The 144179-nt window shown below is 38.2% G+C and overlaps 4 protein-coding genes across 9 annotated transcripts; 2 read left to right on the top strand and 2 right to left on the bottom strand.

Annotated features, from left to right (window-relative positions):
- Positions 1 to 25368: 25368 nt before the first annotated feature.
- Positions 25369 to 31655, bottom strand: LOC306853646 (nuclear factor 7, ovary-like). The gene is made up of 6 exons (XM_079391204.1): positions 31069 to 31655; positions 30871 to 30966; positions 30551 to 30781; positions 30380 to 30402; positions 30179 to 30297; positions 25369 to 26484 (listed from the first exon to the last, which is right to left on the bottom strand). The coding sequence occupies exons 1-6, from the start codon at positions 31453 to 31455 to the stop codon at positions 25940 to 25942; spliced, it is 1401 nt and encodes a 466-aa protein (XP_079247330.1). The 5' UTR covers positions 31456 to 31655; the 3' UTR covers positions 25369 to 25939.
- Positions 31656 to 46273: 14618 nt separating this feature from the next.
- LOC306853460 (nuclear pore glycoprotein p62-like) lies at positions 46274 to 63972 on the top strand. Of its 2 annotated transcripts, none has more exons than XM_079390895.1 (13): positions 46274 to 46349; positions 51165 to 51455; positions 54504 to 54739; positions 55230 to 55304; positions 55397 to 55504; positions 61049 to 61153; positions 61281 to 61389; positions 61968 to 62112; positions 62512 to 62561; positions 63188 to 63322; positions 63402 to 63513; positions 63606 to 63672; positions 63773 to 63972. In XM_079390895.1, exons 2-13 carry the CDS (start codon positions 51169 to 51171, stop codon positions 63862 to 63864), a joined length of 1521 nt encoding a protein of 506 aa, XP_079247021.1. In that variant the 5' UTR covers positions 46274 to 46349; positions 51165 to 51168; the 3' UTR covers positions 63865 to 63972. The 2 variants fall into 2 exon arrangements, with proteins under 2 accessions (XP_079247021.1, XP_079247022.1); XM_079390896.1 differs by having other exon boundaries at positions 46290 to 46360.
- A 160-nt stretch (positions 63973 to 64132) lies between these two features.
- LOC306853459 (transcriptional regulator ATRX-like) lies at positions 64133 to 136001 on the top strand. 5 transcript variants are annotated; one of them, XM_079390890.1, is made up of 35 exons: positions 64133 to 64337; positions 66155 to 66279; positions 66404 to 66453; positions 67324 to 67373; positions 68192 to 68316; positions 68402 to 68518; positions 70146 to 70255; positions 70334 to 70401; positions 72683 to 74562; positions 78113 to 78179; positions 87619 to 87764; positions 88172 to 88342; positions 88412 to 88538; positions 92730 to 92829; positions 92915 to 93100; positions 93210 to 93351; positions 93913 to 94022; positions 94102 to 94248; positions 95056 to 95233; positions 95825 to 95962; positions 97440 to 97615; positions 97695 to 97812; positions 101456 to 101586; positions 102590 to 102684; positions 102773 to 102912; positions 103874 to 104024; positions 104135 to 104235; positions 107548 to 107656; positions 108443 to 108620; positions 108733 to 108924; positions 125821 to 125970; positions 127912 to 128031; positions 130252 to 130347; positions 131218 to 131346; positions 132865 to 136001. In XM_079390890.1, the coding sequence occupies exons 1-35, from the start codon at positions 64318 to 64320 to the stop codon at positions 133087 to 133089; spliced, it is 6168 nt and encodes a 2055-aa protein (XP_079247016.1). In that variant the 5' UTR covers positions 64133 to 64317; the 3' UTR covers positions 133090 to 136001. The 5 variants fall into 5 exon arrangements, with proteins under 5 accessions (XP_079247016.1, XP_079247018.1, XP_079247019.1 ...); XM_079390892.1 differs by lacking the exon at positions 64133 to 64337 and adding an exon at positions 64758 to 64972; XM_079390893.1 differs by lacking the exon at positions 64133 to 64337 and adding an exon at positions 64787 to 64972 and having other exon boundaries at positions 66155 to 66304.
- A 1115-nt stretch (positions 136002 to 137116) lies between these two features.
- LOC306853014 (fibroblast growth factor 16) lies at positions 137117 to 143141 on the bottom strand. Its single transcript, XM_079390172.1, has 3 exons — positions 142821 to 143141; positions 140050 to 140153; positions 137117 to 137750 (listed from the first exon to the last, which is right to left on the bottom strand). The coding sequence occupies exons 1-3, from the start codon at positions 143080 to 143082 to the stop codon at positions 137505 to 137507; spliced, it is 612 nt and encodes a 203-aa protein (XP_079246298.1). The 5' UTR covers positions 143083 to 143141; the 3' UTR covers positions 137117 to 137504.
- Positions 143142 to 144179: the final 1038 nt, after the last annotated feature.

Below are 144179 nucleotides of genomic sequence, written 5' to 3'. Positions count from 1 at the left end.
AAGGTAGTCCGGACTGCTGAGCGAATCATTGGTACAACCCTCCCCACTCTCCAAGAACTGTACTTATCCAGAGTGAGCAAAAAGGCTGGTAAAATCACTCTGGACCCCTCACATCCAGCACACAACCTCTTTGAACTGTTACCATCTGGTTGACGCTACAGAGCTCTGAGCACCAGAACGACCAGACACAGGAACAGTTTCTTCCCTTAGTCAATACATCTCATGAACACTCAATAAATAAATGTAGAACACACAACTAATTCATTATCCATTCACCACACTCACTTATTTTATTTTTATTTTCTCATTTCTAATTTGCACATACTTGACCTGTACATACATAGTCGCCTATATTATATATTATATATTGTGTATTTTTTATTTTTATTTATTTATTTTATTTTTTTGCTGCTTTGTACATTGGTTATTGGCTATTTCCTGTTATTTTGTTTCATTACCTGTGTCCTGTCCTGTTACTGTCTTTCTGTTGCACTGTGGAGCTTCTGTCACTACAACAAATTCCTTGTATGTGTAAACATACTTGGCCAATAAAGCTCATTCTGATTCTTCTTCTGATTCTGATTCTGATAATAATTGATGACAAAAAGGGATTTTTTCATATATTATACTATATTATATGCTTATAAAGAATTGAACTGTCCTGCATGAATTAATGTTTTTTATTATTTTTAGTAGAATTTCTTGATAAAACAGCTCTGTGAAAAAATGTTTTCTCAGGAAACCTAAACTGTGCATAATCAAGGGACAAATCAAATATAAATAACACATTAAAGCTACAAGTTACACACTTTTGTGTGTGTGCTGCACAGGTCTGCTATAAAGAATGTTTTTGCTCAGGTGGCCGAAATGTCCATCCAGTAGAGAAAAGTTTTTCTTAGAAAGAAAACAAAGGTTACTATGGGACACTGGTTACTAAGCCTCTGCACTGAGTTGGAAGCATCAGCCTTTGTGTGAAGGTCTGCTTAGGTGAGTCCACCAATGTATTGCTCTTTTTATTTAATTAAGTTATGGTCACTCAGCCTGTAAAAATTCACTTTGTTGTAATTGGTTGGAAAAATGGAAAAGGTAGGCTACTGGTAATTTTCTGCCAGGAAAATATTTGTGACCCTGGAGCACAAAAGCAGTCTTAAGTCGCTGGGGTATATTTGTAGCAATAGCCAAAAATACATTGTATGTGTTACGAATCCTGGCCATGCTCTCCCGGTTAACCACCACTAGAGGTCACCCGTTCACCACAGTGACTATTTTCACTCACAAGCACATTGGACTCCATTTCCCACCATCCATTGCACTCCCTAATCACGCACAGCTGTTCTCAATTATCACACCCACACCTGATCACCATTTCACAATCACCACCACTCACTACTTAAGCCTGGGACTTGCTCTTGCACACCGCCGAGTATTGTTAGCCCGTCTACCTTACAAAGCTTTTCCCTGTTTTCTTAGTTAGTCTGCCTGTGTCTTGATTCCTGCCCGTGTTCCTGGATTATTCTCTCTGCCTTGCCCTGTCTGGATATTGTACGCCGATCGTCGACCCTCGCTTGTTCCACGGATTGCTCTGTCTTGCCTCTGCCATACCTGTTTGCTGTCTCCCGACCCTGCCTGTATGACCACGTTTTACAATAAAGCTTTGCAAATGGATCCGTACGTCTCACGTCTCGTCAGCCCTGTAACAGAATACTCGGCCATAAGAGGATCCAGCAGCTTTCCAGAGGATCAGGAGGAAGGTATGGACACAGCTTTTCGTTTGCTGCGTTTTAAGCAGGGTATCCGATCGCTGGAGGAGTGCATTGAGGAATTTTTAAATCTAGCCAATAACTCTGATCTGCCGGACTGTTTTTTGATCCATCTGTTTGGTGATGGCCTTAATAAACCTCTCAGAGGTAACCTCTTTAGAGAGGGTCCGCGTTCATCACTCGCTGAGTTCATGGACTATGCCTTGAGGTTGGTGGGTTCTCCTTTTACTGTGGGTGTCGCAGAGGGAGACACCGCACCCAATTGGTCCATGAGAACTGCGCAAAAATCAAGCCAAGCTCCAGTTGATCGTCACGAGTCAAGCCAAGCCACAATTGATCGTCACGTCGTCGCTGTCAAGCCAGCGCCTGCTCACGTCGTCGCTGTCAAGCCAGAGCCTGCTCACGTCGTCGCTGTCAAGCCAGAGCCTGCTCACGTCGTCGCTGTCAAGCCAGAGCCTGCTCACGTCGTCGCTGTCAAGCCAGAGCCTGCTCACGTCGTCGCTGTCAAGCCAGAGCCTGCTCACGTCGTCGCTGTCAAGCCAGAGCCTGCTCACGTCGTCGCTGTCAAGCCAGAGCCTGCTCACGTCGTCGCTGTCAAGCCAGAGTCACACCACGTCTCAGTGCTCCAGCCAGAGTCACACCACGTCTCAGTGCTCCAGCCAGAGTCACACCACGTCTCAGTGCTCCAGCCAGAGTCACACCACGTCTCAGTGCTCCAGCCAGAGTCACACCACGTCTCAGTGCTCCAGCCAGAGTCACACCACGTCTCAGTGCTCCAGCCAGAGTCACACCACGTCTCAGTGCTCCAGCCAGAGTCACACCACGTCTCAGTGCTCCAGCCAGAGTCTCTTCACGCCTCCACCGAACTGCCAGAGGCGGTTACCACAGATTCAAGGTCAGTCCTTCGAGTTCTGATATCCAGTGTGATGGACCCACCACTGACGTCGGTGCGAGTAGCTGGCATTCCCAGGGCCTCAACCCTGGCTGTTACAGAGACTGTTCCCCTGACCTCAGTGCTTCCCGTTATGGCGGTCGCCATTTTGAGTGTGTGGGCTACACACTGTGCTCCTGAGGCCTCTCCTGTCCACGAGTCTGTTCCTGAGGTCTCTCCTGTTCACGAGTCTGCTCCAGTGCCTCCAGAGGTGGCGGCTTCTGCTGCAGAACCTCCCGAAGTGGTGGCACCTACTCCCGAATCCCGAGAATCCAGTTCTCATGTCACGGCCACGGAGGCCGTTCCTGACCTCATGGTCTGCCCTGTCACGGCCATGGAGGCCGTTCCTGAACTCACGGTCTGCCCCGTCACGGCCACGGAGGCTGTTCCTGAACTCACTGTCTGCCCCGTCACGGCCACGGAGACCGTTCCTGAACTCACTGTCTGCCCCGTCACGGCCACGGAGACCGTTCCTGAACTCACTGTCTGCCCTGTCACGGTCATGGAGGCCATTCCTGAACTCACTGTCTGCCCTGTCACGGCCCCTGGGACCATGGGGACTCTCTCTGTGTTGTCTGTCTCTGTTCTCCCTGTGGTGTCTGTCTCTGTTTCCCCCAGATCCCTGATCCTGCCATGGCTTCCTGAGCAGTCTGCTCTACCGTGGAGATCCTCTGCCCTGTCTACTCCACATTGGTGGGCTCTGGCTCTGTCTGCTCCGCGGTGGTGGTCAGCTGTCTGGCTCTGGGGGTCTCCTGCTCCACCCAGGTGCGCTCTGGTCCCGTCCTGCCCTGCCACGGCTCCTGAGACCATGAAGGCTCTCTCTGTGTTGTCTGTCTCTGCTCTCTCTGTGTTTTCTGTCCTTGTTCTCCCCAGATCCCAGTCTCTGTCATGGGTTCCTGCCCTGTCTGCCTCCCTGTGGTGGTCCTCTGCTCGGGTCTGGTGGTCATCTGCTCCGCCATGGTGGTCCACTGCTCCAGTCTGGTGGGCTCTGGTCTCACCTGTTTCCGCCCCGGTGGGCTCCTGTTCTGCCTGCTCCGCCCCGGTGGGCTCCTGTTCCGCCTGCTCCGCCCCGGTGGGCTCCTGTTCCGCCTGCTCCGCCCCGGTGGGCTCCCGTGCCATCTGGCTCCGCCCTGGTTTCCTGCCATGCCGGCTCTGCCTCGATCCCCGGCCTCTGCACTTCCGCAGGGATCTGGCCCTCCATCCCTCCCCCTGTTCCGCCTCCGCTCCACCGCCCTCCTTGATTGTATCGGAGCGTCTAGAAGCCGCTCCTTGGGGGGGGGCTATGTTACGAATCCTGGCCATGCTCTCCCGGTTAACCACCACTAGAGGTCACCCGTTCACCACAGTGACTATTTTCACTCACAAGCACATTGGACTCCATTTCCCACCATCCATTGCACTCCCTAATCACGTACAGCTGTTCTCAATTATCACACCCACACCTGATCACCATTTCACAATCACCACCACTCACTACTTAAGCCTGGGACTTGCTCTTGCACACCGCCGAGTATTGTTAGCCCGTCTACCTTACAAAGCGTTTCCCTGTTTTCTTAGTTAGTCTGCCTGTGTCTTGATTCCTGCCCGTGTTCCTGGATTATTCTCTCTGCCTTGCCCTGTCTGGATATTGTACGCCGATCGTCGACCCTTGCTTGTTCCACGGATTGCTCTGTCTTGCCTCTGCCATACCTGTTTGCTGTCTCCCGACCCTGCCTGTATGACCACGTTTTACAATAAAGCTTTGCAAATGGATCCGTACGTCTCACGTCTCGTCAGCCCTGTAACAGTATGGGTCAAAATTATCAATTTTTCTTTTATGCCAAAAATCATTAGGATATTAAGTAAAGATCATGTTCCATGAAGATATTTTGTAAGTTTCCTAACGTAAATATATATATAAAAACTAAATTTTTGATTAGTAATATGCATTGCTAAGAACTTCATTTGGACAACTTTAAAGGTGATTTTCCTCAATATTTGGATTTTTTTGCTCCCTCAGATTCCAGATTTTCAAATCTCAGACAAATATTGTCCTATCCTAACAAACCATACATTAATGGAAAGCGTATTTATTCAGCTTTCAGATGCTGTACAAATCCCAATTTTGAAAAATTGACCCTTATGACTGGTTTTGTGGTCCAGGGTCACATTTGATAAACTTACAGACAGATTTTCTTTAACTCTAAAACATAATTAAGAATACAGGCAAAACTCTTACGAACAATCAATATAGAAAATTCCTTCATATTAATATTTTAGTACATTGGGCCATGTTTTTACGGACTTCTCTTAGAGTGCAGGCAGATATTTGGTGGATATTTAGTTTGTATAATCAAAATGAAGAGCAAATAATGCACATTAGGTCTGTAATTGAAACCTGAATCAGTAAACTTTATCTCTGTATTTTATCAAGGAGGATAATTCTAGTACAGACAATGATGGGAAATGTATTTACAAATTGTATTTAAAAAAATTTATTACTCAAGAAATATTAAAAATATTAAAAAGCAACAATAGTATATTTACGTATAATTCCACTGGCCCAGACGAAGGCCTGTGTGGCCCACATGACTCAAAATGATTAAAGAGGCACTTTTACTTTACTTTTAGTCATTTAGCAGACACTTTTATCCAAAGCGACTTACAAATAAGAAAAAGTAACTAAAACTAAAAGTTAACACTCTGTAAATACTCTATAGGCACTGGCATGAGAAATCAAATTTGCCTTGATCTTTTGACATATAAATGGTCTTTGTACTTTGGTATTTTCAAGAGTCTGTCCACCAGAGGGAGTTTGTCTGAGGAAACCAACTCCTGGAAATCTAGAGCAAAGTTTGACTCAAAACTGTTTAAACAAGTATAATAATCTAACCTATATGTTTAAATATACAGGATTTCACTGTTCACTCTGTTCAAATGTAGATGAAGGGCTACACATAGATGTGTGCACACACTGTCAGAGCCGTGTGAGATCACTTCCATCCTGCTTTTGTGGGGGTGGGTAGGGTTTCAACTTTATTTTTATTTATTAGGGCCCAAGCCAGTAAGGCGCAGGGCCCTATTGTTCCCCTAAGGATTATTATTAGGGCCCAAGCCAGTAAGGCGCAGGGCCCTATTGTTCCCCTAAGGATTATTATTAGGGCCCAAGCCAGTAAGGCGCAGGGCCCTATTGTTCTTCTAAGGATTATTATTATTTTTTTTTTTTTTATTATTTTTTATTTCGACTATCCGGGTACTTTTGGGGGCCTTAACGTGCCCGAAAACTCTTGAAAATTGGCACGCACATTGGAACCTGCGGCCATTAGGACGCCACAGACGCTGGGACCCGGGCGTGGCACAGGGGCTCTACGGCGCCCCCTGGAAGATTGTCAGAAAGCTTGATGTATAGCTCACACATACTTGCACGTATTCATATGAAACTCGGTACACATATAGAACTCATTGAGCCAAACAACTTTCACGCTGCATGTCTTAGGCTCCGCCCAACAGGAAGTCGGCTATTCAGGGCTGTTTAAAAAGCGCATGCTCTGGAATTTGATATACTCCTCTGAGGATTTCCATACGATTGCCACCAAACTCGGTGAACATGATCTCAAGACATTGGGGACGCTAAATTGCGAAGATATTTTTGATATGTCATATGATTTTCGCTTATTTTGTTTACTAGGATGAGAGTTGCTGAAATCGCGTTTGGTCTCGTACTGTATCGTGTATCTTGTCAGTGTGTGCACTTGCTTGGCCATTTGTAGTTGATAAACAGGAAAGTGGGTTCAAGCGCCAGCAGAAGGCAGTGTAATGAAGTGGTCTTTAAGAGAAGCAGTCTATCAGCGGAAGTTTAAAATCAGCTCGTAAGTGTATTTACTTGTCTCAGTGTTTAGCGCATTTGCCGTTGCTAGGAAACGCTTATTTTGTTTACTAGGATGAGAGTTGCTGAAATCGCGTTTGGTCTCGTACTGTATCGTGTATCTTGTCAGTGTGTGCACTTGCTTGGCCATTTGTAGTTGATAAACAGGAAAGTGGGTTCAAGCGCCAGCAGAAGGCAGTGTAATGAAGTGGTCTTTAAGAGAAGCAGTCTATCAGCGGAAGTTTAAAATCAGCTCGTAAGTGTATTTACTTGTCTCAGTGTTTAGCGCATTTGCCGTTGCTAGGAAACGCTTATTTTGTTTACTAGGATGAGAGTTGCTGAAATCGCGTTTGGTCTCGTACTGTATCGTGTATCTTGTCAGTGTGTGCACTTGCTTGGCCATTTGTAGTTGATAAACAGGAAAGTGGGTTCAAGCGCCAGCAGAAGGCAGTGTAATGAAGTGGTCTTTAAGAGAAGCAGTCTATCAGCGGAAGTTTAAAATCAGCTCGTAAGTGTATTTACTTGTCTCAGTGTTTAGCGCATTTGCCGTTGCTAGGAAACGCTTATTTTGTTTACTAGGATGAGAGTTGCTGAAATCGCGTTTGGTCTCGTACTGTATCGTGTATCTTGTCAGTGTGTGCACTTGCTTGGCCATTTGTAGTTGATAAACAGGAAAGTGGGTCCAGCTGAATTGAAATGATCATTTGTTGGTTTGGTATAATAAAGGTTATTATACCGCGGCAGCGGTCGCGGCAGTCGTCGTGTGAAGCCCTCTTAGTGTGAAGACCAAAGAGTGTAAAGACCATCGACTCTACCGTGCGACTCCACCGGGCAGGGACACCGGCAAGGGATAGTAGTAGCTTTTTATTTAATTTTTTCATTGATATGTTTATTATTGAAATGTTGTTGTTATATGCATGTGTTAATTTTATTTAATTTCTTTATTTTCTTAAATATGTGGGTAGATAGTATTTATAGAGTTGTAACTTTTTAGTTTTAGTTACTTTTTCTTATTTGTAAGTCGCTTTGGACAAAAGCGTCTGCTAAATGACAAAAGTAAAAAAGTAAAGAGTGTAAAGACCATCGACTCTACCGTGCGACTCCACCGGGCAGGGACACCGGCAAGGGATAGTAGTAGCTTTTTATTTAATTTTTTCATTGATATGTTTATTATTGAAATGTTGTTGTTATATGCATGTGTTAATTTTATTTAATTTCTTTATTTTCTTAAATATGTGGGTAGATAGTATTTATAGAGTTGTAACTTTTTAGTTTTAGTTACTTTTTCTTATTTGTAAGTCGCTTTGGACAAAAGCGTCTGCTAAATGACAAAAGTAAAAAAGTAAAGAGTGTAAAGACCATCGACTCTACCGTGCGACTCCACCGGGCAGGGACACCGGCAAGGGATAGTAGTAGCTTTTTATTTAATTTTTTCATTGATATGTTTATTATTGAAATGTTGTTGTTATATGCATGTGTTAATTTTATTTAATTTCTTTATTTTCTTAAATATGTGGGTAGATAGTATTTATAGAGTTGTAACTTTTTAGTTTTAGTTACTTTTTCTTATTTGTAAGTCGCTTTGGACAAAAGCGTCTGCTAAATGACAAAAGTAAAGTAAGTAAAGTAAAGTATATGTCGAACGGTTTGCCCGTGGCGAGGCGATGAAGTTATGGCGAAAAATGAGACCCAGGAAATGCCTAATAACGTCCACATACATTGTATGATGTAGATCAAACTTCAGTGGTTTGTTCGTTGTATGATGCCGATCGGATAGATGTGACTATTATGACTGAAAGTTATAGCGCCACCAACTGGCTGCAGGAAGTGTGTCATTTTCAAAATGCTTTGAATTCAGCATCTTATTTTTACTCGATTTGCTTCAAACTTCACCAGAATAATGTCAAAACACGGCCGATGTAAAACTGTGAAGGGAATATTGATATCTAAAATTATGTTGCCATGGCAACGTGTCAAAGTTGAAAATTCGTTTCTGGTGATTTTGAGGCAGATAACATGTTTAGAATGTCATGAAACTCAACACACATATCAGTATTAATGATAGTTAGACACTGGAAAAAGCTCATAAACGGGCGTGGAAGAGGCACTCTATAGCGCCACCTTTTGTCAAAAATGGGGGGGTTAGTTTTAGCTACAGACACCAAACTCGGTACATAAATTGTTCTTATTAATCCGGACAACTTTCTAATTTACAGTCATTAGCTACGACCAACAGGAAGTCGGCTATATTTATTTTAAAGTGGGTTTTTTTTTAAAACAGGCTGTAAACAAATTCATACTCCTCCAAACAGAAACACGTAAATCACACCAAACATTTTTTCTCATGATGCCAAAATACTGAAGATGCTAAATTGCGGACGGATTTAGGATATCTTGAACGATGATTTAATGGCAATTTATTAAAGTTACTGTAAAAAATAGATTTTTTTTTTTTTTTTATCTTTTAAGAGCAGCTTCCAAACACTTCATAAAAAATTACATGCACATAACAATACAGTCTGAGGATATGTGATTAATTTCATGAATTTACAATACACTATGGAGAGCAGAAAATTAAAAAACTATCAGAGAGTTATTAAACTGCTGAGTGAGAGCTCCTGCCAGTCTGCCTCTGATTGAGGGGTGGGGGTGGGGTGGGCTGTCAGTGACTGTGTGGATTGAGGCAGTGGGTGAGAGAGAGAAAGAGAGAGAGAGGGTCTGTTTTTTAAAATCTTAAAAAAATGCTTATAAATCATTAAAGATTTTTATAACACTTTATAATAAGGTCTCATTTCTTAACATTAGGAAATGCATTAATTAACTGAACTAACAATGAAAAATATATTTTTACAGCATGTTAATTCTTCCATGATAGTATGAACTAACAAAGAACAATTTTTTTTAAAGCATTTATTAATCTTTTTAATGTTAGAAAAATAGTCATGTTCAAAAGATAAACTTTAAAATTTAATAATATATTAACACATTTTGGAATTAATATTGATCAATATTAAATGGTATATAATTATTAATGATTTTATATATATATATATATATAATGATAGCTACAGACACCAAACTCGGTACATAAATTGTTCTTATTAATCCGGACAACTTTCTAATTTACAGTCATTAGCTACGACCAACAGGAAGTCGGCTATATTTATTTTAATGTGGGTTTTTTTTTTTTTTAAACGCGCTGTAAACAAATTCATACTCCTCCAATCAGAAACACGGAAATCACACCAAATATTTTTTCTCACGATGCCAAAATACTGAAGATGCTAATTGCAGACAGATTTAGGATATCTTGAACTGCGTTTTAATGGCAATTTATTAAAGTTACAGTAAAAAAGAGAAAACTTTTTTTTTTTTTTTCTTTTAAGAGCAGCTTCCAAACACTTCATAAAAAATTACATACACAGAACAAGACAGTCTGAGGATATGTGATTAATTCATGAATTTACAATACACTATGCGGAGGAGAACATTTTAAAACTATCAGAGATCTCCTGTCTCTGTGCTTCTAATGTGTGCGGTAGGTGACTGGGTGAGTGACTGACTGTGTGAGTTCAGTGAGTGTGGAGGGGGAGAGAGAGAGAGAGGGGGTCTGTTTAAACATCTCAATAAAATCCTTAAAAAATGCTTATAAAGCATTAAAGGTTTTGATAACACTTTATAATTAAGTCTCATTTGTTAACAGTAGGGAAGGCATTAATTAACATGAACTAACAATGAAAAATATATTTTTTACAGCATGTTAATTCTTCATTGATAGTATGAACTTACAATGAACTAACAATGAACAAAATATTTGTAATATTAGAAAAATAGTCATGTTCAAAAGATAAAACATTAAAATGTAATAATATATTAACACATTTTGGAATTGATTTTGATCAACATTAAATGGTATATATTTATTAATGATGTAAATTAACAACAGTTAAATAATGTTGTTTTTTAACATTGGTTAATTCACAAATAACATTAAATATTAACAATATATTTTTTACTTTATTCATTTGTGTTAGAAAAAATTATTAATGTTAGTTAATGGAAAAATAAATCATTAAAAAATGCTTATAAATCATTAAAACCTTTGGTAACTATAATAATTTCTCATTTGTTAGCATTTGTAAATGCATTAACTAACATGAACTACCAATGAAAAATATATTTTCACAGAATTTAAAGTTTTATATGTTGTTCTGTGTGTGTGTGTGTTTCACAGAGTTGATGGTTTGGATTAACCCTTTAATTGCCGTATCCCTTAAAACCAAACTGCCAGAGGGTTACTGTGATGCGTGTGCTCGCTGGGCACCGTTTTATCGATGCCACCGGGGTGGCGTATGCTGACGGCTTGGGCCCGTCATCGCTGCTTGCAGCTATATTTTTTTTTTTTTTTTTTTTTTTTTTTTTTTTTTATTTCGACTATCCGGGTACTTTTGGGGGCCTTAACGTGCCCGAAAACTCTTGAAAATTGGCACACACATTGGAACCTGCGGCCATTAGGACGCCGCTGAGGCTGGGACCCGGGCGTGGCACAGGGGCTCTACGGCGCCCCCTGCAAAATTGTCAGAAAGCTTGATGTATAGCTCACACATACTTGCACGTATTCATATGAAACTCGGTACACATATAGAACTCATTGAGCTGAACAACTTTCACGCAGCATGTCTTAGGCTCCGCCCAACAGGAAGTCGGCTATTCAGGGCTGTTTAAAAAGCGCATGCTCTGGAATTTGATATACTCCTCTGAGGATTTCCATACGATTGCCACCAAACTCGGTGAACATGATCTCAAGACATTGGGGACGCTAAATTGCGAAGATATTTTTGATATGTCGAACGGTTTGCCCGTGGCGAGGCGATGAAGTTATGGCGAAAAATGAGACCCAGGAAATGCCTAATAACGTCCACATACATTGTATGATGTAGATCAAACTTCATTGATTTGTTCGTTGTGTGATGCCGATCGGATAGATGTGACTATTATGACTGAAAGTTATAGCGCCACCAACTGGCTGCAGGAAGTGTGTCGTTTTCAAAATGCTTTGAATTCAGCATCTTATTTTTACTCGATTTGCTTCAAACTTCACCAGAATAATGTCAAAACACGGCCGATGTAAAACTGTGAAGGGAATATTGATATCTAAAATTATGTTACCATGGCAACGTGTCAAAGTTGAAAATTCGTTTCTGGTGATTTTGAGGCAGATAACATGTTTAGAATGTCATGAAACTCAACACACATATCAGTATTAATGATAGTTAGACACTGGAAAAAGCTCATAAACGGGCGTGGAAGAGGCACTCTATAGCGCCACCTTTTGTCAAAAATGGGGGGGTTAGTTTTAGCTACAGACACCAAACTCGGTACATAAATTGTTCTTATTAATCCGGACAACTTTCTAATTTACAGTCATTAGCTACGACCAACAGGAAGTCGGCTATATTTATTTTAATGTGGGTTTTTTTTTAAAACGGGCTGTAAACAAATTAATACTCCTCCAAGCAAAAACACGGAAATCACACCAAACATTTTTTATCATGATGCCAAAATACTGAAGATGCTAAATTGCGGACGGATTTAGGATATCTTGAACGATGATTTAATGGCAATTTATTAAAGTTACAGTAAAAAAGAGATTTTTTTTTTTTTTTTTTCTTTTAAGAGCAGCTTCCAAACACTTCATAAAAAATTACATACACAGAACAATACAGTCTGAGGATATGTGATTAATTTCATGAATTTACAATACACTATGCAGAGGAGAAAATTTTAAAACTATCAGAGAGTTGATATACTGCTTCTGAGTGAGAGATCCCTGTCAGCCTGCATCTGAGTGAGGGGTGGGGGTGGGGTGGGGTGTGAGTGACTGTGTGAGTGACTGTGTGGATTGAGGCAGTGGGTGAGAGAGAGAAAGAGAGAGAGAGGGTCTGTTTTTTAAAATCTTTAAAAAATGCTTATAAATCATTAAAGATTTTGATAACACTTTATAATAAGGTCTCATTTCTTAACATTAGGAAATGCATTAATTAACGTGAACTAACAATGAAAAATATATTTTTACAGCATGTTAATTCTTCCATGATAGTATGAACTAACAAAGAACAATTTTTTTTAAAGCATTTATTAATCTTTTTAATGTTAGAAAAATAGTCATGTTCAAAAGATAAACTTTAAAATGTAATAATATATAAACACATTTTGGAATTAATATTGATCAACATTAAATGGTATATAATTATTAATGTTTATATATATATATATAATGATAGCTACAGACACCAAACTCGGTACATAAATTGTTCTAAGCCGGACAACTTTCTAATTTACAGTCATTAGCTACGACCAACAGGAAGTCGGCTATATTTATTTTAATGTGGGTTTTTTTTTTAAACAGGCTGTAAACAAATTAATACTCCTTCAAGCAGAAACACAGAAATCACACCAAACATTTTTTCTCATGATGCCAAAATACTGAAGATGCTAAATTGCGGACGGATTTAGGATATCTTGAACGGTGTTTTAATGGCAACTTATTAAAGTTACAGTAAAAAAGAGAAAACTTTTTTTTTTTATCTTTTAAGAGCAGCTTCCAAACACTTCATAAAAAATTACATACACAGAACAAGACAGTCTGAGATATGTGATTAATTTCATGAATTTACAATACACTATGCAGAGGAGAAAATTTAAAAACTATCAGAGATCTCCTGTCTCTGTGCTTCTAATGTGTGCGGTGGGTGACTGACTGTGTGAGTTCAGTGAGTGTGGAGGGGGAGAGAGAGAGAGAGAGAGAGAGAGAGAGAGAGAGAGAGGGTCTGTTTAAACTTCTCAATAAAATCCTTAAAAAATGCTTATAAAGCATTAAAGGTTTTGATAACACTTTATAATTAAGTCTCAATTGTTAACCGTAGGGAATGCATTAATTAACATGAACTAACAATGAAAAATATATTTTTTACAGCATGTTAATTCTTCATTGATAGTATGAACTTACAATGAACTTACAATGAACTAACAATGAACAAAATATTTGTAATATTAGAAAAATAGTCATGTTCAAAAGATAAAACATTAAAATGTAATAATATATTAACACATTTTGGAATTGATTTTGATAAACATTAAATGGTATATATTTATTAATGATGTAAATTAACAACAGTTAAATAATGTTGTTTTTTAACATTGGTTAATTCACAAATAACATTAAATATTAACAATATATTTTTTACTTTATTCATTTGTGTTAGAAAAAATTATTAATGTTAGTTAATGGAAAAATCAATCATTAAAAAATGCTTATAAATCATTAAAACCTTTGGTAACTATAATAATTTCTCATTTGTTAGCATTAGTAAATGCATTAACTAACATGAACTACCAATGAAAAATATATTTTCACAGAATTTAAAGTTTTATATGTTGTTCTGTGTGTGTGTGTTTCACAGAGTTGATGGTTTGGATTAACCCTTTAATTGCCGTATCCCTTAAAACCAAACTGCCAGAGGGTTACTGTGATGCGTGTGCTCGCTGGGCACCGTTTTATCGATGCCACCGGGGTGGCGTATGCTGACGGCTTGGGCCCGTCATCGCTGCTCGCAGCTATATATATTTTTTTTTTTTTTTTTTTTTTTTTTTTTTTTTTTATTATTTTTTATTTCGACTATCCGGGTACTTTTGGGGGCCTTAACGTGCCCGAAAACTCTTGAAAATTGGCACACACATTGGAACCTGCGGCCATTAGGACGCCGCTGAGGCTGGGACCCGGGCGTGGCACAGGGGCTCTACGGCGCCCCCTGCAAAATTGTCAGAAAGCTTGATGTATAGCTCACACATACTTGCACGTATTCATATGAAACTCGGTACACATATAGAACTCATTGAGCTGAACAACTTTCACGCAGCATGTTTTAGGCTCCGCCCAACAGGAAGTCGGCTATTCAGGGCTGTTTAAAAAGCGCATGCTCTGGAATTTGATATACTCCTCTGAGGATTTCCATACGATTGCCACCAAACTCGGTGAACATGATCTCAAGACATTGGGGACGCTAAATTGCGAAGATATTTTTGATATGTCGAACGGTTTGCCCGTGGCGAGGCGATGAAGTTATGGCGAAAAATGAGACACAGGAAATGCCTAATAACGTCCACATACATTGTATGATGTAGATCAAACTTCATTGATTTGTTCGTTGTGTGATGCCGATCGGATAGATGTGACTATTATGACTGAAAGTTATAGCGCCACCAACTGGCTGCAGGAAGTGTGTCGTTTTCAAAATGCTTTGAATTCAGCATCTTATTTTTACTCGATTTGCTTCAAACTTCACCAGAATAATGTCAAAACACGGCCGATGTAAAACTGTGAAGGGAATATTGATATCTAAAATTATGTTACCATGGCAACGTGTCAAAGTTGAAAATTCGTTTCTGGTGATTTTGAGGCAGATAACATGTTTAGAATGTCATGAAACTCAACACACATATCAGTATTAATGATAGTTAGACACTGGAAAAAGCTCATAAACGGGCGTGGAAGAGACACTCTATAGCGCCACCTTTTGTCAAAAATGGGGGGGTTAGTTTTAGCTACAGACACCAAACTCGGTACATAAATTGTTCTTATTAAGCCGGACAACTTTCTAATTTACAGTCATTAGCTACGACCAACAGGACGTCGGCTATATTTATTTTAATGTGGGTTTTTTTTTTAAACAGGCTGTAAACAAATTCATACTCCTCCAAACAGAAACAAGGAAATCACACCAAACATTTTTTCTCATGATGCCAAAATACTGAAGATGCTAAATTGCGGACGGATTTAGGATATCTTGAACGATGATTTAATGGCAATTTATTAAAGTTACAGTAAAAAAGAGATTTTTTTTTTTTTTTTTCTTTTAAGAGCAGCTTCCAAACACTTCATAAAAAATTACATACACAGAACAATACAGTCTGAGGATATGTGATTAATTTCATGAATTTACAATACACTATGCAGAGGAGAAAATTTAAAAACTATCAGACAGTTGTTACAATGCTTCTATGAGTGAGAGTTCCCTGTCAGCCTGCAGCTGAGTGAGGGGTGGGGGTGGGGTGGGGTGTGAGTGACTGTGTGGATTGAGGAGCTGGGTGAGAGAGAGAAAGAGAGAGAGGGTCTGTTTTTTTTAAATCTTTAAAAAATGCTTATAAAGCATTAAAGGTTTTCATAACACTTTATAATTAAGTCTCATTTGTTAACAGTAGGGAATGCATTAATTAACATGAACTAACAATGAAAAATATAATTTTTTACAGCATGTTAATTCTTCATTGATAGTATGAACTTACAATGAACTAACAATGAACAAAATATTTTTAATGTTAGAAAAATAGTCATGTTCAAAAGAGAAACTTTAAAATTTAATAATATATTAACACATTTTGGAATTAATATTGATCAACATTAAATGGAATATAATTATGAATGATTATATATATATAATGATAGCTACAGACACCAAACTTGGTACATAAATTGTTCACATTAAGCCGGACAACTTTCTAATTTACAGACATTAGCTACGACCAACAGGAAGTCGGCTTTTTTTTTTATGTGTTTTTTTTTTCAAAACGGGCTGTAAACAAATTCATACACCTCCAAGCAGAAACCACAAATTCACACCAAACACAGAACAAGACAGTCTGAGGATATGTGATTAATTCCATGAATTTACAGTACACTATGGCGAGAAGAAAATTTTAAAACTTATCAGAGATCTCCTGTCACTGTGCTTCTAATGTGTGCGGTGGGTGACTGGGTGGGTGACTGACTGTGAGTTCAGTGAGTGTGGAGGGGGAGGGGGGAGGGGGGTGGAGAGAGAGAGAGAGAGAGAGAGAGAGTCTGTTTAAACTTCTCAATAAAATCCTTAAAAAATGCTTATAAAGCATTAAAGGTTTTGATAACACTTTATAATTGAGTCTCATTTGTTAACAGTAGGGAATGCATTAATTAACATGAACTAACAATGAAAAATATATTTTTTAAAGCATGTTAATTCTTCATTGATAGTATGAACTTACAATGAACTAACAATGAACAAAATATTTTTAATATTAGAAAAATAGTCATGTTCAAAAGATAAAACTTTAAAATTTTATATATTAACACATTTTGGAATTGATTTTAAACATTAAAACATTGATTTCAACATTAAATGGTATATATTTATTAATGATGTAAATTAACAACAGTTAAATAATGTTGTTTTTAACTGGTTAATTCACAAATAACATTAAATATTAACAATATATTTTTTACTTTATTCATTTGTGTTAGAAAAAATTATTCATTTTAGTTAATGGAAAAATAAATCATTAAAAAATGCTTATAAATCATTAAAACCTTTGGTAACTATAATAATTTCTCATTTGTTAGCATTAGTAAATGCATTAACTAACATCAACTACCAATGAAAAATATATTTTCACAGAATTTAAAGTTTTATATGTTGTTCTGTGTGTGTGTTTCACAGAGTTGATGGTTTGGATTAACCCTTTAATTGCCGTATCCCTTAAAACCAAACTGCCAGAGGGTTACTGTGATGCTTGTGCTCGCTGGGCACCGTTTTATCGATGCCACCGGGGTGGCGTATGCATTGGCGGCTTGGGCCCGTCATCGCTGCTCGCAGCTATATTTTATTTTTGTTTGTTTTATTATTTTTTTCCCATAGGTTTTTAACATTCTAAAAGCTCTTTATTCCAAAGATACTACAAGATAGTCAGTGTATTCATTCGGTGTAATGTAGTGTAAGTTGCTTCAGCGGTATTGCAAGTATTACATACAACAATTATATAACAGTATTATTATATACTGTATTATAATATAACAGTGCATTGACATAAAAAAAGAAAAATCTGTCTTTTCAACTTTCACTTGTAATGGAGTAGTATTTGGCCAGCAGTATATGTACTTTCACTTGTAATGGAGTAGTATTTGGCCAGCAGTATATGTACTTTCACTTGTAATGGAGTAGTATTTGGCCAGCAGTATCTGTACTTTCTCTTGTAATGGAGTAGTATTTGGCCAGCAGTATATGTACTTTCACTTGTAATGGAGTAGTATTTGGCCAGCAGTATTTGTACTTTCACTTGTAATGGAGTAGTATTTGGCCAGCAGTATTTGTACTTTCACTTGTAATGGAGTAGTATTTGGCCAGCAGTATTTGTACTTTCACTTGTAATGGAGTAGTATTTGGCCAGCAGTATTTGTACTTTCACTTGTAATGGAGTAGTATTTGGCCAGCAGTATCTGTACTTTCTCTTGTAATGGAGTAGTATTTGGCCAGCAGTATATGTACTTTCACTTGTAATGGAGTAGTATTTGGCCAGCAGTATATGTACTTTCACTTGTAATGGAGTAGTATTTGGCCAGCAGTATATGTACTTTCACTTGTAATGGAGTAGTATTTGGCCAGCAGTATCTGTACTTTCACTTGTAATGGAGTAGTATTTGGCCAGCAGTATTTGTACTTTCTCTTGTAATGGAGTAGTATTTGGCCAGCAGTATCTGTACTTTCTCTTGTAATGGAGTAGTATTTGGCCAGCAGTATCTGTACTTTCACTTGTAATGGAGTAGTATTTGGCCAGCAGTATCTGTACTTTTACTTGTAATGGAGTAGTATTTGGCCAGCAGTATCTGTACTTTCACTCAATTAATGGAGTTACTTTGTCCGCCTCTGCCCCTGATCAATACTCATATTTAGTATTTGGCCAGCAGTATCTGTACTTTCACTTGTAATGGAGTAGTATTTGGCCAGCAGTATATGTACTTTCACTTGTAATGGAGTAGTATTTGGCCAGCAGTATTTGTACTTTCACTTGTAATGGAGTAGTATTTGGCCAGCAGTATCTGTACTTTCACTTGTAATGGAGTAGTATTTGGCCAGCAGTATCTGTACTTTCACTTGTAATGGAGTAGTATTTGGCCAGCAGTATTTGTACTTTCACTTGTAATGGAGTAGTATTTGGCCAGCAGTATCTGTACTTTCTCTTGTAATGGAGTAGTATTTGGCCAGCAGTATATGTACTTTCACTTGTAATGGAGTAGTATTTGGCCAGCAGTATATGTACTTTCACTTGTAATGGAGTAGTATTTGGCCAGCAGTATCTGTACTTTCACTTGTAATGGAGTAGTATTTGGCCAGCAGTATATGTACTTTCACTTGTAATGGAGTAGTATTTGGCCAGCAGTATCTGTACTTTCACTTGTAATGGAGTAGTATTTGGCCAGCAGTATTTGTACTTTCTCTTGTAATGGAGTAGTATTTGGCCAGCAGTATCTGTACTTTCACTTGTAATGGAGTAGTATTTGGCCAGCAGTATTTGTACTTTCACTTGTAATGGAGTAGTATTTGGCCAGCAGTATATGTACTTTCACTTGTAATGGAGTAGTATTTGGCCAGCAGTATTTGTACTTTCACTTGTAATGGAGTAGTATTTGGCCAGCAGTATCTGTACTTTCACTTGTAATGGAGTAGTATTTGGCCAGCAGTATATGTACTTTCACTTGTAATGGAGTAGTATTTGGCCAGCAGTATTTGTACTTTCACTTGTAATGGAGTAGTATTTGGCCAGCAGTATTTGTACTTTCACTTGTAATGGAGTAGTATTTGGCCAGCAGTATCTGTACTTTCACTTGTAATGGAGTAGTATTTGGCCAGCAGTATCTGTACTTTCACTTGTAATGGAGTAGTATTTGGCCAGCAGTATCTGTACTTTCACTTGTAATGGAGTAGTATTTGGCCAGCAGTATTTGTACTTTCTCTTGTAATGGAGTAGTATTTGGCCAGCAGTATCTGTACTTTCTCTTGTAATGGAGTAGTATTTGGCCAGCAGTATCTGTACTTTCACTTGTAATGGAGTAGTATTTGGCCAGCAGTATCTGTACTTTTACTTGTAATGGAGTAGTATTTGGCCAGCAGTATCTGTACTTTCACTCAATTAATGGAGTTACTTTGTCCGCCTCTGCCCCTGATCAATACTCATATTTAGTATTTGGCCAGCAGTATCTGTACTTTCACTTGTAATGGAGTAGTATTTGGCCAGCAGTATATGTACTTTCACTTGTAATGGAGTAGTATTTGGCCAGCAGTATTTGTACTTTCACTTGTAATGGAGTAGTATTTGGCCAGCAGTATCTGTACTTTCACTTGTAATGGAGTAGTATTTGGCCAGCAGTATCTGTACTTTCACTTGTAATGGAGTAGTATTTGGCCAGCAGTATCTGTACTTTCACTTGTAATGGAGTAGTATTTGGCCAGCAGTATCTGTACTTTCACTCAATTAATGGATTTACTTTGTCCGCCTCTGCCCCTGATCAATACTCATATTTACTGTAGCACTGAATTTATATTTGTGTTAAATCATGGGTTAGACAACAACACTGTTAATACTCAAATATACTTTATTAGATTATACTGTTCATTCCTATCAAGCAACTTTACAGAGAGTTTGAGCACAGTTTCTGTTCCTGTGTTGATATTTTTCACAACCAATTAACTAATGTAATTTTATAGGTCACACTTTATTATAAGGTCTAATTCTCACTATTAACTAACTATTAGCTACAACTTTTGCTTCAATAAACTCCTAATTTGCTGCTTATGAATAGTTAGTAAGGTAGTTGTTAAATTCAGGAATGAGGTAGGATTAAGGATCTAAAATATGGTCATGCAGAATAAGACATTAACATGTGCTTTATAACTACTAATAAACAGCCCTGCTAGTAATATGCATGATAATAAACAACTAAATAGTGAGAATTGGTGCTTAAAATAAAGTGTTACTGTAATTTTTCATTAATTTCAATATAATCTATATCCTCGTGTAGAATTAATTTAAATGTGACTGATGAAAAAAAACAGATTTTTGTTTTGCCCCGCTGCAAAAAACGTACCACGGTATTTTCTATGGACTCTTGCTATTTTCTATTCTAATAAAAAGCCTACTAAGCTATGACAACACCTTGGACAGAGCTGGCTAGCTGGAAGCGAAATAAGTAATGCCACTTATTGTTTTCCTGTTTGTTATTTCAAAGTCCTGTCACCAAAGCGTTGTGGGCAACATCACAGAAGGAAACTGAAACAATGCGGTTTAACTCAAGGCCATCATTGGGGTCCGAGCACAATGGTTTGTGGAGATGATGTAATTACACAATGGACATGTCTCTTTTCAAGTATATTGTGAGTCCTTATAAGTAGGGATGGGCGATATGGCCTAAAAAATTTATCACGATAATTTCAGGTATTTATTACGATAACGATACAAATGACGATAATATATATATATATATGATTAAGTTTTAAAGATTAAGTTTACTTCATATAGTATTATTAATGCAATTAACTTGAAACGTTCTGTACACAGCCAACTTATGGCCATGCTAATTATGATCAACAGCTCATCTCCATTAATTGCTCTTATCAACCATAATAATGCGTTACGGACGTTTCATATTAAATCATATGCATAGGCTACTGGCACAAGTTTACCACGTTGCTGATGACTGAAAGCCTGTGTATGGCTATACTGCTGTGATCTTTTTCAGGCTTTCCATATCATAACATTTTAGAAATGAATTCATTGTAATATCTCAGAAATGGCATATTTAACGAGAACATCGCGGAGATTTAGACTGCTTTGCTGTTTGGGTCAGAAATGCACAGGCGGACTGAAGGAAAAATCGCCAAAACTATTTTAAATGTCATATAATGTTCATTGTTATTATTATCTTATCTAAACTTTTTGTGTTTCAAACAAACTTATGTCGCCATCTGCGTTGCATTCATGCAGAGAGCAAGATTTTGCGTGTTCACGCGCATGCTGTGTGAGACGCTCAAGAGATGTGGGCTACATCATTCTTATTTGTCTACATATTTTTTTCTTCATTACAAATCTTGTTTGGTTTTATTTTGTATCATTGCAGGTTACAAGTAATTCACTATGTTATGCAGATGCAAAACGCTAGACTGCGAATAAGATTAGCTACAGTTTCACATTTTATAAATATTTGAACAATATATTCAGCATATTTAACAACCTGTTTTGTATCTTTATTTAATGCATAAGCGATTTATTAAAACAAGTTTATGAGGCTATGCTCTAGAGTCTAGACTATTATTCAGATGCAAGTGTTTGTGCGGAAAAGAATGCGCATGCATGACAGTGAGGTGCTCGCGCGGATCACTTGCATTTTTTCCTGATAATGAAACAACTTAAAATAATAATAATTAAAAAAAGAAAACTTAAAATTGGGGCTCGTCACATACATGAGAAATATTTCTCAGGGCTCTACGCTTTTCTTTTTAGGAGCGCTTGTGCTTCTAATTTAAAATATTTAGGAGCACGGTCAAAAATTTAGCAGCACCTTCAAATCAATAATCAACAATTCTGATCAAAAATGAACCTTCCCATTACGAGGTGATATTTGATTCCTTAAAGTGATTTACAGGGAATTTTGTTTTTACCTTTTGTAATGGCATTTTTCTAACTTTATTAAAAGTATGGCATCTTTTATGTCAAATTCAAATTGGACGTGTTTCCACTCTTTGTAACCACCATTTTTCTGTACACTTTGCATTTACGGTAGTTTGCTCCTCATCTGATTTTCTGTAACCAAACCAGTTGCAAATTGTGGAGGTAGCTCCTCGCGTAACAACAAGCTCCTCCTCATGGTGCGTTCACACCAGACGCGAATGAAGTGTTAAGCGCGAGTGATTTACATGTTAAGTCAATGCAAAGACGCGAATAGACATCCTGCCGCGCTATTCGTGCGAATGACGCAGCGCGAATTGAGCGTTTAGAGCGAAATTCTATACATATGCTCTCTGTGGCAGTCATACATGATGTGCGCCTGGCAGAAGCCCCGCCCATGACGCGAATTCGCGTCTGTTGTGCAGTGAATTTCACGCGCGAATGAAGAGAGTAAACCCAAAATGTTCACGCGTCCAACTACGCGCGAATAGCGCGATTTATTCGCGCAAGTCGCGTCCGGTGTGAACGCACTGTCAGCCTCACATCCGCCTTCCGCCATGCTTGTTTTCACTCCGCACGTGAACAGTGAATCGGGCGCGCACAAAACTACGTCATCAACTAGACTTATCGTTATTATCGTGAGGAGACAAATTTTTATCGTGAGGAGAATTTTCAACGGTATATCGCAAACGATAAGATATCGCCCATCCCTACTTATAAGAGTACTATTATATGCACAATATGAAAATAGATAACTAATATAGTGTCCCTTCTTCAGTTGGACGTACATTAAGTTATGTGTGACAACTTCAGAAATATACTGTCAATACCATTAAAATAAGATAAAGTAATGGTATGTAGGAGATTACAGTTTTTGCATATTTACCATATTTAAGCATTATTAAAGTTCATGAAAATGTAATGAATTTATATGCATTTGTTTTAGTTAGTCACTTAAATGAAACATAAATGAAACATTTTCAAAGTCTTTGAAGAGATCTTGAAGTATTTGCTATCCTGTGGCTCCCTCGTGTGGACAATATTAGCATTATGGCCTTCATTTCTGGATGAGAAATAATCTATGCAAGTTTCGTGAAGTTAAGAATAAAAACGCAACGTGAAGCTGTTTTTCCTATAATGTGTGACAGCTGTATGAACAAAATCTTTCGATCTGATCGACGGAATATGATTAGCTTGTCAGTGTGAATGAAACTGATGTATTTATTTGTATTTTTAACCGATGTAAAAGTGAAACTGGTCGAGTTGAGGGGAGCTGCTCCTATATGGGCGCAGTTTTTCTCAGACAATGGAAGTCTATGGGAAATTAAAAACTGTAAGTCTGATCAGTCTGAAAAGATATAGTACACTTCTCGCAATCAGGGCCCAGGTCTCTGCCGAATTTGGGGCGTGTGGCTTTAAAGCCCCGGGAGGAGTAGCAGTTAGTAAATTAACTCTGAGAAGAAAATATAATAAAAAGAAGTTTAAATAGCATAACAGTATGTTGTCTTGCCGTCACCATAATTAAACCCCATCCTCCACCATCAACTGCAAGATCACTTTCATATTTGAGTGTAACATCAATCAAATCTAAAAATCAATCAAAATCCAGTCAACAACAGGGCTGTGTTCAGCCCCGAAAAAATGGTGCAAAACGTATTAAACGGAAACGGTGATGCGCTGAACCTTTTCTGATGAAGCAAGTGTTGCAGCTACAGGAGCTGAGAAGGCCTCTGTGTTCTTTTAGAAGAATTTTCAGAGCCTGATAAAATCAGTATAAATACGTGTTTAATACTGCAAAATACGCTCGATGCTACAGTCACTGCCCTTGCCGTCCAGAATAAAAGAGAACGTCCCAATCGAGTGAAGGGATTTGTGGAAACTGTGGTTCCTAATTATTGTGATCCAACATTTGCCTCACATTTCAGGATGAAAAGAAACCTTTCAGGTGAAGGATAATCCACTTCTTACCTCCGAGACTGTGTTATGATCTATATGACCTTATTATTTGTATTGTGAGTATTAGGCGTATCATTATTGCTGATCACTGTTGTTGTGCTATGATATTGTAATATTTACCATTATACAATCAGAGGAGCATAGAACAGTTTAGGAACGTGTCACTCCACAATACAATAGCAAAATATATAAATATGTATAGTATTTTTATGTTACATTAATCAGTGTCTAGCACACCTTCCTGAGGAAAGGATATGGACCAGAAGACATTGCAATTACTACATATTTAGAGAGACTTAAATACGTTCCTGATCTATACTTGTGCTCTTATTATTTCAGTTATTCTGCCTTTAATGTAAATAAACGTGCAAACAATATACTTGCTCTTGTGAATTTATTTAGATGTTAATTACATTTACTTACAAATTCACGATCATCATCATGTTGATATGCTATATTATTATAAAACTCTTATTAAATTCTTTTCGATAAAAACAATAAGAAATCCATAATAAATGTGAAGAATGTATTAAAGTAGCTTGAAGAACAGTTTGAGTCAGTGGTGGACAGTAACGAAGTAGCTTTATCTGTACTTTAGTGGAGTAGTTTTATTCTGACTAACTTTTACTTTTACTTCACTACATTTAATAAAACACTTTGTTACTCCTTATAATAAATCACGATCAAATATATCTTATAATAAATCACCATCAAATATATCTTATAATAAATCACCATCAAATATATCTTATAATAAATCACCATCAAATATATCTTATAATAAATCACCATCAAATATATCTTATAATAAATCACCATCAAATATATCTTATAATAAATCACCATCAAATATATCTTATAATAAATCACCATCAAATATATCTTATAATAAATCACCATCAAATATATCTTATAATAAATCAAGATCAAATATATCTTATAATAAATCACCATCAAATATATCTTATAATAAATCACCATCAAATATATCTTATAATAAATCACCATCAAATATATCTTATAATAAATCACCATCAAATATATCTTATAATAAATCACCATCAAATATATCTTATAATAAATCACGATCAAATATATCTTATAATAAATCACCATCAAATATATCTTATAATAAATCACCATCAAATATATCTTATAATAAATCAAGATCAAATATATCTTATAATAAATCAAGATCAAATATATCTTATAATAAATCAAGATCAAATATATCTTATAGTAAATCACCATCAAATATATCTTATAGTAAATCACGTGCTCCGAGACGCAGAAGCGGTGTCTGATTCACGAACAAACTAGCCCTGCCTCCCAATGTGCATACTATCCACCCTATCTGCCCTAAATAGTATTGAAAATGACTAATGTCACATAGAATTTAGGATGGATATCAGCACATTGGGACGCAGGCTGATTCTTTTCAATGAATGTGTTAAATCGGTTCACAAATCGCACCAAAAGATTCATTCAGGAACTGAAATGATCCGATTGCAGATGTTCTCGACTCGACTCACTGATTCAAATGAACCGTTTAGAGCGAGTCTCCAGTCAACTGAACTCATCTAAGTTACTAATGTCGAATTTTAGGATTAATTATTGAAACTGAAAATCATATTTAGGTCAAATCATATTCAGTTGTTTGTGAACTAAATCTGCTGTAAAGGTTGATCTATGAAAATAAGTCAATATTGTTAGCTGATGCTAACTGTCTAGCTAACAAGCTTGAGGTCATTTTTAGATATAAAATCCTAAATATTTATATTCATCCACCTAGATAGATTACATCTGAGGGAAAAAGAAAGGATGTGATGATCAGAACATACAGTAATTATCAAAGTAAATTGCAAAACAATGAAAACAACAAATTCTTGTACTTTAACTGATCTAAAAGCAGAATGAGATTTAACTGTGATTTTCTGTTGTTACAATCAGTTTAACTGGTAAGATCCTCAGAGGGGAAGCTGTGCAGCGATTATATAAGAAAGGGAAGACCGTCTCTGTGAAGGTTGTTGTGAATGAACACAGACAGATGTTAGTTAGAGGATCAGAGAAGGACACCTTTCCTCCGTCACAGTCCAGCTGAACTCTCACACGCTGCAGCTTCTCTTTAACTGCCAAGAGAGTCAAGGGTCGATCTGGGGATTTTGAGTAGTATTCGCTCTCCATGTACCGCACACGCCAGACATCAGTGTTAAAGAAAACCTCTTCCTTCCTTTGGTTTGATGCTGTGGTTATTCCAGCAATCCAGTCTGTATTGTCTCCAACCTCCACATCCCAGCAGTGTGCTCCTGAGTTAAAGCCCTCAGAACCCAGAACACATGGATACCAGTCAAACCTCTCTGGATTATCAGGAAGATTTTGACCAACATCACTGAACGACACACTGGTCAGATCAGCAGAGAGTGTGAGGCGAGGATGTGCTGTGTTTGGATCTAGAGTCAATGGAGCTGCAAAGAGAATAAAATCAGATTAGAGGATAAAATATGATGTTATATTAGAAAAGTAAACCTAATACATAAACCATGAGGAATATACTGTGTTTTGTAGTCATTATGAGTTTGCTGTATGATCTGATGAAATACAGTTCAGATTCACTTCAACTCCATAGAATTTCAAGTAGAGTTGTGCGATATGATGATTTTTGATTGTGGATGATAACAATGTTTCCACGATCTGCTTTTGAAGCGAAAAAAGTACATTATTTGCACACAAGCCTTGCTGGTTAAATGTTTAATTCGCGCGCTGGTCTGACGTGCTCTTACACCCGAAGCGCGCACTAAAACCTGTCTAACAGCGCCTGATTACTCAACTAACTTATCTTTTGCGCTAATACTGTCCAAACACACAAGGTTTAGATACAGACTGAGTTGGTTATCTCTAAAATGAAAGTAAATAGTTAAGAGAGAAACAGATGCGTGCCTGAATATTAGATGCGTGCAGCTCTTAAAGAGACAGGACACTAAACATGCTGTCGACTGTCATTAAAGGGATAGTTCACCCTAAAATTTAATTTCTGTCATTATTTACTCACTCACATGTTGTCCCAAACCTCTATTAATTTCTTGTGCTGAACCCAAAGTAAGATATTTTAAAGAATGAGGGTAACCAAACAATTGCTGGTCTACATTGACTTTGAATGAAAGAAAAATCCTGTGGAAGTCACTGAGGACCAGCAACTGATTGGTTACCCTCATTCTTCAAAATAGCATTTATGTTCAGCAGAAGAAAGAAACTCATTCAGGTTTATGTATAAATGATGGTATAAAAATAAAAACTTATGACAGAATTGACAGACAGATGACAGAATATTTATTTTTGGGGGAACTATTCATTTAACGTTAACAAAACAACAAAACGCAAAGAAAAAAATCACTCACTATTCTTGACTGAAAAACTTTAATACAGTTGCTTTAGGAATCAGTCTATATAGTGTTTTATTTGTATATTATGTGTATTTGTAATGTGTATCTTTGTTCTTATTTTTTAATAAGAAAGATAAAATAATGACAAAGAATTGTTTTATCTTCGCCCACTTTGGCCTAAATATCTGCCATGTCTTTTGTTGTTTTTTGTTACCTTGAAAGGCTTTGTCTTTCTAGTTTGGTTGTAATGCTCAGACAACTTGTAAAACCAAAATAGTAAAACCAACATGACAAAGAATCGTGATAAAATCGTGATATTTCAAAAAAACAAAAAAAAAAACAAAACGTGATATGATATTTTTTCCATATTGCCCACCCCTAATTTCAAGTGATTATTATATATTTTTTATCATGCATGTGAATCTGTCTGTGTTTGTTGATATCTGAACTGTAATTCTATAATTCAACAGAAGATGATGGCTGTGGTGAAACAAGCACTCAAATAATGGTGAGCAGTAATCTACTTTATTTATTTTATCTTTTGTTAACTCTTATCTTCATAGTTTAGAATGCATAATAACTGCTATTGTATTTCAGGAACTAAGACCTGTGGGAGTGCTGGAGAAATCAAGTGTAGCTCCTCAGCCATGGAAGAGATCTTCAGACATGAAGAGATTGAGGAGTTAAATGAAATCAAAGATTTGCAATATTAGTGCCATTTCAGTATGCAAACAGAGAGAGAGCTGAGGGAGTGGAAAGGTAATGAATATCTAGTTATATCAGCAATTATTCTCAACGCTTAACATCAGCTCTCAACAGTTTTTTTCTGGATCTTGATTCTCTCTGATTGACTGGAAGGTGTGCATTAAAACAATGAATGCAGATAATTACAATCAGTTCAATCACCATTTTAAATCAATGCGCTGCTTTTACTGTAGCACACACATACAGTCATTACGCCAGATCTAATGACCTGTAAACCAAACAAACTAATGAAAATTAACTTAGTTTTACCCTCCAGTCAAACTGTACTTCACAAACATTAAAGGGATAGTTCACCCAAAAATTTAAATTCTGCCATTAATTACTCACTCTCACGTCGTTCCAAACTCGTAAGACCTTTGTTCATCTTCAAAACACAAATTAAGATATTTTTGATGAAATCCGAGAACTTTCTGGCTCCTCTATAGGCAGCAACACAACTTACTCATTTAAGCTCCAGAACAGTAGGAAAGACAATAACTGTGGAACATATATCGAGGGGAGAGAACCAGAAGGGCGTAAGAGACATTTTTGATGAAATGGATATATATATATATATATATATATATATATATATAATATATATATCAAATGAAAGCTCTTAATGAGCACTTTCTGCTGGTAAAAGTACTGTCATCCATGAGTTTAAAATTTTTATTATAAACAATTGAAATCAGTGCACAAATTCAGATCAAACTGTGGTAAAAGTTTTGTTTTGGCTCTCCTGTAAAGTTGATGAAATGTCACTTACGCCTTTCTGGTTATCACCCCTCGATATATTCTATATACAGTATTCTAATAATATATTTAAATTATAACTTGTATATTTATAAATGATATGTTTTTTTCTATTATTATTATTGTTATTATTTTTTTTAATGTAACGATAAAGAGGGCAAATAATTGTGGAGGACTCTGTACAGCATTTAAACATGATTGTGTCTATGCTTTTTCCCAGAAATGCATGTTATTGTGTAAGGGATAGTTGCATGGACTATCAATGGAGGAAAAGAAAGCTCTGAGATTTCATTACAAAGATCTTCATTTGTGTTCTGAAGATGAATTAAAGACTTGTGGGTTTGGAACGACATGAGGGTGAGTAATTGATGACAGACTTTTAATTTCTGGGTGAACCAACCCTTTAACTTCTTTTACCTGCAGAGTGTTCAAAGACATTGTAAATGCTGACCAATATGCCATAAGAAATGAACAGTATATGAAATGAGTAGTATAAATACTTTTCACTAACACTTGGTGACATCACAATTCGGGATTTATTTTAAGCATACTAAATATGCCCGTAGTGAAAAGTGTAACTGAAACTTGAGAATTTCTGATTTTTGTTTTTCCAGACTACATCCAAAATAGTGTTTCCACATCTGAGATAAAGGCAGTCATAAGAACCAAGCGGAACGATGAGGATAAGCTCTTCAAAAAATGAAACCTGTCTGAATAATGAGGGAAGAAATGTGCATGAGTCCATGATTTGTAAATAAACACTAAATACATTTAGTGTAACTCTCAGCCTGTTATTTTAAGTTTAAAGAAAAGTAAAATAATTTATTGTTGCATTGCTGTTTGAGACATTCACTGTTGTTTTGTACCTTAATTAATTATATTGCAGATGTGTGCAAATAAAACTTGTTATTCTGAATATTCTGGTTGCATTTCAGTGTTACTGTACAGCATTTTATTAGTATTGCACTTCGGTAGTATTGAATTGTACTTTAGTTGTATTATATATCGCAGTGCTACTACAGTTTTATTGCAGTATAACAGTAGTACTACTTCAGCTGAATTGCAGTAATACTGCGGTTCTATTGCAGTTGTATTTCAATAGTACTTCAGATGTATTGCAGTAAAACGGCAATAATGCAAAATAAAGGTTTTTTTCGTGTCCAAAAAACTGCATTTTTCTACATGTAATAAAAACTTTTTAAAAAACTGCAGCAATTTTTTGTAAGGGTTTAATCTTTTGTACTGGTATCTACTGAAGTCAGATCTGCTGCAGACTCACTGTGTTTGAGAGTCTCCTGCATCTTCTTCCAGACTCTGAACCGCAGGTTACTCAAGTAATGTGGCACATGAATCAAAGCTCCTGAACTCATCTGTGGATCCGGCTGGGAGATCTGGACTCTGGAAGAACATTCAGGATCAGAACTGCAGAGGATTTGAGTTCAGATCCACTGAGAGAAGAAACACCAGCAGCTCAACTTACCTTTCCATCGTGATGCTAAACTCCTGGAAAATACAGAGTTTGAAAAACATTTTAATAACTTATAAGACTTTACTTAATCATAACAGTTCATTTTCTCATTGTTAATCAGCATCTCTAGGTAATTGGTAAGTTGTTTTGTGCAGAAACAATGAAGCTGAATTCAGTCGTCACCTTCAAAAAGCAGACGTCGCTGGCTTTCATCATCTCCTCCGTGTCTTTGATTGTGTGAGAAAGAGCTGAGATGTGTCTGTTCATCTCCTCCAGCTTCTCCTTCATCATCTGCTGCTTCTGCTCCTCTTCCTCTCTCAGTGCAGTGATTGTAGCTTCTTCTTCATCTCTGAGAAACTGATGAATCTTCTCAAACTCCTCTTTAATCTGACGCTCTGTGTGCTCAGCTTGAGCCTGAATCACATCACATTCACTTCAGTCAGCTCTGCTTTAACACTCACTCCACTAATGTCCATCATCAACTCTTTACTCTGTATCCTCACCTTGATGTGTTTCACTGTCTTATCACACTTTGCTTTCATTTCTTCTGCATGTTTGAGCTTGTTTTGTAAAGATGTCAGTGCTGTATTCAGCTCTTCCTACAAGTTAAGATGGAAATCTGTGAAACTTGTATTGTATACACAGCTATTATTAGCAAAGCACTGTGTTTAGCGTAATGAAATAAGAGAAATTTGTCTCACCTTGTGAGATGAAAGCACTTCTCTGATGGGTCTGAATGTGTGATTGACATGTTTCTCTGAGTCTCTGCACACGACACACGCCGGCTGTTTGTCCTCCAGACAGAAGAGTTTGAGTTTCTCACTGTGTAAACTGCAGATCTCCTCAGATCCTGATGAATGTCTCTCTTTTCTCAATGAATCACACAAGTTTTTTAACGCTAGATTACGTGGAGGCTCTTGTTTTGAGGATCTTCTTCTGCAGACGGGACACTCCTGAGTTTTCTTGGTCTTCCAGAACTGTTGAAGACACTCTTTACAAATACTGTGACTACAGGACAGAATAACAGGATCCTTGAAGATTTCACAGCACACGGGACAAGAAAGCTCTTCCACAGATTTTGAATCCATTTCCTCTTCTTCTGCAACAATCTACAATTTACTTTCACTTTCTGAACTTTACTTTGAAAAGTAAATAACAATTATAATTACAATCAAAATCTATTTCGTGTGATAAACTTCTCAAAAATCCTCATTTATCGTGTCCTCCTTTGAAGCACATCACTCTTTTCAGCTTTCAGTATGATATGTAAGAGAGAAATCATAAGACTAGTCACTTCCTGGAAGGGTAAAGGTTGTGAGAGGGAGGAGTTTCTGATGAGCTTTTGAACACAGACTGAATGTATCGTTTCATTTTAACTTTATTTGTGCTTTCATCTCCTGGACTCAATGAACTGAATATATAATATAAATAAATCAAACTAAAGAAACTATGGAGAATAAAGTATGTTAGTAATTGAAAGAGAATTAAATCATAATAGTTTTTACTAAAATGTTCAGTTATAATAGTTAATAAATAATAATTAAAGAACAAGTTTTTGTTTCTAGAGCAGTACAGGACCCTCCTTTAGTGCAAACACTGAAAAAAAGACTTTGTTGTCTTTATTTATTTTATTTATTTATTATTCAATGTATGTAATAATATTTTACGATTATCGCCTTTGTAACAAACAAGTAATAATAAATGAATTACTATAATTAATCTGTACTGTGTTTCTCCTCCAGAGTTAGTCTCAGCTAGAAACTACAAAACACATTCAGTCCACAGAAACAAAGAAACTCAGAGAAGGGAAATAACTGAGCATTTAAAGATAGACGTTTGTATTTGTCACGAATCCTGGCCATGCTCTTCCGGACAATCACCACCAGAGGTCACCCGTTCACCACATTGACTCTTACACTACACAGCACACTGGACTACAGTTCCCACAATCCATTGCACAGATCACAGCTGTCACCATTCACACATCACACACATCTGATTCTCATAAATCACACACACTATTTAAGCCATGGACTTCCTCAGCATCAGGGCCGAGTATTGTTAGCATTTATCACTCTCCTAGCGATAGCTACTTAACAGAGTCATAGTCATAGTCTTAGTCTTAGTCTTAGTCTTAGTCTTGCCTTGTCTTTCTTGCCGTGTCTGACCCTACCCGTGTTTCCCTATCAAGGGAACTTCGAACTGCGTCCTCTAGAGGTCGCTATGGGGAACTCCATCTACGTGACCCGTGTCTGAAGCATATATACAAAAACACCAAATATTGGCCGGCGACAGCCTATGACGTCACTCCCGGTGCGACCACAGTATAAAAGGGCGCCGGGAGAAAGCGTCATCCTCTTCTTCGTCTTCAATGACTGTTTTGTTTGAAGCATGCATCTTACGAGGTAAGAATGCTTTACTTTTGTAATGGCGAGCACTAGCAAGGCGTTTGTTCGGGTTGTTAGGTATCCCTCTGTTTGTAGGTCGAGCTAGCTTTGCTCCCCTCGCCTAGAATGTGGAGGGTTATTTATGAACATGCCGCTCCCTCCTGAGTGTTTGAAACTCTTTTGCTGTAAGTAGAGTTTCCGCTCCCAGAGCTTTGTTACTTAACAACCTGATCCTTGTTGCTGCTGTACCCCTCTGAGCTCTACCCTGTTGGTCGAGCTGGCACTGCTCCCCTCACTTAGAGGGTTGCCTATGAGCATGCCGCTCCCTGCTGAGCGTCCGAGTTTCCTCTCATATGAGAGTCGAGTCTCTGCTCTCAGAGCTCCGTTATTCAGAAACCTCAGCACGTCAGGCCTTTCTCTAGGCCTCCTTGTCAGGTTGCTCTCATAGTTGGTCGAGCTAGCTTTGCTCTCCTCACTTTAGAGGGTTATTAATGAGCATGTTGCGCCCCTTTCTGAGCTGTCTTTGTTGGGTGAGCTGGCATCGCTCCCCTTATTGAGAGGGTCACTTATGAGCGTGTCGCTCCCTTCTGAGTGTCTGAGTTCCCTCTCATGTTGAGAGTTGAGTTCTCCGCTCTCCAGAGCTCTTTCTTGGTAGAGTTAGCATTGTTCCCCTCATTTAGAGGGTCATCTATGAACATGCTGCTCCCTCCAGAGAGCATCTGACAATACGGTTTCTAAAATCCATATTTGGTAAGTGCGCACGCTAGTCTCTGTGCACTTTTCTAAAAACCACCCTGTGGTAAGATCGCACACCAAGTGTTTTGCGGTCTTTTCTAAAATCCTGTGTGGTATGGGTTACCCGCTGCTGCTTCGTGCCCATTCTTTGAGTTGGTTAGGCCCGTTTTCTCCTTGGGCCCCGCTCTACTTATATATGTGCTGAGTATCCTCTCTGTCTTGGTAGAGCTAGCATTGCTCCCCTCATTTTAGAGGGTCGCCTATGAGCATGCTGCTCCCTCAGGAGCTCTCTTTGCTGGTCGAGATAGCATTGCTCCCCTCTCTTAGAGGGTCACTTTTGACTATGAGCATGCTGCTCCCTCCAGAGAGCATCTGATAGAGAGTAACGTTATTTAAAGCTAGAGCATTTGGAGAATAGAAATTTCAAATCCATGATTATGGTAAGTGCGCACACTAGTCTCTCGGCACTTTCTGAAAGCCATGCTGTGGTAACATCGCACACCAAGTGTTTTGCGGTCTTTTTCTAAAAATCCTGTATGGTATGGGTTACGCGCTGAGGCTTCGTCCCATTCTTTGAGTCGGTTAGGCCCCGGTTTTCACCTTGGGCCCCACTCTACTCTCGTATGTGCTAGTATCCTCTCATGAACTGAGAGTTAAGTTCTGCGCTCTCTAGAGCTCTGTTTTTGGTAGAGCTAGCATTCCTCTCCTCTTTATAGAGGGTTACATATGAGTATGCCGCTCCCTTCTGAGCGTCTGAGCCCCTCTCATGCTGAGGGTTAAGTTCTCTGCTCTCAAGAGCTTTGTCTTGGTAGAGCTAGCATTGCTCCCCTCATTTTAGAGGGTCACCTATGAGCATGCTGCTCCCTCACGAGCTCTCCTGGTTGGTCGAGCTGGTATTGCTCCCCTCCCTATAGAGGGTCACCTTGAGCATGCCGCTCCCTTCTGGGCGTATGAGTGCCCTCTCATGTTGAGAGTTAAGTTCTCCGCTCTCCAGAGCTCCAGAGCTCCAGAGCTCCCCCCCCCCCCCCCCCCCCCCCAAAAGACAAAAGACTCAGCAATATAAGTATGTTTACATGCTCATGCACTACAAATCATCCTGCACTGTTCCCCAACCAGCTGCTGACTCAAATGTCTCTCTTTGCACATGTACAGTATTTGTGAAGCATTCGTATACAGGTCCTTTTCAAAAAATTAGCATATTGTGATAAAGTTCATTATTTTCTGTAATGTACTGATAAACATTAGACTTTCATATATTTTAGATTCATTACAACACAACTGAAGTAGTTCAAGCCTTTTATTGTTTTAATATTGATGGTTTTGGCATACAGCTCATGAAAACCCAAAATTCCTATCTCAAAAAATTAGCATATCATGAAAAGGTTCTCTAAACGAGCTATTAACCTAATCATCTGAATCAACTAATTAACTGTAAACACCTGCAAAAGATTCCCGAGGCTTTTAAAAACTCCCAGCCTGGTTCATTACTCAAAGCCGCAATCATGGGTAAGACTGCCGACCTGACTGCTGTCCAGAAGGCCATCATTGACACCCTCAAGCAAGAGGGTAAGACACAGAAAGAAATTTCTGAACGAATAGGCTGTTCCAAGAGTGCTGTATCAAGGCACCTCAGTGGGAAGTCTGTGGGAAGGAAAAAGTGTGGCAGAAAACGCAGCACAACGAGAAGAGGTGACCGGACCCTGAGGAAGATTGTGGAGAAGGACCGATTCCAGACCTTGGGGGACCTGCGGAAGCAGTGGACTGAGTCTGGAGTAGAAACATCCAGAGCCACCGTGTACAGGCGTGTGCAGGAAATGGGCTACAGGTGCCGCATTCCCCAGGTCAAGCCACTTTTGAACAGAGAAGCAGCACTGGACTGTTGCTCAGTGGTCCAAAGTACTTTTTTCGGATGAAAGCAAATTTTGCATGTCATTCGGAAATCAAGGTGCCAGAGTCTGGAGGAAGACTGGGGAGAGGGAAATGCCCAAATGCCTGAAGTCCAGTGTCAAGTACCCACAGTCAGTGATGCTGGTGTTGGTCCACTGTGTTTTATCAAGGGCAGGGTCAATGCAGCTAGCTATCAGGAGATTTTGGAGCACTTCATGCTTCCATCTGCTGAAAAGCTTTATGGAGATGAAGATTTCATTTTTCAGCACGACCTGGCACCTGCTCACAGTGCCAAAACCACTGGTAAATGGTTTACTGACCATGGTATTACTGTTCTCAATTGGCCTGCCAACTCTCCTGACCTGAACCCCATAGAGAATCTGTGGGATATTGTGAAGAGAAAGTTGAGAGACGCAAGACCCAACACTCTGGATGAGCTTAAGGCGGCTATCGAAGCATCCTGCGCCTCCATAACACCTCAGCAGTGCCACAGGCTGATTGCCTCCATGCCACGCCGCATTGAAGCAGTCATTTCTGCAAAAGGATTCCCGACCAAGTATTGAGTGCATAACTGAACATAATTATTTGAAGGTTGACTTTTTTTGTATTAAAAACACTTTTCTTTTATTGGTCGGATGAAATATGCTAATTTTTTGAGATAGGAATTTTGGGTTTTCATGAGCTGTATGCCAAAATCATCAATATTAAAACAATAAAAGGCTTGAACTACTTCAGTTGTGTTGTAATGAATCTAAAATATATGAAAGTCTAATGTTTATCAGTACATTACAGAAAATAATTAACTTTATCACAATATGCTAATTTTTTGAAAAGGACCTGTAGTTTGTATTTTTTATCTTCTATTTTTTAGTTTGTATAGGGTAATATTTATGTGAAGCATTCGTAAAGTTGTATTTTTTATCCTTTATTCTTTTAGTTTGTATAGGGTAAATACTTATATATAGTATACTTATAGTTAAATCTGTTAGTTGTGTATAGGTTTATAGTGTTTTTTACTTCATTGTTGTATGTCTGTATTTATGTAGCACCGTGGTCCTGCGAGACACGACATTTCGTTCCACTGTATGTCCCCACATGTAGCGGAATGACAATAAAGCTCAACTTGAACTTGAACTTGAACTTCAGTTTCTGAAAACAAGCATAAATCTATCCTCTGAACTTCTGTCATCAGCTGATGAGGTCAAATACAGGCCAAATATCACTGAGTCTTCATTTGGTCTGATTCAGCAACAAAACATCAGTGCAGCAGCGTCTGTGGATCAGAGAGTCGTGGCTTTGACCGCTGCTGAGGAACAGGGAGAATAAGAGCTTTTCTAAGGAGAAAGTTTCTAAACCCATGTTTGCAGAGAAAGAAAGCAGCGCTGATGTTTCCTACCACTGGATGATTGCCACAAACACTGAATTGTGGGACATTTGTGGGGTATTTTCTCAGGTCAAAGCCCCGACACACTGACTGACCACACTGAAGATGACCACGCTGAACATGTCCGAGTCCCAGAGTTTCAGAGCCGCAGATTTGAGGAGATTTCAGCCACATTATTAACCCCAACAAGTTCTTCATCCAACACAAGGACACAAATCTCTGTGAACTCTCTGAAATCATGCTGTAAGTAGTGAAACAGGGTTATTATAGTTTTGCATTTTTCATTAGTTTTTATTTTTATTTCGTTTTGACTTTTTGTTTTCAAATTCAGTTTAGTTTTAATTAGTTTTTAAAGTGAGTTTGCTAGTTTAGTTTAGTTTTTATTTTTTGAAAATGCTTAGTTTTAGTTTAGTTTTTATTAGTTTTAGTGTTAGTTTTAGTCTTTTTTTGTAATTTGGGTTATTTGTCAGGGGCAAGATTCAAAAAGGTCAGAAAAAGTATTGTGTAATAATAACTCAACAAAACCATCATACAATTTTAGAAAATATGTATTCAACAATAACACCAGTACAGGGGGCAGTCGTGGCCTAATGGATAGAGAGTTGGACTTGTAACCCGAAGGTCGTGGGTTCGAGTCTCAGGTCCGGCAACCACGACTGAGGTGAGACCCTTGAGCAAGGCACCGAACCCCTCAACTGCTCCCCGGGCGCCGCATTGATGGCTGCCCGCTGCTCCAGGTGTACCTGGATGGGTTAAATGCAGAGAACGTCCCTTTCCCCCTTCCCCTTTTGGGGAAGTCGTGGCCTAATGGTTAGAGAGTCGGACTCGTAATCGAAAGGTTGCGGGTTCGAGCCCCCGGCCGGCAGGGATTGTAGGTGGGGGGAGTGAATGTCCAGCGCTCTCTCCACCCTCAATACCACGACTGAGGTGCCCTTGAGCAAGGCACCGAACCCCCAACTGCTCCCCGGGCGCCGCAGCATAAATGGCTGCCCACTGCTCCGGGTGTGTGTTCACGGTGTGTGTGTGTGTGTGTGTGTGTGCATTTGTTCACTACTCACTGCTGTGTGTGTGCACTTGGATGGGTTAAACGCAGAGCACCAATTTCGAGTATGGGTCACCATACTTGACAATACGTCACGACTTTACTTTACTTTACTTTACATAAAATGTACATATGGGCACAAATAATATGTATGTAAACCGTCTCCGCAGTAAGTGCAAAATGTGTAAGTGACGTACGTGTGCCAAGAAAAAAACAAAATAGCCAACAGACTAAAGAAGACATACATGAACCACATGTATTCAACCCATTTTTGAGCCACACAAGACATTTCTGTCAAGATTGTCAGGGAGCTCAATCTGAGAAAAGAACATAACTAATAAAAATAAAAAATAAACTTGTGTCCCGACAAGTTCCAACATGGTAAACAAAATAATGTAAGTCCCTTGCATTAATGAATCACCTGTTTAAAATACAGCTTTTCAATTTTTTTTAGTGTGGGTGTGTGCGTGAGTGAGTGTGCATGGGTGAGTGAGCATGTGTGAGTGTTTGCGCGTGCGATCGCGAGTGAGCAAGAGTGTGTGTGTGTGTGTGTGTGTGCGAGTGAGTGAGCAAGAGTGTGTGTGCGTGTGTGTGTGTTGCTTGAGTGTGTGTGCGTGTGTGTGTGTGTGTGTGTGTGTGTGCGAGAGTGTGTGAGCATGTGTAAGAATACCTCTTACAAAATCCACACGCCGTACCAAAAAAATCTACACGTTCTAGAATCTACACACCCTACAAATACCACAGCTGTACAATTTTCACACCCTATACTAAATTTACCCTATAGCCTACAGTCAATAGCCTACTCATCTGGATTGAAGCAGCAAACATTCAGTGTAAAAGTAAAAAAATTACATAACATTATTTTATATTTGAATCACAGCTTATATAGTGTTTTGACATCGACAACCACAACCAAAAAGTGCATTTTACCTCAAACTTGCGACTAGTTAACTTTCTAAAGGAGGCATAATCGCTTCTCGGGTCAACATTAACACACTGACAAAATTATATTCAGAATTTAAAATATTTTAATTAATGTTTGATTGAATGTGTTCAAGAGGTGGAGATACCAACCTTTCGCGAACTTTCAACGTCGAACGAAGTCGTTCTCATGGAGACGCGGTGTGCACGGAGGGGAGGGGCTGTGTGTGTGTGTGTGTGTGTGTGTGCGCGCGCGCGCGCATGTGAGAGACACATGAGTGACAGAGAGGCGGAGGGAGAGCAGGGAAAGGAAATGCAGCTGAACGAATACGCTGCATGTTCTAAATAGCGTTAAAAATTAAAGACCTTGACAAAGACGAAAACTAAGGACATTTACTCTATAATTTTATTTTATTTTAGTTAGTTTTGCCAAACACACATGCAGTTTTAGTTAGTTATCGTTTTTTTGTAATGCCTCGTTTTTATTTTTATTTCAGTTAACGACAATGTTTTTTCCCACCTAGTTTTCGTTTTTTCGTTCGTTTTCGTTAACGATTATAACCTTGGAAAGGAGTAGTTCACCCAAAAATTAATATTTGCTGAAAATGTGCTCAACTTCAGGCCTTCCAAGATTAGGATGAGTGTGTTTCTTCATCAGGTTTGTAGAAATGTGTCTCTGCATCAGTGTCTCAGCAATGGATGCTCTGCAGTGAATGGGTGCCGTCAGAATGAGAGTCCAAACAGCTGATAAAAACATCACAATAATCCTCACCTCTCCAGTCAAAGCTGTGTGGTTGCAAGAAATAAATCCATCAATATGTTTTATCTATAAACCAAAATACAGTCCATATTCCTGAACAGTTCCTCCAGTGAAGGCCATTATTTTAGAGCCCAGCAGCAGAGGTTGCTCAGACATTAAGGTGGAGGTCAGGAGGATTGACTATGGAGATGTTGTTTGCGTCTCTCTTTGGGATGTTAAGGAACTGTGTGGAGAAGCAGCATCCAAACCTGCTCAAGCGCTGCAGGTCTCTCTGGTTAATGTGGGTGACTCTAGTAATATTACTGAAGGGTTTATTTATTTATTTTAATGCATTAAGCTGTATTTGAACTTGTGTGTTATAGGTGAGGCCAGTGAATGAAGAAACCTGGTCTTTTGAAGCGATGGTTCAAGAGTAAAGTGCAGAACAAGACTCTTAATGCCAGGCTTTATCCAGAAGAAGGAGACGTTCTGGTTGAACTCTTCATGGAAAAGGGAAAGATTGGTGCTATGAGGTGAGGACAACCCCATTCTCACTTAAATGATTTTCACAAGCATTACAGAAATATCTAAAATATGCTTTTTTTGTTAAATTGGTAGCTGATGCTTTCTGATCTCATCTTTTCACATTGCCAAATCTTGAAGTAAATATTGAAGTGCATGCTGTGAATTAGACTCTGTGTGCCGCCCTCATTTTATAATGGTCATGTATAAAGGCTATGGTAAATTGTTTATCACTTAACATTAGTTAAAATAGTTATTGTCAGGTTATAGCAGAGATGTATTGGATATCGGCTCAGACTCTACCATTCTTTGTCAGGTCGCGTATCGGTCAGAGAGGGCCGATCCAAATCCGATATTGAGCGTATTATTCTCTTACCGTTAAGCCGCATAAAAAGCATTATAAAAGCACAATAACATTTTTGTGCACTATATTCCAAGTCTTCTGAGGCCATACCATAGCTTGATGTGAGGTACATATGAATATTTAAATCCCTACATTAAAGTTCACAAACTTTTCTCCGCTGTGGCTATCAGTCATTCTTTCAAACCCTGGTTGCATTCGGTTACGAGAGTCAGCTCCATAAAGCTCTCTCCAAGATCATTCTGTGTTCCCATTATTATACTTGATTTGTAGATAAATGTTTATTTTGCATTAAAGGACTTTGTTTTGCCGGAGTTTAATGTTGTTTCTAAATCATGATACTTGCTACCAGGTGTCTGTGAGAACAAAACACGGCACAGTAACTGAAATTTAAAACTTAAAGGGGCCAGCGACTCGGTCCTGCAGTGTGAATTGTGTTCAGACTGGAAATGTGTTCAGACAACATCTAATATCTGTGCTTTGTGTTTGATTCTCTCAGGAGAGGAGACTCTCTGTCTGTGAGACTTGCTCAGAATAGATTTGCCGTTCATGAATGTAACAAACCCAGGGGCCTGAAGAGAAGAAGTGAGTGACCAGCATCATATGACAGGTAAATAATAACACAATGGACAGTAATTGCTTATAGTAAGATGTATGATGTTATTTCTCAGGTGACGTCCCAGAACAAACCAGACAGCAGTCGTTACAGTGGGAGAAGTACCTGATCTCCTGTTACAGTCACAACAGGAGATAATGCTCACAGCGATTAGCAAACATGGTCTCAATTTGATTATTTTTTATTTTTTATTTTATTTTTTTATTTTTATTTATTTATTTATTTTGCATAGTTTGTGAACACTGTATATTGTTACAAGAGAGTTTGTATTACAGAAAATATTTGGTGATGTTCATCGCTGTAGAATGTGTTAAATTCATAATTAAAAATAAGCAGGAATTGTAAAATAGAAGCATGTCTTATTTCTAAATATGCTCTTGAAGTGCTGCTTAAGAGACACTGTCTGTTCATGAAGTGCTGAAAGGCCTGTTAATGGCTACTCTATTCAGTACCTGGTTAGAAAGCCTGCACTTTTGTTTTACAACATGTGTTGTCTTATGCAGATCTGCCAATAAATATGTATGTTTTTAAAACAGTTTAAAATAATACAATTGCACCCTTAGCCACAATTTTTGTATGTTACTCATAGTTGTCAATACACATTGCACATTGCTCTGGGTAGTAACTGATTACATGTAATCTGGATTTCGTAATCCGATTCCAAAAATTAAGTACTTTTAATTAGAGTAAGTTACATTTTAAAATACTCGTAATCACACTACAGTTACTTTTATTGATTACATGATTACATATTATTTACACAATAGCAATAAATTAATCATTTATTGATTCTCTCTAATTCTCATTTTTATATTTTAAATGTTCCTTTCTAAAGTAGTCTACTGCTTATATACACTCAGAAAGTCCAGTTTTGTGGACATTAACACAGACATTATTCAGATGGCGACAGAGGATTTGACGCCTGGATTTACAAAAATCATTTCAGGTTTCAACATTGCATCAACTACTGATGAACACATTCATTTTTATTTGAATTGTCACTCAGTTGGTTATTTAATTATGTATTAATGAAAGTCTTTTGTCTTTCAAATTCATTAAAATGCACAAATTATTGTTATTTCTTATTTGCAGACATTCTCAAACTTTTTGCTATCTGAACCTCTTTTACCTGATTACAGCAGCCATATCACCCTGCAGCCAAAGACTGGTTGCCCACTGAAGCTAAGCAGGGTTGAGCCTGGTCAGTACCTGTATGGGAGACCTCCTGGGAAAACTAGGTTACTGTTGGAAGAGGTGTCAGTGAGGCCAGCAGGGGATGCTCACCCTGCGGTCTGTGTGGGTCCTAATGCCCCAGTGTGCACCGTCCTTCGGATGAGACGTTAAACCGAGGTCCTGACTCTCTGTGGTCATTAAAAATCCCAGGATGAGTAGGAGTGTTGTCACGAGTCCGGGCTCTGCAGTTCTTCCTTTCTCCACCAGAGATCACTATCTCCCGTCCTCCCGGACTCCATTCCTCTGACTCCACACACCTGCCGCATATCACACACACCTGTCACAAATTACTCTCCCAGCTGTTCCCCATTGTCATGGACTATTTATACACCACACTCCCACTGCTCTGTCTGGGTAAATTAGTTGTATTAATGGTATTGGTTTAGATGTTGCCGTTTTATGTATCCCGTTCATGAATCTGTCTTGTTTTGCCTTGTTGGCCTTTCTGTTGATTAAAAGAGATTCTTACCTGCACTTGGACCCAGACTTCGTCTTTCCACGGCACTCTCTAAGTGTTCCATGACAGATGTAACCCTGGCATCCTGGCCAAATTTCCCCATTGGCCTCTGACCAACATGGCCTACTAATCATCCCCATACACTGATTGGCTCTGTCTCCTCTCCACCAATAAGCTGGTGTGTGGTGGGTGTTTTGGCGCAATATGGCTGCCGTCGCATCATCCAGGTGGATGCTGCACATTGGTAGTGGTTGAGGAGATTCCCACCCTTCTATGTAAAGTGATTTGAGTACCCAGAAAAGCGATATTGTTATAGTATATGGTGTTGTAGAGACAAGTGCACGATCCAGGAGTTTAACAAAAAGGCTTCTTCTTTATTAAATAGCATCAACACGTAAATACATTGACGTAACTCAAGATCTGACAAAGACAGGGTAGAACTCAGGACTATTTAAAGAAACCGGGAAGAAACGAGCAAACAAGATAATTAACTGAAGACAGGTGACAGGACTAGACGATGATTACTAATTAACTAAACCAGAACAGGAAGAACCAAATAAGGGCAAAAGGGGACTAAACAGAAACTGAACCGTGACAGCTATATAAATGTAACAAATTATTATTATTATTATTATTATACTTACTTTTAAAAGGCTGCTCAATCAGCAATTCTTTAAAAGACAGTATCTCCCTTTGCATTGAACACTGGGCATCGTAACTTTGCAGATGTTGTTTATGCTCAGACAGCAACATTACCCACTAACTAAAGTAAAAAAATAAATAAATAAATAAATCATAATCAATGACCTCTTTAAGTACCCCTGAGATTTTAATAATTAAGTATCACATTTGCATGTTCACAGTTCTCTGACATTGGTTAATGGTCATGGCATTGTAGCATCTGCTTATGATCCTTGATGGTCATTGGGACTTCATGTCTTAAGAGACCCCGCCTTTGGACATTTGCATATAATTCACAGACCTGGCCCCACATTTGACCTTTATATGGGTGCTAAATTGCCAATGGTTGCCCCCACTGTCTAAAAGACATTAGACAGACAGATCTGTTCTCTCCATGGGACTTCAAACACATTCCAGAGAACTAAATGACCCTCGATACCAGACACCAGCGGCCTGGCTGACCAGTGGACTACCTCCACGAGTACCTTCACACACGCATAGAGACATTTCCTTTATTTAGATCATAATTAATCAGTTACAAAGGTATCTGGTATAGGCACGTGTTGTTTGTATGTTTCCTTATAATATTAGCCTAGTGACCACTCGTTATTGGTATTAGTAAGCTCTAAATACTCATATTCAGGTGTATGAATGTATCTCTGGTTTAATATCTGCTAGATGTCTCTTTCTTGATATCAAAATGATCTGCTCTTTATTTCTCAAACAATGATGTACACTGTGACCTCGTGAAATGCGTTATAATATTCTTACAGTACTGTGGGAAGAATTACACCGATCGAGCAGAACAGTCATAAAACATGCAAATGAGGTGTCAAGTGAGACAAAGAAAAAACAGGCATGGTCAGTTCACAGCAAGCAGACATAGAAGAGGTCAGACAAGAGCAATCCCCCCCCCCCCCCCGGAGGGCCAAGTCCATGTGGAAGTGGAGAGACCGGGGACTGAGGCAGAGCCGGTGGAGCAGGCGGAGCAATTCACAATCAAGTGTACAGTTCAAAATCAGACTCTTTTAGGGGAATCTGGACTGGTAGGTAGTTCACAAACATTCATGGGCTGATAAGGGATAGACTGACAGTTCAAAATTAGTTGTATTAACTGAAGCTGGACTGGTAGACATTTCAGTGAGGAAAACTAAACTGGCAGACAATTCACAGTCAGACTCATTTGTTGAAACAGGACAGAGAGTTCAAAATAAAGAGCTTTAATGGCAACTGAACAGGCAAACTGAGAATCAAACTCATTGACTGAAACGGTATAACCAAACTGCCCATACTCTGAGTCCTTGGTTGGAACTGGACAGACATAAAGTTCATTGACAGACACTAGGCAGACAAGATGTTCGCAATCAGTCATATCATTTGAAATAGACCAGACAGATGGTTCATTCTCAGGCTTATTGGTTGAAACTGAATACACAGACAGCTCAGGATTAAACTCATTGTCTGGAAAGGGACAGAAAGACTGTTCACTAAAGGTCTCTTTGGCAATGACAGGGTTAACAGGGCATACAGAAAATTCATTAAAGGCCTCTGTTAAAGTCTCTGCTAATGAACTGATGAGTTGAATCGGGTGTGTTAAATAACTTTTTGGTAACTTAATTGACGACATAACTACGACATAGCATGCTCATAGTTTGCACTTTCATATAAAATTATATACATTTGTGCGTGCTATTGAGGAGCAGGTGCTACGAGCACAGTTTAACCATTCAGCACTAATTCCTATCAAATGTTAATCTATCTTGTCTTGTTTATATCTGAACCATACCATCTTTTGTACTTGTGTCTCCTGAAGTCAGATCTGCTGCAGACTCACTGTGTTTGAGAGTCTCCTGCAAGTCAGGGGCATTTGTTTAGTTTTGATAACTGCTTGAAAACAGCATGAGTGTGTGTAATTTGCATTGGAGAGTAAAAGTATTGTCAAGTTATGTTTATCCCAGACCTTTTCTGTAAAACCACATTATAATTTCATGTTTATATTTCATGTTAACAATAAACATGAAACACACAACACTATCATACATTTATTTATTTAACACACATACATTTCAAATTTGCACCTAACATACCTGTACGTACTAAATTGTCTATTTTGTATAGTGTGTTTGTGCTATTTTGCACATTGTCTATTTTGTATATTATTATTTGTATTATCTGTGTCTTGTCGCTGTCTTTCTGTTGCTCTGTGGAGCTTCTGGCACCAAAACGAATTCCTCGTCTGTGTAAACACACCTGGCACTAAAGCTCATTCTGATTCTGATCATAAAAACCCATTGGAAATCCTCGAGGAACCAAGGGAGAACAGTTATACGTTAATCAGGTTTGGACATCACAACTAAAACACTATATTCTCAGGGAATGCAACTAAAACCTATCATAAATCTATTATTATATCACTTATATGTTTTGTACTGTTGTACTGACTATTTTATTATCACTCTAGCACACTTTGTACTACATATACTAACAGCACATATCACTTTTATCTGCTACACTGCACTGTATCCATGCAGCATTATCTGTTACATTTCTGATTGTTTGGTGTGGAGTTTATATCTGGCTCCTGCTATGAAAATATTGAAAACAGACTACCAGTGTGTCAATTTACTGATTTTATTCAATTTTATCAGTGATGGTCAATTATTAGTAGGCTACTAACAGATGTTCGGGTTAAAGACAGAGAAAGCAATTTCCACAAAGAAAAAACTTCATGTACATATATTACATGTATATATCACAGTTATACTAATAGAATTGTTACCAGAATAAAAAATAGCCAAATCAACAAGTGTAAGCTTTCATAATTTGTAAGGAAAATTAATTATTTTCCAAGTCTAACTAAATAACTGGAGACAGAGTTATTTTTAATTCCATGTAGATCACCAGACCCTATCTATATTTTTGATCAGGCAGTATTTTAGACACTTGACGCAGGGGTCCTCACAGAGACAGCGCATGTGACGCATTCTGCGCGCGGGAGCTGCTGTGAAGTACTGGACGTAAGTTATAAGTGTGTGCTTCTTTCCACTAAATATGGCGTATTTTATTTCACCTTATTTCTATTATGTAGTCTGTCTGGTTAGATTTATAGTAATAACACGGGTGATGTGTTTATGTAGAAGGCGGCATTGAGTGAAGTTAATGTGAGGCGCTGTCTGCTAGCTTAGCTTAGCTTATCAACACTGAAGTTTTATAATATTCATCAGCTTTAAAGATTCAATAATAATTACATGATCATTTCTAAAGACGCATATGAGCTGCTCCGCTGCTTTAGTTTGTTGTCATTTGATTTTAATATCGTTTTATGGCTGAATTTGTAAAAGAGGCTAACGTTAGTTGAGCAGCAGAAAATCTAGTGATTAGTCTACTACACAGTCTACCACATAGTCTACTACACAGTCTACTACACAGTCTACCACACAGTCTACCACATAGTCTACCACATAGTCTACCACATAGTCTACCACACAGTCTACCACACAGTCTACCACACAGTCTACCACACAGTCTACCACACAGTCTACCACACAGTCTACCACACAGTCTACCACACAGTCTACCACACAGTCTACCACACAGTCTACCACACAGTCTACCACACAGTCTACCACACAGTCTACCACACAGTCTACCACACAGTCTACCACACAGTCTACCACACAGTCTACCACACAGTCTACTACACAGTCTACTACACAGTCTACCACACAGTCTACCACACAGTCTACTACACAGTCTACCACACAGTCTACTACACAGTCTACCACACAGTCTACCACACAGTCTACCACACAGTCTACCACACAGTCTACCACACAGTCTGTATGATTCATCATATAGGAGCTACGAGACATTTTGCACATTGTGGTCGCAAAACCTAGTAAACTGTCTACTTCGAAAGCATTTTTGGACGTTGTGTTATGATACCAGGCTACCTAACTTAGGTGGCATTTGTGGTGCATAGTGTCAAACTAATGAGCTGCCTAAGAAGATAACATGTTTAGGTGTCATAGTCTGAAATAAGGAGTTGAGGGTAGACTGCACACATCTACAGTACTATGCTCTAGGTCTCTAGACACAAGCACAGCTTCTAATGAATCTTATGTTGGCTTGAGAAAGCTGTTATGCTATTTAAACTTATATCTTATTCTTTATAACTGTATCTCCTTAAATGCTTAAATGCTACAAGCCCCAAACTCTGCAGAGACCTGGCCCCTGATGTGTAGTTTGTTGCTATATCTTTTCAGACTGATCAGACTCAGTTTTCCTGTAAATAATTCTGTAATTAACAATCAATCCCCGCACACCTGACAGCAATAGATACATGCGTAGGAGAAAGAGGTAATAATAAAATAAAAAGAGGGTCAGTTTTGACACGTAAGGTCAAAACTGAAAAAACTAACCAAATCCCACACACTACATACGTAATCTTTACAAAAAACACGTTTATATTAATGTGATTCAGAGATGAATGTTGTTCACACGAGGGAGCCGCAGGATAGCAAATCCTTCAAGATCTCAGTTCAAAAACTAAAAATAACGCATTATATTGACAAGAGTATTAAAATGCATATTAATGCAGGCTATTACTTTTTCATCATTTAATAAAGCCCAATATAATAAGTGCAAAAACCGTAATCATCTCAATACGTATAGACCTTATTTTTTTTAATGGTATTGACAATATATTTGTCAAGTTATCAGACAGAACTGAATGCATGTCTAACTGAAGAACGGGCACACTATTTTATTATTGTGCATATAATACTTATACAAGGACTCATAATTTACTTCAATTTGTTGAGCAATTGCTTGCAATTTGCTTATTGTGAAATCTATCTGGTATCTACACTTTTGTTGTCATAGCCTAATAGGCTTTTTATTAGAATACAAAATAGCAACGTTCCATAGAACAAGTATTATGACAACTACAGTGGGGAGAAAAAAATGATTTGATCCCCTGCTGATTTTGTACGTTTGCCTACTGACACAGAAATGATCAGTCTGTTATTTTAATAGTTTTATATGAACAGTGAGAGACAGAATAACAACAAAAAAAAATCCAGAAAAACTAATTTAAAAAAAGTTATAAATTGATTTGCAATTTAATGAGTGAAATAAGTATTTGATCCCCTATCAATCAGCAAGATTTCAGGCTCCCAGGTGTGTTTTATACAGGTAAGGAGCTGGGATTAGGAGCGCTCTCTTAAAGGGCGTCTCAGCTTGTTACCTGTATAAAAGACACCTGTCCACAGAAGCAATCAATCAATCAGATTCCAGACTCTCCAGCATGGCCAAGACCAAAGAGCTGTCCAGTGATGTCAGGGACAAGATTCTGGACCTACACAAGGCTGGAATGGGCTACGAGACCATCGCCAAGCAGCTTGATGAGAAGGTGACAACAGTCGGTGTGATTATTCACAAATGAAAGAAACACAAAATAACTGTCAATCTCCCTCGGACTGGGGCTCCATGCAAGATCTCACCTCGTGGAGTTTCAATGATCATGAGAACGGTGAGGAATCAGCCCAGAACTACACGGGAGGAGCTTGTCAATGATCTCAAGGCAGCTGGGACCATAGTCACCAAGAAAACAATTGGTTACACACTTCGCCGTGAAGGACTGAAATCATGCAGCGCCCGCAAGGTCCCCCTGCTCAAGAAAGCACATGTTCAGACCCGTCTGAAGCTTGCCAATGATTCAGAGGAGAACTGGGTGAAAGTGTTGTGGTCAGATGAGACCAAAATCCAGCTCTTTGGCATCAACTCAACTCGCTGTGTTTGAAGGAGGAGGAATGCTGCCTGTGACCCCAAGAACACCATCCCCACCATCAAACATGGAGGTGGAAACATTATGATTTGGGGGTGTTTTTCTGCTAAAGGGACAGGACAACTGCACCGCATCAAAGGGATGATGGACGGGGACGTGTACCCTCAGGGTCAGGGCATTGAAAATGGGTCGTAGATGGGTATTCCAGCATGACAATGACCCAAAACTCACGGCCAAGGCAACAAAGGAGTGGCTCAAGAAGAAGCACATCAAGGTCCTGGAGTGGCCTAGCCAGTATCCAGAACTTAATCCCATATAAAATATGTGGAGGGAGCTGAAGGTTCGAGTTGCCAAAAGTCAGCCTCGAAACTTTAATGACTTGGAGAGGATCTGCAAAGAGGAGTGGGATAAAATCCCTCCTGAGATGTGTGCAAACCTGGTGGCCAACTACAAGAAACGTCTGACCTCTGTGATTGCGATTGCATGTTTTGCGAAGGGGTCAAATACTTATTTCACTCATTAAAATCCAAATCAATTTATAACTTTTTTAAAAATGTTTTTCAGGATTTTTTTTGTTGTTATTCTGTCCCTCACTGTTCAAATAAACCTACCATTAAAATTATAGACTGATCATTTCTTTTGTCAGTGGGCAAATGTACAAAATCAGCAGGGGATCAAATAACCCCCTCCCCCCCCCCCCACTGTATAACTGTTGTCATATTTTTTGCTGTGGGGCAGCTCAAGAACACTGAACACAATCTGGATCTTTTGCCTCAAGGCTTCCCATGCCGGCTTTCTCAAGCCAACATTTAAAGTTTGTTCATGAACTTTAGCTTCTAGCCTTAACTAATAGACTATTATTGAAATTAGGGATGTAACGATTACCGGTTTGACGATAAATCATGATAAAATTCCCCACGGTTAGTATTACCGTTTCATATTTTAATTATCATTAAAACCGTATTCGATTACCGCGATCTGAACAACTCACAATAAATAAATACTGTCCAGCATAAAGCAGAGTTTTCAGTACCAGTCTCACGAGCGCACAGCAGCAGAGCAGTTTTGTTTTGAGTGAAAACAGGGCGGAAAAGCTGGGAAGTTTTAAAAGAGTGCTGAGGGAAGTATACAAATGAATATATGAATTAATTAATTATATGAATGTACCTCTGAAGGATCTGACTGTCTTCAGAAAAGATTCGATGGCATTTTGTTTTCATCTTCGCTCCATGTAATTCCTAAAGGAAGTGTGTTTAATCCCAATACTGCTTTGTTGACGGGAATCAGCGGTAATACAGCTTTTCCATGTAAAGCGCCACCTGCTGTCAGAGACTGGATTTACAGAGACTTATATTCACATTCAGTCTGTGTGCGCTGCAGATTCTGTCTGGCCAAAAACGGACCAAATTTGCATGCCCTGCTGTAAATTGTGACCGGTTGATGAAAAACAAGTTAATGTGGATTCTACACATTTAAACAATTTGCACAAGGTATCTAGAATTATTTATGGAGCAGATAAAATACATAACCTATAATCATTTATTAATCAATTATCATTTTGACAACCCTTTTTCTTATTTACAGTCTGAATGTGAGGTTTATCTTTATATGAAACTTTTTCAAAGCTTTTTGAACATTTACATTAGATATTTGAACATGCTTTTAAACTGTTGTCAGTCGTCATTTAAAATCCGAACATCATTGGTAATGTTTTAGTGAAAACAAATGCAAACAAAAAGTCATTTTAGAATCAGAATCAATTTATTTGCTGTTTGTTGATTTTTTTTTAATATAAAACTTGAAGTGATTTATGTGTCGATACTTTTTGAACATCTCCACATTTTAACAGTACCGTGATAATACTGATAACCATGATAAGTTTGGTCACTATAATCGTGATATGAAATTTTCATACCGTTACATCCCTAATTGAAATTAAAGAAAGTAAATTCAACAGATTTGATGATGGATGTTTATACAGGTCCGCTGTCAGACAGATCTGGTTCATTAAGTCTAACACTCTTATTTCACCCATCCTTTGCAGCACCATGGCGTTTAACTTCAGTCAGTCAGGCACTGGAGGTTTCTCTTTTGGAGCCCCTAAAACTACCGCTGCACCCACCACAGGCTTCGGGCTGCAGACCAGCACTCCTGCAGGAGGGGGCTTCTCTTTCGGGGCCGGCCAACCCCAGGCTCAGTCCTTTGGAAACCAACAGTCTCAGATCGCAGGACTTCTCGCACAGCCAACTGTGCAAAATAATGGAAGCATGCAAGGTGGATTCAGCTTCGGAGCCCAGACTCAGAGCACCACTCCGAGTGGAGGCTTCCCTTTCGGGTGAGATTTTATCTGGAGCGAACCTTTTCAGATAAACCTTTACAGAAAGACCTCGTGAGCTTTGAGGCTGCTAATCATTGTGCTTTTGTTAAAGCAATCAAATAGTTTTTTTTAATTTTTTAATTACTGTGTTCAAAAGCAGAATCCCCTGTGAAAAGCTGCATTCCCTTTGATTTTGCAACTAAATCTACACCAACCGTCGAATCTAAACAAGCAAATCATGCCAAAATAACTCTTAGCGCCACCTACTCCCATGAAGCACTGATAATGATGCAGTTTCCCAACACTCTCAAACTGCCTATTTTGCATATTAAATATATAAAATTTGTTTAATATGTCTTTTTGTCCAATTTTGAAGTTGTGATTCACCTCATAGCTGGTTGGTTTGGTTCATGGCTTCTAATTTTAATACTTTTTTAATAAATCACTACAAGACAAATTAGGAAAAATACTTTTCAAACCAAGGCCACTAAAAAGATGGATGGGCACTGTTTAATTCTATATAATTAACTTTGACTATTTAAAGCCGTCAAGCAATGTAGCAAGATAGTTGATCAATACGAATTTCATACAGGCAGTTTCATTTGTGCTTTTGCACATTTTCTGTATTCCTGAATCACTTCAAAGTGAACTGGCTCTTTCTAGACCAGTGCTTCTCAAAGTCCGGACTCCAGTACGGATCCGGACTCGGAGGGAATTCAATCCGGACCCGCCTCCATTTCGTATTTCAAGCGCAGTTATTATATTTCCTACCTTGATAAACGCACGTTAAACTTGTAAATCATTTTAGTTTTTTTTGTCTTTTTGGAGATGGTCCGAAATGAAAGCGCAGGCGAAATATTGAAACTTTTCTTTCACTCTTCATTTGTTGTCATGATATCCAGTGAGCGTATAATATTTGACATAATTGGCGACATTTCAGCGCTAATATGAGTATTTTTTTATATATATTTATCACTTAGATTATGGCTATTTGACTTATAGCAGTGTCCAGTGTTTCCCATACATCGAGTTATTTGTGTTGGCTCGTCACAATATCAAAACTGACCGCCACAAATAGATTTTTCAAAAAGCTTATACTTCATTGAATTAACTGAGCACTGCACGCTTCAAAATTAAAATGCAGTGTTTTTATATGAATATATCTTTGAAAAGAAACGACCGTCTTCAGAAAAGCTTCGATGTCTTTCTGTAATGCCTGATAAAGTAGCGTTTGTGAGTGCAGCACTTATTGATTACAGCCGTTACCGTGGAAACCGCTTTATCTCCTGCTCCAGCAGCGCCTCCTGCTGGCAGAGAATGAATTTGCATTTGCAAGTCTGTGGGAAACACTGGTGTCTGTCAACAAACATAAACAAAAAGCATGCTTCAGAAGAACTGTTTTGAGAAGGTGCTGAATTAGGCTACTACTACTATTACCATCGTATGGCCTGCAATAAACATTTACTCAAACTCTCTTTTATGAGATAAAGGGAAAAAAATGAGGAAATTGGCCAAACATATCGGCCAAAAAATCAGCGTCATCGCCCATTGTATGCTCTGATTTCTAAATATCGGCCAGAGAAAAACTCTTATCGTCGACCTCTATTGCTGACACTGAAATTAATTGTTTTGACACTTTTGCACTTGTTATTAATGTATTTTGAATGCAAAGGGCACTTTATTTTTTTTTCTCCAAAAATTTGTGTTTATTTGTAGGGATGCACGATATTATCGGACTGATATCAGAATCAGCCTTAAATGTGCCAGGCTTTAAATGTGAATATCGGCATCGACCCGATATTAAATATTATGACGATATGTCTTGCCAATAAGAGGACTACATTAACTCACATGTGCTCAGGGTGTGCTAGTGATTGGATCACGTCAGCAGTGTGATTCATTCTTGAAGCAAAGTTTTGTCTGAATGATGATTAGATTCACTGCTTTGGATTGCTGCATTTAATCAGTGAAAGCAGTACAGAAGGATGCGTTCGGTGTAACAGTAATAGCACAGCAGCGGCAGCCTCCCCTGGGTCCTAACGCCCGTTCGGTAAGAATTTAATCTTTAGGGGGCGCTGTTGGCCTAATTCTAATTAAATTAAAAGTAAAATAGCCTAAACAAGTAACATTTAGACTGTTTCTGATTAAATAAAGCAGTAATTGATGTCATAAAATTAGTATGTTTTGATTTAATGGTCAGAAGCTATAGCTTAAATGAAAAAAAAAATCACAAACTTGACGCTTGTAAATTAAATAATTTTATATATACTGATTTATTCATTAATGTGTAATATGTTTTATTTTTTAAACAAATCATGAGCTCTAAAAGATTTTCAGAATTTTTACAACTCTTTTGTTTTAGACCATCTACAAATGTTAAATCCTAAAATAAAATGTTAGGGTTAACACTGCATCTTTCTGGGGTGGAAAATGCAGCAATTTATAGTTATTTTCAAAACTTCAATGTACTGTCAAAAAAACTTCATTATTTTTTATTTAATTCTAATAAATAAAGTTCTTGTTAAAAACTAACCAAAATTAAAAATAATTTTCTTATAATTTCTGCACAGGAGAGACTTGGTGTTGTTTCCAAACAAAAGGAAATATATCGTTATCGGCCAAAATTAGATGAAAAATATCAATATATCGGATATCGGCAAAAAACCAATATCGTGCATCCCTATTTATTTATGTATGTTTATTAAAAACAAGTTTTGTAATTGTTCCGGTCTGGACCTTTGACAGTGATAAAAATTCAGATTTGGACTTTTGAATGTAGACTTTGAGAACCCCTGCGCTAGACCATAAAATGCATGATATGCCTTTCTATCTGTCCAAAGCTCTGTCAGGGTTTTATCTAGTGTGTAAGTGCCTTTAATTGTATAATTCAACAGCTGTGAGGTCACAGCTCTTTAAAGATGACTTTAAAATCTGACTGGTTGAGGCACATCCAGAGTTGTATAGATCCATTGTATAACTGAAAGGTGACAGAGTGGTACAGCAGGACTGGAAACAGTTTACATGTCTCTTTTTATTTGAAAAGTCTGCTCATGTCTTTGTGTCCAGCGCCTCCCTTCCAAAACTCAGCACACCAGCAGCGACTCAGCCTGCGACCACAAGTGTGACTCTAGGGGCTTCATCTGCAGGGACGGGCTTCAGTTTCGGAGGTCTCGCCACTCAAACTACTGCAGCAGCCCAGCAGCCTTTGGCCGGATTCAGCTTCGGGACGCCCAAAGTTCAAGCATCCTCAGCTGCCCCAGTACAGCCCACCCCTGCGCTCTCACTAGGGGCTCAACCCACAGGTAACACTGAGTACATGTCTTGACATCGAAATGAGGATTTTGAGATCTCTCTCTCTCTTTTTTTTTTTTTTCCCTATTCTGCTAGAAGCTGACAATTTGGTCCTGATCTCCAGCTCTCTAAAATGCTAATGCACCTGCCACCATTTAATGCTACAAGAAGCAGAAAGTAGCTCTGAGATACAGAAATACACACAAATAAATTACAGACTGCAATGTGGACAGATTAATTCCAATAGTTGCGCAGAAGGACAAGCCCGGCCAGCCAAACTTCATGTTTTAGTTGAATGTTCGCACACTCAGAGAGAAGGAAATAGTTTTTTCAAACCATTTCAAGGGGTCTTTTTTTTTATTATTTTTGTTTTTATTCTCCACTTGGAGTTTGTTATACACACTGTATCACATTGTGTCACACTGGTTCCATTTTGAAGGAAATATGCAAAAAAAAAAAAAACGTTTTTGTCTGCTTATTTGTTGTTCTGTTGATTTTTAGGTCTGACTCTTGGAGCTCCTACTACTGCATCCACAGCCTCAACAACTGCAATCAACTTTGGAATTAAAACTTCAGGTACAGTATGTAATATGTACTATTCTAAAATTAGAAAAACTGGCAAAAGAGGGCAATAGTTGAGTAATACATCTTTTGTTGTTGTTGTTTAGCCACCCCAGCCCCCTCCAGCTCTGCCATGTTGAGCCAGGCCATGACGGCTCCAGTATCTTCTCTGTTTGCTACTCCTATAGCCTCAACACCAGCCACAGGATTCACATGTGAGTTCTGTTACACATCTTCTAGTTCAGTCAAGCTGAATTTTTGTCTGGTACCCAAAACTGTATTAACAGTCTTCTAGCAGCCTAGAAGTTGACTAAGCAAAGCCAGAGAAGAGAAGAAGCAGGAGACAAAGTCATGATGATAAAAAAGGAGCAGAGTTTATTGAATAATCTTAGTTGTATATGGTTCAGTGCTCAGACTTCGTGGTAGAACACTACTTGTTGGATTTGACAATCAATAGTAGTGGAAAATTACTGTTTCACAACATCATCCTGTGATGTTAAAAGCCTTGAAATGGAGACATTCTCTTATCTCTTTCATGAAGACAAACCACACAATCATAAGACTAAACAACAATGGAAAAATAATCTAAAATATAATGTAAATGAATGGATGAATCAATGAAATGAGTATATAAATGGCTTAACTGATTATTATAAATTTAATATATGATTAAATGGAATAATAAAGTGATTAATGGTTGCCTAAAACCACTTGGTTGTACCACAAGGCTTCTGGGAAAATGTGTGTATGTATCTTGAATGTGTATTGAATGGTTTAATATAATTTAAATTAATTCATCAGTCTATGATGAATAAAGCAACTAATCTTTGAACCGTGTGTGCGCCGAACCGTGCTCCAAACGCATCAACTGTGATCGGTCGAACCCGTAATCTGGGTGCTTGCCATCACTGAAGGAAGAATGAATTCTAAAGTGTATGAAGACATCTTACAGGAGAATATGAGGCTTCGGTTCATGACGTCAAGCTTTAGAGCAGCTAGGTGATGTAACAAGATAATGACCCAAAGCACACAAGTAATACCAGCTAAATAATTGCCAACTCCAGGCATATCTTTGTGCAAACGGGAAATTCATTCAACTTAGATTAAGTTAAAACATATAGGTATTTCATTAAAAGACTAATAGTAGAATCATATGCAGATTCAATTAAAATGCAGCATAAAAACATAATATTTACTTACCTAATCTGTCACGTAGTAGCGACAAAGGCAAATTAGCTGTACTTTTTATTAAATGTTTTTCAGTAGACCGTTACAATGTACACGTCACAAAGTAGCACTTAAAGTCGCGCAATCGTGCTCTCTTTGCCATTGCATCAGCTGTTGTTGCTTAAAATCCACAAGTCTGTTATATTAGACTTGGATGATCAATTTTAAAATATTTGAAAGTAAGTCGTGATAGTAAGTCACGTAAAGATTGCTTTCAGTTTATAATGTTAATACCATCTCCATCCAGGAGAGCTCGCTAGTTTTCAGCCGCTCCTAGTATTAATTTCAGCGCTTCAGGACCTGCACTTAAATGAAAACATTCACTAACATTAGCAAATAAAAAAGTGACCATGAAAACAATATTTTTTCAGTCAAGATGGTAAACAGAATGTCTTTTTAACAAGTTCAAGGGAATACCCATATGTTCGGAAATCTGTACTTTTACTTAAATTACCATCACACCACTCATATCTATCTATTATATCTATCTATTATATCTATCTATTATATCTATCTCATATCACATCCATCACACCACTGCTCACAAACAATGAGACGCCAGAGTTGCACTTGCCTCAGATTTCAAAGGTAAAATACAGTCAACAAAAGCTTTTTGCCAAATGCATGACAGAAATGTTTGCATTAAACCATGTTCTTAGGGTTTCCGCGGGTCCTCAGTTTAATTGTTTAAATATAAGGCTATGAAAACTTCTAAATGTTTTTTTAAAGAATTTTAAAATTAAAAGTCTTCATTATAAGAGGTCTTAAATTGGACGATGGAAAGACAAGAATTGCTATATAGATTAATATGTCGATTAAACTTCAAAAGGCTATGATTTCACTGAATAAATATGAGCGGCACTTGTTTCAAAGTACTGTGCAGTTACCGAGAAAACCGCTATATTTCTGCTGTTCAGAGAGCAAAACCTGCTGGAAGAGAACCAGTTTGCTTTTCAACAAGCCCTTCTGCTGTTTTTGCTGTAAATGTGAACCAGTGGATCGACAAGAAGCTAATGCATTATACAAATCTAAACAATTAAGATACTAAGATATATTTGTTATTTAATATAATAATTATTTAAATTAATATAATTTATACTTAAAAAAAAAAAATTAAAGTCTGAAATGTGAAGTGCAGGTCTTAAAGGTTTTTAAAAGTCTTAAATTTGATTTAAAAAATCCTGCAGATACTTGCCCGCATGAAAAAATACTATAGTAATTTATGGTATATACTACAGTGTGTTTGAACCATACTATAGTAAAGTGTATTATACTATATACAGGTGCATCTCAAAAAATTAGAATATCTTGAAAATGTTCATTTTTTTGTGCCTTATTTCATAAAGTGAAACTTCCATATATTCTAGATTCATTACATGTAAAGGCCTTTCCACACTGAGCGCGAACAAGCGGAACGAATTTCGCACGCAATAACGCGCTGGAATAAAACAACAGCTTCCTATGGACGCTTCCTCATAGACCGTGAACATTCGCGCACCGAAAATGCGAATGTTTTTTATTCGTCCAGTCCGACGAATCTTTTCAGTTTCGCAAAGCGAAAACACGGGCCGTCCAATCAGAGTTGAGCTGGGATCATGTGACCGGAGCAGCTGCTGTTGCACAAAAGGGTGAGAATGGTGGCGAAAACTAGTGTAAACAAGCACCGAAGAAGAGTCTCCCGGATAAGAGTGGATGCTGAGTTCGTTATCGTATAATAATTCTCCACTGAATCATGTGATCTGTAGAGCACCGTCCGTTTTCTTCCACGTGTGCGAGTGCTATGAGTCAGAGCACGTTCACTCTCGATCTTCCATATTTAAATAAAAAATCAAGTGAAACATTTTTCTACACATGAAATATGAAAGCAGATAGACGTGATTATGGCGATATATTTTCTGTATGTGTTTTGTATGCAGCTCATTTTATTTGTTTATAGCAAGAAACGATGTTTATGACTAATATTTGCACTAGCAGTGTATCGTTAATAAACATACAAAGAGTGCATGTGTCTGCTTATTATTATGGAATCAAAATCAACTATAAATCACAATCGGAAGTCACAAGCACTCGATGATGGTTTAAAGTGGGTAAGCAAATACATTAATAATTAAATAAATTTTTAAGTGTAGCTTGATGCTAATTGTATTTCTAATTCTATTTTAGGATGTAGTCTATTTTTGTAAGCATTATAGATAGTTTGTGTTTCTGGTGTAGAACTAAACTTTGTTTATCTTAATTTAGATGTTAAATCCATATACGCGATACATATCTGAGGAAAAATACATTGTTGGTCAGCGCCCCCTAGCGTGCAGGCATGAATTAGCAGAAGGCGAACATTAGTTTCACGCTTGGTGTGAAAGCAACATTCGCGGGCGATTCGCCTCGTGCTTTCGCATCGCGCTCCGTGTGGAAAGGCCTTAAAGTAAAGTAAAAAACATTTTTGTTTTAATTTTGATGATTAATAAAAAAGTAATTAATGTAAAAAAGCCTACAGCTCATGAAAGTAAAAAATCCAGTTTCTCAAAATATTAGAATATTTCCTAAGATCAATCAAAAAAAGGATCGATCAGCCTGCTGTGGCACTATTCAGTCTTCAGCTCGTCTGGATTGTTGGATCGACTGTTTCTCATCTTTCTCTTGAAAATATCCTATAGATTCCATATGGGATTCAGGTCAGGCATGTTGGCTGGCCAATCAAGCACAGTAATGTCATAGTCAGCAAAGCACTTGGAAGTGGTTTTGGCAGTGTGGGCAGGTGCTAAAGTCCTGCTGGAAAAGGAAATCAGCATCTCCATAAAGCTTGTCAGCAGATGGAAGCATAAAGTGCTCTAAAATCTCCTGGTAGATGGCTGCATTGACTCTGGACTTGATAAAACACAATGGACCAACACCAGCATACATCACGGCAGCCCAAATCATCACTGACTGTGGAAACTTCACACTGGACTTCAAGCAGCTTGGATTCTGTGCCTCTCCACTCTTCCTCCAGACTCCAGTCCTTGATTTCCAAGTTAAATGCAAAATTGACTTTCATCTGGAAAGAGGACTTTGGAGCACTGAGCAACAGTCCAGTTCTTTTTCTCCACAGCCCAGGTAAGACGCTTCTGACGTTGTCTCTGGTTCAGAAGTGGCTTGGTAGCTCTTTTCCTGAAGACGTCTGAGCGTGGAGACTCTTGATGCACTGACTCCAGCTTCAGTCCACTCCTTGTGAAGCTCTCCCAAGTGTTTGAATCAGCTTTTCTTGACAGTATTCTCAAGCTTGCGGTCATCCCTGTTGCTTGTGCACCTTTTCCTCCCCAAATTCTTCCTTCCAGTCAACTTTGCATTTAATATGCTTTGATACAGCACTCTGTGAACAGCCACACCTTTCAGTAATGACCCTCTGTGACTTACCCTCTGTGACTTACCCTCTTTGTGTCTTCTGGATCATTGCCAAGTCAGCAGTCTTCCCCATTATTGTGGTTTCAAATAACAAGAGATACACGGAATTTATACTGTAGGGATGGTAATTTAATGAAACTCAATTATAAATATTCTAATATTTTGAGATACTGGATTTTTGACTTTCATGAGCTGTAAGCTTTTATCATCATCAAAAAAAAAAAAAATTGAAATGTTTTACTTTACATGTAATGAATCTAGAATATATGAAAGTTTCACGTTTTGATATAAGGTACACAAAATAATGAACTTTTTCATGATATTCTAATTGTTTGAGATGCACCTGTATATTATAGTATTTACAACACTTTAATGAATGCTACAGCATACTGTTGTATGAACTATAGTGAACTGATAAACTAATAAATACTGTAGTATACTTTAGTTTTTATTATAGTAAACTAGTGTACTGTAGTATAATATACCCTACAGTTGTCGAAAACGTAGCACAGTATTGGGTAAAGTAATGCGCTTATATTACTACAGTTGTTTTATAACCACAACAACTATAGAATTACCACAACAAATTAATTCAAGTAACTTATTATAGTATGGTTCAAAAACCGTATAGTATTTACTATAAATTACTATAGTATTTTTTCTTGTGGGCATTATTTTCTGGTACCTGAAAGTACTGTTTTTTTTTTTTTTTTTTTTTTTTTTTTTTTTTTTTTTTTTATAAGCCCTTTTTAACTGTCCTCTTAGGTTTTTTTGGGAATGTTCTGTGGGCCACTAATAAAAAAATAGGATCTCTGTATATTTGTTTTTTGCAAATTTACAGACAATGTGATTGAGATGTTTACATTGGCTTGTTGGGATAATATTGCCGTCAACTGACTAAGTTTCCCTACTGGATTAACTTAACTGCACAAGTTTTATAGTTAATAAAATCTTTAAAAACAAATTACGGTAATTATACTTTAATTTCCTTCAATAAAAAGGAAATTGAGTAAGACTGTGTGTGGATGTGGTTTAGTAATCTGGCCCCTTGGTTTAAAGGAGAAAAATGCTGGCCCTCGTCAATATCAAAGTTGCCCATCTCTGTTCTAGAGAAATCATTGAGATCACATGGTTTTTCTCTCCTCTGTCAGTGGGCTCGTCGATGGCTTCGGTGGCTCCTGTGGCGACCTCAGCCTCCATCGCTCCCACAAGCCTGTCCCTGAAACCTCTAGGAGCCGCTCCTGCTATAAGCGCAGGTGCCCTCACTTATTCCCACACACTGCCTTTGCACATTAATACACGCTGAGCAAATAATTGGCACCAATATATAATTTTCCTATCAGTTATTTGTATTGTTTGAGCATGTGTTTGTGTCTTTTGTAGCTGCTGCTAGCACTGGAGCCACTACTGGCTTTTCTCTGGGACTGAAGACCGCAGCATCTATTGCACCAGCCACCATCACATCCACCTCCACCGCCGTCGTCACAACCAGGTACAAAGCTGTGCACATCTGAGCTGTTGTGTTGTTTTGTAGGGCTGGGACGATAAACCGATGCAGAATCGATTCGTGGATGGATTCTTTCGAATGTATGGCAATTCCTCTGGAATGGATTCTGAGCTTAGATTTTAACAGCAGATGGCGCTCTAATCTGGTTTTTATCCACACACTCGATTGCTGATGAAGAAGAGCGCTTGTGTGTTCAGGTGAGTGTAATTTCACCTCAGCTCAGAATGCTTTTATGACGCCAGATTAATGTAAACACAGCCCACTGTGAACACCCTTGTAATTCACTTCAACCTTTTCAAATTTTCTGAATGATTATTTTAGGTTCAGGTGTGTGTGAGGATTTGGAGACAAGCAGAGAACTGCTGTTTCTGAAGCATGCAGCGCCATCTGCTGTTCAAAACTAAGATCAGCATCGACTCAAGAAAGAATCGCCATGCATTCAGAAAATCTCAGAATCGATGCTGAATCATTTCTCGACTCGCAATGCATCAATTTATTTTCCCACCCCTAGATTTTAGATTTTTTTTTCTACTGTTGCATATCCAAACTCTTGTTGTATTCAGCACTGCTCCGGTGATGTCGTACGCTCAGCTGGAGGCTTTGATTAACAAGTGGAGCTCAGAGCTGGAAGACCAAGAGCGACACTTTCTTCAGCAGGCCACTCAGGTCAATGCCTGGGACCGTATGCTGGTGGAGAACGGAGAGAAGGTAGAGAAATGCATTCATCTTTTAGCACACTGTTTTCTCCCTGCTGCCACATACACCATCTTTGCACTGGTACAGTTACAGCAATTCCAGATTGATATACACATTCCCATTATGAATGATAACTTTTCAAATAGAGCGTTCTTGCAATGCACCTGTTTCGGAGAAGAGCAAGTATTCAGCTTTTTAAAATGAAGAGGTGTTCTTTGGTTTGAACTGTGCTTCTAATGCGTTCACCCACAGAAACCGACACTGCTGCTTGTTATGTAACACATTTCCCATTTGAGTCTCCCATAGTTAACTTATCCATCTTTAAACCTGAATCTAGTGTTGATGGCACACCGCCTAAAACCATGCTGCAACAGTTTCCTGTGACAAGTATTAATTTTAATTTTCTTTCAGATAACTGCTTTACATAAAGATATGGAGAAAGTGAAACTGGACCAACGAAGGTAATCAGTATTTTAATTCATTTAAAAAGTTGTATTATATTGAAAACATTCTGAAGTTATTTCACAAAACTAATTTATTGATGGAGGAGCATTAAAGGGATAGTTCACCCAAAAATGAAAACTCTATCATTAGTTACTCACCCTACAAATTAAGATATTTTTGATGAAATCTGAAAGCTTTCTGACCCTCCATAAACAGTAAGGATACTACCATGAGCAATGCACAGAAATGTAGTAAGGACATGTGACATCAGTGGTCCAACCTTAATTTTACAAAGCTACGAGAATACTGTGTGCAAAGAAAACATTAATAACGACTTTATTCAACAATACTTCTCCGCATCGCCCGAAAGCTCCATTAAGGAGAGTATCATGACGAATGCACTGCGCCTTATTTACGAGCAGAGGAATTCATGCACATGCATCATGATACTCTCCTTAATGGCACAAGGGTGACGCCTTTTCATATTTTAATTTTTGCAGTGGCTGGCTGACTGTACATTATTTTGCTATTCACAGCAGCTACTTAATGGTTTGAGTGGACCAGTCACAATCAAAGATATCACCAAGCATGCTTTATATTCCATGTTTGATGTGAACTTGTGCTTCTCATATTTTGGTGTTAGGTTGGATCAGGAACTGGACTTCATCCTGTCCCAGCAGAAAGAGCTGGAGGATCTTCTTGGTCCATTAGAGGAGTCTGTGAAGGAGCAGAGCGGCACCATTTACATGCAGAACGCAGATGAAGAGCGAGAGAGAACGTAAGCGCTCAATCAGCCATCTAAGCATCTCATATACTGAGATACGTCATTGAGTATCTGAATGATCTCTTTTATCCAGGTACAAGCTGGCAGAAAATGTGGATGCCCAGCTCAAGAGAATGTCCCAAGATCTTAAAGAGATTATTGAACACCTCAACACATCCAGCGGTGCTGCGGACACCACTGACCCGGTATGCAAAATATGGCCAATAGTCCAGACGGAAATGCTCTTAATGAATCATTGTGTGATCTGTACTAAGAATGACTGGTGGTGTTTTTCCAGCTTCAGCAGATCTGCAAAATCCTCAATGCACATATGGACTCCCTGCAGTGGGTAGAACAAAACTCTGGTTGGTATCTTTTTGACTTTAAAACCTTTTTACACACTAAAAAATAAACTGTCAGTCCATCAGAAAGCTTGTATTCTTAATGTATACATTTTCTGTGCAGTTTTACTCCAGAGGCGAGTGCAGGAGGTCTCAAAGCTGTGTGAAAGCCGCAGCAAGGAACAAGAGAAGAGCTTTCGTTTAACCTTCCAGTGATCATGCCGAGTTTATTCCCCCTCGCTTCTCAGTCAGATGTAAATGAATGTCATTGTTTTTGGTATTTGCTTCAAAATAAAATAATTTCTTTCTACCCAATCTCCTCTTAATTAGTTGTACTCTATCTTTTTTATTCATATTGATTGCAATTTGCAAAATGATCATCACAGTTTAGTGATCAAATAATTCATATGGAAAACCAGAGTCATTTTTAAGGATGTAAAATGAAGAATACACCTGCAAAAAGGGGAGTTTCTCTTCCTGGTTCACACTTACGGGGTAAAACGAGCCAATCAGCTGCATGGAGCTCCACCATAGCAACATGGACCCTGGCATTGTTTAATATCATCAAGCAATCTTAGTCTGTGTCTAGAGAAAAAAAAAAAGAAAAATCTCCAGGAAAAAAAAAATCATAATATTTTAGAGGAGATTGCAGGTTTAAAAGGGGACGAAATGACCACCGACATCTGCAGGTATGTATGTGCACCACAGAGAACACAGCATCCTCCCCTCCGCATGCATGTAGTCTGTGTGTAGCATTGAACCACGAGTATGTCTAAAGTGCAAAGCTTGGATAACAGGGTGCAATAGATGCTCGGCATACTGGGGTCATTCATAACATTAGAAGAAATAACATGCATGGCGTGGTTTTGCACATTTGCTATAGCACGCGCCGGTACAACAAGCATGGGTCCGGCATACATCATAAAACTCATACCCTAATTTATCCTATGCTGCACATTCTTTGCATTAAATGCATGCATTCTCCCATGCATTACTTATGTTTTTTCTGTGCGTTTTAAAAATGCATTCAATGACCACGCGGAGAAGACGCGGACTGGTTTTTAAAGTGAATCGCGCCCAGTGCATATTCGCGTTCAGAGCGCGCGCGCAGATGACTTGAGTCTCGCGTGCGCCATTTTAGCGCGTCTCCAGCCATCCGGCAAGATGGCGCTCTCGCTTTGTCTGTCCTGATCGGCATAAAACACTATTTACTTTTACTACACACCTGAAAATCCAGCGGATCGAATGAAAAAAACATTTTCCTCGCGGTGCCAAACCGGTGACATCTCAGAGATCCGCGCGTGACACGAGCACAGATCTTAAGGTAGGTGCAGCCGGGTAATGCGTGCATGCATCTGTGCTCAACTACTGCGAAGAGTTAGGACGCGTCGTGAGGGTATTCTACGCGGATTGATGTTTTAACAGAGTGCCTTGCTTTTGGTTTACAAGTATTTCCATTATTCACGCGATTGTGCATCTCCAGCAGTTGTAGGTGCATGCTAGAACTAGGCCTTTATCCACCAAATTATTTAGCACTTCATTCAAATGTGTGTTTTGGCTCAGAATCATGTCGATTTAAGAGATCTGGGTGATGTTTTTGTGTCCATGTGATGCTGTCCTCTTAAATCAGGCTAAGTGTTGAAATGAGTGGATCTGTAGTGGCATGACTGCTTCCCCCTCCTCTTGTCTTATTTATGGAACTAGCTCGTTTCGTGGCATGTCCTCGCTTTTACCGACTGCTCGGTTTGTTTATGTTCGCTGTTATCAGTGCGTGTTACCGGCTGTTGTGTCGCGCGCTAATAGGAGACGGGCTCAGTGATGACGTCACCTGTCAATCAAACCTCCTCGGATTTAATCTGATGATAATGTTTATATTGTATTATCATCACATGCATTTATGTGGATTTATACCTGAAAGTACGTTTTTCTGCGACGCATTACTTTTGTTTGTCTTTTTTGCAGCATGGCTTTAAATATGATTTTCAGAGGCATCGAGAAAGCTTCTAATGTTGAAGAATTAATTTTATTCTTCAGATAGAGTTTAGATTATGTTAGAGAGGTATTACGACATTTCTTTATAAATATTACCGTAGTAAACCGTAACGTAGTGTCTGAAGTTACCACAGTTAGCTTGTGATAACCCTGTCAGAAAACTACTTTATTATTATTATTAATATTCAGTTAACGTAACTCTTTGAAGATATTCTTAAACCAAATACAGTTTTTAGCGATAATAAATGTTTAAAGCCTAATATAATTAGTTGTATTTTTTTTCTTCGCCATGAAAATAGCCACAGAAGCTGGCAACAAACAAACAAACAAACAATATGTTGTGCTAACTTGGTATTAGCCTCCACTAATATACTGTGTGTGTAATAAATATGTTGAAAGCTTCATAAGCTGAAATTCATATTCAGTTGAGTTTTACAGTAACAATAAGAGCAGTATCTGTGGTAAATGTAGTTAAAAGTGGCCTGTTGATATCTGACAGTATTGTGTGTTTCAGGTCTAGTAAGTTGAATACATTGGTGACTAAACTTCATGAGTTCTTGGGTCATTCTCCAGACGACCAAAGCATCGATTCTCAAGACATTTCCAATGGTGAGGATCCCTGCTGTCAGCTCTTCAAAGGTTAAATGTAGTAAATAAAGCCACTGTAAAAATATCTAAATGTTTTCTCAATCTCCTTGCATTTTTAATTTGCAGTAAAACTGAAAATGATGCATCTTGTTTGTATGTTTTTCTCATATTGCAGGTAAAATGGCTGCCAGTGACTCAAACATCCCTGATGAGAAAATGAATGAGGTATGTCTACAGAGGCTGTTTTTGCTCTTTATCTCTACAGTTTACTATCCGGCTGCATCAGGGCAAGTCTACAGCGTACGGTCATTTTGTTCTCGCTTGCACTTTGAAGTTCAGCTTGAGTTGAATAAAGCAATAGTTAGTCTTTTTAAAATGTCATGCAAACTAAAATGTGACCCTCGACCACAAAACCAGTCTTAAATCTCAAAATTGAGATTTCTAAATCATCTGGAAGCTGAATAAATAATCTTTCCATTGATGTATGGTTTGTTTGGACAATGTTTGGACTATTAGAAAATCTGAGGGTGCAAAAAAAATCTAAAGTTTGAGAAAATCTTAAGTTGTTCAAATGAAGTTCTTAGCAATGCATATTACTAATCAAAAATTAAGTTTTGATATATTTACAGAATATCTTCATGGAGCATGATTTTTATTTAATATCCTAATGATTTTTGGCATAAAAGAAAATGTATAATTTTGACCCAAACAATGTATTTTTGGCTATTGCTACAAAAGTGCATGAATAAAGCATCAGTTACATGACTCATGCTCATGCTTTGATCTTCAGTTTGTTGGACTGGTGCTTCAAAGGCTTCTTGGGGAAGTTTATAAAATGCAAGGGAATTAAACTGATACCCAACACATCCGTTTTATTCCATACCCTGAAAGCTTTTCACAGCATTAGTTATGATTTCTAAATTTGGGTTGTACTATTCAGGTAGGTGGACCAGTTGTTTTTTGGCAAAGAGATGTTTCTGTGAGCTTTGTGCTTGATTTATGCAGAGCTGCTGTATGACTAATGTTGCAGGTTGAGCTGATATTATTACTGAGATTCATCAGCACTGAAAATGAAAAACTCTTTCTTTTCTTCAGCCTGGTTGCTCCTCAGAAATGACCAAATCCTCGTCTTCACGCTCAAAGAGGTGAGTTGGGTTGCAGGTGTTGTCGAAGCTCTGGCTCTTGTGCTGCGCTCCATTCATAATCAGATGTGGGATATTCCCTGCTTGACATTGCATATCATATTAAAATGGGTTTTATTGTCGTAGTATGAACTTTGTATGAATTTCTGTATAATGCATTTAATTGCTTTATGAATGTTTATGTATAGTGTGTACATCTCAATCATGCAGTTTAGGATTTCCACACAAGTCCAACATGAAGTGTTTTTATTAGTGCTGTCAAATATATATAAGTAAATAAATGTATATATACATGTAAATATTTTCAAAATATATACTGTATGTGTGTGTATTTATATATACATAATAAATATACACAGTACACATATTATGTAAACAGAAACGTTTATTTTGGATGCTTGTTTTTACTGTTGCGCTTTTACAAACAGGAAGTTGGAAAATCTGACTTCCTGAATTTGAAAGGAGCACCGCATCAAGAGTCAAACACTTAATTGCACTGATCTCTGAACTTGGCATAATGTGTACTTTTTTGTGTTTGATAAAAGCCCCTGATGATAACAGGAGACGTTTACATGTGATAAGAACGTGTTGTTTAAACGGCAACAATCTGTGAAACAAATTCTGTTCGTGTTGCATTTCTGTCTATCAGCTGCTGTGGTTGCTTGTAGTTATGCATGCATTGCTCGTTGAACTGTTGAGATGTTTCAGCGATCCTGTCGTTTACACGCTGTGCTCTTGGGATTGTAGTTTCTTGAGTTTGTGTGGGAAGAGGATGTATGAACAACCTGTCAACCCCTTTTCCCCTCTGTTTTTAATTCCAGAAAACCTTCATTTGTGACCAAGCACACTGCTGTAGATGAATCTGAATGTGCAAATGAGAGTGGCGTTGAACACAGCACAGACGAGAGCCTGAAGAGCGGTCTGGATATTAGCAAGCTGCCACAAGGTTAGTCCTCTGTTAAGATGCTCAAGTCTTCTGAAGCGTGTGGTTTAAGAGGCGCACTGAATCTCCTGGCTTCACTTTTTTGCAGGAACAGTGGTGGTCAAGCCGGAGCCGGTCGCTGATGAAGCTAAAGATGAATTCTGCGGTCCGGAGTTTCGTAGCAGAGGAAGTAAAGTGAAAGAGGACGGTGCTCGGAAACGTCCCGGTGAGTGGGTTTGTGTGCTGTTAATGATCCCATGACCCATTAAAGGATATTGAATTATCTCAAATCGATTTATTTGTTGCATAACTGCTGCACTTGTTTCAAACGATTATATTTTATGTTGTTTTCAATGTCAAATAATTTCTAGGATAATGTGCTGAAATTTTCTTTCTTTCTATTTTGTTTTCCCAAAATGGCATCGTTAATGTAATTTACTAAGTCTAATTTTAGTGTGACCTGTTCGGCCAAACAATGGAAGAGAATAAATGCTATTTTTAAGTTTAATATTAATTATCATAATGAAACCGACCTAGATCTTCACATTTATCTACTGTATTGTCATTCTATATTTACATAATTCCTTTATTTGTATGGCTATACGTTTGGTCTCACAAATCACCATTAGGTCAAATACTGAGGATATCACAAGCTATCAGCCTAATGCTGAATAAGCATTTTATTAATAAATATAGGTTCTCTTCTCTCAGAGAAGAAAAAACTGCTGAAATTGACGTTTTGGAGGCACCTAGAAACACACTTGAATAAACTGACCTGGGCCGGGTTTCCCAATAACGACTGATCTAAGCACTTAAGAGCGTTTTACGAACGTTCGTTATTGTTTCACGTGTGTTTACCAAAAGTGCACTTAACACAATCACGCGCTGCCGTGCTTTAAGCACTACTTAGAGTTGCTATCCGTGGGTCAAGTGCTGAAATGTCCGTTTATAGAATGGCTGGTGATTGTAGTATACTCTTGTTAATTGAAATGCTAACCTAATGCTGGTTAATAATATAATGATATGCAAAAAAGTGCAATATTAATGTGTGTGTGTGACTCTGGAGCACAAAAGCATTCTTAAGGTGCTGGGGGATATTTGTAGCAATAGCCAAAAATACATTGTATGGGTCAAAATGATTGATTTTTCTTTTATGCCAAAAGTCATTAGGACATTAAGTAAAGATCATGTTCCATGAAGATATTTAGTAAATTTCCTACCATAAATATATCAAAACTTAATTTCTGATTAGTAATATGCATTGCTAAGAGCTACATTTGAACAACTTTAAAGGAGATTTTCTCAATATTTAGATTTTTTTTGCTCCCTCAGATTCCAGATTTTCAAATAGTTGTATCTCAGCCAAATATTCTCCTATCATAACAAACCATACATCAATGGAGAGATTATTTATTCAGTTTTCAGATGACGTATGGATTTCAATTTGGAAAAATTGACACTAATGACTGGTTTTGTGGTCCAGGGTCGCATATTTTCTTTCTCTTTGTATTTTTATATCAACATGGTACACGATTATCATATTTAAATCAAAGTGATAAACAAGTTAGGTCAAAAATGATAATAAAAAAAAAAAGTAGTCTGATTCCATTACCTGAAATGTGTAATGTATTGGATTACATTACTGACTACAATTTTTGTAATCAGTAATGGATCACAGTTTGTAAGTAATCTCCCGAGCTCGGTCAGTCGAGTGCTGATGAACTAAACCGGGCGACTCAAGTGTTCAGGCTGCTCCCGGAGCACGCTTGAGAGGAACTGCTCAAATATTAAAGAGTCACAGCATTGCAGTATGGTTGTTTTATTATCTTCATTTATTTTTTAATCTTTCGCAGGCGAGCAGCTCAAGGAGATTTTTAATTGCACAGCATGTGCACAGCAAGTCAATCACTTTCAGAGAGATTCTGTCTTTCAGCATCCTGCACTACATGTTCTTATCTGCAAGGTAGAAACCAGATTAACTTGTTACAGCCAATTACGCACTTGTATCTCTCTTATTAACAGGCATGCCTTTTTCTTACAGTCATGTTTCAAATATTATATGAGTGACGATATCAGCAAGGATGAAGATGGAATGGATGAGCAGTGCAGGTTGGTGCAGAAACACTCTAGCTGTGACGATACCAGCGTATTAGTAGTCAGTACCAGTGGATTTTCACTTTTCCCAATGCCACCGCAAAAACTATTATCCTGATGAATGCATTGCAGTATAAAGTTAAATTAAATGAAAACATTGTAGTGTAACTTTAAGGGTTCTCAGTTTAATCAGTGTATGGGTCAAAGACAAAAAAAAGGTTTTCAAGCATCAAAACAATAAGTGTGTAATTATGGCTGGGCGATATGGCCAGAACAATTATCATGATCATTTTTTTCATATCAGTCGATATCGATAATTATCACAATAAATGTAAAATCTTTATTTCTTTCAAGTTTAAAGCCAGAATTTTGCTCTATTTGCAAATTTTCCTTAAACTAAATAAAAATATTTCTTAGTTTCTGCATGTCCTAATAAGTGATATTGTTTCAAATCAAGAAACAGGTTTGGGTTGCCTGATAATATTAAAAATAATAATAATATCACTTTTTTTGTCTCTTAGAATTGACTTAGGATGCAGAGGTAAATGTTTGTTCATTTTTAAAATCAGTAACATCTGAAAAAATTGTACCAACCTCAGTTTTATATGGTTAAGTTTTTTTTTTTTTATTAAGCTTATGATCTCCCATAGTAGCATACATTTAAATCATGATAAACACAATTAAAGCCACACATGTAGCACCTCAATACCATGGTAAAAATATAACTATGGTTTTTAGGTAGCCTATTTGTATGAAAAACAGTAGTCTAAAAACATTCAGTATAAATGCACACATGCTATAGCTTAATCACAAATACATACTATAATTATATACCATTACTCCTGTAATAAAATTCAATGGGCATATTTCAGCCACAATACCATGGTGCAGTGAGTGTTACTACAGTAAATCCATGGTAAATGATGGCGACGTGTAGACTGAAAAGCCTTCTGACGGTCTCGTTGCTCACCGTGTTTCTCCTGTTTGGCTCTAAACTAGTTTAAATCACAGAGTCATTTGTGTTCATCGCTGAATTCAAGCACTGGATCTCACACACAGCTCTGTTTAGTGCTCATGTGAGTAAACGCATCTGCTCTAGTGAGCAGATTCAAGTGAGTCGCGCTGTTTCGTTACGCTTTTGGCACATAAACATTATATCGAACATTTCTAGAACTCTTCATATCGTTTTATCCAGGAAAATTATATTGTGATGATTATCGTTATCGAATTATCACCCAGCCCTAAGTGTCATACAGCTGTGAATTCTTGTTTTTCAATGCATTAGAAAGTGTCCTGTTTATTATTTTTTCTGCGCAAAAAAAATATTTTTACCATTAGAAAACAGCCACTAAAATGTCATTCAGTTGAACAATCTTCTCCGGCATATTTACCACAAGAATCAGTTTGACATATTAATACTAATACTACTAACTTGTAATGTTACATTTTTAAACTTTGCCACTATCCCAGTTTGGCCATTTGACAGCAGGATTTTTTACTTAATTAAAATGCGATGAAAATTTAGTATGCTCTCTTATTCTTTTATATATTTGTGACCCTGCAGCACAAAAGCAGTCTGAAGTCGCTGGGGTATATGTGTAGCAATAGCCAATAATGCATTGTATGGGTCAAAATTATAGATTTTTTTTATGCCAAAAATCATTAGGATATTAAGTAAAGATCATGTTCCATGAAGATATTTTGTAAATTTCCTACCGTAAATATATCAAAACTTCATTTTTGATTAGTAATATGCATTCCTAAGAACTTCATTTGAACAACTTTAAAGGAGATTTGATCAATATTTAGATATTTTTGCACCCTCAGATTCCAGATTTTCAAATAGTTGTATCTCAGACAAATATTGTCCGATCCTAACAAACCATACATTCAGCTTTCAGATTATGTATAAATCAAAATTTCGAAAATTGACCCTTATGACTGGTTTTGTGGTCCAGGGTCACATTTCACTTCGTACAGGTCAGAATAAGTATGTTGTTTCAATTTTTACATAAATATAAGTATTACACTGAATGTCAATGGAGCATTATGTCACCCACATTTCAACATTTTATTCCCCCAAAACATCTCTCCATGTTTTGAACACTGCTCAGATGTCTTTGTTTGAACTGTAGCCTTTCTCATTTTACAGATTTCTTGCTGGCTACTAATAGTATCATTAGTAGATATTTATCTTTCACAATCAAATGAGCTGCTATGTTACCCAAATAGAAAAAGAGCAGTCAGTTCCCAAATGAAAATAATGATTTAATGGATGTTGTATTGTCTTTTTCAGGTGGTGTGCAGAGGGTGGTAATCTGATGTGCTGTGACTACTGCAGCAACGCCTTCTGCAAAAAGTGCATTTTGAGGAACCTTGGACGAAAAGAGCTGTCTGAAATCATGAATGAAGAAAGCAAATGGCACTGCTATGTGTGCCGCCCAGAGCCGCTGCAGGACTTTGTTAAAACCTGTGAGAAAGTTTTGCTCAGTCTGGAGTCGTCTTATAGAAAGCCCAAGGGAGACGGAGACAAGACGAAGCGCGAGGATCGTAAACACAAGCATAACAAACGAGAAAAAATGGCTGTAAATGGTCAGGGTTACGCCTCCGACGGAGCGGGGTCGTTAACCTTTTCCTGTAAGACCTTAACGGTTCCGAAAGAGCTTGTTAAGAAGACCAAAAAACTGATCGAGACCACAAACGGTTTGAATCGTACTTTTGTACAATTCCTCCAGCACACATCAAAAGGCCGTGAGGTTAGTGCTGTAAGCTATAGACACTTAAAGGCCTTCAAATCAGTTTTGGCCGATCTGAAAAAGGCCCATGGGGCTCTGGAGGAATCACTTGAAAAGGAATTTGAATCAAAAGACCTCAAGTTTCAAAACGGAGAGGAGCAAAGACCAGCACACAGTCAGACTGCAGATCATACCGTTGTTAACTCGCACCACGCTGACCCCGCTCCTGTCAGAGAAGATGGTTTGGATTGCACCGCCAAGGACCAAAACCCTGGGGTCGAGGAGGATGAAAACCACCAGGAAAGTAACTCAGCTGATGTTGAAATGAAGGAGAGCCTTCCACCCTCTCCAGAAAAGCCTCAGGATCGGGCAGAAGAAAGTGAAGCTCGAGAAATGGCAGATAATCCTGACTTTGAGGAAAACTCAGTGGCAGCTGGGGAAGCGTCTCTTGATAAAGACATCGTGTCTGTTCCACCGTCGGTCCCAGAGGAGCTCTTTGAGATGGTCGAGAGTCTTGCAGTAAAGAGAGAAGATCATGACACTGACAACACGACCGATTCCAGTGATGGGAAATCAACGCCCAACGCTGAGGTGCTCGAGTCCAATAAGAGCCTTACAAAACTGGGTAGAAAACTTGTTGTCAAACTAACACCCGTTCCTCTTAAAATCACCATAAAACGAGATAAGAGCAAGGAACAGTCGCCTTCAGAAGAAGTGGATGGGGACACGTTGCCAAAAGAGGGTCAAGATAACAGACGCTCCACCAGAATGAAGACCACACCGCTGCGCAAATCACCAGAGGCGAAGAGCAAACGCAAACCGAGGTCTTCAGCGGCAAAACAAGAGCTCAGCAACGCAGTGAAGCCGCAGTGTGAGTCAGACTCGGATGAAGTCCCTGAGGTCCTGCAGACGGCTGCCTCGAAGGCCAGCTCTGATGAGAGCGAACACAAGAACACTTCTGGAAAAGGCACCAAGAAGAAGGTGGTAGCCTCCCAGTCTGCTGAGAAAGCGAAGCCGAAGCGTAAACTCGATATGGGCTCCTCGGATTCAGAACAGAGCGGCAAGTCATCGACAGCAAACAAAAGGAGGGCCAAAAAAAGGAAGGGCAGAGAATCGGACTCCTCAAACCACAACTCTGACCTCGAGAAACAGATGAAAAGCCTGTCCAAGATCGGGAGTGGGAAAAAAACATCCAAAGGTGTCAAAAAGGAAGAGAGCGAGTCCAGTAAAGAGGGCAAGAAAGGCCCTAAAAGGTCATTCGAGAGGAGACGGAGGTCACAGAGAGAAAAGGCTAAAACCAAGGAGGAGTTTTCCTCCAGTGATGAAGAGCAGGAGGAGGAGGAGCAGGCCGCTAACTCGGACGAAGACAGCGATCAGCAGAAGATTAAACCAATTCTTGAGTCCGTGATGGCTAGTATTGATGGTTTCCATCAGTCATCAGGTCAGTCCAAAAAAAGGTTCAAATAAGATCAGTTTTATGGCAGGATTATTATATTATTAGCTGCCTATTGATCATTGATTTCAAATCAGGGAAAAGATAATCTTACCAAATTACTAGTGCTAAATTAAACCATGATTAATCGCATCCAAAATATAAAAGTTTCTGTTTACATAATATATGCATTTCTACTGTGTATATTTATTATGTATATATAAATACACACACATGCATGTATATATTTCTGAAAAAATATGCTATGTTTATATATTAAATAAATGTGACCCTGGACCACAAAACCAGTCATTAGGGGCAATTGTTTTGAAATTGAGATTTATACGTCACCTGAAAGCTGAATGAATAATCTTTCCATTGATATATGGTTTGTTAGGATAGGACAATATTTACAGGTATTTACAAATCTGGAATCTGAGGGAGCAAAAAAAAAAAATCTAAATATTGAGAAAATCACCTTTAAAGTTGTCCAAATGAAGTTCTTAGCAATGCATATTACTAATCAAAAATGAAGTTTAGATATTTATGGTAGGAAATTTACTAAATATCTTCGTGGAACATCATTACGTAATATCCTAATGATTTTTTGCATTAAAGAAAATCAATAATTTTGACCCATATTTTTGGCTATTGCTACAAATATGCCCCAGCAACTTAAGACTGGTTTTGTGCTCCAGGGTCACATATTTACTTATAATAATATAAATCAATTTATGTTATATTTGAATATAAATATAGACATGTAAATACATGTAAATATTATTAAAATATATACTGTATGTTTTTGTATTTATATATACATAATAAATATACACAGTACACATATTATGCAAACAAAAGCTTTTTTGTATGTGATTTAATCGTTTGACTAGAAATGACCTACTATCCCTGTAAAATCCTGCCATTGGTCTTGAACAACACCTCTTCCTGTGGATGTTTTATTAGCAGCGCTTTCCAAACTCAAGGTGGCGCTAAAGGGGTCCACATCAAAATTCTCAAATGGAAATTAAATACTACAAATTCTTAATGTACAATTTCTAATATGTTTTTGGAGAGGCTATATGAGGATTAATACAAACTTGATCATTATGAAATATGTGTGGAAGGCACGCCTCCTTTCCACTTCATTTAAACCAGTCAAAACGACATTGTTGGGGGTTACATCGGTGTGCAAGTCACTTTTTTATTTGCATTTTTTTTTTTTATTATTACATTTTTATTACATTGAGAAATAAGGGAAAATACAGGTAAGCATTTATTTTATCCATCACTCAATAAATAATTAATTTTAATGCTATTAAAACAAGAAATGAAAAATAAAAGTATGAAACAAACAAATTATAGCGCCATTCATTTAAAAGCAAAGCAACATTGAAGCTACTGGCATGTTGGTAATGCATTGTACAAATAAACTTCCTCTTTCATTTGTTAAATCCAAATGTTTTGCATGCTTGATGTTATGTGCATTATATATAATATAAGTTGCAGCATGTTTCAGATGACAAAGAAAAGTGACTTGCATCAGGAAAATATGTTATACAGTGTTGGGAAGGGTACTTTGGAAATGTAATGGGTTACAGATTACAAGTTAGCCTATTTAAAATGTAATAAGAACTGTAAATATTTCAATTACTTTATTAAAGGAATGTAACTGATTACGTTGGATTACTTTTCTAAATTTCTAGTGAATGTTTTGATTCTGAGACTGTTTTTGATGCTGATACTGTTCTTGAAATCAAATCTTTGCAAAGCTTTGACAGGAAACACCGGCATCTAACAATGCCAAAATAACAGTTCATCTTAAAAAAATAAAGCATATACCTTAACCCAAATAGGAAATAAAGCAGTTATTAAATAAGCATGTGTCCTATTCTGTGTCCTAAAATCCTGAAACATTGGTCTCTCATGTTTTAAAACAGCCAATCCAGTTTGGGATAGAAATAGATAAAATCTGTGCGTGTCTGTGTCTGATGTAATCCCCTTTGTAAATGATAACATTTTCATAAGTACATTTATTTCACTTTATTTATTTATTTATTGCTCTAACGGATTACAGTAAAATTTATTTAGTAATTAAATTGTAGCACCATACATGTAACTAATTACTCCACAACACTGGTTATATATGAGGACCAGTTATGGTAATTTTTTTTACGTAAAGCACCAACTTGCAGAGTGTTGTCTGCTTCAGTCATTTGCATTCAGAGCTCAGATGTTTTTGATCTGCTTGCGTGTTGTTTTTTTTTTTTTTTTAGTCTCCAGCTGGTTTCAGCATCAGCTATGGACAAAAAAACTCTTTACTCTTTTAGAGTGTGACACCTTGCGGCTCTCCTTTTAAAAAGGGTGCCTAAATGAAAATAAACTGCTCATGCCCTGCTCACACGCTATATGTGAAGTGAAACAGACTTATTCACAAAGATCACCGACTTGAGACGGTAGTCCATATATTTCTACACGCTGATGGAGCATTTGAGAGCATTTAAGATGGATCTGTTTTTGGATTGAAGACGTAGTCAAAAACCCCCAGTAATATAGAGTAGACTAGCTCAAGAGAAAAAAAGAGTGGATTAACAGGTGGAATATAATGTAAAGTCATTCATCTAAGCCATTAGTGGATTAATCACTCATTATCAATTTAATCATACTGGCATCATATCTACCGCTCTGCGCTTTCAGGTCAAAAGATCAAATTTATCTTCTGCATGCACAAGAAATGAAGCTATATTTGATATTGCACTTCCAGAGAAAGCAAAACAAAATTATGAAATGCATTATACAACGTGTTGTGCTTTACCAAAGTCTAGCAAACCGAAACTGTGTCAAATAGACTTTGACATGCAAGTAAAAAGTATCTGTCAAAAGTACTGCAAAGGATGCAAATGTAGTAATTAAAAGTGAACAAAAGTAAGAAATGTTGATCATCCCGTGTGACGATGACAGAGGTGTGAGTGAAGATTTGGGAAAGGAAAGAAGCAATTCCATGTGCATTAGAATAAGTCATGGAATAAAATACAAAGCCCTTATATGGCTCACATTTACTCTCATGCACTCTCATTTGATACGAATCCAGATGTTTCCATGCTTGTGTTGTAACACTTAATTGCCAACCTATTATTTCTATTGTAAACTAAACTTTGTACTAATTCCGTGTCATAATAAGTTCTGCTCGACCGGGGCAGTTGTCAGGATGAACGGAACAGGCCTACTATAGGCTACATTATAGAAAAACTACTAAAAACTATAGCAGTGGTGTTAACGCTGTGTCAGTTACACACTGCATGACTTCTCTATATCCTATTTTGTGTGTTTTTCCGGCAACAAACCGACTAATTCAAATTTGGTCGATTGAGTCTCTTCTTGACTATTCTTGAGATGTGAGTGATGATTTAAGAGAGAAGACGATACGCGGACAGTCCTACTGAACACTGATGATAAACTTCATGATCTAGGACACTTAGTGTTGTATAAACTAGCGTTTTGGGTCAAATAAATAGAATTTCATGGCTTATAAGTTGTTTTTTTCTTCTTGTTTATGAAGGTGATGAAATTGAATTGAAGGCTGAATCCTCCCAGGTGGTGGATGATGACGATGATCCAGAGAATAGGTATGAGTTTACATACTGTGAATTGTTTTTATGTCCGTTTAATCCCAACAAGATTTCCCCTGTCTGGGGGTTTTGCAAAGATTTAACCAAAGAACATTATTTTAAAAAGCGCTAACCCTTGTATGTCGATTGAATCCTCAAACTGTGAAATCTCCATAGCATCACTCTTAAGCCCCGTTCAAGAACGATAGCTATAAAGATATTAGCGTCCACACCGGCGGACGATATCGTTATATATATATATATATATATATATATATATATATATATATATATATATATATATATATATATATATATATATATATATATATATATATATATATGAAAAAAACCAATCCGTCCCCTCAGTTAATAAACCGTACCCACGAATCTCCAATCCATGTGCTCAGATTTTGTAAACCGTACCTTCAGTTTTTGAATCCGTACCCACAGATTCATAATTCATGCGCACGCTTTCGCAATCCGTTCCCGCGGGTTATGAACTCACGGATTCATGTTAGAAGAACAGCAAGCTCCTGGGTAGCCTATGTGTTAACGAATCACATTGTAGCCTATTACTGATTTATTGCATATTATGTGAAATAGGCGTACAGCAAATTGTCTTAAGTGATTCTCTATCTATTGTAACGGGTACGAGGTGGAATACAACGATTTAATAAGAAAGATATGCGTCAAAATTTGTGATAATCTTAGCACTTGATTAGCCTATTATTGTATAATAAACCTGGCATTGTGACTGACTTTGGAGTAATTTGTTCCTCTTTTGTAAGTCGTTTTGGATGAGCTTCTAAATGCATAAGTAACCTAAATGTGTAATAATAACAACAACAATAGTTATTATTATTATTTATAGGCTAAATAAATGAGTGCACTTGAGACAGTAAATTGTTTATCATAAAATAATTAATGAATGTTTTGTTTTTAAATGTGTTTGTGTGCTATTCATTCTTAACATGAAGACTTGTTTTGGTGATTGTATTATACTAAGCTTTTCCCCCCATAGTTAGATGCATGTTTCACTGATAATGTTATTATAGGTCTATTATAACATTGCACTCAGTTAGAGAGCAAAGGACTGACAACATAACCGGTACAATTGTTTGTTCTCCTCTTGAAACTCTAAAATTCAGGACATTTTCTATTCTTCTTTTTAGCGTTTATTTAGCACAGGCAGCAGTGTTTTATCCTATTAGTGAGTAAAATAAACACTAAAAAGAAGACTATTTTGTGAGTGCTGACCATGGTCTCATAGGCTACTATGAATAATGTTTAATAAACACAATACAGTGCATCCCGCACCTAAACGGGTGTCCTGGTTGAATGTGGCGGTGGGGCGGGGCCACAAATCCGTGAGTTCACAAGCCCGCGGGAACGAATTGCGAAACAGTGCGCGCGGATTATGAATTTGTGGGTACTGGATGGATTCTGATTGGCTGTCAATGTTTGTATCGTTCATCAGCTGGAAAAAATCGTTCTGATTCCAGCGATATCGTTTCTCAGTGCCTTTATCGTTATAGTTGTGGTGTGGACTCTGCTGTTCTCTAATTTTGAGAACGATTTTGAGAACTGTATCTTTATCGTTATCTTTCAGTTATCGTTCTTGGTGCGAACAGGCCTTTTAGTCTGGCTTCTGATTGTGAAAATATAAGTAGTTCCCTTCATGTCCCAAATGTCTCAGAATGGGCATTCACAAGGTGAAGTAAGAGGATGTATTAAGGCCCTGATATACTTCAAACAAAGTTTGTTTTTGTTCTTCATTTGGGGGCAAAAAGAAGTTTGAAAAGGCTGAGCGACGGTGTACTGATTTCGTAGATTACACATTAAACACTGCAACAATGCTGTATCTAGGTTTGAGATGGGCACCAATGGTCAGAATATTATAGACAAAAGAATAATGATTAGCAGCAGAGTCAAGTATCATGTTTGCAATATAAAAAAGCACAATTTCCATAATCAGTCCTTTAAGTGTGAATGGCTCATAGTCTGAAAACTTTAGCAAGATGTGGAAAAAGTCTTAATAAAAAAACCTGTTTGTTACTTTATTTTAGTCAAGTTTATTTATTTTATTAAACTTTATAAATTGTTACGCCTTTTTATATTTTATGTGGTGTCATGATTTGATAAAAACAGGCATTTCATTTATTGTTTACCTTTTAAATGTGCTTATTGAAAGAACAGCAGCAGTATGGTGTAACATTTATTTGAAACACATGTATTTGGTACTTGCTACCTTATATCTTTACTCTTTCCTTTCATTCTTTTCATGGCTTTGGAAAACTTGCATCTGATGTTTCTCTCCGTTGCTTTGTGTGTAACTCCGGGTCGTCGACATCTTTCTAGGAATGAAATGCTTTCTCTGAATCTTTAAAGTCTCCCCGCGAGCGATTGTACAGGTGCGGATATATTTGTAGCAGTTCAGTTATTCGACACAGTGTATTTATGTTGTGTATTTAAGTACGCTTCTAGAAAGTACTTGACTTTCAGACATATGGATTCAAGGCATGGAAAGTACACTGCCCTCCAAAAGATTGGAAACGCCCTAGAAAAGTGGGGTTTTGGACAATATTGGCATGGATCCTTTTTAATCTGTGATAATTTTGCACTGATAAGGGACAACACAAACTACGAAAACACATTTTATTACATAAACCGTTTAAACTTAACCCTCTATGGGGTATTTATAAATGACGCTAAGAAATAGCATTTAAAATACAATATTAATGTTCAACCAACAAAATTTTATTTTAGTGATATCAAATGACATCCCCTTCAACCAGTAAAATAAAAATTTATTAGCCATATGCTTCACATTTTTGGTAACTCTAGTAAAGGAGACATTAGCACGTGTTAGGTCACATGTTCTCACGGCCCCATAGTGAGCTTTAAGACTAGAAAATACAAATAAATTCAAGTTCTAAAAAATATAATTGTACATCCAAATGTGTTTTCTAAAGTCTTTTTTAATGCACTTTTATAAAAACAACAACTCCGAGACCAACTAATCTGAGCGTCATGCATAACTGACAAAGTCTTATTATGGGATGCATATTTGGTGTAGCTGGCTTTGGCAGGCAGTATAATAGCCTTTATGCATGTGTTTTAGGTTCATTTTTGGAAGATGATGAGACAAATCTGTACTTATTTCAGAAAGTATTGATGATAGTGATATGAGTGCATCAGAAAATTAGGTTTTAGTAATAAAACAAGTTGTTGAGGACCAAGGAGGAAAGAAGCAATGAGGGTGAGAGCAGTGATGAAGAACAGGTTGTTGTGGAAATCAGGCATTTGGGTACATTATTGTATGCTGGGATCATCGTATCTGCGAGTCATCTGTCACGTCACCTGTAGTGTTTTTTTCCCCTGTTGGCAAAGGAATGGACTTTCCCTCTGCCTCTAATTGGCTTACCTTAATGTTGTTTCCCTCATCCAACCAATCTCACTCCTGAAGCCTAACTTTTAGACGCTGCAGGCAACTGCCATATTTCCAGAGGCTACGTAAAACGTGAAGGAACAAGCTAACGATAAGCAATTTATTTTTGAAGTGATTGTGGTGGTTAGATTAGCCTGTTTGTAGCTAGCTAAATTAAGTTTGCTGTAGAGCCGGACGAAATGCATTTGTATCTGCTGTAAATGATTGCGTTCCAGTTTAAATGATGATTAGCGCGTGAGGCTGCTGTTTTTTTTTTTTTTGCGTGAGGCTGCTGTTGCGATCGATATGAAGATTGTAAGTTACATAATTGCTACATTAGAAGTCGATTTGAGAACTGTTCGACCTACAAGTAAAGCATGGCGTTTAATGTACAGCAATATTAGTATCACTCAGCTCAAGTGGAGGCAGCGCTAGGTGTCAGCCTGTAACAGCCTGAAACACCTCGCGTTTAGTCAGCTGCTTCAAAGATTTGACTGCTGAAATGAAGATTACAGTGGCTTATTTGCCCCGATTAAGTTCTTGTAACATCTTAACAACAATCCTTGTTGATTGTAGACCGTAGTTGTCTCTCAAACGTCTTTTAATCATATAAAGGCGTTTATCCTTGAATGGTGCAATGCAAAAAATGCTTTCCTACTTATAGTTTTTGTCTTGTTTCTAGTCCAAATATCTAAACATTCTTAAGTCAAGAAGCATTTTCTAGACAAGTAAACGATTATTGTTAGTTTAGTTTGTCACTTCTTTCACCCCTGATGAGTTTGCACCCCTGTAAGATAATGGATTTGAAATTCCAAGATGAAACAATGTTAAAGTTGTTTTAATGCTTTTGAAACACTAAGACATGGTTTTCAGGCATTGCATCCGAATTTTTTTAGAAAAGTTTTAGAAATGTTCACGCACGAGTTTCAAATCAAATATAGCAACACAAGAAAAAAATTTAATGTTCATAAAGATTTTTAATGTTTTTTGAAACGGTAAGACCTTTTAACTTTTTTAAGATGGTGAAAAAGCATTTGATTGTGTGTGAAGTTTCAGACAATTTAGCAAAAATAATTTACCCTAATGGGACAACGTCAGTTATAAATGACGGATCCCTCAAAAAAGGTCAAAGGTCAGATGAAGAAAACAAATTTTGGAAAGTGATTTTAATCCTAAATGTATGTAAAATATAAAGTCTAGGGATGCACGATACGAAAAATTTTAACCGATACCGATAATTAAGTCCGTCTCATGGCCAATGCCGATAAATTCTTATTTTTATATTATAATTTTCATATAATCTGCAGTTTGTGCACCCAGGAGAATACAAAATCTAAGATTCACTGATTAAACTGGTATTTTAGTAGCTCTGGCCTAACTATAGCAAACATCAGTCCTGAAATGTTTTTTATTTTTTGTGTAAGGCACCACAATACTTTGTAACAGAAATGGTTTAACAGAATTATGACAGAACTATCGTTTATCTGCAATTAACAACACATTTATATTCAAATATTTCATAAAGAAATGCATCTATTCAACGTTTTTAGTGCACGAGGATGAGAAAGTTATATAGTCTTTAAGCAGTGTTGGGAGTAAGGCGTCACAAAAGTAATGCATTACAGTAACGTATTACTATTTGCTGTAACGCAGTAGTGTAAGGCATTACTAATCAATTTTCAGTAATATTTTACTCTGTATATGTTCAGTAACGCTTGCATTACAACACAATTTTAGCCCCCAATTATTATTATTATTATTTTTTTTTTTATTTAATTTAAAGTCGGGCTCCTACTTTTTTATGTCCCTAGGGCTGGGCTTCGGGCCAATATTCACGTCATAGTTCAGATGCGGGCCGGGCCTCGGGCCTGTTTTAGGCTTCTCCTTATCTTTATATTTTAGACATTCATCAATTATCGATGAAAAAAATTGCCGCGCTGGTGGAAACAACATGAGTCGTGCTGCGACTGTCAAGAGCGACTCGACGGTGTTTAGTGTCCCGCAGCAGCAGCGAGCCGTCAGCACAGATGAAGAGTTCTGCTTCAAATACACACAATAAAGCAAAAGCCCCAGCAAAAGTAATTACCATGAATGTGTCCGCGGGAAATAGTAAGGATTCGCCATCTCCTCGTTAGACACGCCTTTAGAGAGAAGTGAATCTTCACGGATAACGATTATATTAAATAGTTTTTATTTTCGTTTTTTTTTTTTTTTTCATTTTGTTAAGTAGCAATTTACAGCTTTCTTTAGATATATTTATCATGTCTGTGAGGCATGTATTTCGGTTCATTTTTGTGAAGCGCTCCTGTTCAAGATAAAAGCACAATGTTTTGTTGATATTGTGAGTGCACACAAATAAAAGTAGACCCTTTACAGTTCAGAATGATGTATTACTCTTATGAGCAAAAATTATGGCGTAAGTTGTTTCCATTGGGAAAAAAAATGCAATTGATTGCGCTGGCGCCTCCATGTCCTGCGCTTTAGCTTCCAATCTCCGCAAAAACTACTGATGCAGCACATTTATCTAGGTTTAACGTTCAAACATTGTTATATGCTTCAACTGTTTTAGTATATCTATAGATTTTATTTTAGGCAAGTCATGATGATTTGAGAAGGCCAAATTGATCAAACATAAGCTATGTTCAGCCTGCCGGTCTGCCGCTTGGTCGTTACTTTAAGAAAGAAAAAACTTATTTAATGAACAAAAAATGCTCCAAAGGTTTTTTCTAAATGATCTTAATAAAAAGCCGGAACGAAATATAAACACTTTGTCATTAGGGCAGGGCTCTAGTACATTTAGTCATTTTGAATGTTAAGTTCTGCTTCTGTAGATATTTTGGTGAAAGTAACTCAAAAGTAATACAGGAGTCATGTAACACATTACAATCCTGACACACTAATATTGTAAGGTAAGGAGTAACAAGTCATCTGTAATGTATTACAGTTTGGAACTAACTTGCACAACACTGTCTTTAAGTCACGTGTTTTCAAATACATTATAAAAAAATGCATTGATATTTGTCAGCCTCAAAAAAAATGAAAAACAAAAGTGCATGCTCAACAAAAATAAAGTGCATCCTCATACCAAGGATAAGTCGCAACACCGGTTATCACTCGCCCACCGCAGCACCGTCCCTCACTGTCATTTAGATTTTTTTTAATAGTAATAAAATCATTTAGTTCAGTTAGAGAACAGACACTACAATTAAAACTGAACGCGGCTGCTCAATGCAGCACACCAAACGAACGACAGTCGCGCATCACAGATCAGATTTCATTCATCACCTGAGGAGAGTGAGTCGAGCTGACTGACGAGAGTGAGGTGAAAAACACAAGACGATGGCAGAAGAGTTTCAAAACTAAATGTAAAAGCGCCTGTTTTAAAATATTTTTGGATTTTGAAAAGCCTGTTGACCTGCCATTTATCTAAAGTGATATTGGGAGGTCTATTTATTTTTTAAACATTCGTTTCTCATTTAGCCTATTTGGTTCCACAGTATTTGCTGATTTTTATTTTATTTAAACTGTGATATTCTTCCCATTATTTTACATCAAGGTATATGCAGTCCGTGCCTCAACTTTCCATCTCACTAAAAAACGCTCTACGTTTTATAATTATTTGTTCCTCAGTCTTTACTGATTTTCAGTTTTGTATAGGCCTACCATGCATATTTAAAACGATCTGTTATCTGTTATTTTATATTAGGCATATAGCATGGTGCATTTTTATTTGTTTTGTTAATAAAAGTTAGCTATATGCTCTATGTTGTAATTGATGCCGAATTGTCATTAATTTAAAAGTGAAAATAAAATGTGCACGGTGCTTTTACAAGCTATTTAAGCAAAGGAAAGTGAGAAAACTCCAGCGAACTAAAACAAACAACTGCTTGACGCCGAATTGCCATTGATTTGAAAGTGAAAATAAAACGTGCACAGTGCTTTTACAAGCTATTTAAAACCGAAGGAAAGAGAGAAGACTCAAACGACGTCCACCCCCCATCCACCGAGGTGATACCGGTAAGGTGTTGACACGCGTCGATTAACCAGTGGGAACATTTCCTCACTGTCACAACCCTACTTGATGCCTTTTTTCCTCCTTTCGGAATCCTTGCTGAACATGCGTTGGAAATAGCAATGGCATTGTCCTCCTCTGCCACCGAGAAAAACTTCCAGACCGGAGAAGACATGTTCGCAAATGATGACGTAATGAGCACAACACATGCTGAGAGTCACTGCAGTTTAAAGCTGCAATCACTTGCACTCCGAAAGAAGATGAATCTCAGATAAATCAGACTGATTGATTGATTTACCAGCAAGCATACTTTATCGGATCTAGTTATCGGATTTAATTTATTTATCGGAGCAATAAAAATGACGTAATTTTCTCTCATATCGGTCGATAATTTATCTGTCCGATAAATATCGGCATCCCTAATAAAGTCAATTATGTATAAGTTGTAAATTCACAATTACTCCTATAAAGGGTTAAGTTTTCGATTCATCAAAATATCCACCATTAGCAGCTATTACAGCTCTGCATCCGAGGTGTCAGTTTATTCAAACATTGACTTGATATACTGTATATTACTCCAAGCCTCCTGAAGGATTGCCCAAAGATGATTCACACTGGTTGGACACTTCTTACGGACATCACGGTCCAGTTCCTCCCATAGTAGCTCAATTGGGTTGAGGTCAAGTGATTGGGGAGGCAGACATGATGCCAGCAGACTGTTTCCTCTCCAAACAGGATTTGCTCAGCTTGGAAGTGTGCTTGGGGTCATTGTCTTGTTGGAAGGTTTAGGAAGGTTGGGGTGTTTCCAAACGTTTGGAGGGCAGAGTACTTGAAAACAAACATAGGTCCTTGAAAGTGCTTGAATTAAATTTGAAATAAATTTAGTTTATTGCGCTATTTCAAAAATTGTCCTATATGTGCTGTCAAAGACAGAAGTTTTAGGAGCTCATTTTTAGTCAATATCTGCAAGACAGACTTTTCAGGATAGGAGATGTACTAAAAATGAACTCCCAAAACTGAACTAAGGAGGAAATGTAGAACTTGGAAAAATAAGAAAAACAGCTTCGTGAAAAGCGTGTACAGTTTAAACGCAAATAGAAAGTCCTATTTGTTAATTTCTTTTCTTTATATTTTTTTGCAGATTTGCACATGTACAAGGTTTGACATATTTAAAAAATATTAGAAATTTTGAGCAGCTGCATTCCTCCTAGGTCAAAGTTGAAAAAAATGGGATTTACAAAATAATTTTGACGAGTTATTTATTAATGAGTAACGTCTCTATTGAGAGTGTGCAAATGTTTAATGCTAACAGGTTTTACGGTGTTATTACAACATTTAACCACTTTTTATTAATTAAAAAATTGCGAAATTCTTACAAATTTAAATCTTGTACAAGAACTACAGCAAAAACCAGTTTGATGCATATTTTATCAATATTTTAGAACTTGTATTTGAATATTACCAGTATTAACTTCAATGGATTTCATTAAATTCCTTTGAACAAGACTGCTCAAAACGGTCTAAATGTATGAAACCTACACATTCAAAACATTATCCTGAAATGTTTAATGTAAATGTCAAGTGAAGTAAAATGTTTAGTACTGTAAGGTCTTTCATGACACTACATGCTGGCGTGTGAATTTGATAGGTGCTTGATATAAAATAAACGGTGCTTAAAGTCCTTGAATCTGGTGTTCATGAAAGAGTGCCTGCCTGACCTTTGGTGAATGAGAAACGAACAAATCACATGCCAAAGAAGGTGGAGCTCCAGAACACACCCGGTGATTGCGTAATCGCCACGGACCAGTGCTAGCTCAAAGGTGTTTAGGAGCCAAAACGAACTTCCCCAGAAGGTTTGCTTTGGTGAGCTGTTTCGAACTGCCAAACAAACTTCGTTTCGGCCTGATTTTGTTCGAAATGACGTCATATCAGTTCGTTCTTTGATTTCGTTTGAAGTATATCGGGGCCTTTATTTTGGCCTTTTGGCCTAATCTTGTTTCTGTCTCTTCTAAAAGAATTGCCAAAAGGATGCTTCTGGCGCAAATCAAAGCCAACTATTCATCTGGAGCTGACAGTTCATCTGATGATGAAAACGCAGACAAAGAGGACGGGGAGTCGCCAAAGAAAAGAAAAGATGGTGCTAAGAAGAGAGACGAGAGTGGTGAGAGTTAGTTTGGACAGGGCTGGGAGATATCATATCTCTCTTTTTTTAATTTTGGCTGAATTGCACAAGTAGCCAATCTGTCAGTACAGAGGTTGTCAGAGCCTCTAACAAAACTAAAACTCTGTGATAACTGTCTCATTTTAAAGCCCTTAATATAAAGCACGTCTCATGCTTGGGATAAACTGGATTATGCACTTTCTTACAGCAGCGCTCACTCTGTGTCCTCCACTATTTTTCAGATGCGCACAAATAAATATAAACAGTATTGCCTCATTCTTATGGCTTTAAACAATATGTCTATATATCATACAGACTTGATATACCGCCCAGCCCTGAGTTCAGATGTAATCCAGTTTAATGCAGATGTGTTCTTGTCATGTATAATGCATTGATGTTTCCTGCAGAAAACGAGGATGAGGATGAAACTTCAGACTCGGGCTCAGATGTTGACGTGAAGAAAGCTGGACGCAGACACCGTTTGTTGAGTAAGAAGTTGACTCTAAGCGAGGGAGACTCTGATGACGAGACCCCAGTCAAAAACAAGAAAGAAGCCAAAAAGAGAGGCAGGCAGAAAGGTCAGTGTCAAGTCTAAACGTGTGACTCTACTGAAGTGTTTAGGGTTTTATCGATGTGTGTTTGTGCAGTGGGCAGCGATGATTCTGCAGACTCTGACTTTGAGCAGTCACGCTCCAGCTCCAGCGAGGCATCAGCGCTCAGTGAGGATGTGAGTGAAGACGCCGATGAAGACAAGAGCAACAAACGCAAAACACGGTAAGGATTGCAGCAGTTTGAGTTTCTCAGCTCAGAGCAGTTCGGTTTTTCAAATCAATTGATTTTGAAATTAAATTTCAGTTCAGAATGTCAGTTTTAAAGACACAATTGTCTTCAGAAACATTTGTTGTTATGCTGGTTGAAAGTCTCTTCACATCCCGACAGCGATCATTAAGTTAAGTGGTCTAAATGTATTTATATGTAAATATTAGTGCTGTCAAATGATTATATATTATAAATAAATATACACAGTACACACACATACTATGTAAACAAAAACATTTATTTTGGATGCGATTAATCATTTGACAGCACTAGTATTTATATATTCTGCAGAAGGCGTAGGACCAAGAACTGTTCGTCCAATCAAAACGCTCGTCCCGAGCATTTTCAGTCATACCTGCCTGTCAACATGTATTTGCATATTTTAGGAGCGATAGAGTAGCTCTCGACAGATTGGTGCTGAAGTGCTTCCAGTGATGCAGATTTGAGTCCCTGACTATCCTGTTTACGAACTAATCAAAAATTGATTAAAAGTGGCTGGCACGATGCTAGGGTGCGCATTATTCTTAGGGCAGGACAGTTTTTATCAACTGGACAGATTTGATCAATTAATTTGAATGTTTTGCCACTGTTTTTATATACATTTATATCATGTTTTTGTGTCTGGTTCAGACTGTCAGCCCAAATCCGATTTTTGTGCAGATCTGCTTGAAATCTGATCGTATTTAAATAGTCTGAACGGCAACAAACTACATGAAATCTGATTTTTGCAAATCCATTTCGAGCCACATTCGTATATGTTTTGGAAACCTATTCAAATCGGATTTAGCCTAGCTTTTTTACATTCTAACGGCACGTAAAACGCAAACACGTCAGAAGTTATGTAGAAAAAATAATGAACGTCTTTGCAGAAACAAGCTTGTGTTGCGACGTGCAAGTCAAGGAGAAAAAGACACTATACTGCTAGAATATGCAACGCTTTGTGTTTTGAAACATCGGAGACGGCGGCACGTGATAAACTCGCACTATCTGCCGCTGCGTCATAAAATGAAATATAAACCAGCGCGACGGCAACATGTTGTCATGCCATAAGACAACATCTGTGCCATCTCAGTTGCTTGTATTACTGCTTGTATTTGATTTGTTTGCACTCCTGTGATATGCAGCTGCAATCGCACACGTCTTGGACTTGGCAAATGTGCAATGTCCATCTAATTGATTATGTATGAAATGATTGTTTATTTGCTATTGTCGTTGTGAAGTGTCCTTAAGCTTGGGAAAGGCACTACATAAATTAAACATTATTATTATTATAATGGCATTGCCATAGAAACCAATGCAGATATTCAGTAAAACGAAAGAGCGCACACCTGATAAACTGATCCCACATATAGTGAGTCCTAGAAACCTATTCACACAGAATGTGTTTTTGTGTTGAAAAACAGTAGATATGGCAGTGGAATGGGAAAAACACAAGGTTATGAGATGCGAGTTGAACTGTTAAAGGGGTTGTTCACCCAAAAATGTAATTTCTGTCATCAATTACTCATCCTCATGTTGATGCAAACCTGTAAGACCTTCGTTCATCTTCAGAAGACGAATTAAGATATTTTATCAGATATCATCGATCCTCTTTCACCTAATATATTAACTTGAAGTACCCTAGAGATTAAAAAACTATTAAATATTTAAGGATCACATTTGCATGTTCATTGGTTCTCTGATGTGGTCACATGACATGCAGGTAAACGCATACAATTATTTTTTTATTTTGATTTGATTTTAAAATTATTTAATTTAACAGTTTTTTAATGATTTATACCCCCTGCAGTTCCTTCAGGAAACCTTGTTATAGTTGGATCTCAGCCAAATATTGTCTGATCCTAACAAAAAAAATAAAATACATCAATGGAAAGCTTATTTATTCAGCTTTCAGGTGATGTATAAATCTCAATTTCAAAAAATTGACACTTAAGACTGGTTTTGTGGTCCAGGGTCACATATGACGTTTAAAACACGTTTGTAATGTACTTGCCTTCATATTTCATGCATCTAATCGGTAAGGATATTTAACAAGTGAATTTGCTTTACACCATGCTGTCCTCTTCATTTATGCTGCTCTTGGAATAGAACTAGATGATTTTGCAAGTTTGTAGTGAAGAGAATGTTGATTGAATTATGTTGAAGGCATTTTTAAGTTCATTAGTTACATTTAAAAAACAAAATCATTCTTGAATCAGTCAGTTGTTCTGAGAAAAAAAGAGAGCTTTTACTTTTGCTGTATTACACTGCAGCAGTCAACACACTGGTGAGCATCTGGTTTGTTAAAGTCCGTCATCTGACTCGAATTCAGCTGAAACGGAGAGGAGCTCAGTGTTTCCGCAGAGCATCACGAGGGGAATCTGTGTTACAATCACTAGACGGTTAATCAGTAACTGGATAAGACTTCCAACCCTGACCTTGATGCAAGCTCTATATATCTCATCACCGTGCACCTGAAATTGTAATGATATATGACATATTTCCATCAAGACCCCTGAAGAACTCACAAATGCATTTTTTATTTTTTTTAAGAAATTAACTTAGCAAGGACTCCATTTCCATTTCAAATAAACACTGTGCTTTTGAACTTTCTGTTCATTACAGAATCCTAAAAGAAATGTTTAATGGTTTCAACAAACAAACAGTATTGTGCAGCACAATGCTATGATAATATTACTGAATATGTTCCAGAAGTAGTATTTGATTCAAATGTGATTTTCTCAGCTTTTTGCTCAAAATGTTGCTTTTTTATGAAACCTACCTACATTTCAAGTATTTATAAAAAGAATGCTTGAAGCTAGAACAGGGATGAGCAACTTTGATATTGACGAGGGCCAGCATTACTAATTAGATTACTAATCCACGCCCACACAGTCTTACTCAATTTCCTTTTTATTGAAGGAAATTAAAGTATAATTAATGCAATTTTTTTTAAAGATTTTAATAACCTGTGCAGTTAATTCAGAACTTTTTGTTGATAGTTGACAGCAGGGGCGGATGGGCCATCTGGCAGACCTGGCATTTTCCCGCTGGGCCGACACATTTTTTGGGCCGGGCCTATACATCTTCTCATACCATATTTGTCTGATCGGCCCATAAAACTCTTAGCAGCCTATAGTTGTTCTGCCTAAATAGTTGACGGCGCTGTGGTCTTTGCGGCTGTTTAATGTATTTGTCAAAAAAAGTCGGTTTAGGATTTTTTCCCCCCAGACAGACCGGCCCATGAGACATTTAATCAGCAGCCCATTGGTTATTTTCTTAATTGACATTGGGCTGACCCAATCACAGCTTTAAACAACTCCCCTTTTGGGCTCGCTCTCTCTCTCTCTCTTTCTCTCTCTCTCTCTCTCTCTCTCTCTCGCTCTCTCGCTCTCTCGCTCTCTCTCTCTCTCTCTCTCTCTCTCTCTCTCTCTCTCTCTCTCTCTCTCTCTCTCTCTCTCTCTCACACTCACACTCACACTCACACTCACACTCACACTCACACACTCACACACACACACACACACACAGTGTATAATACAGTAATAATACTTCGTTACAATAATAAAAATACTTTGAAAAAATATTTTGATCGTATGTAGTGGGCCGATCTGGGCCAAAATGCCAGGGCCGATTTTTTTTTTTTTTTTTTTTTTTGTCCCAGTCCAGCCCTGGTTGACAGCAATATTACCCCAACAAGCCAATGTAAACATCTCAATCACATTGTCTGTAAATTTGCAACAAACAAATATACAGAGATCCTATTTTTTTTTGAGTGAAATTTGAAATTTGAGTGAAAATCCTTAAAAATGAAATGCTTACAAATCAGTCAGCTTTAACCTTCAATATTATAGTAATGTAGTACCAACTGACTCTCATGTACAGCATTAGTTGAGAGATAAAAAATGAGATTAAAAATAGTTGAGAGAATTTTTCCTTGAGAATATTTTGGCATGTACTGTACCTGATATATATCCAAAATAATCGATATTGATCGAATCGAATTGGTAATCAAATTGAATCACATAATTGGAAATTGTGAAATTTGTATCAAAACCCAGCCCTAATTATTAATGATCATGATTTATTGATGCATTTTTACAATGAATGGATTACTTCTCAATGGGGAAACAACACTTATGAAAGAAGCTGTGGTAACACTTGCAGGTCGTCCAATAAAGCTGCCAAGGACCGTGAGAGAAGTTACAAGAAAGAGAAGAAGAAACGACGTCGCATTAAGGTTCAAGACTCCTCGTCCAGTGGCAAGGTACAGTACTGATCTGTTTCAGCACAATAAACACACAAACCATCGGTGTCTCATGTGAAGTGTGTTTGGTTTTTCTGCTCTGCAGAGCGGAGAGGAAGAGGATGGAGAGGATGAAGGAGATGAGAAAGGAACGCCCAAAAATCGCAAGAAGATCCGCAAGATCATTAAAGATGACAATCTGCGGACAGAGACCCGGGATGCGCTGAAGGAGGAAGAGGAGAGGAGGAAACGCATTGCTGAGAGGGAGCGGTTGAGGCAAAAACTACGAGAGGTAGATAACTACAAGATGCAGAAATTTAGGGCTCAGCCTAGCGAAACTGTCCTGCTGTATCAGTTGTCATTTTGTAGGGAAACTCAAAGCTGGTACTCTTTGGTTTCAGACTATTGTGGTGGAGGAGTCATCGCAGGTCGCGTGTCCCATCACCACAAAGCTGGTGCTGGATGAGGACGAGGAGACCAAGGAGCCATTAGTGCAGGTTCACAGGAACCTGGTGACCAAACTCAAACCCCATCAGGTGGATGGTGAGTCTGCAGTCATTCGTTATATGGCTTGCTTTTTTCCAGTTCCAGAAAAACAACTATGCATGACATTTATTTTTTATTTAATGCTTTGTGTAGGGCAGTTTAGTATTTCTGGCTGATAGTATGTCACTGAAAAGGGTTGCCTGAAGTAAATTGATGTTTAAAGCCATCATCAAATCAAAATTGGCCCCATTTCTTTCTAATTAAATGTAAATGGTCTGTCATTTTATATTTTGTTTTTATAATCTTTAAAACTGATTTTCTTACTAATGTAACTAAAGCCCTATTCGGACGGGACTAGTTTTACAAGGGGGGTCATTTGAGAAAATTGTGTTTCACAGACTTGCAATTTTTTTGCAAAATTTGCAATTTTAATCCCATCTGAATCTGCCACGTCTGTGTTTTTCGGACAGACGTGGTGATCAGTGATCCTCTAAGAAAACTAATCTCATTTTTCATGCATTTATTTAGGTCATCATAACTATGTCCTTTTGTAAATGGAGGACGCATGGAAAAACATGCCCACTAAGTGATGGCTTTGTGTTGTTCTTGTGTTTGCAGGTGTGCAGTTCATGTGGGACTGCTGCTGTGAGTCAGTGAAGAAGGTGGAGAAGTCTGCTGGCTCCGGCTGTATTCTGGCCCACTGCATGGGGCTGGGAAAAACTCTCCAGGTAACTGTGAAAGAATGAACTGTTTTGTGATTGTTGTAGATGTAGTGTTTGACTCTGCTGTTCTCTTGTCGTCCTGCAGGTGGTGACGTTTCTCCACACTTTGCTGCTGTGTGAGAAGATGGACTTCAGCACAGCTCTGGTGGTGTGTCCTCTCAACACTGTGCTCAACTGGCTCAATGAGTTTGAGAAGTGGCAGGAAGGCCTGACGGACGAGGAGAGTTTAGAGGTAGAGTTTTGGTATTGCATCACGTAGATCTTCCCATTGCTCATTACCATCATTAATTATTCACAAGGGTGCATTTGAAACTGTATTGCATCATGAATATTACAAATAAAGACAAATGTATTTTGAAGTGACCATTATTGCATGTAATGTGTACTTCAGAGAAGTAAAATGGGGGATACTTGCATGCTGTGGCATTATCATTCATTAGTGCACATTCCTAATTTAATTATAAATTAAACCTGTTTAACAAATGCAAGTTTTGGTGCTTTGCTCTTAATACATATGTGACCCTGGACCACAAAACCAGTCATAAGGGTCAATTTTTTAAAATAAAAATTTACACATAATCTGAAAGCTGAATAAATGATCTTTCCATTGATGTATGGTTTGTTTGGACAATATTTGTCTGAGATACAACTATATTAAAATCTGGAATCTGAGGGTGCAAAAAAATCAAAATATTGAGAAAATCTCCTTTAAAGTTGTTCAAATGAAGTTCTTAGCAATGCATATTACTAATCAGAAATGAAGTTTAGATATATTTTCAGTAGGAAATTTACAAAATATCTTCATGGAACATGATCTTTACTTAATATCTTAATGATTATTGGCATAAAAGAAAAATGGATCTTTTTGACCCATACAATGTATTTTTGGTTATTGCTACAAATATACCCCAGCGACTTCAGACTGCTTTTGTGCTGCAGGGTCACATATTTGTCGAATATAAAAAAAAAAATCAAATTTCTTTTGAGTTGTTGACATTTAATCTGACTGTATGTCGGTGTGTTTTCGCTTGTGTTTCAGGTGACCGAGCTGGCCACAGTCAAGAGGCCTCAGGAGAGAGCGTACGCGTTACAGCGCTGGCAGGAGGATGGCGGCGTCATGATCATAGGCTACGAGATGTACCGCAACCTCACGCAAGGACGAAACATCAAGAGCAAGAAGCTGAAAGAAACCTTTCAGAAAACTCTGGTTGATCCAGGTGAAGTTACTGCATTAGCAAAGCGCCTCTGCTCACGTGATTAAAAATGTTTTGATTTCCAGCCTACTGAAATCAGTCAAATAGTCATGGACAAGTCAGGATTTATTTTATTTAGTGCTGTCAAATTAATCGCATTCAAAATAAAAGTTTTCGTTTACATAATATATGTGTGTGTACTGTGTATATGTGTTTTTATATATATATATACACACACACACACACAAACACATGCATGTGTATATATACAGAAAAATGTTGTTTATATATTAAATGTATTATAATATAAATGATTTAAATATACATATATGCATGTAAATATTTTCAAAATATATACATGCATGCGTGTGTATTTATATATACATAATAAATATACACAGCACCCATACATGTATTATTTAAACAAAAACTTTTATTTTGGATGTGATTAATGGTTTGACAGCACTAATAAATATACAGTTTTGTACAGTAAAATGTTTAATTTTGTGAAAGCTATTGTGTGTGTTGATCAGAATCTATGGGAGCGCTGCATATCAGTACTAAACTCATTCAGATGATGGACATGAACTGAATGGATGATGTTTTGATGTGCAGGTCCGGATTTTGTCATCTGTGACGAGGGTCACATACTGAAGAACGAAGCGTCTGCGGTCTCCAAAGCCATGAACTCCATCAGGACTCGACGGCGAGTGGTGCTGACAGGAACTCCACTGCAGAACAACCTGATCGAGTGTGAGTGACGCTGCTGCTGGTGGTTGACCTATAGGGTTTTTATTTATGCATGTATACATTAGGGCTATCAGTTTAACACGTTAACTTAATTAGTTATTTAAAAAAAATACCACGATTAAAATGTTTTAATGCAGTTAACGCACTGGCCCCACCCCCAGACCTCTACGTCATCTTATATTTCATACAGTTGATAAATGTGATCAATAGAAAGGGACTTTGATATGATGAAGTGCAACAGCTCCATAAATGCAGTTATGCCCTATAATTCAAGATACTAGGGCAAAATGCTCCTGTATGAGTGTTTGTCTCATATGTATATGATAAGCGATATCACACGAGCCGCAGAGAGGAATCACACGAGTGCTGTTTGTGCCAAATGTGATTTTTAAACAAGTTCAGTAAATATGAAGTTGATATTGTGTTATATTTTAAACACAATATTGTCTGTTTTTGCTCAGTTTTGCCAACAAAAATGTTACCTATAAAGCCACAGCAGAATTGTTGTGCATCTCAACACAGCGGTGTTTAGTTTCTGAATGAATCCGTGAATTTGAGCGAATCGTGTGAATCAATGATTCAAAGCTCCACTCATAAAGTGAGCCATTTACTCCATTCCTGAATGAATCAGCCGTTTGAACGAATCCAATCATAAAGACATTTACTGCCACTTGCTGGCAGTTTTAGTTTCTTATTTGGAGTATTATTTCATTTAAAAAAATTAAAAAATTAAAAAAGGGGCAAAAACGGGTATTTTGAAGGCTGTTGGTAACAAAGCTGTTTTGGTTACCAATGACTTCCATTGCATGAACAAATAAAACAAAAAATCTTCTTTTGCGTTCCACAGTTTATGTTAGGCCGTTGTAGCCTAAACGTGTAATAACTTTTATGTTGAATCAAATCAAATATTTCTTTCTAAAGCTACTATTTGAAATGTCTCAATACTTTCTCATTTAACACAAAAATAGCTTTAAATAATCTTTTGGGGGTAGTTTCACAGTCAAATGAAGTTTGCAAATAATTTGATTAATCGATGCATAATGTAATTAATTAGCTCGACTGACAGCCCTAGTATTTCTTTCTTTATTGGCCGGCAACTTGAGAGTGGAGTAGGCAGTAAAAAAGAAAAAAATCGAACAATTGGATGTGGTTATCAGCCAATGCCATCATTTTAAAATTCCCAAATATCAGCTGCTAGATTACTAGTTACTAAATTCTAGGTGATTGCTTTAGGAAAAAAACATTAAGACTCAACCTCCAACTGACTCTAAACATTCTGTGCTTCTTGACTCCCAGAAACTGCACTGCAGCTAGTCGAGTCAGATTTCTATCCAATCTGGAGTATTGTGTGTGCTTTATGTTTCAGGTGGCTATGGCTAGTTAATGGTCGTGCCACTGAGGTGGAAAGCACGTCATTCTGAATGTGGAAAGACATCTTGAATTACGATGAGGGAGTGAAAGTGTCATTTTCTCCCCTCAGATCACTGTATGGTGACCTTCATCAAGGAGAACCTGCTGGGATCAGTGAAGGAGTTCAGAAACCGCTTCATCAACCCCATCCAGAACGGCCAGTGCGCCGACTCCACGTTCACTGATGTCCGAGTCATGAAGAAACGCGCACACATCCTCTACGAGATGCTGGCAGGATGCGTCCAAGTAAGACAAAACACCACAGCCGGTGCATTCAGAGCTAGTTTATGATGAACAGACTTGTAAAACTGGTTGTCTTCCACAGAGAAGAGACTATTCTGCTCTTACAAAGTTCCTGCCACCAAAACACGAGTATGTGCTAGCGATACGCTTAACACCCATTCAGTGCAAGCTTTACCGGTACTACCTGGATCACTTCACAGGTACGATCTACATTATATTCACTTCAGTTTATTTCACATTTGCTCTGTTAAAGATGGCTTGAAATCGAATTTTTCCTAATTATTTCCAAAATGATTCGAACACTCGTTTTGTCAGCAGCTGAAATTGGTTTTAAGTCAGTTATTTCTGTCTTTTTCTGCAGTTTGTCAGTAGGACATATCAGTTTATATTTCCAAACATTCATTTTGCCATTAATTGTAATAATTCAATTCAAGTTTATTTTTTTTTTCCCACAATGCAAATTGTTGCAAAGCAGCTTTACAGAAAATGTAAGTTTCTGCATCATATTTAGTAATAGTTTATCAGTGGTGACTATCTCAAGTTGATGTGGACATGGCAGAAATGTACGGTAAAAATCAAGCTGTTAATGTCATGCAATCAAACAGACGGTGAACACTATTAACAGCGATGATTATATGTTGCGATCAAACCTATAGCAAGATTTGGTAGTTTTGTGTGTTGTCTGAGGGCTGGCATCATCGCTTCTCAGGTGGGGACAATAATCCAGAGAGATTTTTAAGATCTGATCATCATTCAGTCTGTCTGGAATGACATGAAGAAACTGAGACAGACTCAATCCAGAAGAACTGTCTCCAAGATGCTTCAAGAAACCTCCTGCAAAGCTACAGTGCTGTTAAAAGATTTAGGCACTTGTGTAAAAATACTGTAAAATGAGGATGCTGTCAAAATAATGTCTTAAATAGATTTTCTTTATCAATTTACTATCAAATAAATTAAATCAACATTTGTTGTGAGCATCGTTTGTGTGTAAAGCAGCTTTTGTCCTCGGTGCACTTGAGCAGAGTTTCTCAGGAGCTTTGCAGGAGCTTTCTTGAAGCAGAGACACAGTTCTTCTGGATTGAGTCTGTCTCAGTTTGTTCTGTTTCTTCATGTCGTTCCAGACAGACTGATGATGATGATCAGATCAGATCTCAAACATCTCTCTGGATTATTACAATTGATGGCTAAATGAATGTTTAGACATGTAAACTGATATTTCCTACAGACACATTACAGCAAAAGATATAAACTACTGACTTAAAACCATTTTTAGCTGCTGAAGATACTAGTGTTCTAATCATTTTGTCCACCACTGTATGTCTCTGCATTTAACGGGGCAAATAGACATAACAGGCCTTGTGAACAGTAAAAAAACAAAAACGTTTTGATGATTAAAATCCATCTATCTTCTGCTTAATGTAAAATATTCCTGAGTGAAACTGAATATTAAGTTAAATGCCTTGTCATGTTGAGCTCTAATTGTCAAATATGCGTCATGCAGTCTCTCAGCTTAAACCCTGAAACAGGAGTATGGAGATTAGAGTCTCCTGAGGTGAAACCAGTCTTCACCCCCAGCTCTCATTTTTTCAATTAAGTGGTTTAGCGGTGTTCTAGCTCAGGCTGTGATTGTTCTGAAGCAGCTCCGCAGCTGGGAGAGGAAGAACGGCAGCTGGCACCAGGCCGCCGGCCGATCTGAACCAATTCCCACGTCCTTATCTAATGAAGAGAATTTCCCAGCCAGAGGCTCATTAGGCCGGCTTTCCTCTGAGCCCGCTGCTATGCTGCTGCGCTGCTGTTGTGGCTGTGGCTGCAGACCCCCAGAGACCACCAACCAGACACTGTCTTTGCCTTAATGCTTGCGCTTTTGTCCTGGTGGCCTGCTTTCCCCAAACCCTGATCCAATTTCATGCTGCATTGAGGTGAACTCGCATTCGGCGTTTTAGACTGTGTTAAAGCTGCTGTGATTTATTATTATTATTATTTTTTTATTATTCTTCAAATACTATCCCAGCTTCGTATGCAGCGATGACTCTTTGTCCCTGTTTATACTTTATTAGGATGTGTAAATCTGATGAGGAATAAATAAAACCGCTAGATTATTAAAAACATTGATAGTTTTGAAAAATAAACTTTTGAATGAAATAAGATTCCTAGGAATGCTATAATATTAGTCACTAATGATGTGCATTGCTGCGATCACCTAGACTTTGTGCATGTGCAACATGTAATGCATCCAAAATGCAAAAATATGCTTTCTAACTCCACTTTACTGCAATCCTGCAGATTTAAAGTTTGTGTTGAGGTCACACCAATCTTCAATTAGTCACAAGCCTTCACGTTATAAATTCATAGGTCACTTAACTTGAATTTTGGAAAAGCAGCAAAATTCGTATGAGCTTGCATTTCCTGTCTCACACATTTACCTGAATATGAATGGAAAGCGTGGTGTGACTGACTGAGCTGAGCCAGAAGAGTGAATGAGCAACAGTACACTGAAGTGCTTTGCTAGTGGCTTAACCAAATGCCTCCTATATGATATTAATATCAGATATATATATATATATATATATATATATATATATATATATATATATATATATATATATAGCACAACATAAGCATAATATTACAGCTTACTACATCTGCACAAAAGGATGCAAATGCACAAGTTGACCGTGCTAGTCAAAATGTTTACCTTCTATTGTAGATATGCTCTTCCTGTAACAATGCATGTATACTCCCACTGAAGTGCCTTTATTAATTCAGCTAGCTTTTAGTTTGTGTTGCAGCCCAGCAATGCAGCATTTAATTAAAACATGGCACCGGTGTTATTGCTGCTGCTCATCATTGCTCTTTATAATGCACAGGATGTCTAACTGCAATGTTTGCTCTCCTCCATTGAGCTTCAAAATACAGAATTGTGTGTATAATTTGAGTTGCAGCTGTAGTGTCTTGTCTAGTGTAAGGACAGGGATGCTTCAGGTTCTTGAGAGCATTTGATTGAGCTTAAAATCTGGTGAGAAGCTGATGTACAAATCGTTGATCCACATTGGTGTTAGAGAGGCTGTATATTTTGAATGTGTATAAATGCAAATTTTGTCATTGTTTCGAAACTCTAGCTTATAAATAAAGTTAAGACTCGCATAATCATACTAACAGCAAAAAACCTTTGATTTCTAGGGACGGCTAAAGCACAATTTACAACATTGTGTTACAGTAGCATTCTCAATATAATGTTATGACCATATAATGTTGTGTTTTCATTATCAAAGGGACTTCAGTCATTACTACATGCCATAGATTCACATCAGTCCTCTAGTCTGGGTGGCATAATGTTCTAATGGTAACCAAACAGACCTCAGGATAACACACAAAATGCAACCACAACTAATCAGAATTATTATTTATATTCAAGTCACGCAATCATCGCTTTCATGATGGATTATCACTGTCGCTCAGTTGCTCGTGCATATCTCTTCAGGCCCTGTGCAATGTTCAGTATCCTAGTGTTTCTTTTTGAACACAGCAGGCATTTGTTTTGCAAATCTGCTCGGTGAACTGTGAAAGTGACACACAGCAGTTTTAAGATGTTTGTAGCAAAGCCTTTCTTGCAAAGGCATGTTTTTTTGTGGTTTTTGAGAGGAGGATTTTGTTGCATTGCTTTTGTAAGCATCAGTGTGAACGCAGGCAGCGTGAGCCTCTCACAGCGCTAAGAGCTTGTTTACCTGCTCCGTTAATCCTCTGGGCTAATCTGAATTCAGGATTTAGGGTGGTGCGCCGTGCTCTGGCACGCTGGGATGGAAACCGTGCCAGCGGCGGCGCTAAACGTCTCCCTCTGAACAGGTGTCGGTTCTGCATTGGAGAGTGGACGAGGCCGCGCTGGGACCAAACTCTTCCAGGATTTCCAGATGCTCAGCAGAATCTGGACCCATCCGTGGTGCCTCCAGCTGGACTATATCAGTAAAGAAAACAAGGTGAGGGGAATAAAGACAGCGGACGGCGGACTTCTCTGAAAACACAACCCTGGGGGAATTTACTTGAGGGGGAACGTTCCCTGAAGTCATCGCTTTCTGTGCACATACAGGATGCCAGACCCAGAAAAATGACTAGGCAGCCAAATGATGTTCTTTACTTGCCAAAGAAGCACTTTTGTACATGCTCAGGTTCACATTATCTATCCCAAGTTCATTATGTTAAGCTTTAGAAAACTAGACAATCCCTTAGATTTACAGCATTTAGATTTGCAGCACCGAAACATGAAAATTCTGTCATCTTTTCACCGTCCAGAAGACTTTGGTTAACCTCAGAAATACAGATATGTTTAACGAGACCCCTGTGTCTCTATTCAAATGCCAGGTCACCAAAATGGTCATAAATCTGCCCTAAACGAATCCATCTGAAAAGAGACGGTTGCTTTTGAAAATAAAAACTTGATCTATTCATCTAAATAATGATTGACAAACATGCACACAGAAGCCTAAAAGCCTAAATTAAGCCTTGCATTAAACCGCTTGATTCATACGGGTTTAATTGAGTCTTTTGGATGTTCAAAAGTTTGGTTACTTAGACTTTCAGTTGAGGTTTCATTAAAAATATTGGTAACACTTTAATTTAGACCTATTCTCAGTATTAACTAGTAGCTTATTAGGATGTATATTACTAGCGTATTGGCTGTTTATTAGTACACACAAAGCACGTTAATGCCTTGTTCTGCATGACTATATTCTAGATCATTTAATACTACCCAATACCTACATTTAACAACTACCTTAATAACTATTAATAAGCTGCAAATTAGAAGTGTATTGAGGCAAAAGTCATAGTTATTAGTGAATAAGTGTTCCCCAATCTAAAGCGTTAGCAAAATATCTTAATTTGTGTCTTGAGGTTTGGAACGAGATAAGGTTGATTAAATGATGACAGAATTTTTATATTTGGTTGAACAATTGCTCTGTTTTTTTCTCTTCACACTAACAGGGATACTTCGACGAGGACAGTATGGAGGAGTTCATAGCCTCAGAGACAGAGGAGTCCTCCATGAGTTTGACCTCTGAAGATGAGAAGCCCAAAAGGTTTGAGATGAGTCTTTACTCTTTCTTGATAACCGTCCTGTTTGCTGCCTGTATAATGACTGATCTGGTTCTCTAAACCCCCGTACAGAAAGAAGAAACGAGGCAAAGGGAAAGAGCAGAGCTCAGACAAGTCCGACAGCGATGACCTGGAAGTGATTAAGGAGTGGAACACCAGCTCTCGTGGAGGAAACCCTGAGGGGCGCAACAGAGCAGAGCCTGTGGAAGAGGGTACGACTGAGCTTACTCACTAAATCATCTCTTCAGATAGGCGTAAAGCAGTGCTGTTGTTACTAATAATGGTTAAAGGGGTAGCTCAGCTGAAAATGAATATTCTGGCATCATTGGAACAATCCTCAAGTTCTTCCAAACCTGAAAGAAGATATTTTCAAGAATTTTGGTAACTAGGGCTGGGATGATCAATTGAGATTTTTCGAATGCATTGCGATTCTGAGCTTAGATTTTAACAGCAGATGGCGCTCTAATCTAGTTTTTATCCGCACACTCAAATACTGATGATGAAGAGCGCTGAAGTGTTAGGTGAGTCTGTAATTTCACCTGAACACCCTTGTAATTCACTTCAACCTTTTCAAATTTTCTGAATGATTATTTTAGGTTCAGGTGTGTGTAAGGATTTGGAGACAAGCAGAGAACTGCTGTTTCTGAAGCATGCAGCGCCATCTGCTGTTCAAAACTAAGATCAGCATCGACTCAAGAAAGAATCGCCATGCATTCAGAAAATCTCAGAATCGATGCTGAATCATTTCTCGACTCGCAATGCTTCGATTATTTTCCCGGCCCTATCGGTAACCAAACAGTTGACAGTAGCCATTGACTTCCATAGTATTTTTTCCACACTATGGAAGTCAATGGGGACCAGCTACTTTTTGGTTACCGACATTCTTCAAAACATCTTTTTGGTTTTAGCAGAAGAAAGAAACTCTGAGGTTGAGTAAATGATGGCATTGTTGTGTGGACTGTCTTATCAACAGACTTTAATTGGCCGATTTTCTTTTTTTTTTTTAATGATTAGTTTTATTATTATTATTATTATTATTATTGATTATAATGATGTTGGTAGATTTTGGACCTGACACTAGATGCAATGAAACATTGGATCTGAGATCCCTGCATTGCACGTCGTTTTCACGTATGGCCACAACAGTGTGTGTATCTGTGATGTTTTCCTCAGTTCGGGCGTCGAACTCAAGTCCTGGCAGCCCATCGCCTGACTGGTACAAAGAGTTTGTGACCGAGCCAGATTCTGAAGTGCTGGAGCATTCTGGGAAAATGGTGCTTCTTTTTGAGATCCTCCGCATGGCTGAAGAAGTGGAAGAAAAAGTGTGAGTGAAGTTTTGTCAGAGTAGCAAACAGTTCTTCCTCCAGCTCAGAATTCATTGTCTTCTGTGTCATTCAGTCATGTGTGTGATGGTCACGTGTCCTGTGTGCTCAGGTTGGTGTTCAGCCAGTCTCTCATTTCTCTGGACCTCATTGAAGACTTCCTGGAGTTAGCAGGCAGAGCCAAAGAGGAAGGGAAGCTTTCGCCGTACAAAGGTCAGGCGCTTTTAGCAGTGTTTTCCTCCGCCTTAATCACGCTGCTTTCTAATCTGTTTGATTTTCTTGCTGGAGATTTCTGCCACTCAACGTCTGCATGACTTAATAAATTATCTTACAAATAATAACAGGATATTGTATTAATTGTATTGTGCAGTGCATGATTTTAAATTCTTACTGCATCAGCATGAAATCTAAACTCTAGTGCTGTCAAACAATGAATCGCATCCAAAATGAAAGTTTTTGTTTACATAATGTATGTGTGCTGTTTTATTATGTGTATATAAATACACACACATGCATGTGTATGTATTTCAGAATTTTTTTTTTATATATTAAATACATTTATTTATAAGATAAATTATATGAATATAAATATATATATTTTCAAAATATATACTGCAGGGCTCGACATGAAGCCTTGACATGTTTTTCTTTTTGGTGTGAATGTAATCCATTCTGAAGCAATCAGTGCTCTATCAAGTCTTACATTTATCTTAGCATATTTGTGATATTTCCAGGCCCGGATTGGCTAATCGGGAGCACCGGGAGGATTCCCGGTGGGCCGGTCTGTTTTTTTTTTTTGTGTTGTCATGCCACTGGGTTGATGCTGTCCTTAGACGGCCTGCACTCATAGCAGCCCTTATTATTATTTTCACCAGACCATATCAATAACAAATTCTCAATTGATAAATCATTCTTTTTGTGCAAATCATTGTTTTGTGAAGTAGCGGTTTGAGGAAGGCTTTAAGACCAAGCGGAATCCTCTGCCGGCTGCTCCTGCTTCACAGCGAGCGGGACTCGTGCTAACTGCACCCTGCACCGTCCGCGTTTTGACTCTGCCAAATCAGTTTTAGCCAATGCAAACACCTTCTTGATCATGAGATCAACATTTAGCAAGGCAGGAAAACATTCAATCTACCTGAGGGAAGATATCTTTCATTGTAATACTATTAAATCGAGAGAGAGTGAGAGAGAGAGAAATAAAAATACATAAAAAAATAAATAAATAAACTTCTGGTAGCCTATATTGGAGAGGTGTGTCCATGTAGATGAGCGAATAAATGTGCATCTTAAGTGGCGCGTGGCGTTATTTTAACGCGTGGTGGCGTCTGCCGTTAACTTATCGCCTAACGGCGCTTATTTAACGGCTGGTGGCGTTATGAAAACGGTGTATTAATATTGATACGGCGGTGAAAAGCAGGCGAATTCTGAACCATATGGCTTTCCATAGTTGTGAAGCGAATTTCACGCGCGAATGAAGCGAGTAAACTCAAAATGTTCAAGCGTCCAACTACGCGCTAATAGCGCGATTTATTCACGCAAGTCGCGTCTGGTGTGAACGCACTGTAAGGCTGAAAATTAGTCCCACTCCAGCCCTGGATATTTCCCTTAAATTGATTTCTAGGACACTTTTTAACTTTATGAAGTGCAATATTTTCCTAACCTTACTAAATGCACGTGTCATTTATGTCAAATTCTTAAATTTGATCAATTCAGTTAGAATAATTAGACTCTGTATGGTTGTTACCATTCAAATGAAATCATTATCAACAAACTCCATCTTTCCACTGCAGAGGAAACACTGAAGCTGCATGGAAAGTGCCATTTAGATGTATTTACTCAGACTGTTTAATGAAGATGATAGGCTCCATCAATGCATTTACACAGTACAATTGCAAATGCATAAATAATGTTATAAGAATAAACGTTTCACTTTTTTAACATATAGGCTTAAATATGAAACGTTGGAAAATGCAACGATAGGCCTACTTTTAATATGAAAGCAAACCACCAGTAGGTGGCAGCAAGTCACTGTCTTAATGAGCGAGTCATTGATTCAACCGATTCGTTCAAACAGCTAATTCATCTTTATGAATGGCTCACTGAATCATTGACTCACCCGATTTGTTCAAAAATGCTGAATCGTTCAGTAACGAAACACCGCTGTGCGACTGTTCTGCTGTGGCTTTGCTTAGAACTGTTTTCGTTAGCCAAAACGGTCAGTTAATATTAACTACTTGTTTATTGAACTACTGATATATAAAATCAATGTCACATTTGCAATCGAGATGGTGCTTGGTCGTGTGATGTTGCTTACCTATATTATATGTTAGTCCTATATAAAATCGCAGTGTGTTTGTTTCTTTGTGTGTAGCGCCTAGTTTTGATTTCTCCGTGAGTCAGATAGGCTGCATGAGCCTCAACTGATGCAACCTTGATACTGTCACTACATTATCTGTCATCAGTCACAGTTTACACTGAAAGTAACACAATCAGAATCGTTCTTACCAAAGTTTCAGTGCTGCTCTGGTTATTGTTTGTTATTGATGTTTTAATCAGGTAACTTGTCCGTTTGACAGCACTACACTCACACTAGTTGGTTTTGTTGCATGTATTCATGGTCTTATTGTACGCAATGAGTTAGTCCATACGTCCAAACAGAAAAAAATGTTTTAACTTTTCAAATATAATGACTTGTTCCGTGTCTTATACGACTTTCTCTTTTGTCTGTCTTGACTTCATGGTTTGTACGGTGGCCCATGTTTTGAGTGTTTTTTTTTTTATGTTTATGGCCAATCCTGAAGTTTTTATTTGAATTATATTTGCTGTAAATTTAACATTAATTTCAGCAAACATGAGAGCACTGATCCAGTGAGTGCAAACTGTGGTTGCAAGTGGAAACGCGTCTGATATTTGCGCACACATCTGACACCGATCTGGCTTAAGTGCCCGCAGAAACACACAAATATGCGGAGGTAAACATAAAGCCTCTGGAATAAGGTCACGGTCCTAATTAAACCCTCGCAGCTGTTTTTACTTTCATTTTCAAAATGATTAGGCCTTTTTTATTTTGCAAAAAAATGTTAGCTTAAGGCTTTGCAATTTGTAATGAAAAGATCACAGAGGAATAATTGGAAACACATTGAGATGTTAGATATGAGCACGAGTGTAGGAGGCCACAATATTAATTGCTGAACATGAGTTCTTTGGGGTTTGCCACCTATGTAGGGTACATACTTCACCCTGAGCTCTCCGTGTACAGCACATTTACATTTATTCATTTAGCTGACGCTTTTATCCAAAGCGACTTACAATTGCTATATATGTCAGAGGTCGCACGCCTCTGGAGCAACTAGGGGGTTAAGTGTCTTGCTCAGGGACACATTGGTGTCTCACAGTGGATTCGAACCCGGGTCTCTCACACCAAAGGCATGTGTCTTATCCACTGTGCCATCACCACCCACACAATACCAGGGCTATATGCTAGAATCTGATTGTTGACTGGCTGTGCTGATGTTCTTTCTCAAGGTGAGGGCAAGTGGTTCAGAAACATTGACTACTATCGTCTAGACGGTTCAACGAACGCCATGACCAGGAAGAAATGGGCAGAGGAGTTCAATGACACTACTAATGTTCGGTAAATACACCCTTTATTTTCCCTTTAGAGTGTCAAACAGTGGAGCTGTTTCTCGTTTTTCCATGCGTGTCAAGCCCTTGGAATGATCTGCAAGATTCCCCTTTCTTTCAAACATAGATGACCCTGGAGCACAAACACAGTCTTAAGTCGCTGGGGTATATGTGTAGCATTCACCAAAAATAAATTTTATGGGTCAAAATTATTGATTTTTCTTTTATGCCAAAAATCATTAGGATATTAAGTAAAGATCATGTTCCATGAAGATATTTTGTAAGTTTCCTACCGTAAATATATCAAAACTTCATTTTTGATTAGTAATATGCATTGCTAAGAACTTAATTTGAACAACTTTAAAGGAGATTTTCTCAATATTTAGATTTTTTTTGCACCCTCAGATTCCAGATTTTCTAATAGCTGTATCTCGGTTGTATCCAAATATTGTCCGATCATAACAAACCACACATTAATGGAAATATTATTTATTCGGCTTTCAAATGATGTATAAATCTCAATTTAAAAAAATTTAAATGCATTTTTAATGCATGTAGAAAACTCTTATGAAGTGAACTCACTTAGTATAATTTTGCCAGAAAAAGTTTTAGATTTTTTTATATTAACGTAAAAAATCTTGTGTAATGTATAACGTGTGTGTGTGTGTGTGTGTTTGTTTGCTAGTTTGTATTTTCTGATTTGTTCTTGCCATGAAAATAGCCTAAGATGCTGACATGGCATTAAATAAATATATACTACTACTGTGTCAAGCGCTTGTGTTGTTCTTCTCCTCAGGGGTCGATTGTTCCTCATCTCAACCAGAGCTGGTTCTCTTGGGATCAACTTGGTAGCTGCAAACAGGGTCATCATTTTCGACGCCTCATGGAACCCATCCTACGACATTCAGAGTATTTTCAGAGTCTATCGCTTTGGCCAAGTGAAGACTGTGTTTGTCTACAGGTTTTTGGCTCAGGTGAGAAATGTAGTTTTATTTATTTCTTGTGTTTATTCCGATGTAGAAATGTTTATTCACAGACAGGGCAGATCAGATCTGTAATGCTTTTTGTCGTGATTCTTTTCTTTAGGGAACCATGGAGGACAAGATCTATGACCGGCAGGTCGCCAAACAGTCTCTGTCCTTCAGAGTTGTAGACCAACAGCAGATTGAGCGTCACTTTACCATGAACGAGCTGACGGAGCTGTACACGTTTGAGCCAGACCAGCTGGACGATCCTTCTGAGAAGAAGAGCAAGCGGGCCACCCCCATGCTGCCCAAGGTGAAAACCGCTTCATACCACATGCTTTTCTCTGTTTTGTCCGTCAACAGAAGACATATTAGTGTTTCGTTTCAATTTGTCAAGCGAAATCAAATGTATTTGTATAGCACCGTTTACAATACACATTATTTCAAAGCAGCTTTACAGAAAATCAAGATTTTAATATTCTCATGCCTTACTGTCGCTTTAAGCAGATTAGGGCTGGGCGAGAATGTAGTCATAGAGTCTAGACTTGCGCTATACTGGGCTCCAGACTTCGACCAAATGGTCGCATTTTGCCACCATTTTTTCTGCCGGTGCGACTTCATTTTGTGAGCGGCCGCACTGGCGCGTTGCCCAACTCATAAGTGCTGCCATTTCTGTTGCATATGAGAAACATTAAACGGCAAACGAAACAAACGCGTGATGAACCCACGCTACTCATTGAGCTGTGCAGCTGCAGCGCGGACCGTTTATCAGCTCGGACCATAAATTGAGCGCAGATCCAGAGAGAAGCGTTTGAATTCGTCGCAGAATGAATAAAGATTGCTGTGAGATCCGGTGAGATGAATTCTGTTCTAAACCGGTCAAACAGCGCTGATGTAGAAAAACAGAGGTAGCAATGATAACTATACCATGGTGTTGTGGTAGAAAGAGTCGAATGTTATTGCATTATTCATTTCAGGGTTTGTACAGCCTTTTGAGAGAGAAATGCAAGCACTTTTCAGTGACTTTCAAGTATTTCACACTATTTCCAGCACTTTAAAGCTCTAAAAATGGTCCAATTGAAATGTTTTTAATGGGATGACCAAAATAAACGTTGTGCTAAACAAACACATATTTAAAATTTTACTTGCTTAAAATTTAAAAAGGCCTCAAATTACCACTATAACCAGTAGATGGCAGCAGCTTATTAATCATTCATTTCCACTATTTTATATTTTGATATTATAAAATCACTATTATAAAATATCAAATCATCAAGAAATTGCTGAAGCTGTCGGTCAGTTCAATATAATAGGCTGCTATAAAAGAATAATGGTACAGTTAATGAGAGTAGAATATAATTTTTTCATATATTTTGCTCATTAGCCTACTGTTTTGAATAAAAGTACATTTTGTACGCTTCCCAACTCAAGCTCAGTGCTTTACTGTCAATTGTGCATTACCAAGAAATAAACATGTAATAGTAACTGCACTTGATAATGCAAAACCGTAGTATTTTTTATGATTAAATTATCTTTGTTTCTAATAACCCTAACCCCCCCCAGCACTGCCAAATCTGCTTCTTGCACCACCACCTGTAGAACTTACTAGCGCATACGAGAGAGAGACAGAGACCCTGTGACATGATGTCCCTGCAACGCTTCAAAACACAACACTCAGGGCAAACCGAAATGTCCTGAAGTGTGCTTACGTTTCTAGGGTCATACGGTTTCCGTGGACAGGATGTGGAGTCCATTCATAAAAACAGAATTTACTCTATAGCGCGGAATTCGGCAATTTTTGGATGAATAACAGAAGGTCTGTCCCTTAATTGCAATATGAAATAGTGTATGTGAATATTAAAACACAAGCAGACGGTTTAAATATGAATCCTGCATGTTCCGTGTGTATGAATGGCGGTAGTTTTGTTTACTTCACAAATACTGAAGCACACGTGAACTCGTGATTTTCGGCCTCTGCATCTCACTACATGAACACATGAACTTACAGGCTGTGAGAGTCACTTCATGAGAATTTTACTGTTTTATTTGAGAAAACTAGCATCATATCATATACTGTATACACTCAGAAACTTCATGGCAACCTGTCAAAATAAAAGTGCGGTTTAACATGGAACAGAAATATATTACTCTTGTATTACTTTTGTACAGCATAATGCATGCCTTTATATATTCCATTTACTGTCAAATTTAAATAAAAATAATTATAAAAATAATTGCAATCACATTAGCCACTTAATTGTAGAAAAATACAATTATTATTAAAACTTTTTAAATGGAATATTCACACAATTGTTCTACCATGTATTAATTTTAACAGTAAACCTGTTTGTTTGCCAAAAAATAAAAGGGTTTCATTTTCATTTGATTAAAAATAAATAAATGTTTCATGCCTTCATTTGATTATCAGACAAAATAAAACGCAAGAATTTCTGGAAGAAAAAAAAATTGTTGGGCCCTATTGTTCAAAATGTCGAAATTGAGAGTTTTGGACTTATTTTTTCATGGAAATAAATCTTTTTGTTATTACACAGATAATACATAATGTAAAGTACCAGAAAAGGTACCGCTGGGTATCGGTACCGATACCGTACCGGTTAAAATGTGAACGCTACCCAACCCTAGGCGTGGCATTCAATGACGTGTTTGTTTTGTTGTTTTTTTAATAAAATGATGTATGGGCTAGCGTGGGCTGTTATATTTGGGTTACAATAGGCTACATGTTTTTAAAACAGGCCTCTATATTATAAATAAAATATAGCCTATAATATACACTACCATTAAAAAAAAAAAATAGCTCAGTAAGATTTGTTAATGGATTAATTTAAAAAGAAAAAAGGTATTTTGTTGGTATTTTGTGCATTAGTTTTTTTTTTTTTTTAATACAGTAAAAACAGTAAATCTACCATTTGAAAAGAAAATGCTTTCTCTTTGAATATATTTTAAAATGTGTTTTCCTCTGATGCTAAGCTTCACTACTCCAGCTTTCAGAGTCACATGATCTTTCAGAAATCATGCTGATTGTTGCTTAATAAACATTTCTTATTATTATAGCTGGCTCACCAAGTTTTCAAATTTAATTGACTATAACAAATATATAGAGTTAAACCAGTTACTATTTAGAAAATGAGGAGCATATGCATCCGATCTTTCTTCATCCCCAGTTCCAGAAAAGTTGGGATGTTTTGTGAAATGCCATAAAATCAAGAATATGTTGTTTGTTCTCTTTAACCTTTATTTAATTAAGTGAAGTAAAAAGAAAAAAATTCCAATGTTTTCACTGGCCAACATAATTTTGCTTAGTTTATATAAACAAATTTTGAGCCATGATCCAGCTTTGCTTGCAAAGACTGACAAGCTCCTTTTATACCCAAACACGAGACCCTCACCTATTGCCAATTCACCTGCTTGCTGTTTCAAAACGGTTTATTCGGCTATTCTGTCACCTCTCACTCGCCTCTGTCCCAACTGTATTGGAGTGTATTGCAGACATCAAAATCTAAATGCGTTTGTATTTACAAAATACATTTAACTTGGTCAGTGAAAACCTTGTACTTCTGTCAATTAAATAAGTTAAACAATTAACATCACAGATTTGATCATTTTACAAAACGTCCCAACTTTTCTAGAATTGGAGTTGTACTTAATTTTCTTTAAAGTATTTGCAAGCAAACTTTGAAATATAGTAAAGCAGGGTTTACATTTCTTCTTTTGCATGTGTATATGTGGTATTTACCCACCAAAATAACCATGTCCACTATGTCAGGAAAAAAAAGGGAATTCAATATATTCTCAAAAAACAAACTAAGGGATAAATATTATTATTTTTCATCACAGCAGTAAAACAATGAAGCTGTAGCAATGAAAATCACCAACATGATTAAAAACTCTGTAAATGAATGTTATTACAATTATTTTAAAATAATTTACTGTAAAAAAGTGCTTCATTGTCTTTTTTTGATCAATTCAATGCATCCTTTAATTAAATTTCTTAAAAAATCGTAATGATCCCATACATTTGAATGACTGTAAATATAATAAAAGTCCTTATTATAAACACAAAATAATAATAATCAACTTTAATGTTCAGTGAGGACAATTAGAGTAAGTTTTATATGATGGGGGTTGGCGAGGAACCTGGACAATGGGTAGGGGGTGCTGGTATATTCAACCACACTTTATTTTAAGCTCCAGTTCTTGCTATTAACAAACCATTAATTACAACTTTTGCCTCAAACTCCTTATTTTCTACTTATTAATAGTTAGTAAGGTAGTTGTTAAGTTTAGGTATTGAGTAGGATTAGGGATGTAGAATATGTGCTTTATCAGCACTAATAAACAGCTAATATGTTAATAATAGGAAATAAAAGTTAGAGATATAGTACATCAGTACAGTAGAGTTTGTTTACAAATCACTGGGCGATCATATAGTTTGCGTTTTTTGCCAATATAATAATTAACCATGTCTTTTACCATTATTGTAACAACAAAAAAGTAACTCAAAGAAACATGTGACAGAAATGCATTTACCTTGTAAGTAATCATTTTTATCTGAACACTGTGTTTCTGTGCTCCTATTGGGTCTTCATTAGTCTGTTGTCGGTCTTGTGACCTAATGTTTAATTGGTTGATTAGCCATCGTGAGCTTAAGCACTAAGTGATCCAAGACTTCCCGGGACGAAAGAAATTCTCTAAGCATTCCCAAAGTCTGCCTCAGACTGCAGAATCATGTGTTCGCTGCTAAAGTTAAATGCTCCTGGCCTGTGTTCTGTGCATGTTTCCTTTTGATGTTCACCAGGTTTGAGACACTGTTATTTACTCATGCGCCTGGTTTCCAAAGTATTCAGTCTTCCTGGAGGGATTTGAGGAACAGTGCTCAGCTCTGAGTCTATCTAAGCACAGGTGCGCAGTCACAGGAGAGAACCCCTGAAGATTTTACAAGACCACATGGGCCTTCGATTGTGTGTCCAATCTTTCACAACAGCACACAGCTGCACACTGCGACCTCCGTGACCCTTGTTTACTGAAGAGTTTTATTCTGCAGAACCGATGATGCTGGGGTCCTTTAATTGGAGGCAAAGCATCCAGTACACATCCAACAAACGTGTCCAAAGTGCACAGCTGTGCAGATATTGGTCTTGTGTACCACAGAAGGTTTATATTGGGGAAGATACAGCCAGCCCCCCACATCTCTCTGCTGAAGTCTTCAGTGTTTTATCATGAGCTGATATTTGAGAAGCTTGTTCTTGATCAAGAGGTAGCCCTACCTTTGTATGCAGCAGATGACCAGATTTGGCCATATGTGCACCAGAATGTAGCAAGTCAGCTGTTATGGATGGAATCTGCTGCCTGTAATCGTCTGAGGATGAGTCAGTCATCCCTCAAAGCCTGTAGTCATATCTCTATTTCTCACAGTACCCTCGCCAAGTCTATAGAGCACAGGAAATATGTCTAAACCTGCCAGACCTCTGCCCATCGCTCTTTGTGTAATGTGCCTACATCTTGATAGGTGGTTGTTGTTGTTGTTGTTTATAAAGCCAAAAGAGAATATGAACATTACACTCTTTTTGTAAACACACATCTCCTGTTCTTTGGACAGAGAACTTGCATGTGTTGGACTATTAGCTAACATAATTAAAATAGCTAGTCTTCAAAGCCTTAAATTCATGTACACCCCCACATTATTGGGACCATCTCTGAGTAAAAGCTAGGTGAGATTTTGATACAGCAAGAGAGAAGACATTGATGATGACATGCTTTTCGTTTATTTGGCAAAAAAAGTAGAATGTGTATTGTTTTGATATCTACAGGAACTTGTGCCTTTTTAGCACACAAAGATTGAAATTAACTTGCATTGATCAAACTGCCAACTTCAGTGTAGCTCTTACAAAAAAATATATTTTAAAAGAAAAAGAGGAACTCTTACAAGCTCTGTCTTTTAAACAAGTCAAAATACTTTAAACATGTATAATATAATGTAATAACATTATATAATGAGGCTATAACAATGGCAAAGGCCATAATCATAAAGTCAAGCATAAGTTTAACCATCTTAACACAAAAACAGTATTAACAATGCTTCTATTCCCTGAGAGTGAGGACACATTTCTTTCACTTGAAATTAAAGTGCAGTATTTGGAAACTAGACAGGAAAGTGCCACTGTATATATTTAAATATTAAAAACAAAAATGCTGGCTATCAAAATTGCTATAAAATGTTAAAATTGCTACAAAATTGCTAAAAAAAACACTCCTCTGTTCACTTACTTTTCATATTATTCTGCAAGAATATCAGTTTGTCCACATTTTCTGCCAAGAGGCAAGACCTACTTGCAGTGACGATGTCCCCAGCCGTTGAGAAAACGCGTTCACTTGGCACAGATGTACCTTGGACGGCGAGGTTACGTTGGGCTAACTTAGCATATGCTCATTGCTCTTCCACCATGCGAGTGGGTCTTCATCCACAGAGATGCAGCCTGTGGCCTTGTATGAGGTGACCTCTTCATGAATGAGGCTTTGTTCTTCTTTCCTCTGTTTTAAAAAAATCTGCAAATACCATTACCATTTTTTCTGGGGAGGAGAGGTCTCTGATGGCCCTGGCTCCGCTCCTGAGGATGAACTGGCCGCTTGGGCTTCACTGCTTTGACCCTGATGAGTATAAGACAAAATAGACATTTTGGAAATGTTAATAACAACAAATAGCTCTCATGGCAGCAACAAGTTATTCTCTACTGGGCAGTGGGGAATAGAAAAATATTACAAAGGCACAAATAGATTAAATATGCTTGGCTTAGTCAAAAAAATAAAATAAAACCGCAATTATCATTAGGATAAAAAACTAAAAAATTATAAAATATTAAATAAATCAAATTTAAGTTAGATACAAAAAACAAACACAATACCTGCTTTTCAATGTCCACAATGTCTGTGGTTAGATCATCGTAGATTTTCTGAACACAGGCTTCTTCCAGGTAAGGCAGGGACTTGAATCTTGGATCAAGTGCTGTGGCTCTGTGCAGATAATCCTGAACACCAGGGTCATTGTATCTGCCTTTAAGGTCTTTAGTGATGGCTGCCTTAGCTTCTTTGATGGTGGTACTGTCCGCTGCACTTGATGTCATGGATTTCAGTATCATCTTCTGCAGTGGGATAATCATTGAAACTGAGGGGGATGTTTCTGTGCTCATGAGGGTGATCACATTCTTCAGAGGTTTGAGAATATTAATGAGACCCTCTGCCAGTTTTGTCTCACTTTCAGTTAACAATGCCATGTCCTTGACTTTCTTCTTCATATCCTTGTCCATCACGGCAGAGTAGATGGCAGCCTGTTGCTCCACATAACGTTCTAACATGTCATATGTGGAGTTCCAGCGAGTTGTTACGTCGTGAACTAGTTTGTGAACAGGCAATTCCAGCATATCCTGCTTGGTTTTCAGGGCATGGGCAGCTGTTGTGCTTCGGTGAAAGAAGCTAACCACCTTCCTAACCTTCCCCAAGAGTCGGGATACTTGGTTTAGTGAGATTGCACTCTTGGCTGCAAGGTTAACTGTGTGTGCGAAGCACCCGATCTGTGGCCCAAGTCCTGCTGCTAAATCGATAGCATTCACTTTATTTTTAGCATTATCTGTAGTAACAGGAATTATGCTATTTACCCTCTCCAGTTTCCATTCCGCCACTGCGTCTGTCAGCATTTCAGAGAGATGCTCACTGGTATGACTTTCATAAATGGGGCGTGTTTGCAAAACGCAGCTTCTCATTTCCCACTCCGAAGTAATATAGTGAGCGGTCACCGTGAGGAAACTTTCAGTGGCCCTGGAGGTCCATCCATCTGTAGTGAAAGCTACGTGGGCTGTGTCGGACAAATCTTTTTCAATTTCTCCTCGTGTCTCGTCATACAGTTTTGGAATTACAGTGGTGCCGAAGTGTCGGCGAGAGGGAATATTATACCGCGGCTCGAGTATATTCATCAGCTGACGTAATCCTTCACATTCAATCACGCTGCACGGTTGCATATCTTTTGCTATAAACATCCCCAATGCTTTAGTTATGGCTATTGCCCTGTCCGACTTATCACTGAGAGGTTGCTTAAATGCTGCGGACAGTAGAAGTTGTTTCCTAACCGGCTCTCTCCTGTTTGTGCTTATCGACACATTGGCGTGATGTCTTCTCAAATGAACTGTCATATTAGAAGTGTTGCCATTAGCATATTGAATGCATTTTGCACAATACTTGCACACAGTCGCAGTTCTATCTACTGTTTTATTTCCGTTGTCATCGTAAGTAACATGAAATCCAAAATGTTCCCACACACCGGATTTGAACGACGCGGGCGCATCCGCCAACTCCGGGCAGCCTTCATTATCTCCTCCACTTGCCATTTCTGCAGCACTCCTTACTCCACTTTTACTGTATGCATGTTCGCGCGAAACTGTCTGAGCACGGGGCTACATTGCGCATGCATCGAACCGCGCGACGCTCACGAACCGAACCGAGACAAGCGAACCGAACGGTTCGGGTGTTTTTTCATGTACCGTGCCACCCCTAATAAACATACAGGCATACATGTATATATTAAATAAATATATGTAAATTATTTATATACAGTGCCCTCCAAAAGTATTGGAACAGTAAAGTCAAAATTGCTCTGTTGGCTGTGGAGTCAAGACATTTACAAATATGATGAAAAGATGAATATATACATAATGTCACATTGTATTATTGGGTGATTCAACACAGATGTTTTACCAGCTAAGAAGTTCAGCACTTTTAGAGTTGACACACATTAATGCCTTATTCTACATGACCTTATTCTACATCCCTAATCCTACCCAATACCTAAACTTAACAACTACCTTACTAACTATTAATAAGCAGCAAATTAGGACTTTATTGAGAGAAAAGTCGTAGTTAATAGTGAATAAATGTTCCCTATTCTAAAGTGTTACCAAAAATTCAAATGAAATCTGATAGTTAAGTTAACATCTCCTTAAAAGCCTCCAAGGTATAGGCTATAAGCGATTCTCTTTGAAACGGTACGCTATAAACTTACTCTGATCTGGCGATAGCAGCTATTCCCACCAGTCCCCCTGTTACTTCCCCAGTGTTTCTGGGAAGACACCCCCCCCCCCCCCCCCCCCCTCAGTCTAAAGCACACACTGCTTCTGAACCTGTGTGCCGCTGCAGCTCACCCAAACATCATTCAATCATGAAGGCCATCTTTTATGCTGATTCACTGCTTCGTCTCTGAAGTTTTAAAAGGAACACTGTAAACCTCCCCCGACCTGATGAACAGTCATTATTCCAAAACCCTTTCAGGATGTTCTTGTGCTTTTCAGAGAAACTAATTGGAGACAAAGGAAGCTAGCGGACTTCCACTCTTAATGACAAAGAAGAGTGCTGCGGCCCAGACACGAGAGCTACCCAGCGTGGGGTCTGGCCTTGCCTGGGGCTCTTCGGAGGCCCATTATAGAACTGAGACCTGGGCAGACTTGAGTGACACGGTCAGGTCGGTGTGTACACTTCCTGACAGTGGTCCATCGGTGGGAAAGTGGTAATTTGCTTTCGCTCTGCCCCAGCCATCCCACCCCCCCACCCCCGACTGGGTCTCGCTGAGCAAAGGAACAGACTTTAGTTGGCGTAATTAGGTGCAGGAACTGGTCTTAACAGTCCCCCAGATGTTCCTTAAATGAGTGGTTTCCTTCAACCCTCCATTTTTAGATATTTGCCCCAACTTGGATGAAAGAGCTGAAGGTGTGAACTGAAGTACGTCAAAGAAGTTCTCACCTAACATCGTCCGTTTAGTACATGATAGAAAAGATGGAATGATAGTTGAGGATGGACACCTGACATCCAGCCCTGTGCCAAACATCAAGAGCTGTGCAGAGACAGACTGTTTATAGCAGGGCACTGAGGTTATGTGTATAATTTGCGTGCAGCTGTAGAGTACGTTTTGCCTGGCTAAGGTTAGGTATTACAAATATTCCAATCCTTCACATTCCTTGAGTCTCTTGCCCCGGACCCCTTGGTTTCTTTGGTTTGTGCACCTGCATGTTAACGTAGTGTCTTGTGAAATCTGAGGCAAGCATTAGGCTCTTAATTTTAAAGCAGTAAATAAGGTTTTTGTTCACTGGGATGCCCCTTTTTAGGTCATGAAGGCGAAGTTGCACTTTTATTATCGAAACAAGACATCTAAAGTTTGTCTTTTGAAAAACAAATTCTTCCACTTTTCCGAAGCTCCTGTATCTTAATCTTTTTTTTTTATTATGGCTTTAGTCTGTCACACTTCCATTTTCCCACTCTTCACACCCTGTCTTCTAAAGAGCATACGCCAGATGTTTATGGCCGTGGTAATGAGTGAAATAAAGTAGAGTTTGCGAATATGGATTGCATTTAATATGAGGTAGCGTGATCAAAAACCTTAAGAGGCAATTGAGCTGAAATAGCTGTAAATGTGCTGAAAATGATACAGTAGGAAGCCAAATGGCAAGAAAAAAGACCTTGTACCTTTGAACCTGATTGCGTTTTTCACACCAGCGGAGTTCATCTGGGACCGTGTTTTAAGTAAATTGGCTTTGTTTGCCAAGTCATAAATGTATGTAGTTGAGCAGAGCTCTTAAAGTTTATTTGCTCTGTTTCACCAGCAATGATGTGTCGCTGTTTCAGATTTCTAATTTAGGAGAACTTGCAAGAAGAATTCATATTGCCGTCAGCTTTTAATTGATAGCTGTTCAAGGCAGTTTAAATAATGTCATGCAGAGAGAGATTGAGCAGTAAATAATGTGTTAAGCGTGCCACTGTTCAGGCAAAAAAAAAAACCTTGCCAAAAAAGTCTTTGCATAAACTATTGCACACAGAGTAGGCCAATATATGCCTAATTGTGCACCATTTCAATGGTACGTCACATTCTCAGCATTGCTGTAAGTAGCACTACAAAAGGTCAATTTTCTTGAACAATTACTTTGTAATTAACAATTCTGTAAACTGCCAAGAAACAACCTATTCTAACAGTAATATTGGTGTGCACTTCTTAGGGAATGTCCCTGGCAATGTACGATTTCAATTCTAACATTGCCCAGTGTAAATTAGTGGTCGACCGATATATCGGCCGATATTTGGGATTTTTCAAATAAGTTAAGCCGATGAGTTTTTCTGTTTGGACGATGCTTTCGAGGCTGGACTTTTAATTGGACTGCGCTGAGATTGGCAGCGCCTGAGCACACAGTGCTCACATTCTCCCTCTAGTTCACTGTGGTCATTAACAGTTCTGTCTAATACGGATAGAAGTCTGTCTAATAATCAGATTGAACTATCAAACAAAGGAATTAAAATGTATACAAAAAAGTATTATAACGATTGCTATTGTATTAGTAATAGAAAGGCAAACATTATAATACTTTCTCGTTTGCCGTCAGCATTCAGCAAATGCGCATTTATATAATTTAAACAAATCTTTGAATGACTAATGAACATTTAATTTCACAAACCTTGCAAACTTAGTCGGATCCAGTTGTGAGATCTTGTAGAGTGTGCATCTGTATCGTGCATGATCGCGTGTGCTCCGCATGATGGTCGGTCCGTGTGAATTGAAATGCAAAATGACTGTTACCTTGGCTTTAGTTGAAAAAATATGATTCCCAATGCACACAAACTTCCCAGAATACTGAGTGCCCTGTTGGTTACAGTGTTTACTTCCTTTTTAATTATATTTTTATTAAATATTTAATTATTTGTGTTAAAAATACTTTGTCATTTAAAGTACAAGTAGGGGTGGGCGATATGGGAAAAATATAATATCACGATTTTTTATAGAAATATCACGATTCACGATTTTTATCACGATTCTTTGTTAGTTTTACTATTTTGGTTTTACAAGTTGTCTGAGCATTACAGCCAAACTAGAAAGACAAAGATGCATGGCAGATATTTAGGCCAAAGTGGGCGAAGATAAAAAATCTTTGTCATTATTTTATCTTTCTTATTAAAAAATAAGAACAAAGATACACATTACAAATACACATAATATACAAATAAAACAAACAGTGCTTTATTTCCAGGTACAATAGGTGTATTTAGCAGAGCATTCAATGAAATTGAATGAACAAATATAAAAATAAAACACTAGATAGACTGATTCCTAAAGCAGCTGTATTAAAGATTTTCAGTCAGGAATAGTGAGTGATTTTTCTCTTTTGCGTTTTGTTGTTTTGTTAACGTTAAATGAATAGTTCCCCCACAAATTAATATTCTGTCATCTGTCTGTCAATTCTGTCATAATGTTGTATTTTTATATCATCATTTACTCAAAAGTTGTTTTAAACCGGACTGAGTTTCTTTCTTCTGCTGAACATTTATAAATGCTATTTTGAAGAAGGTGGAAAACCAAACAGTTGCTGGTCCTCAGTGACTTCCATAGGATTTTTCTTTCCTACTATCAAAGTCAATGTGGACCAGCAACTGTTTGGTTTTCCACTGAGTAAATAATGACAGAAATTAAATTTTAGGGTGAACTATCCCTTTAATGACAGTCGACAGCACGTTTAGTGTCCTGTCTCTTTAAGAGCTGCACGCATCTAATATACAGGCACGCATCCGTTTCTCTCTTAACTATTTACTTTCATTTTAGAGATAACCAACTCAGTCTGTATGTAAACCTTGTGTGTTTGGACAGTATTAGCGCAAAAGATAAGTTAGTTGAGTAATCAGGCGCTCGCGCTGTTAGACAGGCGTTTGTGCGCATGCTTCAGGTGTATGCGCTCAGAACAAGCGCACGTCAGACCAGCGCGCGAATTAAACATTTAACCAGCAAGGCTTGTATGCAAATAATGTACTTTTGCGATCGCGAATAAGTGCAGTGTCCTGTCTGAGTAACTCTACTGCTGTATGTCGTATTGTACAGTATATAGAGACGGCGGCGCCAGAACTGTATTTGACAATGTGCGCGATACTACGATATTTCTTAAAAAGCAGATCGTGGAGACATTTTTATCGTCCACGATCAAAAATCGTCATATCGCACACCCCTAAGTACAAGTATCTTTATTTTACACATTTATTTTTTTTATCCATTTTCAAGTGGTTTAAAATTTCTTAAATATTAATTAAAATAACATTTAATTTTTCACCCGGCTTTCCAAGATATCGGCATCGGCTGTCAAAAAAACAATATCGGTTGACCACTAGTGTAAATACAAAAAAAAAGTTCATCATACCTGGATAGGGCCCAGTGTATCGTTCATATCATAAACATTTTCCAGCTAGTGGTGAAATGCACAATAAAAGTTCAAAACCCAAGGAAAATGGATGCAAGTTTACTCAAGCTTAACAAAGATGTTTATGGAGGTCTAAAATCTGATTTAAAAAAAAAAACACATGTGAAACAGCAAAAAATCTGTGGTTGACGTGAAAGAGCGTGGTGTTCAGACACGGGCAGATAGACGGTTCCTCACCTGGGGCTGTATTTAACCTTGCAGCAGTCTGGCTCATGCACCTCTATGCTTTGATCAGAAGCAAAACGCTTCCTCCCCCGTTTGACTTCCTGTGGGATCCCCACTCCCCATTTCCCTCAGAAGAGAAAAGAAGAAAAATCTGCAGTCTGCTGATTCCCCCATCCCCCCACCCAGCCTATTCCACATCCATGCATGGCGTAAAACGATATCCTTTTCCTAAGCTGTCATTATGCGTGGGGTTAGCTCACAGTATGACAATGCAGGAGTTCTTGTTACCGTCATTAGTGCCTTTGGTCGAGATGCACGTGTAGGGCAGGTTACGGAGACAGACGAGACCACCCGTGGAGCTCCAGCCTGGAGATTAATCAGGAATCCCAGCATTCCCTGCTCCCCTGGACGGCTTCGCTGTCATTTGACCCAGCGGCTCTGTGACCCATTTACCCGGCTCAAAATTGGACAATGTTCAGATAAGCTCAGGTCGGCCCTCTCATGATGGCGAGTGTTTGAAATGTGCTCAAACAACAGCTTCATCACTGACTTGTCCTTTGCTCCAGAGACACGGGTCACACTTCAGTTGCCCCTCGTCTTCTGCACACTTTCAACAAGAGATCATCTTTTCCATGCAGTCTCTGTCACGGTTGTGATGCAGAAGGGGTTCCTCACATGGCAGCATCCAGCCATGCTTTAATTTAGCCACTTAGCCAGAAATTACCTTCACTCATCCAGTTGAGTTTGTGGAGGGTATAGACCAGGCCTGGCGTGATTGTGCTTGCTTTCGCCACATGTTTTTATTTTCCAGCTATCGAAGCCACTTACTGAAAAGCCTTGATGTGGATGGATCTGTAGCTGCGCTCTCCATTACACTCTGCTGTAATGCAGAAGGCATGGCTCTGTTTTTGGTACCTGTCTTACTGCTGTTATCTTTATTTCTTGAAACAAACCTTGATCCTGTTAATCATGAAAGGCTCTTTGGAGGACGATTGAGGTTTGCTCGCTTTGTTCCTCAGATTCTGTTTATTCTAACGTTTCTCTAGCAATTTAGTAAGCAGTCCTAAATTTGGAAACGTGAGGCTTTTTTTCTTTTTGAACGTTGTGATGATTATGATTGATATTGTTTTTGTTTTATTCTGTTTGTTGTCTCTGCTAAATCGGGTTATGACGTAACCATCACACGTCTATGTTCATGTGGTTGGGATCCAGAAGATGTTGAAGGCATTTTAATGTAAAGCGCAGTCAAGACAAAGAAAAGCAAACAATAGCTGTAGAGTAATTTTAAACCATGTTTGTACGAGGTCTGGATATGAATTGCGCACCACTCAGGTGTTGTTTTCAATAACAGTGTAGTCACGGATACCAGAGTTGCATGAAAGCCTCTGAAGTTATTTTAAATATGAACACTTGGTTGGAGGTCTTTTTTTTTTTTTTTTTTAAGCTTTGCAGCAAAAACTAACCGCTAATTGGCTATTTTATTTATTTATTTGTAATGAGATAAAAGAGCTCATGTTATGAAAGCGTGCTGTAACTTTTTTGGAGCTCAAAACATGTTCAAAAACACAATTTCTTTAAACTGAACTGCAGAAACGACACATTTAGAATCTGACTTTTTGATGTCAAGTGCATAAGTACATCCTCACGTCTCCTAATAGGTCATCAGAATCTGGCCATCTAGTCACAGTGAGATGAAAATAAAAAAGTAAATTGTTTTAAAGGTACATTGAAATAGAGGTAGTGAGGCATCTGTACTTCTCAGCTGTGATGTACATGTGAGTATAACGGATTATTTAAAAAAAAAAACAAGAAAAAAACCCAGTAGGGCAGGGTCCCATACATCTGCTGCTGATGAACATGAGCTTGCAGAGGCAGGTTAATCAAGCTACATTTTTGGAGAAATTAATGTGCATGACCATATTTTAGATCCTTTAATCCTACCCCATACCTAAATTTAACAAAAACCTTAAATTAGGAGTTTACTAACATAAAAGATAGTTTGTTAATAGTGAGAATTGGTCCCCAAACCAAAGTGACTAAACTAAAAATTAAATTATAAAATGTTTATGACTTGACTTCATTGTAATCAATATTTTTAATAGTTTAAGTCAGAGCATTTTTTTTTCTGTATGAAGAATTGTTGATTTTGCTCAATAATTATGTTGGTAATGGTGATTATTAGAGGAGTACATAAGTGTGTAGGGATGGGCGATATCTTATCGTTTGCGATATACTGCTAAAAATGATCCACACGATAAGAATGTCTTCCTGCGATAATAACGATAGTCTAGTTGTTGACACATTTGTGTGTTCGACAGTGCGGAGCAACTGGTAGACGTGAAACTGAGGAGGAGTGTATCGCTAAATGAGGAGCTAGAGCTCATTTTACAATCTGGAGCTGGTTTGGTCAGGGCTGTACTGCACACAAAATATCGGTCTGAATAAATGTATTACAGCAGCAGGTGTGCGATACAGTTTTGCATGTGTATGAGCCTGCTTACAAACCTGTTGTCCAACAAAGATATCATTTATTGACATGCTTTTTCTCCAGATTAACTTAATCACAGTTGTAGGGCCCTATGAAATCAGTTTTATTTTTTTCTAAATTCATTTTTTTTCCGTTTAAATTTTTCTGGATTTTGTTTTTTCCATTTTAATTTTTCTGGACTCCTTTTTAATGGTCAAATGAAATGTTATTAATCGGAAAGCATGCCTAATTAATTAAAATCATAAAACTTATACAATTTAACATTAATTTATTAAAAGTGTAACAAAAATGACTTGTTTAGGTCCGTATGAAATGTTTTATTTTTTCCTCACCTTATGATTTATTCTTACCAAATTCTGTGTTTTAGCATGTCTATTATTTGAATGCATACAAACCATTTTTATTTATTCTTACAGTAGCCTTATGAAATGTTTTCCCCCTCAGAAATTCTGTGTTGTGTATTTAAATTTTACTGGTTATCAGATGAAGGCATAAAACATTGATTTAATTTATATTTTATTTAATGAAATGTAAACATTTAAATTTTTGGCAAATAAAGAGGATTTACTATTAAAATACAAATATTTTGTGATTATTTCTTAAAAAAAAAAAAAGTTTTATCATTTTTCAACAGTAGTAGTAGTATTATGTACATTCTACTAAATAATAGTAATAGGCTATTTCTGGCACAATATATTTAATAAGTTAAACCGAACTTTTATTTTGACAGGTTGCCGTGAATACCTTTTAAAGTTCTGTGTGTGTATGATATGACGCTGGTTTTACTGAAATGAAACGGTAAAAGAGCAGTTTTGGAGATCATAGGGCCCTACAGTTGAATGTTTGAAATAACTTCTTTTTGTGACCAGACGTGGTTTCATATTACAGAATGATAGTTATATCGTTCTCGCGACCCGGTAGGAATTCTTCCACGGCCCGGTAGTGGGTCGCGACCCGGTGGTTGGGGACCTTGACTTATGCGATGCATGTGTGTAGTTTCTGTGCGAGAGCGCCCTCTGACTTCCAGTATGAATTAAACAGTCATTACATTACGTGTGTACTCAATGTTCACAACACCCTGTTTTGGGTAAAAATAGGAAAGATAATAATTTTCTCTAAAGAAACAGGATTCCCTGAGTTATCATCATTGATATCGTTATCGCAATAAATACCAGAAATATTGTGATATATTTTTAAGCCCATCCCTATATGTGTGTGTTTTCATGTGGGATGTTGACCCATTTTTCTTTGACTCTTTCCCCTGTCCCAGGATCCTTTCCTGGCAGAACTCCTTCACAGTTACAAAGATCATATCGTCGGCTACCACGAGCATGACTCTTTGCTGGACCACAAGGAGGAAGAGGCACTGAGTGAGGAAGATCGCAAGGCGGCCTGGGCCGAATACGAGGCCGAAAAGAAGGTAACCACACAAGTCCTTCACTATTATATACATGTAATAACAATATTTTCTAATACCAACATATCAATTAGTAAATATAATGGGTTTTTTTTTTCAATATTTCCTTAAAGAAATTCTGTTTATATCTGGCTGTTGCTGATAGCTGTTTAAGGATCTTGATGAGGTTGATGATTATTTCTTTAGTGATGCGCCACACCTGCCAAATAATGTGATTTATGTTCTTAAGAAATTAAGCCACGCTTTAAGGAACACCATGAGAAAGGTCTAACTGTATGCATATGTGCTTACATAAAATTCCTCGAAAGCTTCAAAGATTAGCTCCTTGTAAAACACATAAATAAACAAGCTTTGTTTAGACCTACATAAAACCAGTGGGAGCTACCAAAAAGCTTGTTGCTTGGAAAGTGCTGTTTAGGAGGTAATGGTTCTGCCCAGACCTATTAAAGCACACCTTTTCTGAAGTGTCTAGTTGTTCAGAGAGTCGACTCGTTCCCTTGCATAAACGCAGTCTGTGGGTGCAGATGATGTCCGAGAGCCTGTGTCGTTTTTATATCTAATCCTGGAATCCTTTGTAGTATTCAAACAATCCGAGTCATTGTCTTCAGATTAGAGACTCTTCGCCCTCAGGTCAGCTGCTCATTAGTGACTTGTTGCCTTGTGGGACTCTGACTCTGCAGTTGAATTTAATACAAGTGGCTTCTCTCCATTCAGATTCACTGTAATTGTCCCTTTTGCAGTCACATAATATCTACACCGATTCCCTGCGAAACAGTTCTGCAGTCAACTTTCTCGTTAGTCAACTGCTTTCAGAAAACTGAATCACAAACACTGTCCATCTGACATCAGTGCAAATAGATCTACAGTTAACAAAGTACAGACTGACCCCTTTTCCTTGAACATGTGAAAGTGAACATGGAAAATATCACTGTAGCTTTAGTGCCCAATACAGGAGCTGTATTTGTAGTTATACCTGCTGGGACTCAGTTGTTATATTGAGCATTGAGACATGGGTTTAGATTTGTGTTGTGTGTGTAATTCATACCATACTGACATTTCTAAATTTCATGTTATTTTTTGGCAAGATTATGCTTAAATCAAAGTAATTTCATCAGTGAATCACTTGACCATAGCTATTATATGCAATGAAAAGAATTCACCTGCTTTTGATCATCTCGCTACAGTCATTTGTGTATGTTAAGATTGAAGAGCTTTGTCTAATTTGGTTGCTTAAAATCATTAACTATGTCAGAGCCATTAAAGTGGATTTTAAGCAGTCACTCGCAGTGATTAGAGAGCCCTATCGAGTTCTGCTCAAGATTTAGTTGAAAACAGCCATGCAGCGAGCGTCACATTTTGAAGCCAGATTAAAAGAGGGTCCGTTTAGATGGTCTGCGGCACAGCTGCGATCCACGCCGGCGTCTCTGCCGCACACCTGCTCATGCCAGGTCTGAACACCGGACACTCAGCTGTGGAGTGTGTTTACGAGCTGCATGCACCAAAGACCCAATTAGAGGGTGGGATTGGCCGCATCTGCCTCGGTAGCTCATTTACACACAAACACAGCCATCCTGCTGGCCTTCAGCGGGGGAACGTTCTGTTTAGAGCCGTAAGACAAACACAGCTTGGGCAGGACCCTAACAGAGGTTCACATGGGTGCACATCAGGATTTTTTGGATCCTCCAGCGATCTGTTGGCTGGGAATTATCGTTCAGCGTGCACCTTTGCCAGATTGCAGACAAATCATGTCAAAGTCACAAATCCAAAGTCCAAAGAGCAATGCTTTGATTACCTTGCAGCAAGTGCTAGTGTGATGGAAGGCTGACTCATCTGTCAGGCCCAACCTGATTTGAAGATTATTGATAATTGGGATCTTTTATGTGTCGTAAAATGAAGTTTCTCTGTTTCTTTCCGCCTGATGGACCCGCTCGTCTGTTGTTTCAGGGGCTGTCCATGCGTTTCAACCAGCCGTCCTATTCTCAGATGGGCATGGGAGCAGGACCAAACTCTTACTTCCCCTTCAACGTGGCTGCTTTGGCCTCCATGAGCAACCAACAGTTGGAGGTAAGTAATGAGCTCCACATGCTCTTTTCACATTCTTTCAGCCGGCAGCTAATTGTAACATGCGCCCTCGGGCACCGACATTTGGCTTGTGCTCCGCCAGCTGCTGTTTACTAGGGGTCGGGGGAAAAAATCGTTTCATTTAACTATCGCGATTCTTTTTCAAACGATTTAAAAATCGACTGGTTTTATATTTAATTATTTTACTTTTCCTAAGAGGTGGTGGGGAGAAGTTAGCGCTTTTATTCCAACAGAGGGCGACATGTATAAGTGTGTTTGACCTTGAGCAGACCTATCGGTGTATCAAAGTACTGCGAGAGCGATTCGAAAGCATGCGGAGCCGTCTGCTCTCTGTAGCTCTCGCGGTGCTTTGATGTTATACAACGATCGGTCTTGCAGCGCTGCTGTATTATGGTGCGTTCAAGTCATGTCGGATACATCGTATTTACGTGTTGAACACACGTGAACACCACCACAAAGTCGTTATTGCAAGTGGGAAACTCGAAATTTCTTTAAGCCCAGAGTTTTTGAGTGGGGGGCGTCTCGGTGAAAAAAAAAAAAAAAGTATGCAATGCAATGGATGCAACCAAAGACTATAGATATGCAGCGTCTGACGGTGGATTTGTTGAGATTAATAATGATATATATTTTTTTTTATGTACAATAAAACTATATAAATTACATATACAAAATATTGTATTATTGTATTGCATTTATATAAATTTACATCACCTTCATAAATTGAATAAAAAACACAAAAAACGCAAAAATGCACATTCTTTATTCATCATTTTGTAGATGGAGAGTTTAAAATATCGTTGAATTGTATGTAGAAAAGTTAAATCATCATCTTGTTCCGACCGAAGTGACTTGAACGCACATGAAGTCCTAATGACGACTTGTCAACTAGTAAGTATGAACGTCCCAGGAGGACATGAACACAGCATTAAATGACGTAGTATCCGTTTCAAGCCGGCGCGAGAAAGCAAAACCATGGCGGAGGCAGAGGAGCAAACTTCTTCCGGAAACACTTTGGATTTTACACACTTCCGGGACAACATGACTAAACATTAGAGCTGCACGATTAATCGTTAAAAGTTGGCAATCTCGATTCAAACACCCACACAATCTAATTTATAAATGCGTCTGTTGAATCTTTGAAAAAGTCTTACCGGAAGATTCAGACGCTGCAGACATTTACCATATTTAGGTAAGAAACAGCTTCACAAACAGTCTTTTCAACTACACAGTATTATTTCTGTCTTACAGTCATTCATATAATCACAGAAATACTGGGATGAAAGTTTATAGTTCAGATATAAACATTGATCTCTATGGTAGTGATAAAAATAGAAAAAGTCATTGGTGCTTCAAATAATGATTGTCGATTGTATCATTTCACCACTAGGTGGCAACAAGTGACTCTTAAAAAATGTATTTGTCATTGAATAAATCATTCAAGAGATTTGTTGAAAAACACTGATTCATCCAGACGTTTTTATGAGTGAATCACTGAATCATTCATTCAAACCACTTTTCCATAATTGGTGTATTAAATATATTAAAATGTTTAATAATTAGTTCAAATTGATTAAACACTTTAATTGCAGCAGTCTATTTAAATGTTTGGTTACACATTATTTTTAGTTCAGAATCGTGGGAGAATCATTAATCTATCTGAGACGAACAAAAATCGTGATTCTCAATTTATCCAGAATCGTGCAGCTCTTCTAAACATGACTAAAACAGTATGCAAAGTAACACAGCACTTTATTTTACTCCAGAGAGTACTTTTCTACATTTGACTATTATACTCATGTGCAAGTTCAGGGTTTTGGTGCTTAAAAAGTTTAAAATATACTGTGTATGTAATAAAAATTCAGAAAGATGAGATGCATTGTTATTGTTAATATGCTGTATTTCATCATACAGTCTCTTTAAGGGTATGATCAAGTATTTCCATTGTCTTGTCTTTAATAAGAAAACAAAAATCACAATAAATTGTAATAGTTATATAATCACAATACTCAATTATCGCACTATATATTGAATCGGCACAAAAGTATCGGGATAGCGTTGAATCGGCAGATTAGCATATCATCTTAGCCCTACGGTTTACAAATGCTAGCTATCTCTGTGAAAAAAAAATTTCTTGCAAGGTTTGATTCTTCTCGTCTAGTATTTTCCGTTTCTTCTCACATATCTTTTCTCTCTGTGTTCAAGGATTTGATTAACCAGGGCAGGCAGAAAGTGTTGGAAGCCACTAACGCTCTGAAGTCGGTGCCCAGGGAACCACTGGAGGACATCATCGCGCAGGTGGTGAGTGACAGGAGAGAGGGAGATTCCCTATTTACTGTTAGTGAACATCCCAAAGAGATGCATATCTAAATGTTGCATGCTTTCCTCTCTATAACCAAATAAACACAGCAAATTGACAGCGGTGAGAAAACAGCAGTCAAGAAAGCATCTGATCATGGCGATGGGGATAAGTTTGCCCAGCACTCCAGTCATGTTTATTTATATAACACTTTATACAATATATTGCTTTAAAGCAAGCAGCTTTACAGTAGTAAATATGAAAAAAAGTGTCCGTGTCGCTTTCAGTTAGAATTACAGCTGCAGTTTCTGCTATAAAGCAGTTCTCCAGCGTGTTCAGACTGAACAGAAGAAAAGTTTTTAGATTTTGCTTCCAAGTATATCAGGGCCTTAAAGCTTCAAGTGCAGTGTTGCATATATGGGCTGTTATGACCAATAACTGATGCAAAACACACTTTCCCTGGCAAGACTGAAAATGTACTCAGATTTTTGCCTTGGCAAACACCAATTGCAATGTAGTTGTTGAACCGCTAATGCATAAGTCGTCCCATACATGTTGTGCTACAGACATGAATGAAACTCTGGTTGGGTGATAAAAAGACCAAAATCTATAGACTTACACTGAGACACATATGGACACCAGAATATTATAGAGACTTGAAGATGGGCTCTGTTGACTTGACAACCACATACAACACCTGCATAACAACAAGCCACTATACCCTATAGTTTGCCGTTTCGTCAGTATTAAGCTTGAGATGTTGGACTACGTTCTGAACAACTGCTGAATGTGTTTGTGTGTGTGTGTGATGAGCGTGTAAGTGTTTGTTTGCTGAGGTCTACAGGATGTAACAGGTGTGTTGTTTTTGGCAGTGGAAGGAGAACCCGAGTTTACCCGAGGCCCAGGTTCAGTCCATGGCTCTTGGGAGGCAGGCCGGCTACGAGCTGGAAATGAAACACAGGGAGGCTATTTACCGTGATGTCCTCGGCAAGCAACAAACTGTACGTTTGCTCATCTGTCACTATTTCTGTGAACATTGATCACATTTAAGAGCATAACAAGTTTAAATGTTCCAATATGGCCTTATGTTGTCATTTTAACATAAAAAGGCTGATAAATGTGAGTGCTGCATGCTTTAGTGTAAAAATCCGGCACTGTTTCACGTTCCAAGACTCATAGTTTCAGAGCAGTTCAAAATCAGTGGAAACTGTGCATGTATGCCAAACGATTTCTTATGATCGACTGCTGATAAATTATGGCATGTTTGCTTCATGGTGTTTATGTTGTAAGATGGTTGTAAAAGTGCATATTTTACAATAATACAATAAACTACATCTAGCGTTTAAAAATACAACATTAAATACTAGTAACGGCAAAATAGTCTTTATTTGGTTTTATATCATCAGCAAAATCCTATGTCCATAAACCTCTAATTTGTGTTGCAGTTGTTACTTTTATTAACTTGTGATTTCATCCAAATGTACCTTGTGATTTTGTGATATGGCAAAAAATTACAGTCTAAATTTTTTTTTTTTTTTTTGAGTGATTTTGAACTTATCAACTTGAAGAGTGAACTACTACATGATTGAAGTAACTTGTTCTTTATTAACCCTCTTGTTAAAGAAAGTTCTATTCCAAGTGCAGCACGCATGAAGTTGTCAACATGATGTAAATGTTAAACAAATCTTTTGGTAAATAACTTTGCAGAAAAGATGCATGAACTACAACTATTGTCGTATACATATATGTTCACAAATAATGCAAGGAAAACGCTTTCAAAAAATCTCAAAAGTCAAGGTAATCGAATAGACTAAACGTATAACACCAGTATACTATTATTAACTATAAATGATCTGTAAAAACAATGAACAACTGCTTTCAGCCTGTCACCATGAGGCAACTATCAGACATACAGTAGTAGTTACAGGTTGTTTCACACGCGCTGCTTTTCCACTGTTTTTTCCATGTAAACATGGACACGTTTGACTGTTGCGCTCGCCTCTCTTGCAGCATCTCATCCATGAAACGGCAGTCTAAAAACGTTCACTCCCATCTTCTTGCATGCTTTTCCTCTTCCACTTCTTGCGTCGCATCTTTGTCAACACAAAAGTGCATTCTGTGTGAATGGCGCTTAGCGATATGAGCGCTTCACGTGCGCCGACATGCGGTTGAATCCTTATTTTATCTTTACTGTTATCATTGGAATATTGTCAAAGTGTCTAATTCTGACGTTTGGTAATATTTCTATTCAAAATTGCGATTCGTCTATTTCTAAAAAATAAAATCGTGGCAAAACATTAAATTCGAATGAATCTCTGAAATCTGACAAATCACCCAGCCCTATTGTATTTTCATAAAGACTTTGGATATCAAAATATGCTCTTGATTGTAATCACAGAATGTGGTGCTTTCTGGACGGGTTATATAGTAACACCAGTTCTGTAGCAGACCCTGATATTGCATGACTTTCTGAAGCTACATAAGAGAAAATTAACATCCGATCTCTGTTTCTTCTCCAGCTGATGATGTACGTGCAGAAGGTGATCACCAACCGTAAGGTGCAGGAGCAGCAGATGGCTATGGCGAGACAGGGTCTGCTGCTCAACCAGCTGGCCATGCAGAACGGTCTTACAGGCCCCATAAATCAGATGGACCTGCTGGGGTTGTACCAGCAGCTCGGGGCGCTCCAGGGCCTCCCCTCCCCACAGCTGGGCAAGAACCCGGGCCCGTCTAAGGGCCTGTAGATGCCTCCGCCCCTCGGTGTACACACAGCTGGACTGATACAGCCAGAACACCTTCTTGAGCTCCTCGGTAACGAGAGGGCATTCTGGGACTTTGTTAAAGGGGTTTTTGGCAGTGCAGTTTGTAATTTTGTGTATATAGCCTTAATGTTATTCAAGTTCTTTTTTTTCCCTCTCTCACGTATTTAAGATTGAAGAAGATATTCTCCCCAAATGCTTTTAGGCATTGCAGGTTTCTTTCCCCTTGAATAAGGGCTGTGCATATATAAATAATTATATTGCAAGGAAAACAGCGTGATTGAGGAGGGACCATAGCGTTTCTGTTCTAGAGCCCCCGTAAATACTATCTGCGCTAATATCTTCCTAGTAGTGGATTGTCATCGGTACTGTGCTAGCCAGTGCTCCAGAGACACTGCAGCGGACACCTTAAATGTAACGTCAAGTCAAATGGCCTTATATCAAGCAGCTAGATCTCTTCTAATGTTTTAAAACCCCTTTTTCTAATCTGCTTTTAGGTATTTAAACTTGCTGTTGCTAATCATGCTATGGAATGTCTGTGTTGTTAAAACTGCTTGCTGAATTCCTCCGGACTTTTGTAACATCAGACTTCTCGTTGTAGTGTTGCCTAGCATATTGTTGTGAGAACTGTTCATCATTTCTTTTTTTGTTTATTTCTTTCCGTTTCTTTTCCCCACTTGCATTGGGATCGCAGCTGAGTTGGCACGCGGCGGGAGTTAGATACATGTTTGTGTGGTTTAACTGAAGTTCAAACCTGTTCTGATGATATAATAATGCTAACACTTTCCTGATCAGGTTAGTGCTCAGGCTGTATTGTTCTTTTCTTGGGCACATCTCCACTTTGGATGCTAAACTAGATGTTTTTCATTGGCGACCATAAGCCCTTTGATATCCACAGGGTGTCATTCAGAAATGTAGAGGAACTTTTTCCCCTCCTGAATATGTTCTAATGTTAGCGTATACACCAACAACTTCTGCCATTAATATGATCTGCTACTTAGTATTTAATATCACATTTAAATAAAGTGACCAAAAGGATGAGTTACATGCAGGTCTTGGCTTGTTTTTTTGTGCAGTTTCTGTACAACTACTGGCAAATATTACGATATGTGCATATTATTTGAAATGTCCATGTTTTTTTTAAAGGTTGAATAGAAGTTATTCTGTTTATTCTTAGTTTTAAAATATTTTGTCAAGAAGTTGCTCTTTGCAATTGCTAATGTATCCACTGAACAAAAGTAATGGAATAGTCATGAAAGTTCTAACATTTAAAACTTTTGTATGAATGTTTATATCACATTTATGTTATATAATCTTCAGTTCCACCAGTTTTGAGAATTGTCAAGAATTCCATTTTGTTCCATTTGCTCTCAGTTGGTTCTGCGAGATGCATTGCTTACAGTAGCATGTGTCATGGGTTCTTGAACGATACTTCAAGTTTGAATGCATTATATGGGAACTCTCATGAAATTGACTTACGAGTCAAGGCATATATTGAGTAATCCCCCCTTTCTTTTTATTTAGACTTAACATACATACAGTACCGAACTATATGTTGGCAACCTTGAACTCTAGACTGTGGTTTTACTTATTACTTTTTGCGACAGATGCATACTGGCTAGTCATTTCTTATGCATGTTAAAATGTGCCACTCCCTTCCCATGATGCAGCAGTGCAGTTGACAGTCAGATGAGGTCACCAGAAGACAAGACACTCTTGCCCCTGATTTAAGCCAATACTAGGAAGTTGTGGTTTTGAAGAACTAGCGAGTACTCAAACAGCTACTTGTTATTTTCAGTAAATTAATGAGACTGTATTTGAGATCCATGACAGCAAAACCAAATTTCAGATGCGTTTTCTCTAGAGTCTATCTCCTCCTGTACACCCCATTCAGTCTTTCATCTGCTGTGTCGTTTCTACTGCTTGCTATTATTTTCATGTCTTTAGCTGCCAGGGTTTTTCTCCCCCTCTTTTCCATTCGCCCCCCCACCCCCACCCGAGGGGAGCTTGCATTCACAGCTTGCAGAAAGCTGCCAAAAGAGAAACATTACAACTATTGCAGATGTTGAAATGTTGATCCCATCCTTGGTATGCCCAGATTACCACTCGGCTAGCTTTGCAGCACCGGGCAGCTGTTGCCCCATCTATCCTCCAGTGTTAAAACCTGCTTCCGTTCACATGAACATGCACTATACATATCTGAAAGTATTCGAGCATGCTATTGATCATCTGAGCACGAAACGAGCCAAGCATGCTGTCAGGCGTCGGTGGTGGGTGGGGTTGTGAATGTTTGTAAATCTGGATTGTTCTGTTCGTTTCTGATGATGTAAGTTGACTGAAACCCTATAGAAGTCCATTCAGGGCAACGTCAGTGCTGGTCCAAATCTTCATTCAATCACCAAGGGAGTTGTTTTGTGATGCTGTGATTTTACAATGCATCGGATTCACAAAAAAACTCATTAATAAGTAATAAGTTAATTAATGTTGTTGTTAGGTTTGACGCCCACCAGCACAACACATTCTCTCGTATTGTTTCGCTTTCTGTAGGGCGTTGATTTATGCCTCTACAGACTGCTTAGGGAGAACTTTCCCACAGGTTCCCCGAGCCAAGAGCTGTCTTTTTACATCATCAGCTAACATCCACATCTCTGAAGAGCTGGATTATTCTGTGAATTCTGCTGTGATGTTCTGGAATTTACACTGCACTAGATAAACAACATTTCAAAGACTGATTGACCCCTTACATGAAGATTTTCTGAGAGAGGATATCAAATGTGCTCTACTTTGAAGACAATACGAAGTCAGAATTCACTCTTCCTTCCAAAGAAAAAAGTGTTTGTTTTTGTAACCTTTCATAAAAACATAACTCGATCTGCCTCTGAAGCAGATTTTCTTTGAATACCCTGTTTTACTTGCAAATACGGTACATGATATTATAGATAGATAATATCATGGTTTGCTGATGCCATATCATGTTGACTTAAATAACTAGTGCTCTCACAGCATTTTGTGTTCCTGTGTTGTTTAGCAAAGATGAGCATTCATTCCATGACAGTACCTTGATAAACTATCATAAAAGTTGTATGCAATCAAACTCAATCAGCTCAGTGTTTCTCAGATTTTAATTGGTACAGAGAATCCTTGCAAATATGGTCACCAACAATAAACAATAGCAGGACAATTTTATTGTCAGTCATTCAGGTCAAATGGTTTAGCCCTTCTGTATAATTTCAGTAGAATCTACAGTTCCAATAACTTCAAGTTCATTACAAAATAGAGCCTTTGAAATAAATAAATATATATATTTATAGATAGATTTATAATTATTCTTTATATGTAGAAAATAAATATATTGTACATCTTATAAATAGGTTTGTCCATATTTACACATCTTTCACTTGCATTTCAATAATGTTCCTGACAACCTGAACATTATAAGTCACTCTTAGTCAAATGACCAAAGCCTCTACCGAACCCTTCAGCTAGCACCATGCGTTCGTTTCAGCTAATCACTTTGCTACTGCTGATTAGCTTTTTCTACCAAATTTGTAACGTTTGAACTCTCCTGAACCTTCAAAGGAAGCAGACAGATGTACAGAAGATCATCTGTGTAAGCCCCTTTAGGAAACGGGTGTTTGTTTCCATTAGTATTATAAAGCCTTGTTACTTTTTCACTGTCTCACAATTGATACTTTTTCCATTCAAAGTTGGTATTGTTTCAGTAGAAGCTGGTCATTGTTCTTCAAAGCATCTTTCTCCTTTTAAGTGCCCTTAAAGGTATATTTAATTTGAAAAGCTCTTGCTTTGCATTTGTCCTACAGGAAGGTTGGGGAATACTCCCCATGTCTGTCTTCTTGGTAAGTGCTGCATCATGACCATTCAACATGACTTTGGCCCCAGGGTCGCCAGACTGGGCATGTTGAGTTTTATCTCAACGGTCAAAGGCAGTTTTACTTCCTATGTCAGGTGACAAGTTACACAATAAATTTAGGTTTAGACCCTATTTTTTTTTCCAGTGAGAACATGCCCAAAATGTGGTTCACCTTACAAAAAGTGTCTGAAGAAAGGGTGATTGCATGACATGCATCATGAGGCCCTGAAGTCAAGACCTCTTCCTCAAGACATCTTTTGGCTCCAGCTTTGGATGCAGGAATGTTCCCTCTTCTCTGGTTTAAAACCCATTAAGGAGAGGAAATGGAGCCATCCAGGACACACACGTACTGTTTATCTCAATCACCATTGGAGAGGGCCTCCTCATTTTGGACCAGAACCCAAATATAAACAGCTGTGAGGCGAGAGAAGTAGGGTCTTGTATTTCTTAATGTTCTTCAGCGTCCGTCTTTCCCATCCAGCACCTCTACTGCGCCTCTCCAACACAGCAACTCTGACGGATGCTCTGGTCACCTATGCTGGAACAAGTCTCTGTAGGCTTGGGGTATCTTCTCTATCTCGACAGGTCTGGGCAGAAAATGAGTCAACTTCTGGTGTTTTTTAGTCCTGCCGCCTTCTCGAGGTGAGCCGTCCTTGTTCAGAGCCACGTAATAGTATCTTCCAGTGTCCGCGTGCTTGTAGAGTGTGGATGCATACGTGTTGTACCAGTTCTCCTCGAATTGCTCACGGAAAACGCACTCTGCTGTCAGCTTCTTCTGCAAGGCAGCCAGAAAGAGACAAAAGCATTGTTTTGATTATCTGGAGACAACATGATGCACTGCATTATAATGGAAAGTTACAGGTAAGAATATTGGAAAGATCATGAAAGATGAGCTTCACCTATACCAGGGGTTTCCAGTCCTGCCCTTGGAGGGCCACCTGCCTACAGAGTTTAGCTTCAACCCCAGTTAAATACACCTGAACGAACCAATCAAGGTCTTCGGGATTACTAGAAACATCCAGATAGGTGTGTTGGAGCCAGTTTAAGCTAAACTCTGCAAGAAGATGACCCTCCAAGAGCAGGATTTGGCACTGCTGACCTACACAAACTGTATAAGACAAAATGTAAGATGGGGGGTGTCCAAACCCCGTTCTGGACGACCACCGTCCCGCAGAGTTTGGCTCCAACTTGCCCCAAATCACTTGCCTGGATGTTTCTAGTATGCCTAGCAAGACCTTGATTAGCTAACTCAAGTGTGTTTAATTGGGGTCGAAGCTAAAATCTGCAGGACGGTAGCCCTCCAGAAACAGAATTGGACACCCCTGATGTAAAATGTGAATCAAAGTGGAAAACTGCTTTCCTGCTCTGACCCAGAAACGTCCCAACCAAAATGGTGTGTTCTCTAGCTAGTAATCTTCCCTCTGTCCGTCAAGAGTCCAGTTTAAGTGCATTTGACCACATGTTTAAGAACTAACATGCGCCTCCCATTTCCAGACCTCCAGATGCGCTGGAAAGCATGAGGGTGTGAAGACGTGGTACTGTTTCTTTCTCACAGTGCACAGTTTACCCTTGTCACCATCGCAAAATGTGTGGAGTGGAAACTATCTTGAGGCCAGACAGCAGGTGCTCGCTGCACCAAAGAAGGGAAAGTCATTATGGGCAAGCTTTGCAGTTTACACCCAAAATCATTCTTCAAAACTGTTAACCTTTCTGTCTGCTTCCCCCATGATGCAACAAGCTCTCGCACAAACACAGCAGCTTGAGAGAGTCTGTGTGGGCTGCTACTACTACACCACTGACAGAACTTCATGAGCGATGACTTCGGGTTAAGCAGGTGAACATTCGCTGGCTGAGTACGCTGCTGAGAACAATAGAAGACGTTGGGGCTACATCATGTTTCCTGCCAAAGAACAGTCATGCAGTGGACCAGGTTCAAGTCTTGGTGTCAAGATGATACATTTAAAATTAGTGTTTAAGATAAAGTCAACTTTAAAAGTTCTGTTGAATAGTTTAAACAGTTGGCCAAGCAAATAGAGTAAGACAGAAAAAGTTATCAGCTAAAAGTTTCAGAAAACGGATTCATTTAAAAGTACTGGAATAGCTCTCCAGGAGCTATGAAATTACTGATGGTTTCTATGCCGTTTCAATTAGGCAGGGTGCTGTTTGGATTAAATACTGCTCCATGCACAGGATTTACATAATGTATTAAAGCTAACCACCAGTGATGGTAAACTTATTTGATCTTCATGCAACAGAAATGGACCTTTTAAGTCTGCGCAGTGAACCTAGAAGTCTTCAGGTGATTTGCAGTTCTGCATTTACAGTCTGATTTAATGGGATGTTATCGCATTGCATGTGAAGTCATCTCTCCTTGCTTTAAATAGGTTTGTTTTAACTCAGGATCCACAGAAACTTACTGGGGCCCCCGCTTATTGTCTCTGGAAATCTGATAGCTTGTTTCTCCTGCAAGCATGGCAAAGTCTGCAGAGGGGGAGGCCAGGCGCATTTTCCTATATATGGTTCTCTAGGTTAGCATGCAAAAAGTCAAATACCGCTACATGCTTTTATCTCCTGGTCTCGGTTACAATTAGCACTCCAGCGGAGAAAAGCGCGGTCCTTGCGCAGCACACAGATATGTAAGAAACCAAGAGCACTCAGCTCGTATATCCACGATATGTGGGTGTGTATACGTTACATGCTTCATGTGTCCCTGGAAAATATGTAAATATTTTAAGTATGGAGCGAAATGAAGAGGCAGTTTTTCTTCTCTGAGATCGAGCGTTCTGTCTGAGAGGTTGTTCTCGTGTGGAAAACAAGGTGAGCCACGCACAGACCTCGCTGATCAGAGGTCAGGACTTGCAGCAGTGGAAACACTGCTTGTTTTGTCTGGTTAAGTGTTTTCTTTTTGTACATCTACATCATATGGGGAACAGACTATGAGCTGGTGGGTGGGTTGTCGTTTGCTCCTCATTCCAGCTCTGACTGCATTCCTACTGGAACACTTCATAGAGCAGAACCTTCTGTTGGTGGATATTGTTTGGAGTGTGTGTGAGCACTACAGGGGTTTGACTTACCGACCCATAGAGTTCACCTTTCTCATTCATCCCCAGATAAAGACCAGCGTCCACACCTCGTATGCTCACCAGCCCGACGGCCAGACTGATAAACTCCAGAATACCTGCCACACAACAGCACTCGTCAGACAATGACCAGACGCCTTTACAACTGCAGCACAGCTGTACATTAACAATGCTGTATAGTCGAGTAAGATGTTTTATCTTGCCCCCTTCCCGGCTGAAAGAAAGAACTTAAATTAGCCAAAGGTTGTAGATATGTTAAGCAGGTCTAGCTGGTGTTTTGGCCAACTGGTCTTTCACTTTCATAAACTGATAAATACCCAAATCACCCTAGCCTACCCAACCTGGCCAGACTACCAGCTACCAACTTTGGCTGGTTTGCGTTTTTGTTGTTTTCCACTTACATTAACTTTACATGAAAGTCTTTGGCAGTGCAGTGGCCATTATACCTGTATTCTGTTGTTTTTGTTTCATACAAGGTGTTTACTTTGAGAATTTAGTATTTGAAAGAATTGTCTCACATGTGCCCTTACAAGTAAGCGTTCAGCAGACTAGCATTTAAAAATGTGCCGCAATAAAACCTTAAGGACAGGAAGTTAGTCTTGTCACTAACACTTTGATCATAAGAGCGCGTATGCAACACAAAGCCAATAATCTCTGATATGTTTGTTTAAACTCTTGTTGCTGCTCATGTACTCTCTTTTGAAGTGATTTATATGTATATATATATATATACATATACAAATCAATATTGTGTTAAGGTATATGCATTCGTGTCAATTTTCAGGATACGAGCCCAATCTTGGTCGAAAACCAGCTGTTCACACGCTCTTGATTAAAGACTAAAGCAAAAACTACACCTTTGTGGCTTTTACCACCACCTGGACCAAGTATGTTGTGATTTGGATGCCAAACGACGACACCGAGAACTCTCTGAAGCTGGGTTAAGCAGAAGCACATTTCATATGCGTTTAATCAAAGACACTGCCAGCTTGCAACATTACCGACAAACGACTCGCATTTGCCAGAAGGATGCCAGAAACATGACCGCGGACCACCCAATCCAGTAAAGCATCTGGTCTCGGCCTAAAAACAAGCATTACCACTGGATTCCACAGTGGTCATGCTTTAATTTAGAGCTATTCCTGTTTTCTAAGCGAGGGCTGCACCTGCACAATGATTACGGATCAGAGCAATGCAAAAAATCCTTGTGTCTGGGCTCTGCTATCATTTGTTTATCATTGTAATACCAAGCACTACTTGACTGATTTATTAGCGCTGTAATTAGTAGTGTCTGTGCCTGTGTCGGCTGGGGTCCTTTGAACATGTTTTCAGAGAAAAACAGCCTCATGCTGTGAGCTTGTTTTCCACTGCAGCGAAGCACCTGCGTCCCTTGACCCTGCGCTGGAGTTCGCCGAGGGCAATTCGAGTGTATGACTGAGAGATATGCTGCTCTTGCCTAATGGGAGGATTGATATACAGTGGTACCAAAAAGTACCTGGATGACTAAACCACTGAATGTCATTGAATTAAATAGCAAAACATTGACGCAAGTGTCATCTGCGCTCAAACGCTCCAGATTTTCTTAAACTAACATTTCTTAGTCATTTTGCTTTGGCATTAGTCGGTGTTGTGGTGAGTTTCTCAAGCAGAATTATTGTATTTATTTATTTAACGCTATATTGTTTTATTTCAAATCTAACAAACCTTTTCTCTTTTTTTTATCCTTTTAATGATTTGTGCTACAAGGGTCATTGTGCTTAGGGTTATTTTGTTACGAGATGCAAGTACTTGAGATGCCTGTATATGGTGTGTAGATTCCATAAGACATGGGAGGCACAGCCCCCAATAATCAAAGTTTTAAAGAAAGGTTCCTGCTTCTTGTACCCCCTAAATGCAGATCTGCTTCACTTGAAATCCAAGCCTAGATCTACAGCCCTGAATTCTGCCCAAGTTATGCACACAAGTTATGTCTTGTGCATACAATTACAAAATGAAAGACAATTCGATCTGGCAAACTGAACATTTTAAAATATATATTTTTTTTAACTTTATATTGAAGAAGCAATCAGTTGCCTATTACAGATTTCTCTGGAGTTTTCTAAGTGAATAAAAGTTAATCAGCATGTCATGCACTCACAGCAAACTGACTGATTGGCTGATGCTGCACTCATTGAATCTGCATTTTGGACACCATAAACAGGTGCATTTTTATATGTTTGTGTGCATATACATAATTTATGCATATATGCATACTGCGTGCATACATAACCATATTTTGAGAACAAATTTGTACTCTGATGGTATGTGAATAAATTAAAAATACACTTTTTTTTTTTTTTCTTTTTTAAATGCAGAAATTTTTAGGTAGGTTAGTATAACTAGTAATATATAAAAACAGTATAAGGCTATGCAGTGCCCCCATTTAGATAAACGTGTGAGTAAATATCAGCATTATTTTTTGTCCAGTAAACACCTTGAAGTGTCCTGACCTTGAGACTTGAGTTCATTTTAAACTCTGCTACCCTTGTTGCTTATATGAAGGCGTTAAGATATCACATTGTAAACACATTTTAAAGTATATTACGTTATCTTGAGATGGCACAATGCAGTTTATAAATATGCTTTTTTTTTTTTCAAAAAAAAGAAAAAAAGGCAGCCTTCCACAGAATGACCAGGTGCGCTAACGCGCCTGTGATGCCCAAACCCGCTGACTGACGGGTGGCTGGATTGACGAACGAATGAAAGGGTGGATAGAGAGCTCTCACCGAATCTGCTGTGGTCCTGTCTGGTTCCGTGCACCGTCCCGTTGGGAAATATCTCCAGCTGGAAGCCGGTGCGGCAGTAGAGCTGTCTCCTGCGCAGGATGCCCTTCAGGTGGCCAAAATCCGTGAGCGACCCGCGCTGCAGTCTACCCTCAATCAGACCCAATCTCTCATTCAAACCATCCGCCAGAGGCACATTCCCTAATGCTGGAAAAGCCTGCAAATCCAGATCGATGCTCCCGAGAAATCCAGCCACCTCTGCCATGGCGAGCAAACTTTGCGTGTTTAGAGAGCGGAGAGGAGAGAGACGCTCTTTTCATCCGTGATCAGACTGAACGAGTCATTTATATAGACATCCATATCCTCCCCGAGCCACGCCTGGATGACATCCCTGCTGCTTCACCTTCAGCATGTCAACGCAGAGCTTCTGCTCCAACTTTCAGACCTGATGCTGCTGTCTGTGGCGGATCGTTCAGTTAAAGCGCAAGTGAGTCTGAAGTCTGCGTGTGCGTAAAATAGCGCTCAGCCGGCAACGCTGACAAAACACCGAAGCTACGCAGTGCGTAAAGTTCTCCTGACTGCGTGTCTGTGTTTTATTGCTGTAATCGCAGTCTCTCTCACCGCGCCGCTGTGAGTCACTAGAGGAGTTTAGGGCTGCGTCTCAGACTCTAATGAGCTGCCTGCCTCTCTAGACTGCATTTCTTTTGGGTATCACTGGCACTTGCAGCAACTTGTAACACAGTGAACGGCGTGTCTAGCCTCATTTTGCGTATCGTAGGTGCGTGCAGTAACCTGTAACAGTGAGATGCCTTCCTTGGTTTGTGCAACATTTTTGGGGATGGCAGGTGGTTGCAACAGTCAAAACCCAGTGAACTGCCTATCTAGACAACATAATTGAGTTTTATGGGCATGTGCAACTTTGTGAGTTAGCAGCATTGTATCCAACAATAACTCTCTAAAGCCTGACATATGAAATAATAGTCAGTAAAATGTTTATAAGTCAGATGAAATTTAGATAATTTGTAATGTAAATGAATGAGATCTTTATAAGAATGTAGCAGGCTGCATACATGAAATTATATAAATATCAACTGTCCCTTTATATCCCACAATAATGTATTGGTAAGATATTTAAATGATTGGTTTTAAGATATGTTTTACATATAAAGCAATGCAATACAATAACTGAGATAAATGTTTAGTTGCCATAGTCCAGTAAATGTTCAACTTGAAATATTGCTAACAATTTAAAAGTTATGACTTTTAAAAGGTCTGAAAGGTTGAGGTTTGTACAGTTATAGGCCTTTTACTTGCTAAAAAAGTCTGAACTATCAGTCAAGATGACAGAAGTTATCTAATAAG

Source organism: Barbus barbus (assembly GCF_936440315.1).
Source record: "Barbus barbus genome assembly, chromosome: 33".
Lineage (NCBI taxonomy): Eukaryota > Metazoa > Chordata > Actinopteri > Cypriniformes > Cyprinidae > Barbus > Barbus barbus.
This window is presented reverse-complemented; position numbering and strand designations above follow the sequence as displayed.

Coding starts and splice junctions, on each gene's coding strand:
- LOC306853646 (XM_079391204.1), bottom strand. CDS start 31,455: ATGGATTCAAAATCTGTGGAAGAGCTTTCTTGTCCCGTGTGCTGTGAA. Junction 30,298..30,379: donor TTTAGCATCACGATGGAAAG/GTAAGTTGAGCT, acceptor ATGTTCTTCCAG/AGTCCAGATCTCCCAGCCGG. Junction 26,485..30,178: donor GCAGGAGACTCTCAAACACA/GTGAGTCTGCAG, acceptor TTCTCTTTGCAG/CTCCATTGACTCTAGATCCA.
- LOC306853460 (XM_079390895.1), top strand. CDS start 51,169: ATGGCGTTTAACTTCAGTCAGTCAGGCACTGGAGGTTTCTCTTTTGGA. Junction 55,305..55,396: donor CTTTGGAATTAAAACTTCAG/GTACAGTATGTA, acceptor GTTGTTGTTTAG/CCACCCCAGCCCCCTCCAGC. Junction 62,562..63,187: donor GTGAAACTGGACCAACGAAG/GTAATCAGTATT, acceptor TTTTGGTGTTAG/GTTGGATCAGGAACTGGACT.
- LOC306853459 (XM_079390890.1), top strand. CDS start 64,318: ATGACCACCGACATCTGCAG. Junction 68,519..70,145: donor CGGTGCTCGGAAACGTCCCG/GTGAGTGGGTTT, acceptor AATCTTTCGCAG/GCGAGCAGCTCAAGGAGATT. Junction 95,963..97,439: donor GCAGAACAACCTGATCGAGT/GTGAGTGACGCT, acceptor TTCTCCCCTCAG/ATCACTGTATGGTGACCTTC.
- LOC306853014 (XM_079390172.1), bottom strand. CDS start 143,082: ATGGCAGAGGTGGCTGGATTTCTCGGGAGCATCGATCTGGATTTGCAG. Junction 140,154..142,820: donor ACAGGACCACAGCAGATTCG/GTGAGAGCTCTC, acceptor GTTGTGTGGCAG/GTATTCTGGAGTTTATCAGT. Junction 137,751..140,049: donor AAGGTGAACTCTATGGGTCG/GTAAGTCAAACC, acceptor GCTGCCTTGCAG/AAGAAGCTGACAGCAGAGTG.